Source organism: Amblyomma mixtum, chromosome 3, assembly GCF_055824585.1.
Source record: "Amblyomma mixtum isolate Tamu chromosome 3, ASM5582458v1, whole genome shotgun sequence".
Lineage (NCBI taxonomy): Eukaryota > Metazoa > Arthropoda > Arachnida > Ixodida > Ixodidae > Amblyomma > Amblyomma mixtum.
Window position 1 is genome coordinate 252,877,608 of NC_143014.1, and position 144,179 is coordinate 253,021,786.

The following is a 144,179-nucleotide window of genomic DNA, read 5'->3' on the forward strand; positions in this document are numbered from 1 at the left end:
TTGAAACCTGTCAACTCAAAAATCTTTATGCTCTCAAATACAGTGTTGCAGAGGACCATTTAAATATCAGCCACGTGTCAGCAAGCTGGACACGGAAAGCTTCCAGGGTAGCCATGTACTAAAATTTTTCAGGAAGCATAAGTTTAAGGGCAGTACTTTATACTGCATTAAGGTGGGATAGTTTGTTCGGAAGCATCATGAAATGCAAATGCACAGGACGATCCAAGACACATAGCATAAAAGGAAGGAAAGTTCTATTTCAGTGGGGCCATTTGTGAGAGTTCGTATCAAAAAATAGAGAGAACACAAACAGGCATGCTTTTCAAAATGTATGCTAGATATGGTTTTCTCCTGCCATATTTGCCAGCAGCTGTGTATACACAATTTCACTGATCTAAAATTTTGTGCACTGCACCTCGTCCAGTGAAATTAACCTTCTAGTCCTTAGATTGACACGAGACCACAATGAACTGGATGCAAGTATACCACTATATTTTGCGAAGTGCAGCCTGGAAGGAATCCAGGGGCACGCACGCACCTCCACCATCGCAAAACGGCGCAGGCAAAAGCGGCGAAAGACACTGCGTACCATGGAGGGCTAAGGCAATGAGTGAAAGCAGAAGTTCCTTCCTGCGCTTCCGCTTACCTAAGCTGCGATCAGTGCCTTGAGCGAATGCTATTTGATTATGATCATGCAAGTCCTGTCTGTTTCGTTCGAATAAGACAGCGGGGATTATGTGGAGATGACGCGGCAAAGAGCAGTAACTGGAAGCAGACGAATGTCTCGTACGAATATTTACGAGGTCTCCTGTACATAAACAACGGCCACAAAATCAAGCCCCATTCGCACCTGGGTCTCTTTAGTCTAGCTCCTTCGCTGGGTTTCAAACGCGCGTGCGGAGAAAAGGAAACAAGAGCGCGCCCAGACAACATGGAGCCGGGCTCGTTTCCGGCTGCAAATAAAGTCGCGTGGCGGCCTCTATTTTAATTTTTCCTTCCTCCATGACCTTCACAGAAAGCCAGGGGTCGGCCTCTCCACTAAACATAGAGGAATTAAAGAACTAAGGAAAGGCAGTTACACCACGTGCTTTGAAGCCGCCCCCCCCCCCCCCACTTGGCTGCTGCGTCGGCGCCCATGCGCAAGCGTAGCAGGCAAAGCAGCAGATGACGCCGCTGCGCCCAGTGTTACTATTGGCAGCACCGTTGGCGAAAGACTTCCATAAGTCCACGCTTTCCTTGCAAAAGCACGACATCCGGCACACTTCTTGGCGTGCAGCAGGGATAGCGAGGGCCTCTCCTGAGCTTTCCTTCCTTCATGACTCTAAGTTTTCCTTCCTCCACGGATGAGGAAAAATTTAGAGGGGAGAAATCATGTGACATTTTTGGAAGCCCGAAAAGAGCTTGGCGACATGTTGTCCGGGGGCGGTCAGACTGCAGCGCGAGTAGCGGTCGGTTTCTTTGTGGCCATTGTTCATGTCCGGAAGACCTCAGAAATATTCGTGCGAGACATTCGGCTCCTACCAATTATTGACCTTTGCTGCGTCGTCTCCACGTCATCCCCACTTTGCTCGAAAGAAACAGTCCGGCTTGCATGGTCACAATGTAGCATTCGGCAAAGGCACTTATAGCAACTGCTGTAAACCCTGGAAGGAACATTCACTTTCAGTTATTGCAGTGGCCACCATGATACACACTGTCTTTCGTTGCTTTTGCTTGCGTTGTTTTGCGAGGGCGCCCTTAGGGTCCTTGCAGGTTGCACTTGGCGAAATATACTGGCATATTACATCCAGTTTGTCGTAGACGCGGATTAATCGCCAGGATAGAAGGTTAATTTCACCAGCAGAAGTGAAGGGTGAAAAATTTTAGTTCAGTGAAATTGCGTAAAATGCAGAGGTGCTGCAGTGAAATTGGGTATAAATGCACAGCTGCTGCCACAGGCAGCATGGGCGTATGTGAATATCGAGAATTGAGCCTAGACTAAATATGTTTATTGTTGTATATTTAATTAATTAATTTGTTCCACTTAATTTTGATCAATATTTAAAACATAGCTACTTTAAAACGTAACCGCTATTCTGCTTTTGTGAGTTTTATTGTGTTCGCAATTTCTCAAAGCGCGATTGAGCTGTCCACTGACCCAGGGAGCCAGTTATGCACCCTTCCGTTCATCAAAATTGTCGAAGTCTAGAACGTCGCCAACGACAACGAACAATTAATGAACGCCGACGGCCTAAGCGTCACTGCCGCGTTTACATCAGGAGTTTTTAGAAAGGATAGTTGAAGAGTAAATTCCCAAATGTGGCATAGCAGGGAATTTTTCACCCGCCTCGGTGGCTGGTTAAGGTGCCCCTATACCGAGCCGGAGAACCCGGGGTCGAACCCGACCGCGGCGGCCGCGTTTCGATGGAGGCAGAACGCAAAAGGCGCCCGTGTGCTGTGCGACGTCAGAGCACGCTAAAGATCCCCAGGTGGTCGAAATTATTCCGGAGACTACGGCACCTCTTTCTCTCCTTCACTCCCACCTTCCTTCCTTTATGGCGTGGCGCAGGTGTCCACCGAGATACGAGAGACGGATACTGCGCCATTTCCTTCCCCAAAAACCAATTTTCCAATTTTCCAGGCAAGTTTGCAAAAGAAACGCCAGCAGGCTAATTTACACTGGCGCCTTACCTCCGAACTGCAACAGCAGCAGGGAGAACCTCCTCGCAAGGCAGACACGGGGCGAAGAACAGCCGCCACAGCAGGTTGTCCCCGGCCCATGGCATCAGCCGCTCGGAGTCCAGGATTCCAAAGACAGGATCCACGTAATTGATGTTCTCGATAAAGGCCTCGCTGACCTCTATCCGGCACCTTCCTCTCGCAGCAATATCCCGTGGAATATTCCAGCGGAGCCAGCGCACGAATGTTCTGCGTCTTCCAGACTGCGCGAGATTCGCCAGAGCGGCGCGCGTGTCACAGTGCAGTCTTCTTTTCATTCGCCAGACAAGCGCATCGCTTTCCTTTTCTCGCAGCACCTATTTTTAGAGTTTTATTAAACACCTCGTCAGTACAGTATAAAACGTTAATTGAGTACAAACTTTAATATTTTGTAGTGAAAAAATTTTGTTTACTAGGTGGTGTTCAATCTGAACGAGCCTCAAGGCATGCTGGGTACTCGACTTCCAGTTCGTTCAGCGAGATGCGCGTGTACAGCGCTCTCCTTGAAATGCGGAATTGCGAAGCTTAAACTCGTTCTTAATTTCTTAATACGCGCGAATGAAGTCGTAAGAAAGGTCAGCATGTTCTACGTGCATTATTATGCTTGCGCTCGACGTTCCGTATTGGAATTAAGGGCGGAAAAGCGTTGTAAGTGCGAACGTTAAGACATGCGTCGTCTCTTCGCGCTGAAGTTTAGGACGCTTCATTCACTCTCTACAAAAGTCCGCCTGTTGTTACGGTTATCGTACGGCTGCTACATAGTTCTCTAATATATATCAGAGTACATGTTTTCTAGAGGTTTCGCGCTTCCAGGCGCTGAATATATGGACTACCAGGAACCGCAGCCTAGCATTATGCATGAGCGCACTGGCGCGCACATTGTAGCAGGGTGGCTGCGACGGCAAAGAGCTTGAACCGTGCAAATCCTCGGAGGACTTTCGGTGCTTTTTCTATACACCCCGCGGTGGCCTAGCGGTTAGGGCGCTCGGCTACTGGGTCGGAGGACCCGATCCGGGACGCGGCGGACGCGTTTCGATGGAGGCGAAAGGCGCCGCGGTATGCTGCGCGATGTCAGCGCACGTTAAAGAACTCCCAGTGGTCTCAATTAATATGGAGGCCTCTACTATGGTGTTCCTCATTGCCCACGTGTCACTCCTCCTCTCAAAAGTTTGTGGACTTATCAATGTTTTACAACCTTAGCAAGGGGCACAATCTGTTTTATTGTCGGTTTTTCCACTTGCCAGCTAATTGCTTTCGTTGGATATTTGTTATGCTTTATGAAATAATTACTGCAGAAGCTGGCATGCTTAGCAACTCTCTCAAGTGATTTAATTTTAGTTGAGCTGTAATGCAAAAATGCAACTGCATTACAAATGTGTTGAATTTTCAGCACTACTGTAGTCTTTCTGCATGTACGAATTATATGCCCCGACAAGCATGCACTGAGACTTTGTGGCTGAAAACCTCTACTTATATGTGCATCAAGAGCCTGGATGGGCAAGTTACATGGCAGCTATTCCAGCAGTGAGAGGCGTCCACTCACTGCGGCTTTGGTGGATGCATAAAAACTTTGCTCACAAACAAAACTAACTGTGTATAGTTAAGCACTGCAACTGTACTGCAATGCATTTCACATCCTGCATGGTAGTGTGGGACATTTTTCAAGAAATGCCTCGGCGCGCCAGACAACGACAAAACGTAGAAAACACACCACAGAGTGCCATTTACATATATAGATGACATTACATGCCATTTACATATAACTTGCAGCTCTGAATGTGAAGAATTTCTGTACTCGATTTCCCAATGCTGGTTGCTGCATTATGTAGGCAAAAAAATGTACAAAAATAAATGCTTTGTTTTGTGTCATCTTTTGAATGTTCACTAGCTTCAGGATGTCAATTCGCCTAAGTTTTGTACAATGAAAGGTGAAAAACAGCCAGACTATGCTGGCTGCTATTTTCTTAATTATGTTATCTTGAAGTGAAGCTTTTCCCAACTTACTGAGTCAGAGTATGAAAAGAAAGGCGATAAATAATTCTTATCACTTTTTAATGCGATCAGCCTCCTTTTCTGCACACAGGAAATGAGGAAACATTACAGCAACAGGCGGGTCCACACAAGCAGGCAACTTAAGTGTAACAGGTTGCTTAATTATAATTTTCTACACTTGCTGCGCGCTGATGTCGACTAGTGTTCTGGTGAAGACGTGTTTCAGTTTGAGCATGAAATTAGTGAAAATGGCCTCATAAAACAATTCATAACTTTTACAAGTGGTCGTAAACATACCTTAACATTGCGATCAGAGCAGTGCAAGGGAATGAGACGCCGCCGCATGTGGTCGCGGTGTAGCCGCTTCGACAGCTGACGGCAGTGACCACACACGCCTTTATTAGCTATGGATTCGAGCTACTCGCATTCAGCGCAAATGTCTGAGGAATAAATAGTCCTGTCTTTTAACATCTTAAGTTGTCACGCTGTACTGACAGAGGTCGAACCGCATATAATTGCAAACATAGCTCGCACGGTGCTGCTGCTGTCATGCTAGACCAGATGTGGCACATCGCCAAAGTTGTCCGAGGGAGAAATTGGTGCTCCTCAAGGAAAGAAAACAACCTACTTAACAGAATTCTTCAACTTCCACAATGCTTTCAAACTCTGCCACCAACAAAATGCTCGAAGCATATAGCCTAGGGTTGACCGTCGCCGGCAGTCTGCCAGCGGATTGCAACGGCGCACTGTTTTGCCGCTCCCTATACTTGATGGCACTCGGGAACATGCTGCATCCGTTTGCAGTGAAGTTTCTGCAGGTTGAGGCAGTGCACAACATCCTTTTTCCAGCAATGTGAGTGCCAGTATTAAGGAGAGAAAGACCGAAACCGCATGTCTGCAAGCAATGGACAACTTGCAAAATTGCGGCAAAGCTGACTTACAGGAAGATGTTTTCCAACCGAAAACCCTCGTTCACAGACACGTTTTCGCTTCCTGCCCCGCTGCCTGAAGGGGTTAGCGCGAGGGGAGATGAGTCAGTAGCCCTGCACTGTGTCCTTCTTCGAAAAGGTGTGCGGGGCAGCCCCCAAATCTGCGTGAACCTGAAGCCCCGCCAGACATTGCCAGCTTTCGATGTAGAGTGTAAAGGAAAGTTGTGAAAACGTTACAATGATGCATTCCCTTGACGAGCACCTGTCTCCACCCGCTCTTCTCGTTCGCGCCTCGGCTCTATTTTGTCCTTTCAACAATTTCCCTCCCATACAGATAAAGGGACGTCTCTCCTCTCCCTTTTCGAAGAAGAATGCGAGATTGCCGTCTGCGTACGAGGGTTTTTGGTTGGAAAATTGTAGAGGGCGCTCGTTATTATGCAAGTTGTCCATTTGCACACAAACCAAACCACAGGAACGACCCGGAAGTTCGAATTCACGTGACAAAGCTGCGCCATGATGCAATGTACGCCGTACGTTGGGCACCATCTATTGCAATAAATATTGAATCCAATAGTTTTCAGAACCTTCAGAAAATGGTCAGTTTACCCATGGTAAGGAAAGATCTAACACTAAGCCGAATTCTTGATAGGCCACGCCGGTGACGTGCATATCAACAGCGAGGTAGGGGGACTAGACCGCTCGTGACATGCACGAAAGTATGTCATAACTACGTGACAACATATTTAAACAAAAGGGCGCATACAATCGACAAAAACTTTTCGAATATTCAATTACAGCTTAAATACTCACCTGTAATAATACAATTGTTAGGTTTTCTTCTTATATTTCTTTTAAATGTTTTTAAAGCGCATCAGTTCAGGCGAGGCAGCAGCCATGGCGTCAGGCAGAGTTCGCACACATGAACGAATTTCGTCCAGACCGTCGGCTCAAAGGCATTTAGTTCTCCCATACGGTTATACTCGATGTCGAGGAAGCGTACATGTCAGCGTACCCCATGCCTTGCTTTTACCCATGTTTTTACCTCCCTGTCGGACTCTGACCTGGGGCCTCCGGAGCTTCTGCTGGCCGACATTCTACGTCTCTGTGAGAAAAACCAAGCGTCGCACACTTCGGGTCCTGGATCAGCCCCATCGCAGTGATGAAAGTTCGGCACCAAGGGTATCTGTTGTCGCCACTCGTATATTCTATATGGCGAGCATCGAACGAGAGCTGCTGTGTTGAGAGTGTTGTCACACTTCACACAATATTATACCTTTACAATAACCCCTTTGTCGCCTTTTCAAGGCCAGGAATGCACCTCCCATATAGCTAATTTGGTCAAATGTTTAGGGGAATCCCCCAAGGTGGAGTAGATTTGTAATAAGGGAGTAATTACTCATTGGCATCCACCCGAGCGCAGCCATACGGCTACAAAGGAAAGCTTTACAGCTTTCTCAGAAACTTCGTAGTTAAAGAAAAATTCGTCCTGGTCCGGGGTTCGAACCCAGGACCACGGCTTCACCAGAGCAGTCGCTCTACCAATTGAGCTAACCAGGATGGCAAGCTTATGGTAGGACGAGAGCGAATTGATCAATAACTCGAAGTGGGAACTGTGTTGGTCAAATGTTTAGGGGAATCCCCCGAGTTATTGATCAATTCGTGCTCGTCCTACCATAAGCTTGCCATCCTGGTTAGCTCAAATGGTAGAGCGACTGCTCCGGAGAAGCGGTGGTCCTGGGTTCGAACACCGGACCAGGACGAATTTTTCTTTAACTACGAAGTTTCTGAGAAAGCTGTAAAGCTTTCCTTTGTAGCCGTATGGCTGCGCTCGGGTGGATGCCAATGAGTAATTACTCCCTTATTATAGCTAATTTATTTGTGAAGTGATTTTCGTACCCTTCTTACTACTCTGCACATTTGTCCACAGTTCTCAAAAATTTTACAGCAGGGTAATAACATGCCTGACCAAGACCAAGCATTAACTTGCAGTGACGGGTGATACCACACAGAGCATGCAAACACACAATAAGGGTCCGTGCTTTCATTGTAGCAAAAAAGCTACCAGGAACTTACTGAAAAGCCCAAAGACTCGTACAAAACATTTAATTACATTTTAACAATTTCACAATCAGTCGCCTAAGACAAACATTTCGCTAAACTAAAAATATGAACATCAGCAGATTCCAAGTGTCCCTGGAACCCCCAGCCCCCTGCAGTGGATATTCAGGGAAGTAAGGCTGGCCGCTACCTCCTCCTGGCAGGCACTGCGTAAAAAAAAAAAAACATTGATGCGGCTTTCACGCCCTCCTCTAGGTCAAATATATCTCTTCAAAACAACCAACTGGAGTTCAACGATACATACGGCTGTTTCATATTAAGCGACGTGATGGAGAACGTTGCCACCCTCTTTAGGTACCACAAGAATCGTATCATTCCAGAAATCCCAAACATCTCATACAAACTCGCCACAAAGGCCCATTTGCTGTGATGCTCAGTGGTGCTGGTAAAGGTTGTGGGTTGGATTCCCGGCCACGGTAGTATACATTTAGGGGGCACGAAACCATGCACTTTGACTGAAATTTTTCGTTACATCTGAAGACATGGTGAAAGTTTACGAAAAGTGTGGGGAGGATTTACTGACTATTGCTTCGCAGGAGTTAACCAGATTTACAATTGCATGCTTGAATAACCAAAACGGACACTTAGCGAAATTCATATCACACATCGCACGTGTGAAAGCTGCTGAAAATGCTAGTACAGTCTGTGGCACAACCTGGCGACAGCTTGCAATTTTTTCCCTGCCCCATCACTTCACCACTTGGCTCAAAGTCTGGGTGCACAATCGGCCACTATTAGTGCCTCCGTACGGCAGCCTCGCTCTCGGGCCGCAGTGTTTCTCACCTCAGTGCCTCTGTTTCTGCATAGCTTTTAAAGCTTCGAGAGTTTCAGTGTGCGCTACACAAACTCTCATTTATCATGGCCAATGAGAACGCGCAGTGTCCTCAGGGCACAACAAACAAAACAACGTTCGGTGCTATACCTCCTTTCGAAATAGACATTTTACTTACTGGCAAAGTACAGTGTTGCGTGCAAAAAAGGAATCGCAATAAAAAGAAGATTACACTGAGCATGCGATGGAGTCCTGTCTTTCATCTGCAACCCGATAGATGGCATGTTTTTTTTTGTCTATGTGTAGCAGACTGCAACAACGTGCCAATACTTGTTCGCTCGTCACTCACGGCTTCACTGGTTGTGTGACGGTTTCTACCACCGAGAGATTTGCGCAGGAGTGGGTCCCGGTGTGATTGCAACTCACAACGCCCTTGTTTCTTTCTTGGCTTGTTTTGAATTCCATTAGGTTCGGAGGTATCTTTTTAGAACTGCAGAGATATAATAAATATTCTGCGTAAACCTTAATGTCAGCTAGGATCACAATGGGGTTCCTTCTGCCGCTTCCTTTATCTTGTGCTGAGGAAAAACGAACGGAGTATCAGTAGTGTCTCGCACGACAGTACAATGACGACTCAGTCATAGATATTGGTTTAGTTTGTGCAGTTTAAAGGCCAGAGCGAATAAGGCTATGAGGGATGCAGTAGTGTAGGGGTCTGGAAAATTTCAACCACCTGGAGTTTTTATTAAGTGCGCTGACCTCGCACTTCGCATTTCGCCTCCATCGAAATCTGACCGCCGCGGCCGGGATCGAAGCCGCGTCTTTCGGTCGACAGCCGAGTAACATAATCACTGAGCCACCGCGGCGGCTGTCATACATCTTCAGAGACAGCTAATGGCTTTATATGTTTGGAGCACCTTTGAAGTGCCATATACAGCCTGCACTAGTTCATAGCACCCCTGTCAAGCACGCACGGTAGAGTGCACTTGCAATGAGCGTCACTTCCTAAAAGTGTACTCCAGCACAGCTAAACGGAGTAACATAAGTGCACTCGCCGAGGTGTGCACTCGGGTCACAATGCATTCACAGAACACACTTTGTGGGCGAATGCATATGCTCGGCAGCAGAAACTTCCAAATGACATGTATAGTGAATAAAGAAGTACTCGCAAGTTTATTTTACTTGCTATACCACTGTTTTTAAATATATCTTCTCTATAGCTACAGCGAAGCAAGACCACAAAAGAACACGGTCAGATGCAACTCCACTGCAGGGTGCCATCTTGCTTGCTGTCAAAATTCTGAATAGTTTTGGCTGGTGCTGTCTGTCCCTCTATTTCCAGTTCTCTTCATAGTTAAAAACTGTTTAAGAGTCCTTTTTTTCATTTTCATAGACCTATTCAAAAACTCCACTCATTTTCTGTTTCCGTTTTTTTTTGACGAGTGCACTTTACTTTTCTGTTTAGACCACGTAGCCTGAAGTGTCACCAGATATGTCGAAGAGCACTCTGCGTAACTGTACTTAACTTGCGCCCTTGGCAGTTGTATTATGGGAAAAGGGGCTCCAGAGCTTTTAAAGAGAAAGCTTAACTACGGCATGTTCCACGAGTTTCGCCGACCACGTTGCTTTGACCTTGAGGGACCTTTAGTCGCTACAGAGCTGTGCCAAAACAAATGATGAGCGGGAGCATCAAACGCAAAGTAAAGGCGCATAACTGGCCCCCTGGGACAGTGGACACCTCAGTCGCACTTTAAGCTACGCGGCGGTAGTGACAGGTGTGTGCTGCATGCATTGGCATTGACAACGTTGTGGCAGAAACACGGCACTGAAGCTATAGGCTACGGCGTTCATTGTGTTCCATGGCGTTGGCGTTATCAACGCTCTAGACCCTGATGATTTTGAGGAAAAGGATGGGTGCATAACTGGGTCCCATGGTCAATGGACACCTCAATTGCACTTTGAGGTACGTTGTGGTGGTGAGAGAGAGATTTGGGCTGAATGCGTTAGCACTGACAATGCTCTGGTAGACACGGGGCACTGCAGTAATAGGCCGCACCGTTCACTGGAGTGAGCAGCCTCTCGCGATCAACCCACCTGCCAAGGTCGCAGGGCGGGCGCGCTGCTTATCCAGTGTCCGGACAGCACTCAACGTTACAGATGCCAAGCCGCGTCTAGCTGCCTGATACACCACAGCTTTCGCTCTCTAACCAGGTTCAACAGTAGTTAAACAGCAGCTAGGTTTTTCCTGTGCGCTGTAACTGAGGTCTGTGTCGAACGGCATGCCATATCTCACTGTCTTTTTTACGGGAGCGAAGAAGTAAAGTCTATTCACAGCACGCTTAATAGCTCATCCGCGGCCAACAGCACCCTGCAAAACAATGTCTCGAGTGTGTGCGTGAAGCCTGAGGTTCATTTGGCCTTCAACTGACCTTGATGATCCAACACCTCCACACCGCCACACCTGAGACATACCTCGCGGCCTCACGATACTAGAGCGCTAGGAAAAAACTTGGACAACGCCTAACCTACCATTAACAGTGCAATACGATAGCATTACAGATCCCCCTCGTTTAAGTGCCCCTGTTTATGAACAGAGAGTCATAGATTGTGGGGAGTCCTCATACCACTACTGGTGCAGCGGTTGAGCAATGGATCGCCGCACCGGCAGATGGCTGTGCTTGCGAGACACTGGGGCTTGTGAGACGCAGAGTGCTGTTCCCAAGCTCGCGTCATGCTCATTTTTGCACAGGCAGTGTTTCGTGAGGCTGTCTATCTTTCCACGAATCAGCTGATACACAGTGCTGCAGTGGGAAGGTGGAAATCGCATTGAATTTATTAGAATTTCAATGCTGCCTGACATGGCGTGAGGGCTGCCCACAACCCGGTGGGCAGGTTGCCACCTCTCTTTCGTGACGTGGACGAGAGCCAGCTTTTCTTGTGAATGGGACGTCTAATGCTAGCACATTAAAAGCATTCCCAAAGCACCAACCCGGTCACCCCCGGTGTAATCCACTCCGTGCCTTATGTACGGGAATTTTGGGGCTACACCTTCAGTCACCAAATTCTGGTTTGCCTGAAGGGCTCGATGAGCGCGCGCTCCTTCATTATAAGTTCTTGCTATCTTCCTCCTCTTACTATCCGACCGCAATCTTACTGCATTGATAAAAATCAACGCATTTCTGATGTCAAGATACCCAATCTCACTGCAATTAAGATGGTGCCCTTATCGCTGATGACTGCATTTATCATTCTTCTACGCACTCAATGTTCTTCATTCTACTCATAGTCGCTAAATATTGTTCGCTGTTCTCAAGAACAGAGAACACATAGAACACATAATCAGCCATGCAAGAACTTAAGTACCACCCTGGCCGTTTCCTATCTCCTAATAGCACATTTTACCTACCACATCAAAAAACCATCTTTTTGGGGTTATTAAGGTGAGCTTTATCTGATTCTCCTAACATCGTCCTCACAACTACCTTGCCCTGTGTCAATTTATTTTCTACAGTAACTGGCAGTATACTCTGAATATATTCATGATTAACACATTGTAACATACGAGTAGGAACACATAGACTTAGACTTCGAAGTAAGTATAACAAATCGACTGCGCTTAAACGTCACAGCAGTCAGATGTAGCTTTAAATCCTGTGCTACGGACCATTCGAGATCTCTTAACATAGGTGCCCCATGCACATATTATACCAAGAACAGAAATAACTCCTACAGCACTGTTTCGTGTGTGGTCGGCATAAGCGGCAAAAGTGTCGGTGCTTGGCAGCAATTACAAATGCTGCCTGGCGTCATTATGCTTTCTTCTTGACATTTTTTGCTTACAATGTGGGCACATGGGAATAAAGATCTCCAGTTGGTTGAAATTATTCCGGAGCCCTCCACTGCAGCACCTCTTTCTTCTCTCACTCCCTCCTTTATCCCTTCCCTTACGGCACGGTTCAGGTGTGTACTGAGATCTGTGACAGATAATGCACCATTTTCGTGCTGAAAAAAAAAACACTTTTCAAGAACAGCTGTAGGACAAGCTTCAGAGTCATGTTGGTTAACTCTTCAGATATTGCAAATGACCCATCACGTGGCCTTGTTTTCTGCGGTTCTCATTGTATAATGTGCTAGGCTCCTTAATGGCACACTACCAAATATTGCCGGAATAGCAGTGGCCTGAGCCTTGGTGCTACAGAACCCCAGCCTGAACGTATGCCGTCTTACCGCTCATCTCCTCGCCTAGGTCGATGCGGCAGAAGAGGAAGACGAGCGAAGGCCGCATTCCAGCAATCGGAGCCATCTCCCGCAGTAGGGTACATGCTGGCAAGCACCCACGCCGCAAGGAGAGATGCAGACGCCTGCGAATTAGGAAACACAAGTTTGAACAAAGAGCCGTGCACAAACGGCACTCTTTCACAGCAGTCGCTGCTGTTTATATGTTGTAGGCAAATTCGCCGTCAGTGCGACCACAATTAGTACCATGCAGCACCTTCTGTGCATAAACGCAACTATCGCAGTTTAGACATCTTTCTCTTCCCTTCACACCGAGCTGCATCTCCTAGAGATCTATCTTGAGAAATATCAGGCATCCATTTCATACAAACCTTTAATTCCTCTCAGACAAGCGCTGTGAAAAGAAACTCACCAGCAGCTCTAGCAAGCTTTCGCATTATATTTGCGCAAAGATGTACCATTTCTCCCACCAGTCTACGTGTATGCATGAACACTCAGTTTCTTATGCACACTAATCCCGAAATATATGAGAGAAGTTAACACATGTAAGGTGCCAGTTTCACCCAATATGCTTGCTCCCCACCAAGCCGGGTGCTTAAGAGGAATTCTTTGCTTGAAAAATAGTTTCCAGATTACTGCTGTAGTTTCTTTTTTAATATAGTCACGTCCAAACGCTGCGGTGAGGTGCAGCAAATTTTCTTGGAGGGAAGCATTCATTGTTCTCAGCCCACAACTGGCGCTTTGGTTTAATCTGATGCCGCCAGATAAAGGCACCTGCAGGCGTCCTAGCACAGATCCCCAATGGAATCGCACTGAAGCGTCGGGTGCATCAAGGGCATATTTCCATTGCATTTCATAAAAAGATCCTCAGCACATTTGTTAGCTTTCGTACACAGCATGACTGGTCCATTTTGCACAATGCAAATTTTTTCTTTTTTTTTGGTAAAACTACCTGTTTGCAAGCGGCTTAACTTACACAAAACGCGAGTTGTAGACAGGAAAATACAGTACTTGAATATTCTACGTAGCCTACAAAACACCTTTTTATACACTGCACCCTAACAGAGGGCACCCTCCAGGGGGCAAGTTTACTTTGTCAATTTTACCAGTGTGAAATTGTGCAACATATTAATCACTTCTGTCCTTACATTTTACCAGAAAGTGTCTCTCTGAACCAGCTGAACCAAAACCGTAAGTCACTGTGCTGTGTCTGTTGTTAATATGAGCATAAAGCCCCCATTAGGGCTCGATTGCACTTCTTGAGGGTGGTGCAATGAGTATGCTCATAAAATTGTAGTAGATAATGCTGTTTTCAACGTTTTAGTTTATGTTTTTTTTCTAAAATGGCATGTTTAAGAAGATTCCACACTAGAAACTGAAGCACAAAACGCCGGCCTCATTTTCTCTCAGTTATTACGTCGTGCTACTGTATTTCTGAAGTTAAAAGCCATTTTTCTTCCTTTCAGGCTATACAAAGAAAGATAACAACCACATGCAAGAGCAGCTAAGCAATAAAAAACACATCGAATTAAAAATGTTAAACTAGAACATGTAGCAGTACAAACACTCAAACTCCTATGGGGATCAGTTTTTCATTACAAGAGAGCTGCTTTCCGAGACCAAAAACTTTGACACCAGCGTTGTATTAAAGATGCAATAAAGAGAATTTGAGTTGATCTCTTTTTTCATGGGAGCTCGATCTACACGCTTCAAGCATTCTCAGAAACATCGAATTAATATCCTGTGTTGCCGATTTCCCTATTAAATCGGATTAAACGTCCAGGCTCCCGCCATTTGCTTTTTAACCTCACTGCAGAGAGTAGCAGGGGTCAACCAACATGGTTGCCAAGGAGGAAAGCATGTTCAGAATGCCAAAATATGCAAGTTGAAGGCTGCACTATGTTCAGCCGGAGCCGACGAGATGAGGAGAAAACACAGTTCGCTTGCTTTGGGCTTCTTATTTCAGCGACATGTTCTCTTAACTACAAACATGTAGCAATTTTACCAACTACTGCTTATATTGCAGACAAAAAGAGTAATACAAATAACTTTGGGAGCTTTCATTGATTACAATAATTTCTGTGGCCATCGCAGAGTAATAAGGGTGTCTTCGCAAAAGTCCATGCATATATTTATTTCCACGGCCTCAATTTGCGGCTATGTTGTATATGACAAGCTATTTAATCACAGAACTGCGAAAACCAATGTTAAAAAATTGCTGGCGGTTTAGCATTGCTAACCACGAAATACTGTGTGGTTAGCAGTGAAAGTGCGTTTCCTCTAGTGACTTGCGCACACATGGAAGCTGATGAAGGCAACGACGTGCCCTGCACAGCGCGAGAGTGCAGCAGTTTAACACGAGGCTGTGGTGAAAGCTTAGTGCTTTCGTGCACTGGCCAGAGAACTGAAAAGTTCTATTTAATGAACTTCCCCAATTGGTTCGGAGGGCCGTGACATCATTAACACCATGTGACCACCAGTGGACCAGTCATACGGCAACGCAGAACCAAAATCTGAGCAGAGTCTTTGTTCAGTTGTTTTGTTTGTTTCGTAGGGTTTAATGTACCAAACCGACTCAGGCTACGAGGGACCCCGCAGAGGAAGGCTCTGGAATTTCGACCACCTGTGTTCTTTAACGTGTGTTGACGTCGCACAGTACATGGGCCTCCAGAATTTCGCCCCCATCAAAATGCAACCACCGTGGCTGGGACCGAACTCCAGTGTCTTTCAGGTCAGCAACCGAGCACCATAACTATTGAGACACCGCAGCGGCTTCAACAGTCTCTGTGGCAAGTGGTGTCTCCTATACCAACAGAAACTAGAAGCTCAACAGCTGAAACTGTTGAAAAAAGGATATTGGAAAGGCTATCTCACAAGGAAAGACGTCAGGATATTAGCAGTGTGCTGAGTTAAAAAGAAGAAACTCGAAAACCTCTGGAAACCTCATTCCTAGCCTGACCAATGGTGCCGCGAGACACAGCGGCAGGGTGAGAGAGAGAGTTTGTACTGCGGACGCTATGTGGGTGCATGCGCACCTGCTTTGCCACAAAGTGACGAACAGATGCGGCGTGCCCTGTATATGAAGGACGTTTACCAAAATTGGTCAGCCTGCGCTGCAGTTTTAGCTTCAAAGAAGAGTGCACAAAATGAAAACACCTAAAGAGCTGCACTCACATTTAACATTTCAAAATACCATAATTGTCGGTGAATTGTTTGGAGTAAACGGCACTAAGTACAATAGAAACAATGAAAATATCTCTTCGGTACACTCTGCATTTCTAAACGACACAGCGTAGAGCCACTAAACTATATTTTGTGGTGTTTGAGAAGTGACACGCATGCCACATCATTTCTCGTAGCACTACTTCTATCAGGCTTTCACTTAACAGCTTTGAATCATGGCTTATGACAATGACTCCTCTAGTATGCTCATGAAGAAGCAAGCATCAGCAGCATGGAGACTGTTGGCAACTTTTTTATGGAAACCATGCTAGAGAAACAAACCTCACTCACAAAACAGACACACTGAAAAGCCTTCTGGTCCTGGCCAGACTCACAAGCTACTTCCACACGATAGGTGAAATTTTCTGCAAATCCAGAACCCGAGAGACGAACTGAGCAACACTGGTTTGGCAGCTGCCGGCCTAGTGCTCAAAGGCTTCAGGCAACAGCACGTTGCTGCAAATCATCGCCTCTTGCTGTCAGTGTGTAACAAACTGCTTTAAATAGCTTGCCTTGATCTGGAGCGAGATGTTCTGGCGGATGACTGCGTCGTAGTGATCGTGCACTTTCTCCAGGGAGGTGGCCTTGTCCTCCAGGAACTTGTTCTGTGCCTGCAGTCTATGAAAAAAATAGAAGGAACTCATTTAAGAAAAAGAAAGGAAGCGTTGAGACCCCCCTCCCCCACCTCTACGTCCAGAAGCAAAACAGAGCATGAAAGCTAAACTCATACATTGCATTTTTCTTCAGACTACACCTCGCTTAAGCAGGAGGCTCTGATGCCGATGCTAATGCTAATGATTTCTTACAAGTGCCGTAACAAAACAGAGGTTATAAATAGGCAGGTTTGCCTTAACTGCTTGCTCCAGCACAAAAGGATTCAGGTATTGTACGGTACCACTAAGCGAAGTTATATGCGATTACCTTTTAGCAGATTTTTTTTTTAAACAGTCAATGAAAAATTAATTCATGAGCTGCGATTTCACCAGTGTTTCTTTAAAAAACTGGCATATATTTATGCCTTTGTAACGGCAGATATACACAAAACATCTGGTTGATATCATTCAACGCTCCATTCTTCAACAGACGACTCGCTTTATACAGAGTTTTGGTAGGGAACCAGCGTCCATTTAAAGAGGTATGACTATAGCTGGAAATGCCTAAGAATTAAGGGTGTGCGAGTAGTCGAAAGTTCGAATATGAATATGTATGGGGGTACATTCCAAAGAAACTCAGGGTATAAGGAATACCGTAGTGAAGGGCTGCGGAAATTTCGACCACCTGGGGATCTTTAACGTGTTGCAGACATCACGCAGTACATGGGCCCCCACAATTTCACCTCCATCAAAATTCGCCCTCCGCAGCCAGGATTGAACCTGCGTCTTTTGGGTCAGCAGCCTTGACTACTGAGCCACTGCGGCGGCCTATATTGCACGCTGCATTGCATCCCTCGCACCTCCGAACTGCGTGTTACAGCAGGCACAGCCACAATTGGAAGTCCCCCTCTCACTTGACAGAAAAGCAGCCTGGCCATTTCATAGCTGCGGTTTCTAAACTTTGCCTTTAGCCCGTGGCGACGGCGGCTGTTTGCCGTGCATTCCTTCCTATGACATTTCTTCTGGCCCCTTCAAATGTGAATAATGAGGTTTTATTAGCACTAATGATATGTTTAGTTGACAGTGATGTGCCAATTTAAGGATTTCGTTTTGTTACTCCTTTTGCATGACCACATTGCAGGTTTCATACTGTTCTAATGAAGTAGTGTCAAGTGTCTAATCACTGATCAAGTAGTGTATATTTCCATGCTTATGTTTTCTTTTCGCATGTTGTCCTGAATCCGTAGTGTTTGATTTACTTCAGTTGCAAATACAATCCAATATTTTGAAAAAAAAAGAATTATGGCAATGACGTTTGCCTGTATGTCTTTTATGAAATATTGTTTCATACTGAACAGATATTAGATATCTGAAGCAGTTCTTGCTCCGTATCCAGAAATTTCAATATTCGCACACTCCCTACAAAGAATGAAGAGGAAAATGAAAACTCATACATGAAAAGGAAGTGAAAATAATCCACTGCACAAAAAGAATGCCCAGAAAGAAAGCCAGAAGCCAAAAAATCCGTACTGTGCCAGGCTGTCCTGCAGAGCGGCGATGGAGTGGCTCTGCTCAGAGTTCTTTGCCTGGAGTCCCTGGATTCGCTCGTTCAGGCTTTTGATCTGCTTGTCTACACGTGGAAACGAAAGCACAGAGTAAGGACTGAATTTATTCATCTTTATTTTCAATACCCTCTAGCAAGCACCATGGCTTATAAGGGAAGAGGGGAAAAAAAGGCAAAGAAAAGGACAAAATTTTGCAGTTGAAAGCATACGATATTAATAAAGGAAAACCGTTTCATGATTGCACAGTATGCAAGGAATCATTTGTTTGCAACCAACGTTACTAGAATAAGCAGGAGAAATCACAACCGCACATCTAGACGCAGGTTTTGCCACCCCCGCTCTCCATTTCCACTACAAACTCTGCGGCGGAAGTTGTACTTCTCAGCGGCGTCTGATCGAGTGCCCCTGGAAGATATGGTTTTGCAATACGTGGCCCAGAGTTTCGTCCAGTGAGCGTAACCCAGGGGTCGACTCTCGTACTAGCACCACAGCAACAGTACACAATGAAGACCTTCGCATCGTAACATTCAGCCAGCCACACGAGAGCGCCACTATCCTTGTTTCTTTCTAGCCTTGCCTTTCCATTTAAGGTCTGGCTTAATGGTGTCACTTGGTCTAATTCTTGAAATACGCCGCTCCTGGCACAAGAATGTGGGTAGCACAGCCGTCTTGGTCATGGTGTCAGTGCTTACAGTGATATAAACTTCCATTGAAACGGTCTTAAGGTCTGAGATTTCCGTAGTGCGTGCTAAGTAACATAAAACCACGCAGTCCTACGCTTCACCTGGCACTCAGAATAACAGTTGCCTGGACATAAACTTGCTTACCCTTCTTCTGCACGCTCAGGTGGGTGTAGCAGAAGAGGACGACGAGCAAAGGCCACAGGACAGTGGGGCGAGGCACACTGCGGTAGCGGTTGACCTCTCCGGTCGGGCATGTGCTGGACAAAAACCGGGACAAGCAACTTGGAAACCTGCGCACACGGAACACAGGCTCAGACGAAGAGGCGCGCGCCAACGTTGCTCTTTGCAAGTTGACGTCGTCTGTCCTAAAGGACACTGCAAGTGCGGGCACAGTTGGCACCGTAATATTCGCAACCAATGAAATGCGAACATGAGAGCTAGAAATGAAAACGCAAAAACACAAGCAATTCCTCCAACAAAAAATACAAACGAAATTCATTAACACATCTGAAGGGCATACTTCCCGCCTTCAAAATGATATCAACCTACGCTAGAATTGATCTTCTCCCGACTATGATCTCCTTTTCCTGTTCATGTCATAATTGCATTGTTCGTATTTCACTAGTTGCTGATAATGCAAGTCCTCAGCACAAAGACGCGAGAACATCAGCTCTGTCATCCTTCCCCTGCCTTCACAGTCAGCTACATCTCCAACCGAAATTTCGTTCAAAACATTAAGCGCACCAGTAAGACCAGCTTTCTTGCTCCAAAAAATAGCTGCGAAATTAAATTGGCAAAACCAGTGCAAGTCATGATTGAGGATATAGCACGCCCATGCTTTGGAACATTACAAATTAGAAAAATTCAATCGCATTATACGTATATAACGGCAAACTTTGTGCAGTGTAATTGACATTTGAGGGGAATCTTGAATAAACTTCAAATTATTAATCAAGATAGCCGAGACGGTTTACTCCGACCACAAGCGGTAGCCCCGCACCCAGGAAAAGGATGAGCAGCAGTATACGCAGGTGAGAAGGATGAAGTTGCATACCCCGGTCCTAATATGCTATAGAGTGAGCAGTTGTTTCAGGGTGGAAAACATTGTGCCTAGCAAGCAACAATCTTATTTTGAAACCCCTTGATCAAACCCACAAGAGTGATAGGATGTGATGTGAAAGTCGAAGAGATGAAAACTGTAGCATTCTTTTTTCTGGTGGAAGGTGTGGCACCAATACTTCCACGATAGTGCCGCGCTACAAAAATTTTTCTCAGGGATGAGAGAACCGAGAAACGCGTCTCAAAAATCGCATGACACCAACCCAAACAAGTGTTCCATGTCTAATTTGCCCCCCTTTGCAATAGACAGGACAGGATAACTGCAGATGAACGAGCAGCAGCATGGCAGGGTCATTTTTTAGAACGGCACTAAGATAAGATCCTCCATATGAAAATCAATAAAAAAAAGATAGTTCTCTTTTGCTCGTCTGGATGTATATTGCGTATCGTGTTCCCTTACTCCAGTGACGCTAATGGGTGGGACCAATCAAAACAGCCTATCTGAGCACGTCGCGAAACACTCAGGAGAGGCCCTGCCAATACAACGCCCTGGGAGAAACGTGTGGAGGAAATCACGTGGTTTTTCTCAATAGGGAGGCCATCTGGTCTGAGCGCAGCTTAGCAACGGCATCATAGTTGCTATTTACAAACATGGCGGCAGCAGCGGTCTGCGCCGTAACATTAGAGCTGCGGCGTAGGCGTTCTTTCATTAACTACTTAAGCGTCTGTTCTTGGTCGTGCTCACAGGTTGACATTGACAACGTTCACTACTGTGGTTATGTTGAGAAAAATAATCCAATGCATTCATTAGGTGCAATAAATTGACCGTCATTGTCAGTAGTGCGATTGCAAGTAAAATGAGGTACTATGCAGTGACATTACAAGTTAGTATTTCAGCAAGCTTAGAAAATTAGTGCCTAGAGCTGTAGCTCTGTACGTTAAACATGAAACACACGCTGAATAGTGCACAATGCTGTGAAACATACTGAGCAACTGAGTGCGCCTAAACTTCTACGAGGAGTCTGAAAAACTAGGGTCATTCATATATATTATGCACTAAACTAGACCTGTGGATGTGAAACATGCTATGTTGCCATGCTCCAAAGGGTGGATTTACAGGTAATTCTTAAGGAGTGGGGGAGTGCGGCTGTCTTATTTGGAACATTTATTTCTTGGACTCCTTTGTTTAGCAAAAAGGGTACAGCACGGTTTTCCTATGTAAAATTTCAGGCTATGCGAGGAGGGCCACACCCCCCCCCCCAATACATACTCTCCTGCCGATCTACTGTAGGCACTTCGGCCCTCTCAATTTCTGTAACCTCTCTGAGTGGCTCTTGGAGTTGTGAATCAAAAGTAACTGGTGCGGACACCATTATGAACGCATTATGACACTAAAATTTGCATTCAGGGTCAAGAACTCAACTTTTTAGTGTAATTTCCCATCCTCACTGCTGAATCACAAAACATTCGTGGCAGGGCCAGCCACACAAGAACATGCTATGAAGATAAATATTATTCATGCCCAAAAACAAAATACCGCAGGATTTTTCTTGTCCTCACTGCTGCAGCATACGCACTGTTGACACAACCAGCTACCCAAACATACGAAATGGAGGTGGATTACAACATTCAACAGCAAGAGCAGCATCAACAGGCAGGTTGAACACTAAGCTTGGATGTGAACATGCATGGCAGCATTGTTCACAACTGAGCCGAAAGCAGATGCGTGCACACTCATTCAGCATAAAACTCAGAGGGTTGTGCTATCCAGCAGTGTGTGTAATTCGACTTTGGACGGTATGTGGGCCACATTTACGCGAGCATACGACCCGACATTCGACACCAAAAAACTTGCTCAGGATCTCATGCATGAAGCTCTAAATTCATTCTAGCAAAGAAAGATTTTTTTTACAATCTGATGAGCACATTTGAAACCTGTCCACTCAAAAATCTTTATGCTCTCAAATAGTGTTGCAGAGGGCCATTTAAATATAAGCCTCGTGTCAGCAACCTGGACACGGAAAGCTTTCAGGGTAGCCATGTGCTAGAATTTTTCAGGAAGCATAAGTTTAAGGGCAGTACTTTATACTGCATTAAGGTGGGATAGTTTGTTCGGAAGCATCATGAAATGCACAGGACGATCCAAGACACATAGCATAAAAGGAAGGAAAGTTCTATTTCATTGGGGCCATTTGTGAGAGTTCATATCAAAAAATAGAGAGAACGCAAACAGGCATGCTTTTCAAAATGTATGCTAGATATGGTTTTCTCCTGCCATTATTTGCCAGCAGCTGTGTATACACAATTTCACTGATCTAAAATTTTGTGCACTGCACCTCGCTTAGTGAAATTAACCTTCTAGTCCTTAGATTGACACGAGACCACGATGAACCGGATGCAAGTATACCACTATATTTTGCGAAGTGCAGCCTGCAAGGAATCCAGGGGCACGCACGCAACTCCACCATCGCAAAACGGCGCAGGCAAAAGCGGCGAAAGACACTGCGTACCATGGAGGGCTAAGGCAATGAGTGAAAGCGGAAGTTCCTTCCTGCGCTTCCGCTTACCACAGCTGCGATCAGTGCCTTCAGCGAATGCTATTTGATTATGATCATGCAAGTCCTGTCTGTTTCGTTCGAATAAGACAGCGGGGATTATGTGGAGATGACGCGGCAAAGAGCAGTAACTGGAAGCAGACGAATGTCTCGTACGAATATTTACGAGGTCTCCTGTACATAAACAACGGCCACAAAATCAAGCCCCATTCGCACCTGGGTCTCTTTAGTCTAGCTCCTTCGCTGGGTTTCAAACGCACATGCGCAGAGAAGTAAACAAGAGCGCGCCCAGACAACATGGAGCCGGGCTCGTTTCCGGCTTCAAATAATGTCGCGTGACAGCATCTATTTTAATTTTTCCTTCCTACATGACCTTAACAGAAAGCCAGGGGACGGCCTCTCCCCTAAACATAGAGGAATTAAAGAACTAATTAAGGAAAGGCAGTTACGCCATGTGCTTTGAAGCCGCTGCCCCCCCCCCCCTCCCCCCACTTGGCTGCTGTGTCGGTTCCCATGCGCAAGCGTAGCAGGCAAAGCAGCAGATGACGCCGCAGCGCCCAGTGTTACTATTGGCAGCACCGTTGGCGAAAGACTTCCATAAGTCCACGCTTTCCTTGCAAAAGCACGATATCCGGCACACTTCTTGGCATGCAGCAGGGATAGCGAGGGCCTCTCCTGAGCTTTCCTTCCTTCATGACTCTAAATTTTCCTTCCTCCACGGATGAGGGAAAATTTAGAGGGGAGAAATCATGTGACATTTTTGGAAGCCCGAAAAGAGCTTGGCGACATGTTGTCGGGGCGCGCTCAGACTGCAGTGCGAGTAGCGGTCGGTTTCTTTGTGGCCATTGTTCATGTCCGGAAGACCTCAGAAATATTCGTGCGAGACATTCGGCTCCTACCAATTATTGCCCTTTGCCGCGTCGTCTCCACGTCATCCCCAATTTGCTCGAAAGAAACAGTCCGGCTTGCATGGTCACAATAAGTAGCATTCGGCAAAGGCACTTATAGCAACTGCTGTAAACCCTGGAAGGAAAATTCACTTTCAGTTATTGCAGTGGCCACCATGATACACACTGTCTTTCGTTTCTTTTGCTTGCGTTGTTTTGCGAGGGCGCCCTTAGGGTACTTGCAGGCTGCACTTGGCGAAATATACTGGCATATTACATCCAGTTCGTCATAGACGCAGGCTAATCGCCAGGATAGAAGGTTAATTTCACCAGCAGAAGTGAGGGGTGAAAAATTTTTGTTCAGTGAAATTGCGTATAAATGCAGAGGTGCTGCAGTGAGATTGGGCATAAATGCACAGCTGCTGCCATGGGCGTATGTGAATATCGAGGATTGGGCCTAGACTAAATATTTTTATTGTTGTATATTTAATTAATTCATTTGTTGCACTTAATTTTGATCAATATTTAAAACTTAACTACTTTAAAACGTAACCACTATTCTGCTTTTGTGAGTTTTACTGTGTTCGCAATTTCTCAAAGCGCGATTGAGCTGTCCACTGAACCAGGGAGCCAGTTATGCACATTTCCTTTCATCAAAATTGTCGGAGTCTAGAACGTTGCCAACGACAACGAACAATTAATGAACGCCGACGGCCTAAGCGTCAGTGCCGCGTTTACATCAGGAGTTTTTAGAAAGGATAGCTGAAGAGTAAATTCCCAAATGTGGCATAGCAGGGAATTTTTCACCCGCCTCGGTGGCTGGTTAAGGTGCTCCTCTACCGAGCCGGAGCACCCGGGGTCGAACCCGACCGCGGCGGCCGCGTTTCGATGGAGGCAGAACGCAAAAGGCGCCCGTGTGCTGTGCTACGTCAGAGCACGCTAAAGATCCCCAGGTGGCCGAAATTATTCCGGAGACTACGGCACCTCTTTCTCTCCTTCACTCCCACCTTCCTTCCCTTATGGCGTGGCTCAGGTGTCCACCGAGATATGAGAGACAGATAATGCGTCATTTCCTTCCCCAAAAACCAATTTTCGAGGCAAGTTTGCGAAAGAAACGCCAGCAGGCTAATTTACACTGCGCCTTACCTCCGAACTGCAACAGCAGCAGGGAGCACCTCCTCGCAAGGCAGACACGGGGCGAAGAACAGCCGCCACAGCAGGTTGTGTCCGGCCCATGGCATCAGTCGCTCGGAGTCCAGGATTCCAAAGACAGGATCCACGTAATTGATGTTCTCGATAAAGGCCTCGCTGACCTCTATCCGGCACCTTCCTCTCACAGCAATATCCCGTGGAATATTCGAGCGGAGCCAACGCACGAATGTTCTGCGTCTTCGAGACTGCGCGAGATTCGCCAGAGTGGCGCGCGTGTCTTCTTCACCTCTTTATAACGGCACATACCCACGTGGGGGGATTGGCCAAGGTGTAGGGGTATACATAAGAAAATTTTCATAGGATTAAACGTGAATTTTGAAAAATGTATTCATGAAAAACGACAGAAGAATATTTGAAGTGAAATAATAAAGAACATTTTGGCGTGAATAATAATAATTAAAACAAAAACAAAAAAAAACTCCGAGACTTTTAAAGGAGTTAGCAAATCAACCTACCAGTTGCAATTATGTAATCATGTAGATTCCCACAAATTGAACTCAAAGCAAATCCTTTGGCGCTCGCTCCGAACGATAACAACACTGGCATAGATAACGGGAACCCTAACCTGGAGAGAGGGACCTCCAGGTAAATCTTTCTCTGAAATGTCACAGTGCAGTCTTCTTTTCCTTCGCCAGACAAACGCATCGTTTTCCTTTTCTCGCAGCACCTATTTTTACAGTTTTATTAAACACCTCGTCAGTACAGTATAAAACGTTAATTGAGTACAAACTTTAATATTTTGTAGTGAAAAAATTTTGTTCACTAGGTGGTGTTCAAACTGAACGAGCCTCAAGGCATGCTGGGTACTCGACTTCCAGGTCGTTCGGCGAGATGCGCGTGTACAGCGCTCTCCTTGAAATGCAGAATTGCGAAGCTTAAACTCGTTCTTATAATTTGTTAATACGCGCGAATGAAGTCGTAAGAAAGGTCAGCATGTTCTACGTGCATTATTATGCTTGCGCTCGACGTTCCGTATTCGAATTAACGGCGGAAAAGCGTTGTAAGTGCGAACGTTAAGACATGCGTCGTCTCTTCGCGCTGAAGTTTAGGACGCTTCATCCACTCGCTACAAAAGTCCGCCTGTTGTTACGGTTATCGTACGTGTGGCTGCTACAAAGTTTTCTAATATATATCAGAGCACATGTTTTCTAGAGGTTTCGCGCTTCCAGGCGCTGAATATATGGACTACCAGCAACCGCAGCCTAGCATTACGCACGAGCGCACTGGTGCGCACATTGTAGCAGGGTGGCTGCGACGGCAAAGAGCTTGAACCGTGCAAATCCTCGGAGGACTTTCGGTGCTTTTTCTATACACCCCGCGGTGGCCTAGCGGTTAGGGCGCTCGGCTACTGGGTCGGAGGACCCGATCCGGGACGCGGCGGCCGCGTTTCGATGGACGCGAAAGGCACAGGTGTACTGCGCGATGTCAGCGCACGTTAAAGAACTCCCGGTGGTCTCAATTAATATGGAGGCCTCTACTATGGTGTTCCTCATTGCCCACGTGTCGCTCCTCCTCTCAAAAGTCTGTGTACTTATCAATGTTTTACAACCTTAGCAAGGGGCACAATCTGTGTCATTGTCGGTTTTTGCACTTGCCAGCTAATTCCTTTCGTTGGATATTTGCTATGCTTTATGAAATAATTACTGCAGAAGCTGGCATGCTTAGCAACTCTGTCAAGTGATTTAATTTTAGTTGAGCTGTAATGAAAAAATGCAACTGCATTACAAATGTGTTGAATTTTCAGCACTACTGTAGTCTTTCTGCATGTACGAATTATATGCCCCGACAAGCATGCACCGAGAGTTTTTAGCTGAAAACCTCTATTTATATGTGCATCAAGAGCCTGGATGGTCAAGTTACATGGCAGCTATTCCAGCAGTGAGAGGCGTACACTCACTGCGGCTTTGGTGGATGCATAAAAACTTTGCTCACAAACAAAACTAACTGTGTATAGTTAAGCACTGCAACTGTACTGCAATGCATTTCACATCCTGCATGGTAGTGTGGGACATTTTTCAAGAAATGCCTCGGCGCGCCAGACAACGACAAAACGTAGAAAACACACCACAGAGTGCCATTTACATATATAGATGACATTACATGCCATTTACATATAACTTGCAGCTCTGAATGTTAAGAATTTCTGTACTCGATTTCCCAATGCTGGTTGCTGCATTATGTAGGCAAAAAAAAATGTACAAAAATAAATGCTTTGTTTTGTGTCATCTTTTGAATGTTCACTAGCTTCAGGATGTAAAATTAATGTTGCTTCCCATCAAGGCAGAGGAGAGCCTGCAGCCATTTTGCTGTCGTATACTTTGTGCTCTGAGCCTAGTTGAAGGAGAACCACCAGTGCACAGACAGATATTGCCAATGGTTGGCACCTCAGCTTTTGATGCCTAGCTGTGTATAGAAATGTGGAAATGTATAACTTACACACTGTATGCACAGTGTTTAAGGTAAGGTAGGTAAGTAACAACACTAGCAGCTAGGCAAAAGATCAGCTTGCCTTGTGTTTTTCCTAATGAAAACCTAAAGCCAGAGCAAGGCATCAGAGCCTGCTGCAGAGCATCGCTACTGGCTTCACAATGTAAACGTCAGGCAGGAAGACAAAATAGTAAGCAAACACCAGCCAAAAGCAGAACAAGCTCTTGACACAGGCAGCTTTACTGCTGAACTGCAAGAGGAGCAAGTTTCTCAGCTATTAATGGGAAACTCTTCTTGTCCTGTGGGTAACAGCATCATATGTTTGTCTTGCAAAACCTTATGCAACACATTTTCTACAGCATGTAATAAATGAGGTTAATGCAGGTGATCTGTGTGACAAATAGTAAATTATAATAAATAGTATGGTCGAGCGTAAAAAAATATCATGCTTCGGCTTTTACAGCACACACAGAAGCTTGATACGAGTTGTTTTCAGCACCTTCTACAAGTTCCTGTTACAATGCCTTGTGCAATGTTGAACAAATGGCATTCACATCCAGTTTTAGCTTTGGCGTTAACAATGCGGCAAAGCTTGCACTTGATAAACTTCCCTAAGACACTAGTGATACCAGAAAGTCTGGAATGTCTGTGAACACAATGTGTTCCTTTGCTTTTTAATAAAAAACTAGTAATTGGCATGATTATTACTCTTGATCGTTATGAACCCAACGACCACTAGACCAGCCTCTGCCTTCCTTGTAGCATCTTGCACTTCTTGGAATCACCAATGTCCCTCTAAATTAGTCAATCATTAAGCGCAATATTTCTACATGCAAGCATGCAATGCGTCACATATGCCAGCTATAGATGTAGACATTTATTTACTTCACATGCATATGTTCAGCACATAAACAGTGTGCGAATGACACTTTGCTGCACAGTGACAGTACAGGATTATAACATATGTCTCAGATGTCAATTCGCCTAAGTTTTGTACAATGAAAGGTGAAAAACAGCCAGACTATGCTGGCTGCTATTTTCTTAATTATGTTATCTTGAAGTGAAGCTTTTCCCAACTTACTCAGTCAGAGTATGAAAAGAAAGGCGATAAATAATTCCTATCACTTTTTAATGCGATCAGCCTCCTTCTCTGCACACAGGAAATGAAGAAACATTACTGCAACAAGCGGGTCCACACAAGCAGGCAACTTAAGTGTCACAGGTTGCTTAATTATAATTTTCTACACGTGCTGCGTGCTGATGTCGACTAGTGTTCTGGTGAAGACGTGTTTCAGTTTGAGCATGAAATTAGCGAAAATGGCCTCATAAAACAATTTATAACTTTTACAAGTGGTGCAAGGGAATGAGACGCCGCCGCATGTGGTCGCAGTGTAGCCGCTTTGACAGCTGACGGCAGTGACCACACACGCCTTAATTATTAGCTATGGATTCGAGCTACTCACATTCAGCGCAAATGTCTGAGGAATAAATAGTCCTGTCTTTTAACATCTTAAGTTGTCACGCTGTACTGACAGAGGTCAAACCGCATATAATTGCAAACATAGCTCGCACAGTGCTGCTGCTGTCATGCTAGACCAGATGTGGCACATAGCCAAAGTTGTCCGAGGGAGAAATTGGTGCTCCTCAAGGAAAGAAAACAACCTACTTAACAGAATTCTTCAACTTCCATAATGCTTTCAAACTCTGCCGCCAACAAAATGCTCGAAGCATATAGCCTAGGGTTGACCGTCGCAGGCAGTCTGCCAGCGGATTGCAACGGCGCACTATTTTTGCCGCTCCCTATACTTGATGGCACTCGGGAACATGCTGTATCCGTTTGCAGTGAAGTTTCTGCAGGTTGAGGCAGTGCACAACATCCTTTTTCCAGCAATGTGAGTGCCAGTATTAAGGAGAGAAAGACCGAAACCGCATGTCTGCAAGCAATTCGCACACAAACCAAACCACAGGAATGACCCGGAAGTTCAAATTCATGTGACAAAGCTGCACCATGACAAAATGTCCGCCGTAGGTTGGGCACCACCTATTGCAATAAATATCGAATGCAATAGTTTTTACAGAAAAAAAATCTATTGAAACCTTCTGAAAATGGTCAATTTCCACATGGTAAGGAAAGAGTTAACACTAAGCCGAATTCTTGATAGGCCACGCCGGTGACACGTGCGTATCAACAGCGAGGTAGTGGGGCTAGACCGCTCGTGACACGCACGAAAGTATGTCATAACCATGTGACAACATATTCAAACAAAAGGGCGCATACAATTGACAAAAACTTTTTAAATATTCAGTTACAGCTTGAATACTCACCTGTAATAATACAACTGTTAGGTTTTCTTCTTATATTTCTTTTAAATGTTTTTAAAGCACATCAGTTCAGGCGAGGCAGCAGCCATGGCGTCAGGCAGAATTCGCACACATGAACGAATTTCGTCCAGACCGTCGGCTCAAAGGCATTTAGTTCGCCCATACCGTTATACTCGATGTCGAGCAAGCGTACACGACAGTGTACCCCATGCCTTGCTTTTACCCATGTTTTCACCTCCCTGTCGGACTCTGACCTGGGGCCTCCGGAGCTTCTGCTGGCCGACATTCTATGTCTCTGTGAGAAAAACCAATCGTCGCGCACTTCGGGTCCCTGAACAGCCCCATCGCAGTGATGAAAGGTCGGCACCAAGGGTATCTGTTGTCGCCACTCGTATATTCTATATGGCGAGCATCGAGCGAGAGCTGCTGTGTTGAGAGTGTTGTCACAATTCACACAATCTTATACCCTTACAATAACCCCTTTGTCGCCTTTTCAAGGCCAGCAATGCACCTCCCATATAGCTAACTTGGTCAAATGTTTAGGGGAATCCCCCAAGGTGGAGTAGATTTGTAATAAGGGAGTAATTACTCATTGGCATCCACCCGAGCGCAGCCATACGGCTACAAAGGAAAGCTTTACAGCTTTCTCAGAAACTTCGTAGATAAAGAAAAATTCGTCCCGGTCTGGGGTTCGAACCCAGGACCACCGCTTCACCGGGGCAGTTGCTCTACCAATTGAGCTAACCAGGACGGCAAGCTTATGGTAGGACGAGAGCGAATTCATCAATAACTCGAAGTGGGAACTGTGTTGGTCAAATGTTTAGGGGAATCCCCCGAGTTATTGATCAATTCGCTCTCGTCGTACCATAAGCTTGCCGTCCTGGTTAGCTCAATTGGTAGAGCGACTGCTTCGGTGAAGCGGTGGTCCTTGGTTCAAACCCCGGACCAGGACGAATTTTTTTTTAACTACGAAGTTTCTGAGAAAGCTGTAAAGCTTTCATTTGTAGCCGTATGGCTGCGCTCGGGTGGATGCCAATGAGTAATTACTCCCTTGGGGGATTCCCCTAAACATTTGACCAACGCAGTTCCCACTTCGAGTTATTGATCAATTCGCTCTCGTCCTACCATAAGCTTGCCGTCCTGGTTAGCTCAATTGGTAGAGCGACTGCTCCGGTGAAGCGGTGGTCCTGGGTTTGAACCCCAGACCAGGACAAAGTTTTCTTTAACTACGAAGTTTCTGAGAAAGCTGTAAAGCTTTCCTTTGTAGCCGTATGGCTGCGCTCGGGTGGATGCCAATGAGTAATTACTCCCTTATTATAGCTGATTTATTTGTGAAGTGATTTTCGTACCTTTCTTACTACTCTGCACATTTGTCAACAGTTCTCAAAAAATTTGACAGCAGGGTAATAACATGCCTGACCAAGCATTAACTTGCAGTGACGGGTGATACCACACAGAGCATGCAAACACACAATAAGGGTCCGTGCTTTCATTCTAGCAAAAAAGCTACCAGGAACTCGCTGAAAAGCCCAAAGACACGTATAAAACATTTAATTACATTTTAACAATTTCACAATCAGTCGCCTAAGACAAACATTTCGCTATACTAAAAATATGAACATCAGCAGATTCCAAGTGTCCCTGGAACCCCCAGCCCCCTGCAGTGGATATTCAGCGAAGTAAGGCTGGCCGCTACCTCCTCCTGGAAGGCACTGCGTAAAAAAAAAAAAGCATTGATGCGGCTTTCACGCCCTCCTCTAGGTCAAATATATCTCTTCAAAACAACCAACTGGAGTTCAACGATACATACGGCTGTTTCATATTAAGCGACGTGATGGAGAAAGTTGCCACCCTCTTTAGGTACCGCAAGAATCGTATCATTCCAGAAATCCCAAACATCTCATACAAACTCGCCACAAAGGCCCATTTGCTGTGATGCTCAGTGGTGCAGGTAAAGGTTGTGGGTTGGATTCCCGGCCACGGTGGTATACATTTAGGGGGCACGAAACCATGCACTTTGACTGAAATTTTTCGTTACATCTGAAGACATGGTGAAAGTTTACAAAAAGTGTGGGGAAGATTTACTGACTATTGCTTCGCAGGAGTTAACCAGATTTACAATTGCATGCTTGAATAAGCAAAACGGACACTTTTAGTGAAATTCATATCACACATTGCACGTGTGAAAGCTGCTGAACATGCTAGTACAGTCTGTGATCCAACCTGGCGATAGCTTGCAATTTTTTCCCTGCCCCATCACTTCACCACTTGGCTCAAAGTCTGGGTGCACACTCAGCCACTATTAGTGCCTCCGTAAGGCAGTCTCGCTCTCGGGCCGTAGTGTTTCTCACTTCAGTGCCTCTGTTTCTGCGTAGCTTTTAAAGCTTCGAGAGTTTCAGTGTGCACTACACAAACTCTCATTTATCATCGCCAATGAGAACGCGCAGTGTCCTCGGGGCACAACGAACACAACAACGTTCGGTGCTATACCTCCTTTCGAAATAGACGTTTTACTTACTGGCAAAGCACACTGTTGCGTGCAAAAAGGAATCACAATAAAAAAAAAAAGAAGACTGCACTGAGTATGCGATGGAGTCCTGTCTTTCATTTGCAACCCAATGGATGGCATGTTTTTTTTTGTCTATGTGTAGCAGACTGCAACAACGTGCCAATACTTGTTCACTCATCACTCACAGCTTCACTGGTTGTGTGACGGTTTATACCACCGAGAGATTTGCGCAGGGGTGGGTCCCGGTGTGATTGCAACTCACAACGCCCTTCTTTCTTTCTTGACTTGTTTTGATTTCCGTTAGGTTCGGAGCTATCTTTTTAGAACTGCAGAGATATAATAAATACTATTCTGTGTAAACCTTTATGTCAGGTAGGATCGCGATGGGATTCCTTCTGCCACTTCCTTTATCTTGTGCTGAGGAAAAACGAACGGAGTATCAGTAGTGTCTTGCATGACAGTACAATGACGACTCGGTCATAGATATTGGTTTAGTTTGTGCAGTTTAAAGGCCAGAGCGAATACGGCTTTGAGGGATGCAGTAGTGGAGGGGTCTAGAAAATTTCAACCACCTGGAGTTTTTTTTAAGTGCACTGACCTCGCACTTCGCATTTCGCCTCCATCGAAATCTGACCGCCGCAGCCGGGATCGAAGCCGCGTCTTTTGGTCGACAGCCGAGTAGCATAATCACTGAGCCACCGCGGCGGCTGTCATACATCTTCAGAGACAGCTAATGGCTTTATATGTTTGGAGCACCTTTGAAGTGCCATATACAGCCTGCACTAGTTCATAGCACCCCTGTCAAGCACGCAAGGTAAAGTGCACTTGCAAAGAGCGTCACTTCCTAAAGGTGCACTCTTGCACAGCTAAACGGAGTAACATAAGTGCACACGCCGATGTGCGCACTCAGGTCACAATGCATTCACAGAACACACTGTGGGCGAATGCATAGGCTCGGCAGCAGCAACTTCCAAATGACAAGATGTATAGTGAATAAAGAAGTACTCGCAAGTTGATTTTACTTGCTATACCACTGTTTTTAAATATTTCCTCTCTATAGCTACAGCGAAGCAAGACCACAAAACAACACGGTCAGATGCAACTCCACTGCAGGGTGCCATATTGCTTGCTGTCAAAATTCTGAATAGTTTTGGCTGGTGCTGGCTGTTCCTCTATTTCCTGTTTTCTTCATAGTTAAAAACTGTTTAAGAGTCCTTTTTTTTCATTTTCATCGACCTATTCAAAAACTCCACTCATTTTATGTTGCCATTTTTTTTTACAAGTGCACTTTACTTTTCCGTCTAGACCACGTAGCCTGAAGTGTCACCAGATATGTCGAAGAGCACTCTGCGTAACTGTACTTAACTTGCGTCCTTGGCAGTTTTCCAGCACTTTTAAAGAGAAAGCTTAACTACGGCATGTTCAACGAGTTTTGCCGACCACGTTGCTTTGACCTTGAGGGACCTTTAGTCGCTACGGAGCTGCGCCGAAACAAATGATGAGTGGGAGCATCAAAAGCAAAGTAAAGGTGCATAACTGGCCCCCTGGGACAGTGGACACCTCAGTCGCACTTTAAGCTACGCGGCGGTAGCGACAGGTGTGTGCTGCATGCATTGGCATTGACAACGTTGTGGCAGAAACGCGGCACTGAAGCTATAGACTACAGCGTTCATCGTGTTTAATGGCGTTGGCGTTATCAATGCTCTAGACTCTGATGACTTTGAGGAAAAGGATGGGTGCTTAACTGGGTCCCATGGTCAATGGACACCTCAATTGCACTTTGAGGTACGTTGTGGTGGTGAGAGAGAGATCTGGGCCGAATGCGTTAGCGCTGACAACGTTGTGGTAGACACGGGGCACTGCAGTAATAGGCCGCACCGTTCACTGGAGTGAGCAGCCTCTCGCGATCAACCCACCTGCCAAGGTGGCAGGGCGGGCGCGCTGCTTATCCAGTGTCCGTACAGCACTCAACGTTACAGATGCCAAGCCGAGTCTAGCTGCCTGATACACCACAGCTTTCGCTCTCTAACCAGGTTCAACAGTAGTTAAACAGCAGCTAGCTTTTTCCTGTGCGCTGTAACTGAGGTCTGTGTCGGATGGCATGCCATATCCCATTGTAAAGGAGCCTTTCTGTCTTTTTTACGAGAGCGAAGAAGTAAAGGCTATTCACAGCACGCTTAATAGCTCATCGGCGGCCAACAGCACCCTGCAAAACAATGTATCGAGCGTGTGCGTGAAGCCTGAGGTTCATTTGGCCTTTAACTGACCGTGATGATCCAACACCTCTACACCGCCGCAACTGAGACATACCTCGCGGTCTCACGATAGTAGAGGGCTAGGAAAGAACTTGGACAACGCCTAACCTACCATTAACAGTGCAATACGATAGCATTACAGATCCCTCTCGTGTAAGTGCCCCTGTTTATGAACAGAGAGTCATAGATTGTGGGGAGTCCTCATACCACTACTGGTGCAGCGGTTGAGCAATGGATCGCCGCACCGGCAGATGGCTGTGCTTGTGAGACGCTGGGGCTTGTGAGATGCAGAGTGCTGTTCCCAAACTCGCGTCATGCTCATTTTTGCACAGGCAGTGTTTCGTGAGGCTGTCTATCTCTCCACGAATCAGCTGATGCACAGTGCTGCGGTGGGAAGGTGGAAATCGCATTGAATTTATTAGAATTTCAATGCTGCCTGACATGGCGTACAGGCTGCCCACAACCCGGTGGGCAGGTTGCCACCTCTCTTTCGTGACGTGGACGAGAGCCGGCTTTTCTTGTGAATGGGACGTCTAGTGCTAGCACATTGAAAGCATTCCCGATGCACCAACATGCCGGTCACCCCCGGTGTAATCCACTCTGTGCTTTATGTATGGGAATTTTGGGGCTACACCTTCAGTCACCAAATTCTGGTTTGCCTGAAGGGCTCGATGAGCGCGCGCTCTTTCGTTATAAATTCTTGCTATCTTCCACCTCTTACTATCCGACCGCAATCTTACTGCATTGATAAAAATCAACGCATTTCTGATGTCAAGATACCCAATCTCACTGCAATTTAGATGGTGCCCTTATCGCTGATGACTGTATTTATCATTCTTCTACGCACTCAATGTTCTTCATTCTACTCATAGTCGCTAAATAGTGTTCGCTGTTCTCAAGAACAGAGAACACATAGACCACATAATCCGCCATGCAAGAACTTAAGTACCACCCTGGCCGTTTTCTATCTCCTAATAGCACATTTTACCTACCACATCAAAAAACCATCTTTTTGGGGTTATAAGGTGAGCTTTATCTGATTCTCCTAACATCGACCTCACAACTACCTTGCCCTGCATCAATTTATTTTCTACATTAACTAGCAGTATACTCTGAATGTATTCATGATTAACACGTTGTAACATACGAGTAGGAGCACATGGACTTAGACTTCGAAGTAAGTATAACAAATCGACTGCGCTTAAACGTCACAGCAGTCAAATGTCGCTTTAAATCCTGTGCTACGGACCATTCGAGATCTCTTAACATAGGTGCCCCATGCACATATTATACCAAGAACAGAAATAACTCCTACAGCACTGTTTCGTGTGTGGTCGGCATAAGCGGCAAAAGTGTCGGTGTTTGGCAGCAATTACAAATGCTGCCTGGTGTCATTATGCTTTCTTCTCGACATTTTTTGCTTACAATGTGGGCACATGGGAATAAAGATCTCCAGTTGGTTGAAATTATTCCGGAGCCCTCCACTGCAGCACCTCTTTCTTCTCTCACTCCCTCCTTTATCCCTTCCCTTACGGCACGGTTCAGGTGTGTACCGAGATCTGTGACAGATACTGCACCATTTTCGTGCTGAAAAAAAAAACACTTTTCAAGAACAGCTGTAGGACAAGCTTCAGAGTCATGTTGGTTAACTCTTCAGATATTGCAAATGACCCATCACGTGGCCTTGTTTTCTGCGGTTCTCATTGTATAATGTGCTAGGCTCCTTAATGGCACACTACCAAATATTGCCGGAATAGTAGTGGCCTGAGCCTTGGTGCTACAGAACCCCAGCCTGAACGTATGCCGTCTTACCGCTCATCTCCTCGCCTAGGTCGATGCGGCAGAAGAGGAAGACGAGCGAAGGCCGCATTCCGGCAATCGGAGCCATCTTCCGCAGTAGGGTACATGCTGGCAAGCACCCACGCCGCAAGGAGAGACGCAGACGCCTGCGAATGAGGAAACACAAGTTTGAACAAAGAGCCGTGCACAAACGGCACTCTTTCGCAGCAGTCGCTGCTGTTTATATGTTGTAGGCATGTTCGCCGTCAGTGCGACCAGAATTAGTACCACGCAGCAGCTTCTGTGCATAAACGCAACTATCGCAGTTTAGACATCTTTCTCTTCCCTTCACACCGAGCTGCATCTCCTAGAGATCTATCTTGAGAAATCCATTTAATACAAACCTTTAATTCCTATCAGACAAGCGCTGGGAAAACAAACTCACCAGCAGCTCTAACAAGCTTTCGCATTATATTTGCGCAAAGATGTATCATTTCTCCCACCAGTCTACATGTATGCATGAACACTCTGGAAACCTCACTCCTGAAACCTCACTCTGGAAACCAGAAACCTCACTCTGGAAACCTCTGGAAACCTCACTCCTAGCCTGGCCAATGGTGGCGCGAGACACAGCGGCAGGGTGAGAGAGAGTTTGTACTGCGGACATCTATGTGGGTGCATGCGCACCTGCTTTGCCACAAAGTGACAAACAGATGTGGCGTGCCCTGTATATGAAGGACGTTTACAAAAATTGGTCAGCCCGCGCTGCAGTTCTAGCTTCAAAGAAGAGTGCACAAAATGAAAACACCTAAAGAGCTGCACTCACATTTCACATTTCAAAATACCATAATTGTCGGTGAATTGTTTGGAGTAAACGGCACTAAGTACAATAGAAACAATGAAAATATCTCTTTGGTACACTTTGCATTTCTAAAGGACACAGCGTAGAGCCACTAAACTATATTTTGTGGTGTTTGAGAAGTGACACGCATGCCACATCATTTCTCGTAGCACTACTTCTATCAGGCTTTCACTTAACAGCTTTGAATCATGGCTCATGACAATGCCTCCTCTAGTATGCTCATGAAGAAGCAAGCGTCAGCAGCATGGAGACTGGGGATCTTTAACTTTTTTTTGGAAATCATGCTAGAGAAACAAACCTCACTCACAAAACAGACACACTGAAAAGCCTTCTGCTATTGGCCAGACTCACAAGCTACTTCCACCCGATAGGTGAAATTTTCTGCAAATCCAGAACCCGAGAGACGAACTAAGTGACAGTGGTTTGGAAGCTGCCAGCCCACTGCTCAAAGGCTTCACGCAACAGCACGTTGCTGCGAATCATCGTCTCTTGCTGTCAGTGCGTAACAATATACTTTAAATAGCTTGCCTCGCTCTGGAGCGAGATGTTCTGACGGATCGCTGCGTCGTAGTGATCGTGCACTTTCTCCAGGGAGCTGGCCTTGTCCTCCAGGAACTTGTTTTGCGCCTGCAGTCTATGAAAAAAATAGAAGGAACTCATTTAAGAAAAAGAAAGGAAGCGTTGAGACCCCCCTCCCCCACCTCTACGTCCAGAAGCAAAACAGAGCATGAAAGCTAAACTCATTCATTGCATTTTTCTTCAGACTACACCTCGCTTAAGCAGGAGGCTCTGATGCCGATGCTAATGCTACTCTCGTAACTACCATCAGAGGCACTCACCATAGCTATGTGATTTCTCAAGTGCCGTAAAAAAACAGAGGTTATAAATAGGCAGGTTTGCCTTAACTGCTTGCTCCAGCACAAAAGGATTCAGGTATTGTACGCTACCATTGAGCAAAATTATGCGATTACTTTTTAGCAGATTTTTTTTTAAACAGTCAATGAAAAATTAATTTATGAGCTGCGATTTCACCAGTGTTTCTTTAAAAAACTGGCATATATTTATGCCTTTGTAATGGCAGATACACACAAAACATCTGGTTGATATCACTCTACGCTCCGTTCTTCACCAGACGACTCGCTTTATACAGAGTTTCGGTAGGGAACCAGCGTCCACATTAATGAGGTATGACTACAGCTGGAAATGCCTAAGAATTAAGGGTGTGCGAATAGTCGAAAGTTCGAATATGAATATGCATGGGGGTACATTCCAAAGCAACTCAGGGTATAAGGAATACCGTAGTGAAGAGCTGCGGAAATTTCGACCACCTGGGGATCTTTAACGTGTTGCAGACATCACGCAGTACATGGGCCCCCACAATTTCACCTCCATCAAAATTCGACCTCTGCAACCAGGATCGAACCTGCGTCTTTTGGGTCAGCAGCCTTGACTACTGAGCCACTGCGGCGGCCTATATTGCACGCGGCATTGCATCCCTCGCACCTCCGAACTGCGTGTTACAGCAGGCATAGCCACAATTGGAAGTCCCCCTCTCACTTGACAGAAAAGCAGCCTGGCCGTTTCATAGCTGCGGCTTCTAAATTTTGCCCCTAGCCCGTGGCGACGGCGGCTGTCTGCCGTGCATTCATTCCTATGACATTTCTTCTGGCCCCTTCAAATGTGAATAATGAGGTTTTATTAGCACTAATGATATGTTTAGTTGACAGTGATGTGCCAATTTATGGATTTCGTTTTGTTACTCCTTTTGCATGACCACATTGCAGGTCTCATACTGTTCTAATGAAGTAGTGTCAAGTGTCTAATCACTGATCAAGTAGTGTATATTTCCATGCTTATGTTTTCTTTTCGCATGTTGTCCTGAATCCGTAGTGTTTGATTTACTTCAGTTGCAAAGACAATCCAATATTTTGAAAAAAAAAGAATTAGGGCAATGACATTTGCCTGTATGTCTTTTGTGAAATATTGTTTCATACTGAACAGATATTAGATATCTGAAGCAGTTCTTGCTCCGTATCCAGAAATTTCAATATTCGCACACTCCCTACAAAGAATGAAGAGGAAAATGAAAACTCATACATGAAAAGGAAGTGAAAATAATCCACTGCACAAAAAGAATGCCCAGAAAGAAAGCCAGAAGCCAAAAAATCCGTACTGTGCCAGGCTGTCCTGCAGAGCGGCGATGGAGTGGCTCTGCTCAGAGTTCTTTGCCTGGAGTCCCTGGATTCGCTCGTTCAGGCTTTTGATCTGCTTGTCTACACGTGGAAACGAAAGCACAGAGTAAGGACTGAATTTATTCATCTTTATTTTCAATACCCTCTAGCAAGCACCATGGCTTATAAGGGGAGAGGGGAAAAAAAGGCAAAGAAAAGGACAAAATTTTGCAGTTGAAAGCATACCATATTAATAAAGGAAAACCGTTTCATGATTGCACAGTATGCAAGGAATCATTTGTTTGCAACCAACGTTACTAGAATAAGCAGGAGAAATCACAACCGCACATCTAGAAGCAGTTTTTGCCACCCCCGCTCTCCATTTCCACTACAAACTCTGCGGCGGAAGTTGTACTTCTCAGCGGCGTCTGATCGAGTGCCCCTGGAAGATATGGTTTTGCAATACGTGGCCCAGAGTTTCGTCCAGTGAGCGTAACCCAGGGGTCGACTCTCGTACTAGCACCACAGCAACAGTACACAATGAAGACCTTCGCATCGTAACATTCAGCCAGCCACACGAGAGCGCCACTATCCTTGTTTCTTTCTAGCCTTGCCTCTCCCTGTTAAGGTCTGGCTTAATGGTGTCACTTGGTCTAATTCTTGAAATACGCCGCTCCTGGCACAAGAATGTGGGTAGCACAGCCGTCTTGGTCATGGTGTCAGTGCTTACAGTGATATAAACTTCCATTGAAACGGTCTTAAGGTAGTAGTCCCTGAGATTTCCGTAGTGCATGCTAAGTAACATAAAACCACGCAGTCCTACGCTTCACCTGGCACTCAGAATAACAGTTGCCTGGACATAAACATGCTTACCCTTGTTCTGCACGCTCAGGTGGGTGTAGCAGAAGAGGACGACGAGCAAAGGCCACAGGACAGTGGGGCGAGGCACACTGCGGTAGCGGTTGACCTCTCCGGTCGGGCATATGCTGGACAAAAACCGGGACAAGCAACTTGGAAACCTGCGCACACGGAACACAGGCTCAGACGAAGAGGCGCGCGCCAACGTTGCTCTTTGCAAGTTGACGTGGTCTGTCCTAAAGGACACTGCAAGTGCGGGCACAGTTGGCACCGTAATATTCGCAACCAAAGAAATGCGAACATGAGAACTAGAAAAGAAAACGCAAAAACACAAGCAATTCCTCCAACAAAAAATACAAACGAAATTCATTAACACATCTGAAGGGCATACTTCCCGCCTTCAAAATGATATCAACCTACGCTAGAATTGATCTTCTCCCGACTATGATCTCGTTTTCCTGTTCATGTCATAATTGCATTGTTCGTATTTCACTAGTTGCTGATAATGCAAGTCCTCAGCACAAAGACGCGAGAACATCAGCTCTGTCATCCTTCCCCTGCCTTCACAGTCAGCTACATCTCCAACCGAAATTTCGTTCAAAACATTAAGCGCACCGGTAAGACCAGCTTTCTTGCTCCAAAAAATAGCTGCGAAAATAAATTGGCAAAACCAGTGCAAGTCATGATTGAGGATATAGCACGCCCATGCTTTGGAACATTACAAATTAGAAAAATTCAATCGCATTATACGTATATAACGGCAAACTTTGTGCAGTGTAATTGACATTTGAGGGGAATCTTGAATAAACTTCAAATTATAATCAAGATAGCCAAGACGGTTTACTCCGACCACAAGCGGTAGCCCCGCACCCAGGAAAAGGATGAGCAGCAGTATACGCAGGTGAGAAGGATGAAGTTGCATACCCCGGTCCTAATATGCTATAGAATGAGCAGTTGTTTCAGGGTGAAAAACATTGTGCCTAGCAAGCAACAATCTTATTTTGAAACACCTTGATCAAACACACAAGACAGACAGGATGTGATGTGAAAGTCGAAGAGATGAAAACTGTAGCATTTTTTTTTTCTGGTGTAAGGTGTGGCACCAATACTTCCACGATAGTGCCGCGCTATAAAAATTTTTCTCAGGGATGAGAGAACCGAAAAACGCGTCTCAAAAATCGCATGACACCACACCAAACAAATCTTCCATGTCTAATTTGCCCCCCTTTGCAATAGACAGGACAGGATAACTGCAGGTGAACGAACAGCAGCATGGCAGGCTCATTTTTTAGAACGGCATTAAGATAAGATCCTCCATATGAAAATCAAGAAAAAAAGATAGTTTTCTTTTGCTCGTCTGCATGTATATTGCGTATCGTGTTCCCTTACTCCAGTGACGCTAATGGGTGGGACCAATCAAAACAGCCTATTTGAGCACGTCGCGAAACATTCAGGAGAAGCCCTGCCAATACAACGCCCTGGGAGAAACGTGTGGAGGAAATCACGTGGTTTTTCTCAATAGGGAGGCCATCTGGTCCGAGCGCAGCTTAGCAACGGCGTCATAGTTGCTATTTACAAACAGGGCGGCAGCAGCAGTCTGCGCCGTAACATTAGAGCTGCGGCGTAGGCGTTCTTTCATTAACTACTTGAGCGTCTGTTCTTGGTCGTGCTCACAGGTTGACGTCGACAACGTTCACTACTGTGGTTATGTTGACAAAAAATAATCCAATGGATTCATTAGGTGCAATAAATTGACCTTCATTGTCAGTAGTGGCGATTGCAAGTAAACAGAGGTACTATGCAGTGACATTACAAGCTAGTATTTCACCAAGCTTAGAAAATTAGTGCCTAGAGCTGCATGTAGCTCTGTACGTTAAACATGAAACACACGCTGAATAGTGCACAACGCTGTGAAACATACTGGAGCAACTCAGTGCGCCTAAACTTCTACGAGGAGTCTGAAAAACTAGGGTCATATATATTATGCACTAAACTAGACCTGTGGATGTGAAACATGCTATGTTGCCATGCTACAAAGGGTGGATTTATAGGTTATTCTTAAGGAGTGGGGGAGTGCGGCTGTCTTATTTGGAACATTTATTTCTTGGACTTTTTTTGTTGAGCAAAAAGGGTACAGCACGGTTTTCCTATGTAAAAATTCAGGCTATGCGAGGAGGGCGACACCCCCACCCGATACATTCTCTCCTGCCGATCTACTGTAGGCACTTCGGCCCTCTCAATTTCTGTAACCTCTCTGAGTGGCTCTTGGAGTTGTGAATCAAAAGTAATTGGTGCGGACACCATTATGAACGCATTATGACACTAAAATTTGCATTCAGGGTCAAGAACTCAACTTTTTAGTGTAATTTCCCATCCTCACTGCTGAATCACAAAACATTCGTGGCAGGGCCAGCCACACAAGAACATGCTATGAAGATAAATATTATTCATGCCCAAAAACAAAATACCGCAGGATTTTTCTTGTCCTCACTGCTGCAGGAGACGCACTGTTGACACAACCAGCTGCCCAAACATACGAAATGGAGGTGGATTACAACATTCAACAACAAGAGCAGCATCAACAGACAGGTTGAACACTAAGCTTGGATGTGAACATGCATGGCAGCATTGTTCACGACTCAGCCGAAAGCAGAAGCGTGCACACTCATTCAGCATAAAACTCAGAGGGTTGTGCTATCCACCAGTGTGTGTAATTCACCTATGGACGGTATGTGGGCCACATTTATGCGAACATACGACCCGACATTCGACACCAAAAACCTTGCTCAGGATCTCATGCATGAAGCTCTAAATTCATTCTAGCAAAAAAAGATTTTTTTTACAACCTGATGAGCACATTTGAAACCTGTCCACTCAAAAATCTTTATGCTCTCAAATACAGTGTTGCAGAGGGCCATTTAAATATAAGCCTCGTGTCAGCAAGCTGGACACGGAAAGCTTCCAGGGTAGCCATGTACTACAATTTTTCAGGAAGCATAAGTTTAAGGGCAGTACTTTATACTGCATTAAGGTGGGATAGTTTGTTCGGAAGCATTATGAAATGCACAGGACGATCCAAGACACATAAAAGGAAGGAAAGTTCTATTTCAGTGGGGCCATTTGTGAGAGTTCGTATCAAAAAATAGAGAGAACCTAGACAGGCATGCTTTTCAAAATGTATGCTAGATATGGTTTTCTCCTGCCATTATTTGCCGGCAGCTGTGTATACACAATTTCACTGATCTAAAATTTTGTGCACTGCACCTCGTCCAGTGAAATTAACCTTCTAGCCCTTAGATTGACACGAGACCACGATGAACCGGATGCAAGTATACCACTATATTTTGCGAAGTGCAGCCTGCAAGGAATCCAGAGACATGCACGCACCTCCACCATCGCAAAACGGCGCAGGCAAAAGCGGCGAAAGACACTGCGTACCATGAGGGCTACGGCAATGAGTGAAAGCGGAAGTTCCTTCCTGCGTTTCCGCTTACCGCAGCTGCGATCAGTGCCTTGAGCGAATGCTATTTGATTATGATCATGCAAGTGCTGTCTGTTTCGTTCGAATAAGACAGCGGGGATTATGTGGAGATGACGCGGCAAAGAGCAGTAACTGGAAGCAGACGAATGTCTTGTGCGAATATTTACGAGGTCTCCCGTACATAAACAACGGCCACAAAATCAAGCCCCATTCGCACCTGGGTCTCTTTAGTCTAGCTCCTTCGCTGGGTTTCAAACAAGAGCTCGCCCAGACAACATGGAGCCTGGCTAATTTCCGGCTTCAAAAAATGTCACATGACGGCCTTTATTTTAATTTTTCCTTCCTCTATGACCTTCACAGAAAGCCAGGGGACGGCCTCTCCTCTGAACATAGAGGAAGGAAAGAACTAAGGAAAGGCAGTTACGTCACGTGCTTTGAAGCCGCTCCCCCCCCCCCACTTGGCTGCTGTGTCGGCGCCCATGCGCAAGCGTAGCAGGCAAAGCAGCAGATGACGCCGCTGCGCCCAGTGTTACTATTGGCAGGAGCGTTGGTGAAAGACTTCCAGAAGTCCACGCTTTCCTTGCAAAAGCACGACATCCGGCACACTTCTTGGCATGCAGCAGGGATAGCGAGGGCCTCTCCTGAGCTTTCCTTTCTTCATGACTCTAAATTTTCCTTCCTCCATGGGTGAGGAAAAATTTAGAGAGGGGAGAAATCATGTGACATTTTTGGAAGCCCGAAACGAGCTTGGCGCCATGTTGTCAGGGCGCACTCAGACTGCAGTGCAAATAGCGGTCGGTTTCTTTGTGGCTATTGTTCATGTCCGGAAGACCTCAGAAATATTCGTGCGAAACATTCGACTTCTACCAATTTTTGCCCTTTGCCGCGTCGTCTCCACGTCATCCCCACTCTCTTTCTCGAAAGAAACAGTCCGGCCTTGCATGGTCACAATCAAGTAGCATTCGGCAAAGGCACTTATAGCAACTGCTGTAAACCCTGGAAGGAACATTCACTTTCAGTTATTGCAGTGGCCACCATGGTACACACTGTCTTTCGTTGCTTTTGCTTGCGTTGTTTCGCGAGGGCGCCCTTAGGGTCCTTGCAGGCTGCACTTGGCGAAATATACTGGCATATTACATCCAGTTCGTCGTAGACGCGGGTTAATCGCCAGGATAGAAGGTTAATTTCACCAGCAGAAGTGAAGGGTGAAAAATTTTAGTTCAGTGAAATTGCGTATAAATGCAGAGGTGCTGCAGTGAAATTGGGTATAAATGCACAGCTGCTGCCACAGGCAGCATGGGCGTATGTGAATATCGAGAATTGGGCCTAGACTAAATATGTTTATTGCTGTATATTTAATTAATTAATTTGTTCCACTTAATTTTTATCAATATTTAAAACATAACTACTTTAAAACGTAACCGCTATTCTGCTTTTGTGAGTTTTATTGTGTTCGCAATTTCTCAAAGCGCGATTGAGCTGTCCACTGACCCAGGGAGCCAGTTATGCACCCTTCCTTTCATCAAAATTGTCGGAGTCTAGAACGTTGCCAACGACAACGAACAATTAATGAACGCCGACGGCCTAAACGTCAGTGCCGCGTTTACATCAGGAGTTTTTAGAAAAGATAGCTGAAGAGTAAATTCCCAAATGTGGCATAGCAGGCAATTTTTCACCCGCCTCGGTGGCTGGTTAAGGTGCTCCTCTACCGAGCCGGAGAACCCGGGGTCGAACCCGATCGCGGCGGCCGCGTTTCGATGGAGGCAGAACGCAAAGGGCGCCCGTGTGCTGTGCGACGTCAGAGCACGCTAAAGATCCCCAGGTGGTCGAAATTATTCCGGAGACTACGGCACCTCTTTCTTTCCTTCACTCCCACCTTCCTTCCCTTATGGCGTGGCTCAGGTGTCCACCGAGATTTGAGAGACTGATACTGCGCCATTTCCTTCCCCAAAAACCAATTTTCCAATTTTCCAGGCAAGTTTGCAAAAGAAACGCCAGCAGGCTAATTTACACTGGCGCCTTACCTCCGAACTGCAACAGCAGCAGGGAGCACCTCCTCGCAAGGCAGACACGGGGCGAAGAACAGCCGCCATAGCAGGTTGTCCCCGGCCCATGGCATCAACTGCACGGAGTCCAGGATTCCAAAGACAGGATCCACGTAATTGATGCTCTCGATAAAGACCTCGCTGACCTCTATCCGGCACCGTGGAATATTCCAGCGGAGCCAGCGCACGAACGTTCTGCGTCTTCGAGACTGCACGAGATTCGCCAGAGTGGCGCGCGTGTCACAGTGCAGTCTTCTTTTCCTTCGCCAGAGAAGCGCATCGTTTTCCTTTTCTCGCAGCACCTATTTTTACAGTTTTATTAAACACCTCGTCAGTACAGTATAAAACGTTAATTAAGTACAAACTTTAATATTTTGTAGTGAAAAAATTTTGTTCACTAGGTGGTGTTCAATCTGAACGAGCCTCAAGGCATGCTGGGTACTCGACTTCCAGGTCGTTCGGCGAGATGCGCGTGTACAGCGCTCTCCTTGAAATGCAGAATTGCGAAGCTTAAACTCGTTCTTAATTTGTTAATACGCGCGAATGAAGTCGTAAGAAAGGTCAGCACGTTCTACGTGCATTATTATGCTTGCGCTCGACGTTCCGTATTCGAATTAACGGCGGAAAAGCGTTGTAAGTGCGAACGTTAAGACATGCGTCGTCTCTTCGCGCTGAAGTTTAGGACGCTTCATCCACTCGCTACAAAATTCCGCCTGTTGTTACGGTTATCGTGTGGCTGCTACACAGTTTTCTAATATATATCAGAGCACATGTTTTCTAGAGGTTTCGCGCTTCCAGGCGCTGAATATGTGGACTACCAGCAACCGCAGCCTAGCATTACGCACGAGCGCACTGGTGCGCACATTGTAGCAGGGTGGCTGCGACGGCAAAGAGCTTGAACTGTGCAAATCCTCCTCGGAGGACTTTCGGTGCTTTTTCTATACAGCCCGCGGTGGCCTAGCGGTTAGGGCGCTCGGCTACTGGGTCGGAGGACCCGATCCGGGACGCGGCGGCCCCGTTTCGATGGAGGCGAAAGGCGCCGGTGTACTGCGCGATGTCAGCGCACGTTAAAGAACTCCCGGTGCTCTCAATTAATATGGAGGCCTTTACTATGGTGTTCCTCATTGCCCACGTATCGCTCCTCCTCTCAAAAATCTGTGGACTTATCAATGTTTTACAACCTTGGCAAGGGGCACAATCTGTTTTATTATCGGTTTTTGCACTTGCCAGCTAATTCCTTTCGTTGGATATTTGCTATGCTTTATGAAATAATTACTGCAGAAGCTGGCATGCTTAGCAACTCTGTCAAGTGATTTAATTTTAGTTGAGCTGTAATGCAAAAATGCAACTGCATTACAAATGTGTTGAATTTTCAGCACTACTGTAGTCTTTCTGCATGTACGAATTATATGCCCCGACAAGCATGCACTGAGACTTTGTGGCTGAAAACCTCTACTTTTATGTCCATCAAGAGCCTGGATGGGCAAGTTACATGGCAGCTATTCCAGCAGTGAGAGGCGTCCACTCACTGCGGCTTTGGTGGATGCATAAGAACTTTGCTTGCAAACAAAATTATATTTGCATAGTTATGCACTGCACTGCAATGCATTTCACATCCTGCAAGATAGTGTGGGACATTACGTGCCATTTACATATAACTTTCAGCTCTGAATGTTATGAATTTCTGTACTGGACTTCCCAATGCTGGTTGCTACATTATGTACAAAAATAAATGCTTTGTTTTGTGTCATCTCCTGAATGATCAATATAGCTTCAGGATGAAAAGTCAGGGCTGCTTCCCATCAAGGCAGAGGAGAGCCTGTAGCCATTTTGCTGTCATGTACTTTGTGCTCTGAGCCTAGTTGAAGGGGAACCACCAGCCTGTGTACGGACAGATGTCACCTATGGTTGGCACCTCAGCTGTTGATGCCTAGCTATATACAGAAATGTGGAAATGTATAACGCACTGTATGCACACTGTTCAAGGTAAGGTAGGTAAGTAACAACACTGGCAGCTAGGCAAAAGATGAGCTTGCCTTGTGTTTTTCCTAATGAAAACCTAAAGCCAAAGGAAGGCTTCAAAGCCTGCTGCAGACCTTCGCTACAGGCACCACAACGTAACCAAAGTCAGGCACAAAGACAAAACAGCAAGCAAATAGCAGTCAAAAATGAAACAAGCTCTTGACATGCGTAGCTTTACTGTTGAACTGCAAGAGGAGCAAGTTTGTTGGCTATTAATGTGAAACTCTTCTTGTCCTGCGGGTAATAACATCATATCTTTGTCTTGCAAAGGCTTTTGCAGTGCATTTTCTGCAGCATGTAATAAATGAGTTTAATGCAGGAGATGAGTGACAAATAGCAAATTATAATAAATAGTATGGTCGAGCGTAAAAAATATATCGTGCTTTGGTTTTACAGCAGACACAAAAGCTTGATCCGAGTTGTTTTCAGCATTTTCTACAAGTTCCTGTTACAAAATCATGTGCAATGTTGAACAAAAAGCATTCGCACTCAGTTTTAGCTTTGGTGTTACCAATGCGGCACAATTTGCATGTTAAATGACTTTCATAAACCATCCGTAAGACACTAGTGATACCAAAAAGTCTGGAATGTCTGTGAACACAATGTGTTCCTTGGCTTTATAAAACTACCTGTTTTATAGCATGATTATTACTCTTGATCATTATGGGCTAAACAACCAATAGACCAGCCTCTGCCTTCCTTGTAGCATCTTGCACTTCTTGAAATCACCAATCTCCCTCTCAATTAGTCAATCATTAAGTGCAATAATACTACATGCAAGCGTGCAATGCATCACATATGTAAGCTATAGACGTGAGACATTTATTTACTTCACATGCATGTTCAGCAACTAAACAGTTTGCGAATGATGCTTTGCTGCAGAGTGACAGTTCAGTATTATAAAATTTGTCTCAGATGTCAATTCTCCTAAGTTCTGTACAATGAAAGGTGAAAAACAGCTAGACTATGTTGGCTGCTATTTTTTAAATTATGTTATCCTGAAGTGAAGCTTTTCCCAACTTAGTGACTCAGAGTACGAAAAGAAAGGCGGTAAATAATAATCTCATCACTTCCTAATGCGGTCACCTTGTCTGTCAGCGTCCCTCTCTGCACACAGGAAATGAGGAAACATTACTTCAACATGCGGGTCCACACGAACAGGGAACTCAAGTGTAACAGCTTGCTTAATTATAATTTTCCACACTTGCTGCGTGCTCATCTCGACTAGTGTTCTGGTGAAAACGTCTTTCAGTTTGAGCATGAAATTAGCAAAAATGGCCTCATGTACAATTTATAACTCTTACAAGTGCTCGTAAACATACCTTAACACCACGACCTAGCAGTGCCAGCGAACGAGATGCCGCCGTATGTGGCTGCGGTGTCACCATTTCGACAGCTGACGGCAGTGACCACATACACCTTGAGTATTAGCTATGGATTCGAGCTACTCGCAGTCAGCGCAAATGTCTGAGGAATAAATCATGCTGTCCTTTAACATCTTAAGTTGTCACGCTGTACTGACAGAGGCCAAACAGCATATAATTGCAAACATAGCTCGCACAGTGCTGCTGCTGTCATGCTAGACCAGATGTGGCACATAGCCAAAGTTGTCCGAGGGAGAAATTGGTGCTCCTCAAGGAAAGAAAACAACCTACTTAACAGAATTCTTCAACTTCCATAATGCTTTCAAACTCTGCCGCCAACAAAATGCTCGAAGCATATAGCCTAGGGTTGACCGTCGCAGGCAGTCTGCCAGCGGATTGCAACGGCGCACTATTTTTGCCGCTCCCTATACTTGATGGCACTCAGGAACATGCTGTATCCATTTGCAGTGAAGTTTCTGCAGGTTGAGGCAGTGCACAACACCCGTTTTGCAGCGATGTGAGCGCCAGTTTTAAGGAGAGAAAGACCGAAACCGCACGTCTGCAAGCAATGCCCACACAAACCAAACCACAGGAACGACCCAAAAGTTCAAATTCACATGACAAAGCTGCGCCGTGACACAATGTCCATCAGGTCCAGCATTTCATGCGACGCCTAGCGACAGGCACTCGAAACAACTGAGTGAGGGTGTGAAGCAGACGGCGGCCACTTGCACAACGCAGAGAAGCACAAGGGAGCGGCCAGCGGCGAAGAAACAGAAATCTAAGTAGAGCATTGCTGTGTTCCACAGTGCATGTCGGCAAGGTGGAAAGACTGTTCAGTCTCTTTTGATAAGTTCCCTTTGTGCGAGGATGATCCGCGACACAGAGCAATGGGGATAACAAGGCTCCTTATCGGGAAACAGGTATCATCAACAATGGCTGTCTGCTCCTGCCACTTTACTCAACACAACTTCTTTTTCCTGGGTGAGTAGTGAAATGCTATTAGCATATTACAATATTAAAGTTTACTAATATTGTATTAAAGTTTGTGATTTCGATACATGCGTGCATACATGGGAGGTGCTGACTGAGAATGATTGCAATTGTGCCACTTTTAGTGGCTCTGGAGACCTTTCGACTGTGTAATGTGTTCACCGGGGCGACAACTGAGCCTCAGGTTGCATGTATCCGTTTGTAGATGTTCGGGCCAGCAGCGATCCGATCTAAACACACGGAGCCAAAGAGGCATTTTCTTTGCATAATTCTGGGCAAAGGCAATGTGCACTGCGCCATTGCTACAGTGTACTAGATTACTATACCAGTGCTGTCCGTTGTCCAAACTTGCGGTGTAATTTTGTCAGTACAGAAGTGACCAAATTTGTTTAGAGCGCTCAAGCAGTGCTGTGCGGAGTAAATGAGGTGAAATCCCAAAGCACATACCTTGCCCTCGAGCACAGCCAATAAGTTAACCGCACAGGCACAAATGCACCTTGCCCTCAGCGATATATCGGCTTTAACGTCCCTAAGCGACGCATGGACTGTAAGAAAAGGCTCCAGATTAATTCATACTACTCTTTGACGCGGTTCTTCTATGCGCTCCCACACAATGCATGGGTGTGTTTGCATCTCGCCTCTCATCGAAATACGGCCAGGATTCGACCACGCTGCTTTGAGATCAGTAGTTGAACACCAAGGCACTGAGCCAACACGGTGGGTTGCCCCTAGCGAAGCAGCTGCGAAAGATTTAACTTAATTTGCTCTGCAACACGCCGCTCGAGTGCTCAAGTGAGCCGACCTCTGATCAAACATCTATCGTCATATAAATCCCCGTAAGGGAGCTGCTTAATTGTTGCTCAAGGGCTTCACAATCCCAAGGCAGCCTGGTAAATGCCCCCGCAAAGTCGTTTGTTCTGCGCTCGTCGCATTTGAATTGCCGCATGCGAAAAATTCGGGAACTATAAACTGTGCAGGCACAAGTTCCTTGGCCCTGGCAAAGCAGCTGCTTTAAAGCTCACTTCATTTACTACACAGCACGCTGCTCGAGCCTTCCAGAAAAGCTTGCTCACCACTGTATACTTTAAATATATGGCAAGCACAAATGGCTGTGCCAAACTCTCTTTTTTATTTGCTATCTTCATTTGTATTGAACAAATTTTACTTCAGCACTATTGACTCTAGCCCATAGGTTGGGGTAATGTGTTAATAGTATGTGGGGTTTAAAAAGGTGCACATGAGCTAGGAGGAACATCATAGGGGAGGGCTCCAAATAGTTTCTACCACATGGATAGGGGTAGCCATTTGTATTGTTTTAAGTTAGTCTCTTAAACTTGACTGAAAGTTTGTTGTTTCCATGGCCGACAGCCACTACCTCAAATCACCATTTCTTCCCCTTGAGAAAAGCCACAAGACACAAAAGTGATTGTTTTACTTCTCAGAGCTCAAGTGCCAACGAAAATGCCTGAAGAAAACAGCTATACAAACACAGAATCTTCCAAAAATTTCAACACACGATGAAGACAAGGCTGCCTGCATCAAGGAGTTGGCATCGGCTAGGCTTGCACGACATGCCCGACACTCTGCCCAGGTACCATATGTTTGTGTGGTGTATTGTTCCAAGTAAACAGTTTCACTGCACGACGGGAAACATTCTTTTTATTACTGCATATGCTCTAGGCTGAACCAGTCACACAGACCTGTTCACAGACACCCGAGAAAGCGGAGTTTTGTTCTGGCAAATCGGCTAGCACCAGCACGGTACTTACCATCCTTGATCATCAGCCTGACTACACCCACTGCAGGACGAAGGCCTCTCTCATCTTTCTCCAAATAACCCTGTCTGGCGTCAGCTGCAGCCATCTTACCCCTGCAGACTCCCTAATCTCGTCCACCCACCAGACTTTCTTGCTGCCCCCTGCTGTGCTCGCATTCTCTTGGAATCCAGTCAGTTACGCTCCTTAACGACCATCAGATTATCACGCCTTTGCATTACATGTCCTGCCCATGCTCATTGCTTCTTTCTTTTGACTAGAATATCATTAACTCGTGTTTGATCCCCGACCAACTCTGCTCTCATCCAGTCTCTTAACGCTACATTTATCATTTTGCTTCTCACACATTGTTGCGTTAAGCTCAACCTTTCTCAGTAGCCTCAGTGTTTCTGCCCCACAGCAAGTACTAGCAAGATACAACATATTCTTCTCTTGAGGAAATTGGTAAAATGCCATTCACTATCTGAGTGTACTTGCCAAATGCACTGCACCTCAATCTTACTGGCATGGGCAACTTGCCATTCGTACTGTTTTACTTGTGAAGCAAATCACTTCATCTCTAGGCCAAATTTTTCTTCCAGGACTCTACTCTGACCTGGGGCTTGAGTATAGAGCACAGTTCCTCAATGGCTCTGTGCAATGAAGATGCAGAGAGTACAGTGGGTTGACATATCACTCAATACTTTTTATTGATGCAATAGCTACATGCATTAGCATGAACGCTACAACTGTCTTGTTTTCAAACGTCTTGCGTAAAGCAAAACTTGCTTTACTAAGCAATGTGATTGCCATTTTTTTTTCCCAATAGGATTTATCATGCACAACTACAGTTCCAGCGCCACAAGCTCTGCAATTTATAACCAAGCACTCGGAGCAAGAAAGGGACATTGCAGGCATCCTCCTGGAATTGGGCTCACTTAAGCGTTGTACAGAAGACAAGCAGTGCAAGTGAAATCTGGAGGATTCCCAAAAACGTTTGCAGATATGATCACTGACAAAAATGTAACATTCACAGGGCTGCAGTCAGTAGCAGTTCTGAACGCACTCATCAAGTGCTACAAAAAACTACGCCCACTGTCTGGTCGACAGCACATGTCAGCCAGAGAGAGGACTGTTTTAATGTTGATGAAGTTAAAGCACAATATATCAACCGCCTTACTCAGGCATTTCTTTGACTCCACAATAACGACATGCAACAACATCATTGCAGAAACAGTGCAGGTATTGTCTGAAGTTCTAAAATTTGTTGTCATGCTCCCCTCGAAAGAGGAAATTGTTGAACATCTGCCAAAGCAGTTTCGTAAGGTAAGAGTTGTTGTTGACTGCACCGAGATAGCTTTGGGGCAGCCCAACTGTTTGCAGTGTGCACTGAGAGTGTATTCACACTACAAGAGGGGATTCACAGCTAAATATATGGTAGCCATCACTCCAGCTGGCATGATTGCTTATATAAGCAAAGGCTATGGGGGACACGTGTCTGATAAGGCCATATTCGAACAAAGTGGCCTGATTGATGCACTTGAGCCAATATCAGATGCAATCATGACTGACCGTGGGTTTTTAATTGACGAAATTTGCACACACTACCTCACTCTTCTTAACCCGGCTACATTCAAAAAACAAAAGAAGCAGCTGTCTAAGGGGGAAGCTCTTCAAACCCAGACAACTGCTACTGCCAGGTTGCGTGTCGAACATGCAATCCAACGGATGAAAATGTTCAAGATCCTGGCAACAAAAGGGCCGTGTAACATGGTTGGGCAGTTGGATGACATCCTCAAGGTCATTGCTGGTATAACGAACCTTTCATCCTCAATTATTGCTGCACATCATTTCCTGTGAGATACTGCAATTGTGCGTCAATTATTGTAAGTTTGTTCTATGTTAATGCTAAAGGTAACAAAATGGAACAATTGCTCTTGTTGAATAAATGTGATTGCATACAACTGATGAACTGATTTTATTTATGGTGCAAGGAACACCATGGCTGAAGCGTGGTCTGCTGGAGGCAGGGAAAGAAATCCATTTTTCTGAGCAATTCAAACACAAAAGCTTATACCCAGTGGTCACTGTTTGGTAGGATTGGGCACTGAACCTTGCACATCCTGCATACGAAGCGGATGCTCAAAGCACTGGCCACTACTGTGGTTGCATGCACAGAATTGTTTTGTACCTCTATTCTGTGTGCTCTCCGAGCTGTGCTGGAACCGGTTATCCTTTGGGTGTTCATCTCTCTTCCCTGAGTGCATACTGGGCATAAATCTGACATGTTTTGCATGCATGGCAAACCATATCCAAACAGATTTTCAGCCAGCATTTCAATAAAGGCTTGTTGAAAGATGGGGATCATTGCAAGGCATTTCTAGTGATGACGTGTTAGGCGTGACCATCAAGCATTACCAATTCCAAAATCCAAGGTAGTGCATACACATACTTCGGGCATATTCCCATGAAACAACTAGAAGCAGGTAGTTGTAGCTCGAGCATGGCTGCCTAGCTCTGCAAAAAGATGAAGAGGCATTCTTAGGCTTTATTTTAGAATGAATACAATCAAAAATGCTGAGTCCCCTAATTTCAACAGCTGTGCAGAAAGGCACTCGGTTAGAAGCAGTAAGTAATGTTTACAGTTTTCATACCACAGACAGAGCACCTGCATTATGTCCTAAGCATTAAAGGGGCCACTAACTGGTATGGTAACAGAAGAGCAAGGGAAATGGCTAAGCATGTTGGAAATTTGCCTATGCAACAAGGATGTGCACTTTCTGGTGAGGGCAAAGAGCAGGTTTACCTACGACTCATCGATGATGTTATGTAATTGCAACTTCATAGATGCAATGCCTCACTTTCGATGGAGTCTTAACACAAAGGGAGCCCTCATGCTGCAAGGTGTTGATGTGATCACGTGGTGCCTCAGTTCCTAACCCTACCCTGGAGCAGTGCGAAGCTGCCCGGGCCAGCCATAACTTGGCCGACCAGCTTCACCTGACCGGTCGGTCAACAGCAGTTTCAGTTGCCGTGGGGCTCCTAGAATAGGGGGCCTTCCCCAGCACACTGCTCAACACTGACCAAAAAATAAGTTTTACCGTCTCTCTGTGCACATTAAAGAACCCCACCTGGTCGACTCAGTGATTATGGCGCTCGGCTGCTGATCCGAAAGACGCGGGTTTGATCCCGGCAGCGGCGGGCGAATTTCGATGGAGGCGAAATTCTAGAGGCCCGTGTACTGTGCGATGTCAGTGCATGTTAAACAACCACAGGTGGTCGAAATTTCCGGAGCCCTTCACTGCGCCATCGCTCATAGCCCGAGTTGGTTTGGGACGTTAAACCCCTATAAAACATAAAGCAGCCAGTCAAAAATAATATGGAGCCCTCCAGTACGGAGTCCCTCACAGCCCACAGGTTGCTTCAGAATGTTATACCCATAAATTTCCAGTTTTTTCCCCTTGCTCTCTTTTCATCATGCTTTATGGCCCCTTTAAGCAGTGTGATAGAACATCTGACACTTAACAGCAAAGACACAAGGGACTAAATGAAACAAAAAATTTACTCTCCCACTTTCTGCAAAAGCTCGGACACTACACGTGCCTTGTAGATGTCAACAACTGAGTCTTCGAAAGATTTGAAGATCTCTTCATCATAAATCACATCTACACATGTAAACTCTAGGTGATTGCAAAAACCAAAAAAGTGCGCTTCCTTAACACCACAGATAGCCATCTGCACATTTACCTGAGTGACATATTCTAACTTTGGCCTCAGCATTTCACTACTGCTGAAAGAATTTTGCAGCTTTACAGGACACTTAATTTCCAATAGGACCTCCCTGCCCTCACAGCACTGGCAGAGAAAGGTCACCCTGCCATTGGGAGAGCAGATAATAAAAGGCAGATCAATATGCAAAATCAGGCCAGTCAGCTGTAACTCAACTCTATGGCCCTGGGCTTCCTGCCACTGCACATATGTACTGCGTGCAGCATCTTCGTTGGCACTACCAGCTCGCATGGCAGGGGTGCTTACATGGGATGTTCTGAGGATAAGGCTCAGAAATGGACCAATATCTGGTGCGGCCCTTGTGCGCAGATACGTCTTGGCACGGGTCAAGCAAGCGTGTGCAATGCTTACAGTTACAAGGCCAAGGCCCTTCCTATACTTGTGCCATGCTGGTGTAGATTGCTGACCACATGTTATACGCTCAATCTCTTCCCAGGAAGAGGCAACGGCAACCGAATAATGAAAAGAATTGTCAATAGCATAGCCTATGAAACGGAATGGGAACATATAGAGACACATGAGAAATACCGCATACTAGGAATACTTCCAGTGCATGAGCTATTTAAGTTTACTGTGTTGACCCGCTACTATTATTCTAACAATTTTAAGCTATTAGTAAAGAAAGATGTATTACACCGAAAAACTAAGAAATATGTTAAACCACAAGTCTTTACGAACTATGGAAAGAAAGCCAGAAATTATTATGTACCTCAGATATTCAATGAACTAAGTGAGATACTGTACGATTTAAAATCACGAGCTGTAATGCTGAGAGAAGTAAGGAAATGGTGTTCAACTTTGTCTTGTAATGTGTGATTTTTTTTTTCCAAGTGGGAAACTTGACAAGTTTTTTTTTGTTTTTTTTATATTTTCTCATTTTTATACTTTGTTCGCATAGGATTGTATTACTTGTATTTACCTTGTATTATTATTTTTCCCGTTATGTGAATATTATGAATGTATATTGTTTTATATCCTAGTTTAAGGATGCAACACTGGCTGCCTGGTCTTCTAACAAGCACTATGTGCTTGGATTGACCAGTACTTCTTTTTGTACACTTTGCTATGAAATAAAGACTTCACTTCACAGTCTCCGAGCCATACACGTCACATATGTATGCCAATACGCCTTCTGCAGTCTTGCTTTCTAGGTCCGTTGCCTCTTCCTTGAGCAGCACCAGAAGCGGCAGAGGGCAGCAATGGCAGCGGGTCTTTTTGTCTGCACAAATAAGCACAATTGAATAAATAAATAATAAATAGCTACCTTAAGGGGGCCACTACCCTAAACAGTGAACTTTTGAACCACTTGCTCTATATCACTGAAACTTGTGGGGCTAGTTTAAATTACTGCTGGGACCACCTCTGCCAAATTTAATTATTCTAGAATAAGTATGAAGCATGCAATCCAATCTTTGTGCCAAGGATGACTATGCTTGCTTAGGAAAACTATTGTTTGAAATATAAGTGTAATTTTTCCAATTTTTTGTGTTATCTGGCATTGGAAATGTCCAGAGCACACAACTGTGGAATTATTTTGCTTAGTTCTCCTATACTTTGAAAGAATGACGCCACATATAGAATGACATTGGATTTTCATTTTGCATCAAATCTTTTAAACTCATTTTTTAGTGTGAAGAAAGGGAAAAAATAGACAAACTGAGTGCACAGTTGTGTTCCTCATAAAATTTTGCTCCAGAAAACCTGCTACAATACCAATATTATCAAGTAATATTGAAATGATAGTTTTTCTAAGCTGACAGTTGATTGAAGAAACAGGAGATGAGAAAAATAGATTCACATGATTGCAAATCATCCCATTTTAATTGAATCACTACAATGTTCAAGACAAGCCCTCAGCTGAATAATGAAATTTGGCAGAGGTGGTCCCAGCAGTGACGTTCACAGGTTTCAATGAAATGAGCAAGCGGTTCAAAGTTCACTCTTAAGGGTAGTGTCCCCCCTTAAAACAAATGTTCTTGAACATCAGAAAAGAGCAGTGGTACTAGTGAATGAACACTCACTTTCTTTTACGCATCTGTGCCTAAAAAAATAGCCAGCTACTTCCTAGAACAGTGCAATTAATCACTTCATGTCAAGCCACTGCAATCAGCACATGACGATGCAAGTAATTTCTTTCTTTAGCCACTTAATCAGCCATTGATCTATATCAGACAATACAGAGCAAGGGCACTTATTAACCATCTTGCTTTCGTTTTCTACCTTGGAATAAGAATCATGCCAGCACTAAGTGCTCCACAATGTACACCTCTGCACTCAACTTACTTTCCGCTCATTGACTCGTGTTCTTCTAGTGCCAATTATTCAATAATTACCTTTAGTCTAAAAAAATGTATATATATCTACATTATCCTCTATACATTCCCTTCCTTTATATTGTGCACCAAATGCAGCAGAATGAGGAAGCTTTTCTTTCACCTTGCGGAAGCTCTAAATGATTTATTGAAAGGTGTACATTTCGTAGATCAGCATGAAGCGAGTGGAGTAACATAAAAGTATTTTAATGCTAGCCAGGCTTTTTCTTATCTGTTTTTTTGCATTTGTTCTTCCAGTACCTGCAAAAAGCACATTCAGCGCATGTTCAAAAGCATATTCCAGTACCTGCAAAAGCAGAGTCAACGCTGTGCGTGTCCTCTCTGTCTGCATCTGTGTCTTTTATGCTGTTTAAAGAAGCATATTCAGCTTTTCATTATGTCACAAAGCAAAGCACTTTTCCTAAAATGCTTCTGAGCCACAAGACAACAAATTTAAGGTAGTTCCAAGAGCTATGACATCTGTATCGCCACTTAAGCAGCTCCAAGGTGAAGACAAAAACGTACTATGAATGACGCTACATGAGCACACTACACTAAAAAATGTTCCACTGAAAGCGCTGTGCTGAGATATTGAACATGAGTGGCAAACACGTTACCATAGTTATATAAATATGCAGACTATTACAGCCCTTTTGCCTCACTGCAAGAACAGAAATTTGTTTCGCATTCAGTCACATTCCTTCTGAAATCAGCAGGCCACAATGACAAAGCGGTAGGCCTCACGATGACAGTTATAGTACGGTAGTGATTTTATGTGTTCCGTTAAGAAAACAGAAGCGATGCTACACAGACTTCACCGAAGAAGTTCTTTAGTCCAGTTACGGCATGTAAAAAAATATATGATATGAGGCTGTAAGCATGTGCTTACCATTACATGAAATGAAAGTTCCAGCTACTACACTTTTATGTGGGTACTCGGCTGCTGACCCGAAAGACGCGGGTTCGATCCCAGCCGCGGCGGTTGAATTTCTTTGGAGGAGAAATTCTGGAGGCCCGTGTACTGTGCGATGTCAGTGCACGTTAAAGAACCCCAGGTGGTCGAAATTTCCGGAGCCCTCCACTACGGCGTCTCTCATAGCCTTAGTCGCTTTGGGACGTTAAACCCAATAAACTAAACTAAACTAAACTTTTATGTGGGCAGCTTATTGCATATTTATCCTAGAAATTAGTACTCCATCTCGCCGATACTCACTGCTTATTCTTTGAACAGGCATTGAAGAGTACAGCTTTCCTGGCTGCTTGTGTTTTCTGCACAAGAATCCAAAACAGTATTGTTGAACACTTGGCAATAATGAAGTGCACCTCACTATGAACTAGACTTGAGTGTAGAAGTAGACATATCTTTCTGCTTTTTTGGTCAATTCACATAATTTTCCTGACTACCACGCCAACGTCACAGAATATGATTAATCATGGTGCATAAGCATTATACATACAGTGCAAAGCAGTTGCAACACCTTAGGCCATCTGTGTCTTCACTTGTCTATGGTCATGACATTCTTTTATCTGTAAGCATGCTAAACCAAGCTGCCTGTATACTTCTTCTATTGCTCACAGTAACATCTGTGCAGAACCTTAGTGGTGCATTTTACATTGAGTGGAATGTTAGGATCTGCCTAACCAAAGTAGCACGACCGCAAAGGAAGGTTGTGCAATTTTTTTGAAACTGGGCAGCTGCAGTCGATGCAGTCAGAGGAAATAAACCTACTCGGCCTTATGGGCTGCCCAAATCATTTATTTCACTGTCAAGCATCATTACATTATGGCAGTTGAGTACTGCTGTTGCCTTACTCTGAATTTATATCAGAAATGTTTACTTATGAAAAACCACGACTGTTGTGTAAAGCTGCAAAGGCAAATGAAACATACACTGAAACCTCAGTAGAGACTCAGCAGAGCAATGCGCAATGCACAGAAGGAGCCACACTTAAAGGAGATGAAGAAATTGACCAAAAACTCCATACACAAATAATCATAACTTCGAAAACATCATGAAGGGATAAGTCATTCACGTTTCCTTAAATGCAGCCTTCTGAATCCACCAACACTAAAAAATAAACTATATGCACGTAGCATTTACCTGTGGAATGCCAATGCCAAGTTGGGTGCACTGCTGCAGAGTAATGCAGCCATGCTCTCACGATCATTGATTGGAAGCAGATGTGCAGAAGTGGGCAGTTTTGTGTGGCAAAATTTCCACAGCGGCCCTGGTGCATACTTCTCTTGCACGTCCTTTTTTTTTGTTGCCCATGCACATTCCACATCTGTGCAGCTCAGCACCAGCAATGCCCGGAGCCCCACCTTAAAAAAAAAGATTTTGAATGAGTCAGAAGATTTACTAATTTTTGACAACAGTTAAAATTCACATTATTCAAGCAGCCAGAATACATAAAACACGCTCTTAAAGCAACATCAGGCTCACGCTGCTGATAATGAGACCGATATCTGTACAAAATTAATAGGATATTAGCTAGACAGAAGTAAAGGCCCAGTGCATACTGATAAACTTCTTGCAGCCATGCTACAACAACAAAACTTGAACATATGGCTGCGCTAAATGTGTGCATGCAAACTTCCAGCCACTGGTTTTCCCTGGTAAGGATCAGAGTGTGAGCATATAAATGTAGTCGCTTGTTTCGCTTATTTCTAGAAAAAAACGCATTGCCTTTGATAGGCGTGGTTTCGCTCAACCGCCAATCTGCCGAGGAGAGCGGGCGACTGTCCGCCGACCTGAAAAACCGTCACACTACAAAGAAAACTGGTCGTTTGTTCTCGTTTGTTCTATCCGACAGGCCGCGGTGTGCCAGGAACGGGATCTGCCGGTCATATCACTGACCATATTCTATTGTGCCTAGGCAATTTCAAGATCAGCTTACGGCTTACTGAACCTTTACAAACCTGAGGGGAAATAAACTGTATATCAATGCACAAATGCTTTTAAAATGCTCTGTACACCCCTGCCACTACAGGCTATTCGATATTGTCTCGGCGAACAAGCCAAGCAAGTGCAACCAACAGCTTTATGAAAGGGAGGACAATTTCGCGTGCCGGAATGTGCAATTGGCGCAGTCTAGTGACTTCACCTTTTCAAACCATTCACCTCTTTCATACCAGCGAGACAGCTCGACATACATGGCACTAGACGAACAGTAAGTTGTGCTTTCCCACACCGATGTTTTACACCAGCTGATGAAAAGAAAAAGAGCGTTCTACTTACCTGGACAGGTGGATGAGGACAGAAGCAATCTGCTTGCATTTTGCTGAAAGTCCTTGAAAAACAGCTGTCACCTTCACTGATAACTCATGCAGGCCCGAACCCATGCCGGACGACTGTATGCACAGAGCGACAATATCTGTGTTGCTATCAATTTTGTTTTTTGCGCCAATTAAGATGATATGTCCTGTGCTGAGGACTCGTTCGCTCTCAACGAAACAACGGGAGGTTACGTTGCAATTCAAGAACCCCACTACAGTCCCTAAAGACAAATTTTGCGTGACCCTCCCTTGATCCGCCATTGCTGCAGTGTTGCCAGATTTCGCCGTGCTACTTCGGCGCCCCCTGCAGGTCACCTGACTTGCGAATAACATTTGACTTTTCAAAGAAGTTCGGTATGAAAGACGCAATAACTTTCTCAAGTCCTTCAGAAAACACCGGAAGTACCGATATAGGCCTGTAGTTTATCAGCAGGTTTTTGTCACCACTTTTATTGCCTACAGAAATTCTTGCATATTTCATCTGGTCGGGAAGAACTGTTTGCAAACACAGGTTAAAAATGGGCTAGTACTGATGAGGTGACAGGTATGACATATTTAACTACTTAATTTCAAGATTATCAATGTCTAACAATTTACTGTTTTTAGCAAAGTGATTAATAAAGTGATTTGCCAGCTCATGGCCATTTGCAGTGATCAGCAGAACCGGCCTAATGCTACCTTGACCAAAAACGTTACTGAGAGCTTTCCAGGCTGTATCAGGTTGCTGTTTTTAACGCTGCCGAAAAGCTATTCACAGTAACAAACCTTGGCTCTTCTTGGGTCTGCGTTTAAGCGATTTCTTGCCTTTTTAAACTGCCGCAGTGATTCCTCACAGCGAGTGCACAAGAAAATGTGGTAAAGACTAGCTTTAGCATTTATCATTCTGATATGGCCATAGTTCACCCAAGGCTTTAATTTTTTCTTACCTTAGTTGCTTTAAATGGAACGCACTTGAAGTAAGTGGACACAAACTGTATAAAGAATGCATTGTAGGCATCATTTGCAGTGTTTATTTAAGAATTGGCAAGGAGTTTTGTGCCATTATTTTTTCTCTCCACGCCCAAAATTATCGGAGTTGATGCACACAATTTACATGCAAAAGTGGCTGCTCATGGCGACACCTGTATGCCATTTTTACAGCAAAAGCTGTAATAGCTTTCCCTCAAAACCAAGAAAGCCTAAACCCTCAATTCATTTTCAGAAAAAGAAAGGCACATAACTGCCTTAATTTGCAGGTGGAAACCACTGCCACCTCACAGCGTGCTTGAGGTACACCGACCCAGTGAGCCAATTATGCGCCTTTCTTTCCTTATGCAGGGTTTAGGCAGCGAATAAGATAGCAGTGGGAACTAGACTATTTGCTTCATGCAAGCGGGCCCTGGAGTCCGTGAGGTGTGCAAGCGTAAGAAGGCAGAGTACGCACGTAAGCGTACTGATGCCAAAATAGGCCTGTGAGAAGCCTACACAGGCAGTCACCGGTAAAACGTCAAAATGGGCCTGCCACTCCAGACCTCTTGGGCACTAAAATGCCAATCAGCTTTCGCTGACTAATGTGCTAAGCCAGCAAACTTACATATAATAATTTTTAGCTCTTTTCCAGCTTATAAGACCTCTATTTTCAGTGACAGCTGTCACTTTGTATTGAGAATGAGGCACCCCATCGATAGAGGCCAACTTCTATTTGTCCTCAGTGTCCCTTTAACATTGAGAGCTTTCAAACAGGTAACATCTCACCAAACACCCACTGAGCAAAGCTGCTGTTCACTACTGTAACAGTCGCAGCTTCTACAGCAATGGGCACGAGAACAAAAATTTACTTCACAAAAGTGGCTTTGGCGATACCACTGCGTACCATGTCTCCAACAGTTATGCAGCCGTGTGTGACATAATAGGTACTGATGCCAAATAAGGGCTGTGATGTGTACTCTTTGAACCCATCCTCTGACTTGTCCGCTCAGTACCTGCCAGGCACAAAGAAAGCGAAATGTAGTAGAACCACAAATAATGAATACTTTACTTCATTAGAACATGTAAAGCATTAAGAAAAGCATTTACAATCAAAATAGTCTACATAAAAGTAATATTAAATGAAGTTTTATGCACTGAAGCTGCATTCAAGCTATCAGGCACCCTGTATTAGAGAGTTCTCGATTAGTTTCAATCACGTGGGGTTAAATATGCGCTGAAATTCAGTAAAGAGCTGTTTCTGACTTCACAGAAACACTACTGTTGCAGCTGGGACTTTAATGCTCATAAAAATTAATAGTGGACATTTAACGCATAAACGCGTGTAAGGGCCACACCCGTGTATGGGCCGCACCCCGTTTTCCCGAAGGAAACGCTTAAAAAAAATAAATCCGTGTAAGGGCCACACCCGAACTTTCCATGACCCAGGTGGGAATAGCCACCCAGGTGGGAATAGCATGCGCCGTGGCCTCCACGATCGGCTCCAGCTGCGAGCAACGGTGCGCTTGATTGCGGAGGCCACGCATGCACCACAGCCTCTGAGGCCATGCACGCACACAGGAGCTTCTGAGTGCCGTCCATGGATGGCGCCCGAGGTTGTAGTCACCATCATTGCCAACTTTTTCCTTTGCCACGACCTTCCGCTATCCTCATCTGCATCAGTATCGCCAGCTCCAGCCTTTTGTTGCTTTTGTGGTGTGTTCGCCGTAGTTGTAGCGGTTGTGGCTTCCATGTGCTGCTGCCGAGCATAGCAGTTTTAGCACGATGGGCAAGCACCGCAAAAGCTGCATGGCTGGGAGTTAGTTCTCGAACATGACAAACGCCCGGCGGGCAGGAAATTCGACGTGGTCGAGGAGTGCATCTGATGATAGTGCAACCAAAAGGATTCAATGAGAAACACAAGCTGAAAAAGCATGCTTTCCGAGGCAAGCCGTGCAAGTTTCCTGAACTAGAAGAGCTGCTATGCTATGTGATGGAAGTGCGAAACAACGGCTACATGTTGACAGTGGATATGCTGCACGGCTTCTTTTGGTATGAGCGCGCACCAGAGCACAGCACCAGCTCAGAGTTGAAATACTCCGCGAGTGACGATTCAACGCAGAATAAATGCCGCTCATTGCCTGATTGGCATCTTCTTACTTTAAAAAAAAAAAATTTCACACATTGCATGTATGGGCCGCACCCCGAAAATTGGCCCTAGAATCAGGAAAAAAAAGTGCAGCCCTTACACACGTTTATACGTTAATCAAGTTAGTTTTTTTATTTCACTTATTTTATTCTTATTTTTTTTATAGCCCCTACATCAGTGATGTGATTGGCTGAAGCCATTTTGGAGCAGCTTTTTGGAGCAGCCAAAAGGGAATTTTGGAGCAGGGAAAGAAGCTTTTGGAGCAGCTCAAGGCTCATTGCCAAGTGAAAAAATTAACTTTGTGAGAAGTAAAATAGTAAAATAAGGAGGAAACCTTTGGGAACAAAAAGGTGCTGTTCAATAGGATGTCAGGGGCATTTCGATGCGAGCAAAATGCAAAAACACCCGTGTACTCAGATTTAGGTGCATATTAAAGAACCCCAGGTGATCCAATTCTGGAGTCCCCCACTACGGCGTGCCTCATAATCAGATCGTGGTTTTGGCAATAATTTAATTAAATTAGAGGCAATTGTGAAAGATCATATGTTGGCCCAAATAACTAATTTTAGAACTTCAGTGTCATGTAATCTTTTATGCGACCAAGTATAGATCAGCCCTGTGTTATAGCCGCCAAGCCCCTATAGGACAGCAGTTATAAATGGACAACAAGGAATTCACTGGAACTTTTATTTAAAAATGACTAGAATACGCGTTTGAACGTGAAAATACGCGTTTGGCGCAGCTTTGGCGCAGAATAACAAAAATGTAGCAGGATGTAGCAGGTTTTGCCTTTTGGCGCACATCGGCGCAATTGGCGCAGCTATCACATCACTGCTACATGGGGCTGTAGTATTTTCAAATAAATAAATAAATAAGCACACTGAAGACAAGTACAGCAGAAGGGCGGAGAAGTGCCAGTGTGTGTTTCGTCCTTTCTGTTGTCCTGGTCATCCGGCACTGACTTAAAAGTAAAAAATAAAAATGAACCTATAAGCTCATTCAAAGTCGAAGAATTCCACAGGCACTAAGTTACCATGGTAGGTTAGCTACGCAAAGAATGGTAGGCTTACTTCTGCAAGGTGACCAAGGGTTCCTTGTCAGTCCTGATGCCTGCATCTTGGTCCACGGTCGTGACGAGGCACCTGTCACACAGTCACCAGTTTGATAGTGAAAGATCTCTTAAGCAAACAGTGCGCATAGCAAGAATGAGAATTTAACTACACACAATTAGTTGGCGAGCTTACATGCTAATGTACAAGTTGCAAGCTCTTCTTCAGGCTGTGGTACAAAAGAAAGCGAGCTGCTGATAACAGAAGGGCAGATGGACACAGCTGTCTTTACACAAGAATGGTAACTGTATTCCCACAAGTGAAACGTTGTGGTAACATGAAAAAATGCCCCCATACAAAGGATTTGTAAGGTTGTCATGTGTGGGTGCATTCATCTGTTACGTGTTTTGCCCTTATTTTCTTGAAATGACATCTGAGCCACATTGCCGCGATGCCATACATCTCCAGAGAGAATGTTTGTTCATCGTTTCGCTATAGGGCCCAGATGCTTTGGCGGGCCAGCACCGACTGAATGTATACCTTAGAACTGTGAGAACACGGCCTCTGAGAGCCTGGCAGAGTTGCTCTAAGAACTGCTTCTTGGAGGTACAGTGGGTGACGACTATGAACAACAGGCAGGTGGGCAGTTGAGGCCAGAGCTCGGGAGCTGATGCATAATCTCCAGCGCACTTACTTAGGATGACTGATGGACTATCTCAAATCTAACGTGCAGCCCAGTTCAAGTTTTCTATTCTTTGTTGCCACAATCCTTCTCAACTGTACTGCACCTTCTTCAGTGAATAAGTGATTCATTAAATCAGTTCATTTCCTCAATATAATCCAGTGTAATCGAGTAATTAGTGTAATTGGCAAAGTGAGGAGATGGGTCCTACCAATTAAAAGAAAGAATAAACAACCATCACCCTTACCGCTAAAGAGAAGAAAAAATTTTTGCACTCAAATCAACCTTATCTTTATGGAAAAAAAGACTCCATGCTACAAAATGTGCTGAACAGTTAAATAGCATTTTTGCAATGTGAGAATCTTTCCAATTTTGATGACTCATTCAGCAGGAGCTAAAGCACTTCCAGAGCAAGCTCTTATGCATAATTTATGAAGAGAAAGAATACAGGTATAATGTTTAGTCCTCTTGAGAAGTTAACCTAATCATCAATTTACAATGTGGATTAAATTGTACACAATCTGTCTTCAATTAAAAAGAAGTAAAATACAGATGATATGCATTTATTTAATATCGCCTAGGTCTCTCTCTACTTAATGTGAGTGCATTCCGAACTACTGATTAGGGCCAATTTTTTTTTCTGTGCAAAACTGCAAACTCACAATTTCTTTTATCAAAGTAGAGAGGCCTCTACAGGCAGACCGTACACTCTCAACTAACCACATCATCCAGCCCCCTTCAAGGACAACTAAGGACACAAAGCAACAGAAGTCAGGTTGGGAAGACTCTGGAGGACTGAAGGAGAAATACCAAGGAGGGAAGGATGGCACGTAACATATTTAGGGTCCTTCGTTTTTGGGTTTTATTTTTCCGGAAATAGGGAGGTAAAAATCAGGCGACATTTTTCGAGCTCAATTTCGGGTGAAAACTGGGTTATTTAGAAAAAATCTCAATAGTTAGTGGTTTTTATGACCATTTTTTACAGCAAACGACAGTTTTAATATACTAATTGTTTTTCTGCTGGATATAAAATGCACCCTTTTTGTGTATTTTATAAACAACAGGAAAATTGCATGTTGTACCAAAGAACTGTTTATGAATAAAGATTATTTTTTCTAATGTCTACAAATACTTTGTCGCATATATTGCCAGTCTCCTACGAACCACTACCACATCTGAGCAAGACCGCGCCTGCCTTCATTAGTAGAGTGAGAAAACATTCAACACTTAGCGACAATTTTAAATGCGCAAAGTCCTTGGATTAAGGTGTCGTTGACAGTGACTGCAATAAGGCTTCTTGTCGCTAGCCATGTATTTTCCTCTCGCATTTAAAACGCCCTTTTAGAACTTAACCTCAAATTCATTAGCTTCATGAAAGCAAACATTTACAAAGGTTTAAGATGCCTAGTTGACCAAAGACACTTCACTGAAATAAGTAAGCACTGCATATCCACATTTTTTTTTTGCGGCGTCTTCAGTTTTGCGAACTGCAAAAACCGTTGTCATCTAGGAGGCTCATTTTATGGGAGAAATTTTTATGAACTACGTTTGGGGTGCAAGAATCGGGTAAAACCAGGTTTCACCTGTGAACAAAGGGCCCCAAGTATATCTTCTTCCTGCTAAAACAGTTCAGCCTCACAGGTGCTGCACAAGCTTACCAGCAGCTGGATTCGCAAAGCTATTTGCTCATAACAGTGGCGGGTCCAGTAGCAGGTGCAAACTCAGTCTTGCACAATGCTGCACCATTTCTGAGCGAGAGCAGTGGTGATGAGAATAGCAGAGCCCAAGAAGTGCAACAGACCACTGCTGATGTGGAAGTTGTGCTTCAGCTGGAACAATGCTTCCTTACGCATGAAGGCAATGGTGGCCAAGCTTTGAAGAGGGCATTAGTGTTGCAAATCTATTTTTACAGTGCCAGCCTCCCTGTGTGGGTACAAGCTCTCATCACAAAAAATTGCAATAAATACATTTTTAATCTGCTTCAAAATTTGAGCACCCACTGCAACTGAAGGCTGGACATTCAAACAAATTTTGCCTGCTATATTTAGGTAGTAGCAATAGTAGTTAGTCGCACAAGCCAAATTAGATTTAGCAACTTTTGCTTCACATTAAAAATTTGTTACCTTTTTTTTCAAACTGACTGAAAAATGTCAGCCATGCTTGACGGCTTTCTGTGACGTAACCACTAACAATACTATTATGAGCCACATTTTGCACTTTAGAAGCAGATATCATACCGTGAATGCAGACAGCATTTCAGATTCTCAGAGCATAAATTGGTTTTACTAAGATGTGTTAGACTGACTGATGTACAATTCTTGCAGGATAGGTTCAGTACACACTGCTGGATTAATGGAAGTATTCCTCCTATGATGTGGTGACCCAGCAATTCCCCCACACACACTAACAGAAAAAGCAGTGAGAAGGGACATATTACCTTGTTGGGCGATGTGAAAAGGCCATGTCTGCATCAGCAATCCTCCTGCGCTCCCAGTGGTCCTAAACATAGCAGAGCTGTGCAGTCTCCTCACAGTCATGTCAAGGACTCAGCAAGCCATGTGTACTCATTCACTTCTGCATAAGCTTCACACCCATCAATAAAGAGGGCTGGTCGAAAATTGCGCCGGCCGATGTTGCTGCCTGGAAGAAGCCTTGGCAGGAGCTCTTCAAGAGATGCCTTTGAGAGGACGTGGAATGCTGACTCGTCGTGGCAGGCAACCTGAAATACATTCCATAGAAACTACATGATGTGTGCACAAGGTTCTTGAATGAAAGAGTTCCATTTCTTTTTCACCCTTATTATCACAGAGATAGGACGAGCGAAAGAACACTGAGGAAATACATAAGAGATTCTAAACAACAGCTTGGCTTTTCTAGCCATTTTCTCACACGAAAGCAGTTCTTTTTAGATCATTACATTAAATTAGGAGAACACATGCCAAAATGTTGCTAAGAGAAGTTAGTGGCTTCACCTTTGGCCAAGAACATGCTTGAAACTATTTCTGTCATGTAAGATGCCAATACGACTATGCATACAAAAAAAATAAAAAACTGGAGAAGTGTGAATACAATAGAGGGCCTACAAATGTCTCTTGGTAAAAATTTTGCAGCAGTAGTATGGTTGTATCATCCAATAAATGCACTTCTGCAGAAATTTTTTTCTATTCAGTAATAGCACAGTTACAGGTCACACAATCAAGCAATTTCTTCATGCTTTTTGCAGTCGCATTCTTTCCAAGACATTTCTCGCACATGTCAAGCAACTAGCCTATGCCAGATATTTTCACCTTCTCCTCCTCTTGACGAACAAAATGAAGCTGCCTCGAAGGCCTGTGTCATATGCCCATGTTGTGCCAGGGGCATGTTCCTACCTAGTGGGTCATGCTACACCAGGAGTTCTCAAAGAAGGTGCCGCAGAACCATAGGGTTCCTTGGAGTGCTTTTTAGGTTCCTGAAGCATCTAAATCCTTGCATGCCTCAACTGCCGAATTTCTTTTGCCCACTATATTTCCAGGCTAATCAGGCAGGAATTATTTATTGCAGATTACTACACTTACACAGGCAGTCATTAAATTTGCGCATTTTTTGAAACGCCATGTGCGTGCATGCTCTCTTTTGCATGCATGTCGGGCAGGAAGACAGCGAAGCCAAGAAGACTCTCGCTGCTCTTCAGCACCTTTTGAATGCCACTGGGGTTCCACAAGGCACAAGAGGAGCCCTGTGCTATAGTAAAACAATTATTACAACAGCAGAGCTAAGCTGCATGGTAGAGTGTGAGCAGTGGAGCTGAAATGGAGCTGTACTAGCACCTACTGCAGCGACAGTGCACCAGCAAACATGCAATAAAGCCATGTGGTACAGAAAGGAGCAAGCAAAGTGAAAGAATGATACAGCACATTGCTAAACACAGACGCAGAGAGACTAGAGTGCAATGCTAAAAGGCCTGTTTCTTCACACTGGAAAACAAATGGCCCGGTAAAAAGCAGACCAGATGCCAAAAAAAGCACATCGCCCATCAATCGGGATGATGGACCAGTAAAATGCTTGGGTATGTAGCAAATAAATCTGTCATGTCACCAGCAGAAGACATGGACAAAAATTACTGCCTGATGTCTATGTCAAGAGGGTGCTTGAGTGGGCTGTGAATGTTGATTCTTTACCACAAATCGCTGCACAAATGGCCCTAATATTTTGCAACAATGCTAACCACCAGATCTGCAAACTGAACTTAGTGGCTTGAAATCTCCCATTCTAGTGATGGATTCTTTAGCCAGCGTAACAGATCTTGAAGTCATTAAAATTTGGCTGCTTGAACAAGTGAGTTCACAGCTAGTGACACAGGGTGCCCAGCAGTGTTATACCATGCTTATAGAGTAATATCTTTTGGAGCCCACATTTTTGCAGTCTGAAACTTCCCCGAGCGACTGCTGTGAGGAACAACGGTCAAAATTTTTGTGTACTATCTGTGAACTCGCTTGTTCAGGTAGCCAAATTTTAATGTCTGCAAGGTCTGTTGCACTGGCTAAAGAACCCGTCGCTAGGATGGGGCATTAGAAATGAGCAAGTTCTGTGCGCAGATCAGGTGGTTATCACTGTTTCAAAATATTAGGGCATTTGTACTGTAATTGGCGGTAAAAAATCGAAATCACAGGACACTCACACACTCTCTTGAGAAAGACAAAGGGCAATTTTTGTCCATGTCTTCTGCCGGTGACATGCCAGATGCCCCTGCTACATCACAGATGACCAAGCTTTTCACTCATCCCAACTGCTGGGTGACGTGCTAGTCCAATTAATGACACCACGCACTATTATGCCAGTGGCTGCATCACCTGCAATGGTGTATAAATGCACCTTAGTGCATGTTGTTGAGACTCGGCAGACTGGAATTCTTTTATCACTGCCACGTTATGAAAAGAAAGGCATTCATATTAAAAAATGCATTATACCACAGCTGAACGGTTTATCGCTTGGTCAAGCGTCTCCTGGTCAAGAATGATCCGCACAAGCCGGATGTCCTCTTTCTGGAGGTACTCCCTTAGCCATTGCGATGCTTCCACAGACACTTCCACTGCTGTGTAACTGTACATCTGCATTCTGCATGCAAGATGTGAATAGCATTATGACAGAACAAACAACCAAAGAAAGTCTGCAACTCCAGTCTCATGCAAACAGAGACGTCTAAAAGAATGGAAGACAATGCAGGGATGATGCCTCAATGCAAGACCTTTGACCACACGTACACTATGCGAGTGCTCTGCCCCTCCCCGAAAAAATATTCAAAATGAGAATTTTAGACAGCTTTTGCAACTGTTGCTCCCATCTTGTAAGTGACATACAGCCTGGCACACATCTGTTCCACTGAAGCCAAGCAGTGAACTAAACGGACCGCACACTTTTCAGGAGCATCAAACATGCCACCTGCTGAGCCTGTTGGTGACTGCCTTTTCAGCAACCTGCTCACACCTGCAAGACATTATGCGCACCTGGCCACCACTGTGGGCTGCACACAGAAATGCTTTTCACATCTGCTTACTTGTGGTCCAAGGAAACTAATGTTTGATCCTGAGTGGGCACAAAGTGCTCTGCCATATTTTTTCATCAGCCAAGATCTAGACGGCTACCCTGCAGCAGCTCAGTTTGAAGTGCTCCTTCCAAGCATGCAATTTCTGCATGGGAAATGCCCAACTGCATTCGATATCTCAGAAACCTGTGGCTCAGCCTGCAACTCCCATGGTTGCTTCCCAGAGGGGATCCAACCGCACATGTATGAGTCATCACGGCTGTTCTTGTCAGCATGAGGTGCCAATGAACTAAGTGGTATGCAGTGCTGATACTGCATCTACAATGGTGGAGCAATTTGGTGTTTGCATAACGTTCTGCTCCCAATTTCAGCACTCGTCTTAAGGAACTGTTGAAATACATCAAAACGCCTTTGGAGACAAATTCAGGAGTGGGGCCTGCCAGTTGTTATACGAGCCTTCCCCTGGCCTCGTGTTCGGTGTCTCAAGAATATAATGCTTGGGAACATGGGTGTGTGACCCCATCTTGAGCTCGTCAAAAACATATTAGCCATGGGCACTGTGTGGCCAAGTTTCCCTTGTGCCATTAAAACAAAAACATTATGATCACCACTTCTTTTCTTAGGTTTAGTGATTATAGCACTAGAGAAAAAAAGGTATTAAATTTTGATCAATTGCACATTTCACTAAGTGACACAAGACTGGAACCGTTCAATATTATAAATACTGGGGTGTTTATTTTGATGCTGATATGCATCCAAAAACTCAAATTACACAAATGTGCACCAAACTCGCAAGAGGATGTTATGTCTTATTTAAAGTGCATGAACTTTTTTACTCTGAGATTTTATGCATGCTTTATTTTTCAGTCATACACAGTCATATTAACTATTGCAGAGGCTTGGGGTGGTACATATTCGACTTACCTTGAGCCCCTTATGAGGCAACAGAAACGAACACTACGGATTTTAACTTACTGAACCGTACATAGCACACTACTTTCTCATTCTCGCTAGTTCACATTCTACAGATTGAAGCCTTATACAATTTCGAAGATTTCCAAAATAATTCACACGATTATACAAACCAACTAACCAGTTCCATTAAACACGCTTACATTACCACAAAGAAAGAGTAGGGTGCAACAAGTCAGAATTTTAACTTGCCTGTATGCCAGAACTTATATGGCAAAAGCTTATTAGAATTTATGGCTGTGCTGATATGAGACAAATTACCTAAAGATGTCAAGCAATCTATGAAGTTGAGTGCTGCTCTAAAGAGGTTTACGTATAATAACTACTGGACACTTCTCATTTCCCCCAAGGCATAGTTTGTTGCTTTTCTGGTACACTCCCATGTACTGCCATGTACGTATTTTGCTATGTATCCATGTGCATATTTGTTCCTTCAAATGATGCTCTATACTCTTAGTTGTGTACTGTACAATAAAAAGCGTTAACTCTGTTAAGTATTTTGTTCCGTTATATTGTTGTACATGCCACACAGTGAATTCATTTTTTATTGGAACTGCAACTAGCCTTTGGCTATGGGTACAACAAGAGGTTTTTCATCTCCAACAGTTCATGTCTTTTATAAATAAATAACACGGCAAAAATTTTAAAAAATGTTGTAACTGGTGTGCATTTTAGTAATGTTTCATTCAGGGCTAGTAACCTCGTAGTTACAGTACAATACAGTTGAATCCCGGTACAACGAACGCCGCTTCAACAAAATTTTCACCACAACGAAGTAATTTGCATTCCCCGTGAAACCCCCATAGGACTTAATGTATTAAAATTTCCTCAAAAACGAAGTACTTTGCGAGCACGTGTTCGCTTCTACAAATTTTTTTTGCGAATTTTTGCGGGTGAGTGGCCCCTCCGTCTTGTCTTTCTTCAGAAGTTGAGTGCTGAAGAGCGACTTTCCCGTTCCCGCCGTTAATTTTTTTGCATCGCAGACTGTTGGGGGGGGGGGGGGGGGTACGCGCACTCAATCGCACATCCTCCTCGCGCACACCCTCGTGTGTTTTTTTTTCTCCAGATGCCCACGTGATTTTTGAAGTGACGTCACGCCCCGCTCATTGGCTCTTTGCTGGGCTTCTTCGATTGATGTAGCTTGCTGTCATGGTGCTCGCGGTTTCCTGTCAAGCACGAAAGCGCGTCATGATCACTTGCTAGCGGTGTTGGCTGGTAAGCGTTCGCGGCCTCCAAGCGAAGAGGGGCTCCTCGAAAGCGCGTGTAAAATGCGCCAGCGCACGCCATCTGCTAGCGTCTTCGGCCGCGTCCTCCGTGGCCGCGTCGTCTGCTAGACACCGAGCGCGTTTCAGGCAGTCTGTGTGGACCGGTGGGCGGAGCCATCGGTGGGTGGAGCTTCGTGTCCTGTCGGAGAAAAAAAAAAAGGAAAACGCGAGAGTGCAGGAAGAAGCCCACTCCGCTTCGCCATTTCTTCCTTTGTGTGTGCGCCGTTTAGCGTGGTCTCGTCGCGTCTCTGCTCTGCTGAATTCCTAGGATGTCGCCGCCAGCAAAGAAGCGGAAATTTCTTTCGCTAGAAGAAAAAGCGCGTATTATCGCCGAAGCAGAAAGTGGGAAGAAGTCGATTATTGCCGCAGATTTTGGCATCGCGCCGAGTTCGTTATCAACGATACTGAAGAGCAAAGAAAACATCGGCAAGGCACTTGCGTCGGGCACTTCAGCTCAACACAAGAAGGTGACGCAGCCAACTTACGAAGAGCTCGATAAGGCTGTCTACACCTGGTTTGTCGAAACGCGAGCCAAGAACATCCCGCTTAGCGGCAGCATTGTTCAGCAGAAGGCCCTCAATTATGCCTGTTTGCTAGGCCTGGATGACTTTAAGGCCAGCACAGGTTGGCTCAATCGCTTCAAAGCGAGGCACAACGTCGTCGGGAAAGTTTTGTGCGGGGAAGCAAGTTCCGCAGACACTGGCGGCGCCTCAGAATGGGTGGTGGACAACGTGGCTGATATCATGAGCGGCTACGTGCCGTCCGATATTTATAACGCGGACGAGACGGGCCTCTTTTACGAGATGCTGCCAGTGAGGACACTGGATTTTAAAGGGCAGCGTTGGTGGCAAGCACAGCAAGAAAAGAGTGACAGTGCTGCTGTGCACGAATATGGATGGGTCAGACAGGTGTCCCCCGTTAGTTATTGGGAAAAGTGCTAAACCGCGCTGCTTCAAGGGAAACAGAAGCCTTCCCGTCAAGTACGTTGCTAACGGGCGGTCGTGGATGACCCGTGCCATATTTGCGGACTGGCTTACGGCACTTGACCGCGACATGAGCAGGCAGAACCGAAAGGTTTGTTTGCTCTTGGACAATTGTTCTGCCCACCGCATCGACGACGTCAAGTTGTCAAGCGTTGAGGTGAGATTCTTCCCGCCTAACTGCACTTCGATCATTCAGCCTCTGGATCAAGGCATTATCAGGAGCGTGAAGTGTGCTTATCGGGAGAGGCTGATTCAGCGTATTCTTTTGAATATCGAGACGGGCAGGGAGACGAAGGTGGACCTCTTCATGGCTCTTCAGATTATAGCTGCTGCGTGGAACGTGACGTGGTCCACCTTGATCAACAACTGCTTCAAGCACGCCGGGTTTGTTGACCAGGAGGCGACCAGCACAGCTGCAGCCGCGGAGGATGACGCTCCATCATCGCCGACTCCGGGGATCAATACGGCCTGGAAATCCTTCCAGGATGCAGGAAACATCCCCGGCGATATCGAGCTGGACGATTTCCTCAACGCTGGTGCGGATGTGCTTGTTTACGAGGAGCTCAGTGGTGAGGACATAATTAAAAGTGTTCGCGAGCCAGAAGAGCTGCCGTCCGAAGCTGAAGACGACTCCGCCCAGGATTCATCCGCCTTGGCAACCTCGTCGCAGGTGTTGGATGCCTTCGATCTTATCAGGAAGTTTCTAGGCTCTCACGACGACGACGTTGCGATGGCTCTCATAACAGAGTGTGAGAGTCGCGTGACACCGCTGCTGGCAGCAAAACGCAAGCAGACAAAGGTTACGGACTTCTGGAAATAATTTTTTTTTTCCGCTTGACTCGTCGGCTGATCCCGGGCTCGCCCAACGCCGCCTCTCCTCCTCCTCTTCTCTCAAAGCTCCTTCGGCAGCTTTTTTTTTTCAACGGTCCCTCTCGGGGCCACCAATCGCGCTTCGGCAGAGCATGCAGGCGCGATGCTTCCCGCTGTGTCTCACTCGAGTTCCTCTCTCTACACCAAGTCGCCTATGCGCAGACACATGGTGCAGTCGTTTCGCGCCACGCACTTTCACGTGCGCGGCGACGTAAGAACAGTCGTGTCACGTCATAAAAACAATTGTCTGTCTGTAATTTCTCGACAACGAAATTCCGCGACAGCGAAATTTTTCGTACGCCCCGCCGATTTCGTTGTGGCGGGATTCAACTGTATTTAGCTCAACATAAAGGACTACTCAAGAGAGTAGATGGGAGGTAAGCTAACTCATTCATTCGTCTTCTCCAGTGTGCTGTGCTAAGAATCCTGCCCTGAAACGGTGTGCATCGTGGGAGGCCTTCCACTAGTTAAGTGCTAAGTGCCTGAAATTGCGGAACCGGTGAAAAATGATCAATGGAATGAGGATGGCAAACTAACTGTCACGAAACCAGATAATGACCTTAGCAGCCGGTAATCCACTGTTTTTAAAATTTTGACACAAAATGATGCAACTGGACAAACAACTGAAGCTGTGGAAATTGACTGACTAGCAGCTTTACTACAAGAGCACATCTTGCCATCTTGCAATAGCACATTCATAATGTCTTGAGCGGTATTTTTCAATGAAACAGCGTCACCCAGGATTGCTAACCTTCTACAGTCAAGAGATGCTTGCCATTTAAGCAGAACTTCTGGCTACCACAAAAGAAGAAATGTCATTTAAAAACTAGGACATTCAAGAGGTTTCAGGCAATCAACAGATAAAAAAGGACAATGCAACACATCAGCTAATGGCCACCCAAAAAGAGAATTCATCGGCACACTTTGAGATGAGAAAGGAATGTTCAGTTATGCATCAATGTACCAGGCTGAGAACTTATTTAGGAAATAAAAAAAAAGGCTGGATAGTTCCCATGCAGACCTTGAATTTGAGCTCCAACAAGTGATGCAACACAATCAGCATTAAGAGAAAGAAGGAATAAGCAACTTCAACCTGTGATGGCTAACTTGTTCATTAAAACAGTTTGTGCATTTGTAATGACGGTCACATTAGTCGCCAACAGAGAGGCACTCACAGCCTTCGAGCTTAATAGATGGGGTGTTTATAAAGAACACTGTTATTATTAGAGTTTTGCAAACTTAGAAGAACTTTTGTTGTATCAGAAAGCCAAAAGGATGCAACTGAATGCATACTATTTATGATGATCATTCAGTCTGCCTATTCATTTGGCCGAGATACAGCAAGGCCACATATTCAATAATCCACACAGCAGAATGCATTTTTAGCACCTCAAGGTTTGGATTAAAAACTGCCTTTATACGTATAAACGCGTGTAAGGGCCGCACCTGTGTATGGGCCGCACCGTTTTCCCAAAGGAAATGTTAAAAAAAAATAAGTCCGTGTAAGGGCCACGCCCGAACTTTCCATGACCCAGGCGGGAATAGCCTTCTAAATGCACGCGCCGTGGCCTCCGCTATCGGCTCCGGCTGCGAGCAACGGTGCGCTCGATCGCGGAGGCCAAGCACGCACACAAGAGCTTTCAAAAAACGTCCATGGATGGCGCCCGAGGCCGCAGTCATCATCATTATCGTCAGTTTTTTTTCCGACGCGACTTTCCGCTATCCAGATCGGCATCTGTATCCCCAGCTCCGCCCTTTTGTGGCGTGTTAGGGCGCTCAGGTAGTAGTGGTGGTTGTGGCTTTCATGTGCTGCCGTTGAGTAATGCAGTTTTAGCACGATGGGCATGCACCTTAACAGCTACATGGCTGGGAGTTAGCTTTCGAACGCGGCAAGCGTGCGACAGACAATGATTTCGACGTGGCCGAGAAGTGCGTCCGATGATGGTGCAACCATGCATTGAACATAAGCTGCAAAAAGCGCGCTTTCCGAGGCAAGCCGCGCGAGTTTCCCAAACTGGAAGAAGAGCTGCTCTGCTATGTGAAGGAAGTGCGGACATGCTGCGCGGCTTCTTTTGGGATGAGCGTGCACCAGAGCACAGCGCCAGCTCAGAGTCGAAATACTCCGCACGTGACGATTGAATGTAGAATAAATGCCGCCCATTCCCTAATTGGTGTGTTTTTACTTAAAACATAATTTTTTTTCGTACATCGCGTGTATGGGCCGCACCCCGAAAATTGGCCTTCGAATTCGGAAAAAAAAAGTGTGGCCCTTACACGCGTTTATACGGCAGTCCTCTCATTTAGAGCAACAACAGCATAAACAGCCCAAATGAAAACATTAAAGGCTTCCTGAGTTTCACTTTTATATTTAATGTGGCATGGGTCCATATTAGCATGGAACAGATCATACCTATGTGCTCACATCTGCTACCAGCCATGTGGAGTCCTGAGTAGAAACCATTCCAAACAGCCCACCAGTGGCCATGCTTCTTGTCCTTTCATTCACCACTAAATGATGGCAACACACAAGGAATACCTGAAATAACCTACCTCACGGTGAAAGAAGGCTTGCTCCTCTCATCAGGGTCAGAGGCATCAATAACAAGTGGTGGGTACCCTTCGGCCAAGAGTGTCAGCTTGCCGTCATCAAAGGTCGTTTGGATCAAACCAAGACTGGGCTCCTCACGCATGGAGACAAAGCAGTCTCCTTTTACTATCAACAAAAACCTGTAAAATAAACCAACACACTATCAGTGAGGTACAAAATGGGAAAAGAAAAGGAAACAGAAGTAACGCAAACCAGTGCAACAAAGAAAGCAGCATCATAATGCCAACAAAAATCGAATGGAAAAGTTATCCTCACATCAAGCCATTAGTTCTACACAAAATATGAAAGAAGGTGGCTCTAGGTAAAACTACGCCTTCTACAAAAGTTTGGTTTGTCAGCGTTAATGAATATTTCTGAAGTCGAAATGTTCCCATGAACATACACAAAAAGTTTTGTAGTGCAGGTCCAACAGTTCCTTCTCCATGCTCCGTGCCTCCAGAAGCATGAAACATCTTATAACATATGTTGCAATACGTGTGTGATGGAATATATATTTCAATCTATGAGGCCCAAGAAACTTGGAAGTCATCTGACCAATGGGAGCAGGAAGCAGATTTAGAGCAACCAACTTAGAAGGCTGCTGAGTGCCTCTATTGCTATTCCATTCTTGAAAATATGCATGTGGGAGAAAAATGACTACTATCCAACTTCGCATGGAACTTGAGCTGGTGCATTTAAAAAAAATAAAATAAAAGTACTGGGCACATCAAAAGTTTTTATGCCACAGGGTCTGCTTTTAGGCCATGTAATACAGGGCAATTGTGTGACCCCTGAAACTTTAAACCTCTGCAGGGGTTAGAAGAATTATCATTCTCACCTCTGAGAACTTTGATAGCTCTATAGATGTCTTAAGTCTCAGATTATACTACTGAAACAGACCCTGTGGCCTGGGAACTTTTGATCCACCCTGTACATTACAAGGTACATAAGGTCTCATGACGATATGAACAAAAAAATTGCATGATACAACATTGAAATTAATTTTAACAAAGGACACATCACCTACCAACCTTTTCATGTAGGATTTGAATTAGCTAACTGCAATACTTATGCTGAATAAAATAATTATCTGTAGTTAGCCTCCACCTCTAACAAAAAGTTAAAATTTCAAATGCCAGAGAGTGAAGTTAGTAGATCGACAAAATAAATGAAGAAATGATACCTGGGTTGTACTAATTATGTGGAACCAGCAGTAGGTTTCACTGAAATATCACTATCACTCAAGGAAGGGAGCAAGGTTATTCCCCTCAATTGCTATAGCTTTTACATCCTCATCGTTTAACTCTACTTCTTTTGGAAAGTCCCAATCAGCCACGATAAAAAAAAGTGCCACACACCATTCAGACAAGCTTTCATAAAGTAGGAGGCAGGACAAGCCCGCCTTTACAAGCATCCATAAACACATGTAAAGAAGGAAAGAGTTGGAAGGTAGGATTAGTTTTACTGCACGTCCAATAATGTGCGAGTGCAGGGCAGCTAACAGGCCATTTCTTCTGAAACGCAGCTTGAGCTCACAAGTAGTGTTTTTCTTCTAGTGGTTCAGGTACAGCAATAATAATTACAAGTGAACATTATGCACGGAACTTTAATGCGAGCACAAGAAAAAAATGGGAGCAACAAATCCACATGGCTTTATAAAAATTTTCGGTAAAGAACAGTGTAAAAACTTGTATCAACTTCTCATTTTCATTCTCATGGCTGAGGTGGCATACAGAGTTTCCAAGACAGTGATATGATAGCCGACAAGCAATAGTCTCTTGGCCTAGGGAACAGATTTACCAGCAGATGTGGACAACCCCGCCCTTCTACAAAAGAGCTATGACTTTTTCTGTACCACCTTAACCTATCAAAAATAAAAGCATAGGTGTGGGCAAGGAAATTTTAAACAATACAAAGAAATGATCAGAGGCAACTGACAGACTATGAGTGGTGATAAATCAGGAACAAAGCCAGATTTTGGATTAGTATAGATCCCTGAAGGCTGTATAGCAAGAAAAAGGAGTGAGCCAGATGACTGAGAAAAGAAAACAAAAAAGGAAAAGTTACTTGTGGAAAAGGCCGTAAAGTTCAAACCATGACTGAAGTCTCCAAAGGCTCTAAAAGATGGTAGCAAAATCACCTGAAGCAAAAAATGCTGTAAGATTCAACTCTGGTACCAGTGCTGTTATTGAGCAAACAAAACAGAAGGAAATGTCCGTCACTTCCATGAATTTCACAGCTTACTGTTTAAACAGAACTATGCTAAGGTGTTGATCAGAGGGTGTATAAACAACACAGTCTTTCATGCAAAGAATGCAAAGAAAGTGTCACCATCAATGACCTATGTAACAACATGACCCCTTTCATGTGCATGTCTGCACAATGTAGCTTTGGAAAGGGAAGCAGCTTGAAATAAGTAGCACCCAAGAGATGTGCAATCCCAAAGGGAGCCATGGTTGACTGAGATGGTAAACCTCCCAAGTGGTGAGCATGACAAGATGAAATCTACACGGTCAAAGCAGGAGCTTTATGACGCAGTGACAATGGGAGGCTGCTATGCCTTGGGCTACAGATGACATGGACAAAAAGCCATATGGCAAAAAAGAAATGATGACCATAAAACAATGGAATGACAAGCACTTGACTATCGTCACTGTACATAGCAGATGCCCTGGTAATCACAGTTATCAGGCCTCAAACACAGGGACTACATCTTGTACTACATCTCAGCTGCATTTCCATGACCCAAAGCCAGAAGAAAAAAACTGAGACAGAGAAAACTACAGAATCAAAGAAGAAAATACCGTAAGTCAAACTCCACTTCAGGTTCTCACAAACTGTAAGTGAGCAGATGGCAAGGGCACCAATGCTTTACTACTTTCATAACTTAATGTGGGAGCATTTGAAAATGTGTGCCTCTGTCATTCCTTTGCTTGCATGCATTGAAAAAAAAAAAAAACATCAATTCGGAACCCTTCTGCGATGCTCTGTACTGAAAGTTAATCATCCTAGCGAAACCACAGGGCCTGAAACTGAAGTGTTGTTATGTATACTGCGCATGTGACAAAGTTACATTCCCTCCTCACTGCTAAGCTGGGGCTTCGGTGAACGTTTCTCAATATGTTATATCTTTTCTGTCTTTTCTGGTTTCAAAAAAATATTTCACTTCACACTGCACAAAATTCAGAAGTAATGTTGAAGTGACAGCTCTATTTTTGTGAAAACAAATGAAGCATAAGGAAAGGTCAGCAAAAAATTGTCAAATGCTACTGCAAGTTAAGAAAATCATTCGTTTAGACCAAAACGAATTTAATTTTTAATTTTTCTACAAAGCAGACTTCAGATCTGTGCAAGCAGTTGGTATTTATCAGTGCCCAATCAATAATAATAAATCACTCCTGCTTCAGTCTCAGCCACACATGCAACATGAGTTCAGCTACATCAGAACTGTACTTGACGATAGACAGTTTGCAAATGAAGGAATGAGAGCTGATCTGGGTTGATGTGGAGCTATCAACATTACATTCAAAAGCTTAATTCCCAAAACCTGCCAATTACCTAATGGTCGAACCATGCTGTGTAAGGTATAGGAAGCGTAGAGATGGAACAACCCATTGTTCGCATATCACTGAGACAACAGGCAAATGCTACCAACCAGGCATTCAAGCTCAGACAAGGATGTTTCAGGAATACATTAGTTTTTGGGGGACATTCTCCTGAGAGATGAAAGCATGACTCACTAAGAAATTATTTTGCTGCTCTTCATGATATCCTCTTTTGAGGCTAGTCACTGTGTTTTAAATAACTACAAGACCCCTTGCCCTCTCTGAAACTACAGCAGTATCATGCCCCACACTTCTCAGCCCACCTGAATACATCCGTCATATGCTAGCAGGTAAGCACAGGAGTCATTTATGACGTTATAACACTGATGCTGCTGAAGCTCTGCAGAATGCCCAGAATCCTGCCTATTATTCTTAACACAGCAAGCTGTGCAATTTCTTCTCAATAACACACTTCACTGACTAGCTTTGTTAAGATACTTGTTAGTCTTACCATTAATTTAGTCTGCATGGCCAGTTCCACATACATAGAGTTGCTTGTTTACCTCAATTTCAGCTTCTCTTGATTCATGTAAGCTTAAGTGTAGCAATCCAGAAAACTTGCAAGACCACTGCAGTAGCTCATATCCAAGTTTGCAACAGTTAATTTTAATAAACATCAGCAAACAAAATATTTATTAGATCTAAGCTTACTGGTTTAGTGCATTATGTGAAAGCTGATTGGCATTAGCAACCAAGAGGTCTGGAGCGGCAGGCCCACTTTGACGTCTCACAGGCCCGATTTGGCATCTATAAACTCGTGTGCATACTTGGCCTTCTTTTGCTCGCGGTCTTCGGTTCAATCACATCATTGGCACACTTCATGGATCCCAGCGTCCGCTTGCACGAAGCAAATAGTCTCGTTCCCAGTGTTGTCTTATCAGCAGTCTAAACACTCCGTAGGTTTTGAGGTAAGCAAAGGCGCATAAGTGGCTCACTGGGATACCTGGATGGCACTGAGAGGTGCCGGTGGTGTCCACCGAAGGATTGATACCGATGTGGGTCTTTTCTTTTCTCAAAACCATTGAAGAATTTAGACTCTGTTAGCTCTGAGGAAAGAAAAGGCACACAACTGGCTCCCTGGGTCAGTGGACACCTAAATCACACTTTGAGGTATGTGGTGGTGGGGTCCACCTACACGTTATGCGTACCAAGCTTCACGGCTGCCGCTGCGTACCTTAAATCGCTTCTATTAGATGTCTTGCACAAAGCTATTACAGCTTTTGCTGTAAAAAAACAAAAAGATGGCCCATTTCTTAGGCATGTAAATATACATCAGACCGCAGTAGAACAACTGCGAGGACAGTCACTGCCATGCAGTATAAGTTAGTTTTCAAAAGTTTGTTTTTGTAATTTAATACCCCTGCCACACGGCAAATTTAATGTCATTCCCATCGAATGACATTCGTTCAAAACGACATTAGTTTGCTGCCACACGAGAAAATCTAATGTCATTCGATGAAAACGACATTAGGTATCGAATGAGTTCCCTGAACACATTCACCTGCGACGTCCGAGCTAATGTGTTCCCTCGACACCAGAGACTTGGTGAGAATATACACCGAAAAACACGATTACAAAAACGTCACAAGCACTGTAATATTTGCGCGTCCCTACGATTGTGCTGTCGTTCATTTATGTATATAAAAATGCCAAATAGAATTGGAAAAAAATAAAACTCACTCTCGCTACCAGCCTTGCGTGGTTAACATTCACAACATGGCGACGCCCAGCTCGTCCGCTTCGGACCGAATACTGCGTCGCCGCTGCATTTTTCGAAGCGATAGCTTGCTCTAAACGGTTGTATTCGCTTTTATTTTGTGCATTCTCATCCCTCCGTAACAATATAGGTTTGAAATATCAGTCGCTTTTGAGATAAATTTCAGAATTTCTTGATGCTAGGCTTAACTATGTACGGCGTACACTGTCGTCATAGCAACGACCCCGAGCGAAGTATTTCTCCAACTTTGCACTAGAATCTACATTTTCATTTCATGCAATTGATTTACATTAAAAAAAACAAAGCCTTCGAATGCATTCATTACTGCCGTTAATAAAAGAGAAAAACGTTTTTTCGGCACTCAGTTCAGGAGGTTTGACTTGCTATCGTCTAGATGGCGCCACAGTAGGTTATGCTTCTCGCGCGCTACGCTAGTCACACCGAACCACCGTGCTCCCTACTAAAACTGTTGTGAGGACGGGCGGCAGTGCGCGCAAGGTGCGCCCGTAGCATGCGCAAAGCTTTTGTGGACGCACAGCTAATACTGTCTAATTTCACCATAGAGACCATTTCACAATATGACGTCCGCCATTTGCCTGCCGCCACTGTATAGTGCCTAGAATATTCTAGGCACTATAGCCACTGGCTGAGGTTTGGCTTGGCTTGGACTTGTGGTGGATAGCAGTGATCAACACGTTATTGAAATCAACGTTTTTAGATCCCTCGCACAGCGCGCCTATCTAAATACGTTGATTAAAATGAGGATGAAGATTTTAGAATTGGTTTTCATTAGCAAAGCAATACTTTTTGCAACGTATTGAAGCATACATCGAAATTTTTGTATGCTGTACTCACTGTACTCTCTTTCCATCGCAAACACCATCATTTGCAAATGACATTAGTTTTTGCCGTGTAGCAGCGCGCAGAAAAAATGACATTAAGTCGAACAAATGTCATTCAATGAGAATGACATTAAATTTGCCGTGTGGCAGGGGTATAAGTTTGGTTTATTTTGACTGCATTTATTTACTCCTCACAAAACTTAAATCAACACACTTCTCTACAAAGGAAAAGGTAGCTTCAAGCCAGTGGTGCACTAATTACCGTTCATGAAGTACCTATCAAGAAGTACCAAAATACCAATCATGAAACTTTGCCCTTTGAGCTTTCTCACACTCACAGCACCACAATAAAGAACTAAGAAAAATAATCATAAAAGCCACTCACAATATACAGGCAGCTGCCAAATGCAAAACTTGAACAAATCTCTGCTTTTTCATTAAAAGACCATATAGCAACATGTGGTTGCAGATTGCAATACTAACAGAAATGATTTGGTTTATGATTTTTATGAGGATTTAACGTCCCAAAGTGACTCAGGCTATGAGGGACGCCGTAGTGAAGGACTGTGGAAATTTCGACCACCTGAGGTTCTTTAATGTGTACTGACATCGCACAGTACACAGGCCTCTAGAATATTGCCTCCATTGAAATTCGACCACTGTGGCCGGGATCAAACCCATGTCTTTCGGGCCAGCAGCCGAGCGCCATAACCACTGAGCCACCGCGGCGGCCTCCAATAACAGAAATAAATAAGGAACAATTTATTCTTAATTTGTCATCTCCCCTACATTTTGATACATTTGAGTCCATGCAATTTTCGCACTGATGGATAAACTTAAAGAAATCATACTTCTGATAAATGAATTATGTTTCAGTCTATTTGGTCAAGAGCTACAGTGAACAAAAATCTCCTCAGTATCCATAAAAAAAACACACGTCATAGACCACTTGTCATAATTTGAATAAGTGTGCTTGGGAGGATGCAGCTTCTGTTTGAATGCCAACTGTTCCCTGTAAAGGGCAAAAGCAGCTCCAGGCTTGGCTTCTATGGCCTATTTTTAATCAACCACTTTCTAGTAGCAGTCCTAAACCTTTTCTCTGATTTTTCAGTTTCATCTTGCTATTCAGGTGATGTGTGATGAGGTTAGGCATGTACCACACATTACTGTGCACCACGTTTGTGACAGGTGCCACATACAGGCATGCACGGCTGCTCATCCATCCACATGAGGCAGGAGTCCATCGTGACAAGGGCAGTCATGGAGGGTGTGAGGGGGGAATATGGCATTCACAGTGCTGGAATATCTGGGCGCAGTAAGCAGTCGTAGGGTGTGGTGGTGTGCAGTAGGGGATTGGTGGTGGTGGGGTGTGGTGTGCATGTATGACAACACCGATGAGAACACCATGATTCTATCAAATGTTCCCAAATGTGAGGCACTGAAAAGCATTACTGAGTGGCAAACAAGCAAGCAAGAATTGCAGGGGATATTCGAACCTGTCCTTGAGTTCCTTGTACACTGGGCCCGCTGGAGTGCAGTCTGCATAGGGCACCTCGATTCCAGCGACTGACTTGATGGGGTAGATGAAAATGTTGGCCAAGCGTCCCACGGGCACAAAGCTATTCCTATTGGCAGCCCTGTGCATCAGCAAAAGGTAAGCTGTGGCTGCAGCAGCTCCACCCACTGCTGCAGCTGTCAGGGCAATGGCACCTATCGGGGGGGATCTCAAGACTGAAGATGCCATTGCACGCTGTGAGGTCAGAACACACGGGACCCTCCTGAAAAAGAGAACAAAAACAGTCTTCAAAATTTTGACAACAGCACGCAGCCTCACTTAAGCACTGAAATTTTGCTGAGGGATTTGGTGGCTAACAACCAGAGATAAATTTTTATTCTAGGGCAAGAAAAACAACAGATACACATGACTTATGGTGATGGCATGATGTCATACCTGGTGTTGTATAACAAAGATGACTTGAAAAGGCTGCCTCAATAAAGCTCCACACATACTTCGCCATGCTGAGAAACGCAGCCATTGTAGTGTCCAATGAATACTTGCACTGTGCACCTGCAGTGATTGGCAACCTCACTGAGTGCCTGAGAATGCCTTACAGCACATCCCTGTGCAACTAGAAGGTGTCTCATCACCCGTGTATGCGGTGAATATAAAAACACATATTTTTAAGCAAGGAAAAAGCATTACAAAGTTGACAACAAAGCACTGCCAACTGTACCAGAAGTAGCAATGAATGCTAGTCTGGTTGTCTTGGGAACAGCAGTCCTATTACCCATTCCATTTAATTATAACAACAAAATAAAGTGAAAAGAGGCATGCAGCAGTGGAAAGCTGAATGTAGAGGCCGATTTACTCAAGACTGATCCCTCATTTTCTCAGGTCACTAAAACTACAAACGCACAGAGTAGCGCTACTGAAAAATGTAAACTGGCACCCCCGAAACAGGAACGTCTCAATAAAGTTAGCACAAGCATGAGTGCTGTGTCGCAATCCAGTCATCAAGTAATGATACCAGCAGAGGCAGCACACACATCCTCTTATACTTGAAGCATTTCAGGTGATCATGACTGGTACGAATGATGGAGCCGAAATAAAATTTTCTCCCAAAATGTGTCCTTTAAACTTTTGTGGCCTGGTCCAACGTGGCACATACACATTCCAATGATTTTATGCCTGATGTCTTTCAGTTGCCACCCACCTTCGCAACCCATATCAGCATAAATGATACAAAAGAATGCTGAAGGAAAAGTAACAGCTGCATGCAAAGTAACTGACATGCCTATTTGCTCATATTTCCAGGCAAGACATGCATGTGTCAATCAATGTCCTGACGGACAGTGCGTGAATGTGGTATAGACCTCATGCTTTATCAGGATGATTTGTTCACCTTTGTGCCCAGAATTATTGCCCATGTGGTTTAAGTGTCTCAAAATAACTCTTCATTATAAAGTGTCACAAGTGAAACACATCACAACAACAAATGCATAATTTTAAGCTGACAGCTGTCTTCTTCAAAAGAAAAATGCAACACTTCCAGCTTTCCTTTCTCCAAAATATCTCTCAATAATCCACTTCAATAATCACCTTTCCCACTATGGCTATCAGTGCTTCACGTGAAAAGCTGAGAAGCTTTATCATGGCACATATATGTATTAGGGAAGAATCTTTAGAAGGCAGTAAACAGTTTTGCATAATAGTTTGCATACACTTTGCTTGGTGTACTGAACAGTGACGACGTTGTTCATGTTTTTAGATACGATGAGGATTTTCTTATACTCATGAAGAAATTGAGTGATTTTTTGTATGACGATGCCATTGCGGATATTTTAAATCTCATTAAGGCTAACGCCTCAGGTTTAACCTTTACCCATGAGCTCCTAGTCAATAAAATGCTCCAACTGATTCCCCTCACATGTGGCAAAGTCTACATAGGGCAGACAGGCCGCTGTATCAGTATTCGCACTCGTGAACATGAGGGATCTTCTAGCAGCGTTTTTCATCAAACAAAAAGGACAAGAAGTGATACGTCAATCAGACTCTATAAGAGAGCACACTTCCTTGACAGCATGATGACGTAAAACATATTTTTTTTAACACTGTCTGCGATTGTGATACCAGTGTGCACCTGCGTCGACATGCATATATATTTAAATGTCTGCTCTTTGAGTAAATCAGTTGCTAGTTTGCGCTTGCCCCGTCTTCTTTCAAGTGATCGTCTCTTTTGTGCAACCCATCTTTATGCTACTATGAGCCAACTTGCCCAATAGCTCACCTTGCTGTTCAGCTCGTTTGTCGGCCTACTTCCTGATGTCCCTGTAATGCTTCACTAAAAAACAGCCACCCAAACAGATCCCGCACAGAGTAGCTTGCCAACACTTGCTGACAACGCCTCAAAATGCAATGCAAAGGTCACGTTCGTTACCGCCTGACTGCACCAGCCAAATTTTATAATAAGATGGTCAGGAAAGGTTTCAAATAACCGCGCCAGCTTAGTGCCGTCGAAGAGCCAGTATAGTCCCTGCACTTGTGTGCTAGCGCAATGCCGCAGGCGGGCCATGGTGAATTCGTGATCAGCAGACGTCCCCTCTTCGCTGCACGATAGCAACCAAGGATTACGTAAGCACACAGTGGTAGATCTGAAGGTGAAGGAACTTACGCGCAGATGACGAAGGGACGAAGCGCACAAGCTGTGTTGCTGTGTTGACGCGCATCCAATCAACCACTGTCCGCCGACGGATCTCCGAGGGACGTCCAACGGAGGTACATTTGTAACTGGAAAGATCTCCCACGGACATCCGATACGGATATCTGCCGAGGATCTAAACAGAACATTGGCATGTTGCAGGCCTTGGTGACTGCGGCCACTAATATATCTGTCATATACTAAATGAGTTTATATACAAACCCACAAAGTGTTCTATATCAGGCACAGGCCTCATCGTATGTCAAATGCATATGCCTATAGGAAGCAACCAAACACAAAGCAAGTTGTCTTAAAATCAAACAATTTTATTAAAGGCATTAATACATACTTTTAACTTCCAAGAGGCATTCTTCACGCTTGACGGACGCTGGAAGAGGTCCCATGCAATAGGACGGGTTACTGTATGCTGGTTGTATTCTCAAGTTGAATCTGTTGTAAAAAAGAAGTTTTTCCCAAGAAAACAAACAAAAATGCAAAAATACTGTCACTGAAAGAGTATACGATTTTTGCAATTCAAGATACTGCCACTGAAGATCATAATAAAAAATACTATAGCTATAACATACCTGCTGACTATGTCACACATTCGCAACCATCAATTGCACGAACCGTCCACACACGTGCTGCAAAGGAAAAGATGAGCGCATGAGGGGAGCTGATAATTTCAACACACTTCAAACTTACATGTAGACCAATGCTCTGTAGCGCAAGCTACAACACGGTTTCTCTGAATGGGCTGGTGACGTCCGTGCAGCAACCCTAAGGAAACAAGTGGACAGGTTGTGAGTGGGCAACATGCACTTACACTGCAACTAAAACAACATACCTGTTGACACTACGATGTGGCACATTTGCAACAATCAATTGCACGAGCTGTCCACATACACGCTGCGAAAAAAAAGATGAAAAATTAATTTCAACATACTTCGAACTTCGAGCTGCTTTGTAGTGCAAACTATTACATGGTTGCTCTGAATGGATGGGCTGGTCACGTCCATGCAGCAATCCTGAGGGAACAAGTGGACAGGCTGTGAGAATGAGCAACATGCACTTACACTGCAACTAATACATACCTGTTGACACTACGATGTGGCACATTTGCAACAATCAATTGCACGAGCCATCCACAGGCACACTGCAAAGGAAAAAGTGAAAAATGCATTTGAGGAGTTGGAAATTTTAACACTACGAACTTACATGTAGACTGCTGCTCCGTATTGCAACCTGCTATAGCAGAACAGTAGCACAACAGGCTATTCACGTCATACCGGCAGAAGTTTCATGCAATAGGAAAGGTTACTGAGTGCAGGCAGTACTCTCATGGTTGAACTTGGTATTCCAAAAAGGGATGCTCTGAAAAACAAACCAAAACACAAATAGAATACTTTTACTGAAAAGTTAAGCAAATATTTAAGTGCGAGATACTGTAAGTAAAAACATTAATGAAAGATAATATCAAGAGAATTGCGTAATTTTGACCGACAGTTTCTCCAGCCTTGCTGCAACATACCAATGCAACTCTATGATGAGATAAGAGGTGCACAAGAGTTTACAATGCATATAGCACACACAACAAAATCAAGCTAATAATCTACAATGTCACCGTGCCAACCACGGCTTGCCGAGGTTGTTACCTTCGGGTTGCAAAGATCTGAAAAAAAGACAAAAATACGAGAGCAGGCAATTTTTTTCCCACCGGTTGCATGGCAAAAGATAACACCACATTTATGTTTCCCTGCATATTACTGAAATAGTAATAAAGAAGATAAATTTTTAAACAAGCTAGGAAGTTAAAAAAAAAGACTTGTAAAGGCATGAAGAAAATCGGCATGGGACAATTTGCGGTCAGGAGTGTTAGGGCTGGAAGAATTTGAAAATAGACAATTTGACAGCTGCTTTGCACGCATTAAGCAAGAACATTTCATTAGGAAGCTTGTGAACAAGTAGTGGAACATAACAGAGGCTGGTATGTTCCCTTCATCTAATATGAACTTTTGGCACTATAGTAGGATGCAATTCAAGAATGCAGCAGCGAATGCCCCTCAACAAAAGCCCCCCAGTCAATGCTGTCGACTGGTTTTCATGATGTGGTGGTTAATCACATTTCACGGAGGTACAGGCGCCCAAATCTTTAGCTGGCGTGCGCGAGCGGCGACTTTTATCACCTCTGAATACATGAACGGCTTTTATAATTTGACAGAACTCATGAATGCAGTGGCGAATGCCTTCCATCCAGTGGCACTGACCAGTTCTCAGACGTCGTAGTTATTTCCTTAACGTGAAATCCCAGATGGCTGGCATGTACAGGTGCCCAAATCTTTAACTGGCGTGCGCGAGCGGCAACTTTTCTGTGCGTCAGCGCCATATGACGGAGCGAAGTTGGAAATAGGATGAGGCTAAGCGCATGCTTACAAAGCACGCTCAGCTGGGGCCGTCGTCTGCTAGGCTGTTCCTTCTTAAGGACGTCACCCCTTCTTATCGCGTTTCGATGAGCAGGCAGCGTGAGTAGGCCAATGGTTTTGCTCGCATTTTACGTTCCGAAGAACAGCGTTGTAGCAACCAAGCGACGAAATAAAACTGAAAGATATGCCAAACACGCCCAATCATGCGATAAGCCGGAGAACATGGGTCGTTATCATTATGAATGGAGAACATGGGTCATTATCATTATGAAAGGGTTATCACTAGCTCAGGCAACAATCTGCAAGTCTTCTTCTTTTGTTTTCCTGATGAGGTAGCGAGGAGCATCTTCGATCCGACCTTCGTCCCAGTAGGCACGTATGATTCTGCCCACTGAAGTCCCAGCCACTCCAGTTGCTTTAGCATCTCCTTCTGCGATGAGCCGCCCAATGACATCCCTATAATTCGGAGTCTTGTTGCTTGACATACACGGAGTGGCATCTTGATAACTGTTCCGAACTGCTGAGAGCACGGCTGCAGAGCAGCTTCACTTCAGTTTCACAGCTGCCTTTAGCTTCGTCGCCACGCTGAAGCATAAAGCACGCAGAGTGTTGATAAGCGCCCTTCGTGCAGATGAAAAAAAGCTGTCGCGTCAGCAAGTAACACATGAACGATCCATGTTCTCCCGCTTATCGCATGACTGGGAGTGTTCGGCCTATCTTTCAGTTTTATTTCCTCGCTTGGTTGCTACAACGCTGTTCTTCGGAACCTAAAATGCGAGCAAAACCATTCGTCTACTCACGCTGCCTGCTCGTCGAAATGCGATAATAAGGGGTGACGTCCTTAAGAAGGAACAGCCTGGCAGATGACGGGCCCAGCCGAGCGTGCTTTGTGAGCATGCGCTTAGCCTCATCCTGTTTCCAACTTCGCCCCGCCATATGGCGCTGACGCACAGAAAAGTTGCCGCTCGGGCACGCCAGTTAAAGATTTGGGCACCTGTACATGCCAGCCATCTGGGATTTCACGTTAAGGAAATAACTACGACGTCTGAGAACTGGTCAATGCCACTGGATGGAAGGCATTCGCCACTGCATTCATGAGTTCTGTCAAATTATAAAAGCCGTTCATGTATTCAGAGGTGATGGGCAGGTGTGTAAGGAGTGCAGTGTTCCTCAGACTGCACATATATTTCATTATGACTGTTTCTGCAACAAATAGTTTTAAGGTTAGGCATCTGTAGCTACGAGAACAAGTTTAAATCTTGCACAACTCTAAAGTAGTAACCAACGGAGGTAAAAATATTTCTTGAAATGCAATATATTTTGCTTAAAACACTGCAAACATAAAAGAAGAGATACACCCCACTGCAAACAGCTTTGTGCCAGTGCATGAACAATGTGTTTGCAGTGCAAGACCGTAGAACTACTCCCCAGGCAATCACATCACATCCATCTAAAAAATTCAAGTGTGAGAATAGGAAACCTTAACACACACCTGCAAGCTACCTGATGACTTAGTGGTTAACACAAGGCTCAGTAGAGAAAAGTTTGTGGGATGTGGATTTCCAGAAAAATATTTATTTTTACATTGCCTCACTAGGCAGTTAGCTGAAACTTGTTGAATAAGTTAGAACATCTATCTCCCCTCATTAAACAGCTCTGGCTAACAGCACAGTACAGAAATTTTTCCCAAGAACTCGCATCCCGAAAACTTTTATCCACCACTGTACAAGTACACTGCACTATAGCCAGATGCCCTCCACTGCACAGAGCAAAGAAAAAGAAAGTATCAATCATATGAGAGGAAGAAATTTGCACCGTAGTTCAACCTTACCTGTACGAGGGGGTACCCAAAAGAAACCGGAATAATTTTTTGAATCGGCACAGCTTCTGTGGTACCGCGTTTTGCCGCTAGGAGTGCATAGAACGAACATTTCAGAGTCTGTAACCCGAGTGCCGTCGCTGAAGGAGGTCAGACTAGTTTAGGCAGAGTTTTAGAGTGACGACTGTTTTGTGTGAGTGTCGTTTTTGCAATGGCTGATTTTCGTGAACAGCGTGCGCCGGGGAAATTCTGATTTTTTCTCGAAAAAAGTGGAACGGAAACTCTTGAAATATTCAGAAAGACGTTCAAGGACGATGCTATGGGGACAACTCAAGTGTTCCTGAATTAAATCCTGAATCAAAGCAACAGTCATGCCAATGAAAAACTTCAAATTCACCTCGCCTCAAGAAAGCTCATCAGGTGAAATCAAACCTCAAAACAATGCTGATTTGTTTTTTCGACGTGAGAGTAGTCGTCCATTAAGAATTTTTTCCGCAGGGTCAGACAGTTAACCAGGCTTTCTGCTTGTATGTTTTGAAAAGATTGGGCAACAGTGTTCGGTGGAAGCGGCCTGAATTGTGGCAGACGGGTGACTGGTTTTTCCACCACGGCAATGCCCCTGCTCACACAGCCCTGTCTCTACGACAAATTCGGACCAAAAATGGCATGACCTCTGTTCCTCAACCCTCATACTCACCCGACCTTGCCACGTGCTACTTTCTTCGTTTCGTCGAATGAAAAGACAGGTGAATGGAAAGCGTTTCGCTGATGTTGCTGAGGTGAAGAAAAAAACGACGGAGGGACTGTCAAGCATCACAAAAGATGAATTTAAACAATGTTTTGAAAAATGGAATGAAAGATTCGACAAACGTATCATTGTACGTGGAGAGTACTTTGAAGGATATTGAAGGTCTGTGCTGAAAATGTGAACAAATAAGTTCAAACAAAAATAAGTCCGGTTTCTTTTGGGTACCCCCTCGTAAGCTGCTGCTGTACTCTCAGGTAATATAGGTCATAGGTCAGTCACATCCATACTGCATGGCCAAGGAAACAAAATATGAGAGAGCAACCTGTACTGCACTTTGTCAACATGATGCAGCAAAACATGGCCTTTGTTGAAACAAGCCCGCTCACAAGGTTCGCTGATGAAGCACCCAGCCGGCACTAACAACAAATCTGATGATCCACAGCTCCACAGGAGTAAGGAAGAGAGGTCTGCTCACAATCCAGGGATATGTATCTCTAGGTGTGCTATATATGGACCTGCTACCTTGCTCAGCACTGAGCCCTATGAGCATGAACATGTTTGACAAAGCTACACCAATGCACTGCATGGCCTCATTGCAGTTAGTACGCAGCGATAATAGGTGAATAACGTGTGACTGAAGTTCGGAAATTTAACAGAACACTTCAGTTTTCTAAACAATGCTACTGCACAGCGCAAATTACTGTGCTGAGATGGCTGGAAACATCCATTTGACAAGCCTAATGTTGAAACAAGTCGATAAGCAGTGAAGGTAGACTGAATTTTACATTATTTTCAACCTACCTGCACTTTCCATGGCATGGCATAATTTAGGCACCAATACACTCCGCAGGCGGGCCACATACACACCGCAAAGACAGTAAGAAAATAAGAAATCAGTCGCGAATCACTGCAAAACACACACAGCCCCGACATTATCCTTTTCGTGCGTTCTGTCTTATCGCTATTAAGAACTTCCGTACAGCTGCCTTAAGATTCACACCATGCATGTGTACACCTCGTCTCAATATTTTTCGTAGTGTAGAACGAGAGAGGCGCGATGCACTGGCTTACGGAGCTTCGCGACAGGCTCGCGAACGCGGGCAAACACGTTTGCGGCAGCTATCGCATCGTACTTGTAACTTCCACAGCACTTTGCTCATCCCACGGCAACATCATCAAAGTAATCTTCAAGCACAGTTACTAACTTGCAAGTTATAACACGCCGCTTCTTTCATCCGAGGCAACAAAGAGTCAGGTGCAGTATGACGTCGGGGCTATTTCACGACAGCTTCGGATGCAGAAGAAGGTCTTGTCGAGTGCATAGGTGATACATCACATTTACAGCACAGCCAAGAAATCGCACAGCAAACAAACCGCATACTGTAGCAAAAATAAAGGTCGAAAGAAGCACGATACGAAGAAAAACGGCAGAGTTTCGTGAGACGTACCCGCCGTCTGCTATCCCAGTGTTGCCATACTATAGTGTTGCCAGACTTGCGCGACTTTCAGTGTTGCCAGGCTATAAGGTTGCCAGATTGTGAACTAAAACCCAGTGTGGCCAGACTATTTGTTTCCTCTCTCTTTTACATTCTCCTCCGCCTACAGCTACGCTGTCGCGCCGCAACCGCCCAGCTCGTTAGAGCAGCCTTGCCCGGAGTGGCTGCCGCCTGTTCGCCAAGCGAAAGAGCACGTCCGCTGCGGTTGTGGAATTGTTTTTTTAGTGACTTGTCGAGCAGACGGGTACCACAGACGAAATCTGCCGATGCGTGGCCCCAGTGAGAGTATTAAGAGGAGAGAAACGCGTGATCGTGATTTTGTTGAAATAAGCGTGCTGTGCTCAAATTCACTTGTCGAGCAGACGGGTACGACAGACGAAATCTGCCGATGCGTGGCCCCAGTGAGCGTATTAAGACGAGAGAAATGCGTGATTTTGTTGAAATAAGTGTGCTGTGCTCAAATTCACTTGTCGAGCAGACGGGTACGACAGACGAAATCTGCCGATGCGTGGCCCCAGTGAGCGTATTAAGACGAGAGAAACGCGTGATTTTGTTGAAATAAGCGTGTTGTGCTCAAATTCACTTGTCGAGCAGACGGGTACGACAGACGAAATCTGCCGATGCGTGGCCCCAGTGAGCGTATTAAGACGAGAGAAACGCGCGATTTTGTTGAAATAAGCGTGCTGTGCTCAAATTCACTTGTCGAGCAGACGGGTACGACAGACGAAATCTGCCGATGCGTGGCCCCAGTGAGCGTATTAAGACGAGAGAAACGCGTGATTTTGTTGAAATAAGCGTGCTGTGCTCAAATTCACTTGTCGAGCAGACGGGTACGACAGACGAAATCTGCCGATGCGTGGCCCCAGTGAGCGTATTAAGACGAGAGAAACGCGTGATTTTGTTGAAATAAGCGCGCTGTGCTCAAATTCACTTGTCGAGCAGACGGGTACGACAGACGAAATCTGCCGATGCGTGGCCCCAGTGAGCGTATTAAGACGAGAGAAACGCGTGATTTTGTTGAAGAAGCGTGCTGTGCTCAAATTCACTTGTCGAGCAGACGGGTACACCAGACGAAATCTGCCGATGCGTGGCCCCAGTGAGCGTATTAAGACGAGAGAAACGCGTGATTTTGTTGAAAAAGCGTGCTGTGCTCAAATTCACTTGTCGAGCAGACGGGTACGACAGACGAAATCTGTCGATGCGTGGCCCCAGTGAGCGTATTAAGACTGATTTTGTTGAAATAAGCGTGCTGTGCTCAAATTCACTTGTCGAGCAGACGGGTACGACAGACGAAATCTGCCGATGCGTGGCCCCAGTGAGCGTATTAAGACGAGAGAAACGCGTGATTTTGTTGAAATAAGCGTGCTGTGCTCAAATTCACTTGTCGAGCAGACGGGTACGACAGACGAAATCTGCCGATGCGTGGCCCCAGTGAGCGTATTAAGACGAGAGAAACGCGTGATTTTGTTGAAATAAGCGTGTTGTGCTCAAATTCACTTGTCGAGCAGACGGGTACGACAGACGAAATCTGCCGATGCGTGGCCCCAGTGAGCGTATTAAGACGAGAGAAACGCGCGATTTTGTTGAAATAAGCGTGCTGTGCTCAAATTCACTTGTCGAGCAGACGGGTACGACAGACGAAATCTGCCGATGCGTGGCCCCAGTGAGCGTATTAAGACGAGAGAAACGCGTGATTTTGTTGAAATAAGCGCGCTGTGCTCAAATTCACTTGTCGAGCAGACGGGTACGACAGACGAAATCTGCCGATGCGTGGCCCCAGTGAGCGTATTAAGACGAGAGAAACGCGTGATTTTGTTGAAGAAGCGTGCTGTGCTCAAATTCACTTGTCGAGCAGACGGGTACACCAGACGAAATCTGCCGATGCGTGGCCCCAGTGAGCGTATTAAGACGAGAGAAACGCGTGATTTTGTTGAAAAAGCGTGCTGTGCTCAAATTCACTTGTCGAGCAGACGGGTACGACAGACGAAATCTGTCGATGCGTGGCCCCAGTGAGCGTATTAAGACTGATTTTGTTGAAATAAGCGTGCTGTGCTCAAATTCACTTGTCGAGCAGACGGGTACGACAGACGAAATCTGCCGATGCGTGGCCCCAGTGAGCGTATTAAGACGAGAGAAACGCGTGATTTTGTTGAAATAAGCGTGCTGTGCTCAAATTCACTTGTCGAGCAGACGGGTACGACAGACGAAATCTGCCGATGCGTGGCCCCAGTGAGCGTATTAAGACGAGAGAAACGCGTGATTTTGTTGAAATAAGCGTGTTGTGCTCAAATTCACTTGTCGAGCAGACGGGTACGACAGACGAAATCTGCCGATGCGTGGCCCCAGTGAGCGTATTAAGACGAGAGAAACGCGTGATTTTGTTGAAATAAGCGTGCTGTGCTCAAATTCACTTGTCGAGCAGACGGGTACGACAGACGAAATCTGCCGATGCGTGGCCCCAGTGAGCGTATTAAGACGAGAGAAACGCGTGATTTTGTTGAAATAAGCGTGCTGTGCTCAAATTCACTTGTCGAGCAGACGGGTACGACAGACGAAATCTGCCGATGCGTGGCCCCAGTGAGCGTATTAAGACGAGAGAAACGCGTGATTTTGTTGAAATAAGCGTGCTGTGCTCAAATTCACTTGTCGAGCAGACGGGTACGACAGACGAAATCTGCCGATGCGTGGCCCCAGTGAGCGTATTAAGACGAGAGAAACGCGTGATTTTGTTGAAATAAGCGTGCTGTGCTCAAATTCACTTGTCGAGCAGACGGGTACGACAGACGAAATCTGCCGATGCGTGGCCCCAGTGAGCGTATTAAGACGAGAGAAACGCGTGATTTTGTTGAAATAAGCGTGCTGTGCTCAAATTCACTTGTCGAGCAGACGGGTACGACAGACGAAATCTGCCGATGCGTGGCCCCAGTGAGCGTATTAAGACGAGAGAAACGCGTGATTTTGTTGAAATAAGCGTGCTGTGCTCAAATTCACTTGTCGAGCAGACGGGTACGACAGACGAAATCTGCCGATGCGTGGCCCCAGTGAGCGTATTAAGACGAGAGAAACGCGTGATTTTGTTGAAATAAGCGTGCTATGCTATGCTAAGGGATGATCCCCACGCTGGCGTCGCTGTGTCTCATGGTGGGATAGGTGGTAGCGGTTTATTTTAAAGAAAAAATAAAAAAAGGCGAACGAAAGGAATGTTGCCGGCCGCGTCAATTGCCATCTGTAGCACGCGAGCTGCAGCCGGCGGAGGTGAAAGGGAAAATATAGCGAGGAGAAGTATAGCGGGGAGCGATGGCAAGAATGGACAGGGAAGAGCTTTGTATGCTATTTATAAAATTCAAAAAGTAATCAAGTTCGCGCCGCTCGCGCGCAAATGTCCGGGCTCTGTTCGAAAGCAAGAGCGCGCGAGCGGCCACTGTGCACAATCATTTACAGAAAACGACAAATTGTACGTAGCGTCCTGTCTCGAACTAATCGCGCGCGTGGCACACTGCCTTCGTCTACTCGTCCGGCGACACGTTGCCGGTTGGGGCAGCAACTCCAAACTTCTTGAGAAGCAAAACTATTTTCTTGAAGACGGAAACAAAAATAAAGGCAACAGGAGAAAAAGGCGGTTAAAAAAAAGGCGGTTTGAAAAAGGTCTGTAGAAAAGCGGCCGAGATTGGGACTCGGCGCGCTCCTCTTCTTTGTTTGCAGCTGGTTTTAATACCTTCGATAATTGGGCGGAGCTTTATTAAATCTGCTCTCGCGCAATTTCAATCAATACTGCTGCAGTGGCACTGTAGGCGGCGGCGCCCAGTGCTCGCCAGAGCCCGACTCTAGTGGCGCCAGTAATGTCCGCTGCTTAGCTAGACAGTGCGGGGTTTCAGAAGTCGCCGACCTTACTGACCCCCACCCACTTGAGAGCTAATCTCTTTTTAATAGGAAACGGTCGTCGGCCCCTTGGTCCCCGTTTCCCGCGGCCTTGGAGAGCGTCCGAAGCGCGCGACGCGCTGTCACCATTCCTAACCCCTCTAGACTTCCGATGGACACGGTAGTTACCGTCGAGAGGGGGAAGGAACCTACTGGCGCTGTAGGCGTCTAGCTTACAGGTACCAACGACGCGTGCTCAGATTCACGCAACATTGACACTTTTAATTGGGGTAGGCAGTGTTGAACTGAATAACTGATAACAACGAAATTGTAGGCTGTGCTTGGTGAGCTTCGAAAAAAGTGCGAAATTCGGGCGTCGTCAGAAGCAGCCTTGCAGAAATAATTACTTCATGTGCGTGCATCCAATTATTGCCCAGGCACTTCGTAGTGGCTGGATATTTTTTTCTTCTGGCAGTTAAGAATGCTCTGGAGCTCGTGCTGCGTTGAAAGCCGCATTCAGAGCAGTAATTGTAGGAACGAAAACATCTTCGACCGAAATCCGTCTTTATGGGTTTTTGAGATAGTTGAGAGGAAACTGACGCCAACCAATATTTTCATTTTTTTGCCCACCGTTTCGGGACCAACTTGGTCCCTTCTTCAGGGGTGGGTGCTGCCTTCGCTCTGCCTTTGTTAGCCCGTGGCGCAGTGCACTAACGCACGAGGAGGGAAGCGTTCCTGGAGTCCTATTCATCGCCGCCTTTGTGAACCGGATGTGTCATGACTCCACATGTCGCCTCTTGAACGGTTTTTTTTTTCGCAGATTTAGAAGGTTTATTAAAACGAAATATAAATGAGCTGTAAGTTTCATAAAAAAGTTAGTACAGTAGGAGGTCCCAAAGTGGAAACTGTCTGGGGGACCTCCCATCAGGAATACATAAGAAAAGTGCACAAGTTTGGCAGGGGAGCTGGAACAAAAGTATACAGTTAAGTTAAAACCGATTGGTGTAATTTGCGCCAATGAATAAGTCAGACAATAGTTAGCGGACGTAATTTAACAAAAAAGGCATAAAACAGCAAAGCATAAGAGCAAGAGAAAGAACACAAAAAGACATCGGATAGCAATGGGCATTGAATAAATGCAGATATAAAACATAGGCGGAGGAAAAACCAAGAGGTTCCAGATGAGTAACAAATGACCGTTTGCTGTCAGAGTGGGGAACAGAAAATGAGATTAAGGCAACCTTAAGCATGGAATGAGGCTTAATGGGTTGATGAGAGATGTTTTTTTAGTAAAGTGTAGAAAGCGGGCTGCGAACGTGCGGATTTGATTGCTAGTGGTAATGAATTCCAGGTTTTGATGGCGGAGAAAAAAGCAGTTTGTTTTCCATAATTTGTACTCACTTTTGGTAGAAGAATATTGTTTTGTTCAGAGAATCTAGTGTTATTGCTATTAGCAAGGAAAGATGCGGAAAAACAGAGAAGTTGATTATTATCATTGCGAGCGCGGTAGATTAGAAGGCCCAACCTAAGATTAAGGAGGCATTTCAACGGCAGAATGTTTACGTCAGAGTAAAGAGGTGAAGCAGAGGCTGTGTATGGGCTGAAAGATAAAATGCGAAGCGCTTGACTTTGAAGATGAGAAATACATGACACATGGCATGAATAGGTATTTCCCCATGATGACAGGCAATAATTAAGGTGACTGTTAATGAAATCATAGAACAGGGATAAGAGAACATGGCGTTGAAAGAAATGTCTAGTTTTTATTAACACCCTTATTCCAAACGAAATTTTTTTACTGATAGATTTCGTGTGTAGATGAAATTTTAGATGGCAGTCAAGCGTGATGCCGAGAAATGTAACGGATTCGGAGGCAGTGATAATATGATGTCCCAGATAAACGTGTGGGCTCGGGATGACATGCTTTTGATGAGATCGGAATATCATGAAAGTGGTTTTTGTAGGATTAAGTTGTAGCAAGTTATTGTCACACTATAAAACAATATTCTGTAAGTCCATGTTTAATTTGTTTATTAGGCTTGTGAAAATGCTGTCCTGAGTGAATAATGTCGTATCATCCGCGTAAAGTATACATCTTCTGTTAATTAAGGACTATCGTCGAGCAAGCAAACCACACGCATGCTAGAGGAGGAGGAACGCCCACACGTAAAGTTCCCTTTCCCGACTGCTGCACTTTTCGGTTGGTTGTTCGCCCGTTCACGTGCGCGCTCTCTTCGAGGCTGGCGGCGGCTCGCTTTGATTTCCAGTGAGTGTCTCCACTGCCCGGACATTTGCGCTCGAGCGGCGCGAACTTGATTACTTTTTGAATTTTATAAATAGCATACAAAGCTCTTCCCTGTTAATTCTTGCCATCGCTCCCCGCTATACTTCTCCTCGCTATATTTTCCCTTTCACCTCCGCCGGCTGCAGCTCGCGTGCTACAGATGGCAATTGACGCGGCCGGCAACATTCCTTTCGTTCGCCTTTTTTTATTTTTTCTTCAAAATAAACCGCTACCACCTATCCCACCATGAGACGCAGCGACGCCAGCGTGGGGATCATCCCTTAGCATAGCATAGCACGCTTATTTCAACAAAATCACGCGTTTCTCTCGTCTTATTACGCTCACTGGGGCCACGCATCGGCAGATTTCGTCTGGTGTACCCGTCTGCTCGACAAGTGAATTTGAGCACAGCACGCTTATTTCAACAAAATCACGCGTTTCTCTCGTCTTAATACGCTCACTGGGGCCACGCATCGGCAGATTTCGTCTGTCGTACCCGTCTGCTCGACAAGTGAATTTGAGCACAGCACGCTTTTTCAACAAAATCACGCGTTTCTCTCGTCTTAATACGCTCACTGGGGCCACGCATCGGCAGATTTCGTCTGGTGTACCCGTCTGCTCGACAAGTGAATTTGAGCACAGCACGCTTCTTCAACAAAATCACGCGTTTCTCTCGTCTTAATACGCTCACTGGGGCCACGCATCGGCAGATTTCGTCTGTCGTACCCGTCTGCTCGACAAGTGAATTTGAGCACAGCGCGCTTATTTCAACAAAATCACGCGTTTCTCTCGTCTTAATACGCTCACTGGGGCCACGCATCGGCAGATTTCGTCTGTCGTACCCGTCTGCTCGACAAGTGAATTTGAGCACAGCACGCTTATTTCAACAAAATCACGCGTTTCTCTCGTCTTAATACGCTCACTGGGGCCACGCATCGGCAGATTTCGTCTGTCGTACCCGTCTGCTCGACAAGTGAATTTGAGCACAGCACGCTTATTTCAACAAAATCGCGCGTTTCTCTCGCCTTAATACGCTCACTGGGGCCACGCATCGGCAGATTTCGTCTGTCGTACCCGTCTGCTCGACAAGTGAATTTGAGCACAGCACGCTTATTTCAACAAAATCACGCGTTTCTCTCGTCTTAATACGCTCACTGGGGCCACGCATCGGCAGATTTCGTCTGTCGTACCCGTCTGCTCGACAAGTGAATTTGAGCACAGCACGCTTATTTCAACAAAATCGCGCGTTTCTCTCGTCTTAATACGCTCACTGGGGCCACGCATCGGCAGATTTCGTCTGTCGTACCCGTCTGCTCGACAAGTGAATTTGAGCACAACACGCTTATTTCAACAAAATCACGCGTTTCTCTCGTCTTAATACGCTCACTGGGGCCACGCATCGGCAGATTTCGTCTGTCGTACCCGTCTGCTCGACAAGTGAATTTGAGCACAGCACGCTTATTTCAACAAAATCACGCGTTTCTCTCGTCTTAATACGCTCACTGGGGCCACGCATCGGCAGATTTCGTCTGTCGTACCCGTCTGCTCGACAAGTGAATTTGAGCACAGCACGCTTATTTCAACAAAATCACGCGTTTCTCTCGTCTTAATACGCTCACTGGGGCCACGCATCGGCAGATTTCGTCTGTCGTACCCGTCTGCTCGACAAGTGAATTTGAGCACAGCACGCTTATTTCAACAAAATCACGCGTTTCTCTCGTCTTAATACGCTCACTGGGGCCACGCATCGGCAGATTTCGTCTGTCGTACCCGTCTGCTCGACAAGTGAATTTGAGCACAGCACGCTTATTTCAACAAAATCACGGGGTTCTCTTGTCTTAATACGCTCACTGGGGCCACGCATCGGCAGATTTCGTCTGTCGTACCCGTCTGCTCGACAAGTGAATTTGAGCACAGCACGCTTATTTCAACAAAATCACGCGTTTCTCTCGTCTTAATACGCTCACTGGGGCCACGCATCGGCAGATTTCGTCTGTCGTACCCGTCTGCTCGACAAGTGAATTTGAGCACAGCACGCTTATTTCAACAAAATCACGATCACGCGTTTCTCTCCTCTTAATACTCTCACTGGGGCCACGCATCGGCAGATTTCGTCTGTGGTACCCGTCTGCTCGACAAGTCACTAAAAAAACAATTCCACAACCGCAGCGGACGTGCTCTTTCGCTTGGCGAACAGGCGGCAGCCACTCCGGGCAAGGCTGCTCTAACGAGCTGGGCGGTTGCGGCGCGACAGCGTAGCTGTAGGCGGAGGAGAATGTAAAAGAGAGAGGAAACAAATAGTCTGGCCACACTGGGTTTTAGTTCACAATCTGGCAACCTTATAGCCTGGCAACACTGAAAGTCGCGCAAGTCTGGCAACACTATAGTATGGCAACACTGGGATAGCAGACGGCGGGTACGTCTCACGAAACTCTGCCAGAAAAACTACGCAAAGATCGCGCTGTTGTACACCGCGCCGGCCGCGCTGGAAATGGTGGCTGACGGATTGGATTGGATCGACTTTAAAGGGTCAGTCTACTCAGCGAGATGAGTGTATAAATAATGGCATATTCTGGGGATCTGCTCCCGTTTTAGGCAGGTATTTATATTTTATATCGGCGCTAAAAGTCGCGTAAAAATGCACGGTGGTGACACCAAATGTTCATTTTGTTGGTGCAGGTGGTAGTCTTTTTTTGTAGAAGCATAAGTAAATACTGACTGTTGCGTAAATCAGAGAAAATCGAAAAAAAAAATTCTCTCGGCCTAACCGCACGTTTGTTCGGGCTCAAATTTCGCCCAGAGGTTGCATTTGGTGGTCAGTTTTGTTTTACACTTCATTTACGTGGGGTGCTTGCCTGATTCGATCAGAATTATTTGGAAATTCCCATCGTCTGCGGCGACGGCGAACCAAAACCGAAAGGCTTCGCAGCAGTTGTACCCGTGGCGCCATCTCGCAACCACCAGAGAAACGAGTCTTCTACCGGGGTGACCGGGGTGGGTGGCGGCGGTGGTGGAGTTGGACTCGTAGAGCCAAGTCACGGGCATGACCTACTCTTGATCGCTGTACGACCGCATTTTTTGGTGATGTCTTGCGCTGCTTTGCAGCAGAGAGCACCAAGCAAAGATGATTTGCTCACCAACTTAGCACAGCTGGGTTTCTCTGGTGTTTGCGAGATGGCGCCACGGGTACCACTGCTGCGAAGCCTTTCGGTTTTGGTTCGCCGTCGCCGCAGACGATGGGAATTTCCAAATAATTCTGACCGAATCAGGCAAGTACCCCACTTAAATGCAGTATAAAACAAAACTGACCACCAAATGCAACCTCTGGGCGAAATTTGAGCCCGAACAAACATGCGGTTAGGCCGAGAGACTGTACGCAACACGCAATGTACTACGTACCGTTAGTGTGCCCCAATATCACAGAAACGTAAGTTTTGTTCTAGTAAACTGTAGAAGGCGTACCGCTCGCTTTTTCTGTAAATCATATGAATATTTATAGTTATACGTACGCTAAACGCAGGCACATTCCCACTTTTAGTTCAGCGTATGCTAGCAAAGACGCAAAAATAAATGTTGAATTCCAATGGCAGATCGGGATCAAGTTTTTCTGCTCGGAATTTGGATCAGTCGTATTCCAATGGTAAAATGGGAGCGCGAGTTGCATGTTCCAATGGCAGATCAGGATCAGGCGTAAATCCCGGATCGCTCCGAGGATCAGCGATACTTGATCCGCCGAAATCGGCGGATTTGACCGGAACCTCGCGTGACGTTTTCTTTTCCGCCGCGTCTGTTTCCTGTCGTGACCGGCAGCAGCCGCTTCGTTCCTGTCGTCGCTACGTGGTGAGCCGGGACAGCCGGGCACTTTCCAGTCAACAGTGGACGGCAATGATCTTGCTTCGAGCCGTGCGGCACTAATTTTGCTTCGTGGAAGTGACAGTTCCGACTCGGGCACTGAAAGCTCAGAGTCCAGCAGTGAAGATTCGTCTGAAACGGATAGCGAATGTGGAGCTGCCGGCCTGTATGCCTGCCGCCGGCGTCAGAAAAATGCGCTAATATTCTTTGTTCGCGTTTATAACAAGCCCTTGAGTAGAGGAATGTAAAAAATGAATCATTTTTGAGTATCGTTGGCCAATACCGAGTTGCTGGTAGAAGTGATAACTGCGATACAAGCAAATTTCTTCCTGATGCCGAGTGCGGCTGGCCTGCTGTCTGCTAGCTTCGCTGTTGGAGGCGTCGCAGAAATCGATCATGTCTTTATTTTATTATGAGACGAGGAACACAGTAAAACGGTGACGCGAGTAGCACCTTTACTACAGCGCTGGCCAATTCCGAAGCGCCCTCAGCTGCGGCATCGATGAAAAACAGGCTTAGCGACGACTACGGCAGCCAGGGAGAAACGTTGGCCGGGGGGGCAGCGCAGTTCGTCGCTCGGCGTGTCCGCGGGCGGCGTCGTTGCCGAAAGCTCGACTGTCTCGCTGATTGGTTCAGCGGCTTGCGTCTCGCAGTCGCAAGGCTGGAAAATCGAGCAGCGAGCAACTTGCCTGCGCGTCGTCCGCCACTTCTTTCGTGAACGGTAGGGACAGGCTCACTGGCTCTCCGAAGACCGCGGCCGCATACTCGCGTGTTCACGGAGAGTGGACCATCCTGTACATACGCTTTGGTTTTGTTTTTACATTATGGCCTTCGTACTACCTCCTTTTTGTTTCGCCGAGACGGCGTCTGTCAACGCGGAGATCGCGCCTCGCGCAACTCCTGTCGCACTCGAACTCGAACACGTATACCTAGCAGGGTGTCCGCTCCGGCGGCGCGCCTAGTTTCCGCGGCTCGCCGCTGCGGCGCCGGCGTCGCGCTCCCGAGGGAGCACTGGCATTCCAATCGCAAAATGGGAGGTGGCAAAGCTATGCGCTCCGACACGCTCCGTACGCGATCCGACGGAGCGGTCTCGATCTGCCATTGGAATTCAGCATCAGCCTTCAGTGCCGCCATCTGGTTGTCAGCACGGGAACCATTGCTGTAAACAAACCGACTCGCCACTTAAGCCTAGAAGCGGCAGAATCGTCACTTTAATTATTAAAATAAAGCAAATTTATCACTGATACGTTTTCTTATAAGTGAGATGAGACGAAGCCAAAGACCGGCGCCCCATTTATGGCCAGTGAACGCATTGAAAAAAGCAGCTACAACGAAAATTCGGTCCGAAGCGAGAGAGGTCCGGCTTCGACGGGCGCCGCCATGTTTGTCGCCGCGCGGCGGAAATCCAGATGGTTGCCAGATGAGACTACCACCCCACCCAGATGTGTTCCCACATCAATAAATTCTATTTTAAAATGTACTACCGCACTTCTTGGCACCACACCTGGCTGAACGGTAATTTGTGTAATGAACTATCGGTTGCCGCAAAGAAAATATGGCCGATACGTTCTGCCGCGGCTTCTGGAAGGAGTTTAGTTTTCATGGAAAGCAGCATGCCTCGGTTACCTCGGCGGAATGCTGGAAGAGAAAAGGGCATTGATCGCAGAAAGTCATGCAATTAGTTTAATTCAGGTTCTTTCATATCCGCACCATATTCGAGTGATGTTAATGATTAATCCGAATATGCAACTAATTGCCGGTATAAAAATTTGATCGGCTTAATTTGTCGTTTGAAAAATAGAATTTCTTTTCATTTTTTTATGTGAGGAAAAACAAAATATGTATGTGATGTCGTAAGTTCAGATCCCTACAGGCATATTCACGAATACCCGTCGGACATCCGTCCGCGGAGATCCGCCAGCCATCCGATAACGAACGTCCTTCGGACAAACTCCGAATCTCCGATGCGTATGTCCGGATATGGACGTCCGTAGGCATGCCCTACGGACATCCCCACCTGGCACTGGAGATTCAGATCTTAATCGTACGTACTACGGATATCCGTGGACACACACACACACCAAGGAGGTTATATAAAAATTGCAGTTTTTATTTAACTCCTTCCACACACACACAGCGCTCGATGGAAGGATGGATGGATGCATGGATAGGAGCGCCCCCTTTGAAACCGGGTGGTGGCAATTGCCACCATGCTCAGCTTTTCTTTCTTTATTTTTTTCAACTGTGTTGTCTATTCTCATTAAGATTCGCCATCTTCTTTACCAACGGTTTCCTACACTTCTAACCTTATCTCACATGTCTGATTTTCAGCCACCAATCCTCCAATCCCTTTTTGCTAACTTCCACTGCAGATTTATTTACATGACCATTGTTATCTTTAAACCCTAGGGCCTCTGGAAAAGTGACTGTGCCTGCATTGACATCCGGGTGGATACCATCAGATTTGAGTATGAGGTGTTCAATTGCTTCCACTGATCTACCACACACTGCACATGTGTCATCTTCTTCGTTAAATTTCTTTTTGTAGCTGCGCGTTCTGAGACACCCTGACCTAGCTTCAAAAAGTAGGGCACTGCCTCTTGAGTTATCATAAAAAAATTCTTTCCTGATCTGCCTTTTCCAGTATCGATACAGTCCTACACTACGTTTCTTTTCCATTGAATTAATCCAATTTTTAACTTTCGCGTTTTTAACCTGTCGTTTAATGCTCTTTCCTTCTCTGTCCTTGAAACTTGGGAAAGCACCCTAGATGCGGCAGCACTGCAGCGACACACCGGAAGAAAATGTATACGATGGAGCCATCTGAAAACCGCCGAATACAACCGAACCTAGAGCTAATGAAGTTTTCACTCCCTCACTCACTATACGATGGAAACAAGGAATGCTTAACAAAATGAAAACATGCATGGGAGATCACGCAACATGATGTGACCTATCTGCGTTAGTAGTATTCGTTGTACAGTCAGGCCTGAATGAAACGCGAAGAGCGGCTGTGAACAAAACAGGTTTATTTCCGCAGCGCATTTTTCGAAAACATTGTAATCTAGCCAACGCTCTGCACTGACCAGACTGGTCCGGATGCGGAGGCAGCGTCCAGGGAGGCTACAAAAAAACAGCATTGAAATGCAGTTTATTAGACATTGTAGACAAGGGGCCCCCAAGGAAACTGCCGGCGCCAAAGATACAGACGAGCGCACCGAGGAGAGTAGGCGTTTCCTAAACGCAGCGGCGTCAAACTTTGGTTAGTTGGCTGCAGCACCATTGCGACCAAGAAGAGAAGTTACTAAAACAATAAGAAATAAACAAGTCAAAATTTTGTAGCTTGACAAATATGGTTACTTTAATGCAGCACTAAATTCGTGTACAGCAATAGAAAGAAACACAAAAAATAAGGAATGATTTTTACATTTTTTTTTTGTGCCACCAGTAGCGCCATCTCGGGTGGAACATGGTATTGTAACTCATAAATGTAATTATTTCCCATTTGTTTTCATCGTCACGAGTACAGATTACAGCCTATATATATAAAAATAAACATTGTGTTAACGGAATGCCAAATCCTTATAACCCATTTTTGTCCGAAAATACATCACTGTGAGTCTCTCGTAACTTTAGTCTCTCGCGCGCTTCACCGTTTTTTTTTTCATTGTTAGCCACGTACAGTGCCTTCTCGGTCGATACGGGCCATGCTAACTGCGAGAAGAGTAATTATTTTTTTTTCATAGCTCAAAAATAAAAAAATCATTCAAAATAAAAAAACGTACCAGCAGAATGCCAATTATTTGCGACCGCTTTTTGGACCAAAATCGTTAAACTCTTTGAGCCTACCGCGCTTTATAATACCGGACGACGGGCACTCCTGAAGGCTAGCAGCTCTGTGAATACGGACGAAATCAGTAAATCCGCTGTGTTTTATGGCTAAAATTTTGTGCTGATTGGATGTCGGTAACCAGAGAATGACGCTCAAGTAAAAGCGGCGGCTCGTTTAAGCGTGCTTTCGTCGTTGTCGTCTTCTCTTCTGGCGGGCCCTCGCTCGGCCTCCTCGAGCAGCGTGTCCTCGCGAAGATCGAGTTCGGACGCCGCTGTGGACGTGTTGAGACGCCTCCATTCTTCCTTCCGAGGGACATAGACTCTCGTCTGTAGCGTTGAAGCCTCGGTCCCAGCAGCCTGGCAAGTGGACGTGATCTCCCTCGGCCACTGACGCCACTAGCATGGGCCCTGTCCTGGGCATCCAGGCTGCAAGCGGCCGCGAGTCCTCGCACGACGGCTCCATGGCGCGGGAGCCGTGTCAGCAAGGACCCCAAGCAATGCAGAAAGTTGGGCGAGTTGGTAATACATGTTGAACTTAGCAAAGCGCAATAAAAAGACAGGGACAACAAGAAGAAGAAGCACGCAGGACAAACGCTTGACATCAACTAGTTCTTTACTCGGGAAAAACACATATACGAGGGGGTACCCAAAAGAAACCGGACTAATTTTTTGAATCGGCACAGCTTCTGTGGTACCGCGTTTTGTCGCTAGGAGTGCATAGAACGAACATTTCAGAGTCAGTAAGCCGAGTGCCATCGCTGAAGGAGGTCAGATTAGTTCAGGCAGAGTTTTAGAGTGACGACTGTTTTGTGTGAGCGTCGTTTTGCTATGGCTGATGTTCGTGAACAGCGTGCGGCGGTGAAATTCTGATTTTTTCTCGGAAAAAGTGGAACGGAAACTCTTGAAATATTCAGAAAGACGTTCAAGGACGATGCTATGGGGACAACTCAAGTGTTCCTGAATTAAATTCTGAACAAAGCAACAGTCATGCCAATGGAAAACTTCAAATTCACCTCGCCTCAAGACAGCTCGTCAGGTGAAACCAAACCTCGAAGCAATGCTGATTTGTTTTTTCGACGTGAGTGGAGTCGTCCATTCAGAATTTGTTCCGCAGGGTCAGACAGTTAACCAGGCTTTCTGCTTGGATGTTTTGAAAAGATTGGGCAACAGTGTTCGGTGGAAGCGGCCTGATTTGTGGCAGACGGGTGACTGGTTTTTCCACCATGGCAATGCCCCTGCTCACACAGCCCTGTCTCTACGACAAATTCGGACCAAAAATGACATTACCTCTGTTCCACAATCCTCATACTCACCCGACCTTGCCACGTGCTTCTTTCTTTTTTTCGTAGAAAGCGTTTCGCTGATGTTGCTGAGGTGAAGAAAAAAACGACGGAGGGACTGTCAAGCATCACAAAAGATGAATTTAAACAATGTATTGAAAAATGGAATGAAGGATTCGACAAACGTATTATTGTAAGTGGAGAGTACTTTGAAGGATATTAAAGGTCTGTGCTGAAAATGTGAGCAAATAAGTTCAAACAAAAATAAGTCCGGTTTCTTTTGGGTACCCCCTCGTATACAGATACATAGAGGGCGGAAACAAATTATTAACCAAACAATGAATCGGCTTTATCACAAGTGTGTTTAGCGTGAACAGGTATCAAGGTAAGCAATTTCCTTGCGTGATAAGGTCAGGGAAGAGCTTCCTTTACAATGCGATATGCCTCTATAATTTCTCTGTCAAGCCTATTTTTTCCTTTACCGCACGTGCGTGTGGCATTGAACTGCGGCTCATTTGCTTTACATTTTTTACACGACTTGCAGTGTTCTGCTAGGTGCCCATCCGTTGCTACAGCTTGCACAGCACGACGGTGTTCCCTCAACTATCGTTCAGACAACTGCCTGTCTGGCCAATGTACGACTTCTTGCACGAGAGCGGAATCTCGTAGACCACCCCTGTGACGCAGATTGTGAAACGGGTGGCATGCTTCGTTGTGCACCCAGGATGGTCATTGACCTCGTTGACAGCTCGACACATTTGTGAGAGCTTATTGGGCGCTGAAAACACGACGGATACCCCGCCCTTCTTTAAAGGGGTAGAGACAACAAATTTTTGTGTTGTATCTCTGGGTTGTAAATAATGCGTAGCGATTCAGTGAGCATGGAACACCATGTTAGAAGCATGAACTCGCATTATATAATTAATAATCGTATTATTTGTACCCAGCAGTTTCGGTTTCGGTTCGTAGTTGCCAGGTTTTGCCAGGCTCTTGCATGACGTCAAAAACCAGACAATGCGTTGTCACGTGGGTCCGGAAAGCCGTGACGTCGTGTAGGCATGTCGTCTGCTTGACACGCACGTGGTGCGCGTAAACACGGAGAGCCGGGCGGAGGGCAAGTCGCAATGCCGAATAGCTCCGAGTCGGAAAGATGAGTTTTATTTCGGCGAAGACACCGATTATGAGGAATCGCGGGATGAGGCAGACGAGGAAGGAGACGCCGCGGTTCGAACCCCGACAACCACTTCATTTTTGATCCGCTGGGCAGCGATTCCGAAGAGGAGGCAGGCGTCAGGCCCGACGTAGCTCAGATTGTGCCAGCGAACGCCAAGCGTGTAGGCAACGTCAAATGGTAAAGGCGCGTTCACACTAGGCCGACGATCGGCCGATTTCAGTCTGGCGATGGTCGGCGGCAGCGATTTTCGTGCCGTCGACGCGTCTGTCACACTGCGCAGACGCCGACCGAGCGCCGGTCGTCGCCCGACGAGCGCATCGCCGTCGGCCGACCGGTGTGTCACACTCTGCCGACAACAGCGCCGACCTCACGCCAACGTTGTCCTATCCCGACAGCTCGACGCTGCTGCTTCGTGCGCGCTGCTCGTCTGCTAGCTCCGTTGATGAAGGCGTCGTGGAAATCGAACTTTTCTATTATGGGACGAGTTCGCACTAAAGCGATGTGAAGAGTAGGCCTTTTATTATAGCACAGTCGACTTCCAAAGCGGCGTCAACTCTTCGAAGCGAAATCACCTAGGCCTAGCGACGACTAGGGCAGCCTGGGACCAGCGCGCAGTTCAGGCGCGTTCACACTAGGCCGACGGTCGCGTCGGCCAACCTGGTCGTTCCCCGATTAGCCAGTCACACTGCACCGACGACGACGCCTCCAACGACCAAGCGTCGTCCTAGTGTGACAACGTCGCCGACCAAAGATGCCGACGAGACCCGTCGGCCGACGCGTCTTGGGCAGATCGGTGGCCGAGCGAAAACATTCGCCGACCAAAAGCGAGTACCGAGTTCAGAGCGCAAAATGCAATCATTATGTAGACAAATAATGCACGCGCAGCAACATTCAAACCATATGGCTTGGCCGACGCGCCGCACCGATCGTCGCTTGCGAACTGCCGTACACTGCAAGCAGGCACACGCGCCGCTGTACCCAAGCTCCGCCCACAATCGGTGTCGCACTTCGCCGCCGTGCAGCAGTGCTTGGGATGGTGTACAAATGTCACAAGAAAAGAAAAGATCGCCTTGTTATCAGAAAGACTGCTCGAGCAGCGATAAAGCATGCCTGCTTATTTTTCGAGCTTTCGGCAACGGCACCGCTCGCGGGCGCTCCGGGCGGCGAGCTCTGCTGCTGCCTGGCTGCCGTGGTCGTCGCTAGACCTATAGCCTCTTTCGCATTGGAGCCGCAGCGGCCGGCGCTTCGGAAGTCGCCTTAGCTATAATAAAAGGCCTACTCTACACATCGATTAACTGTCAACAGCATCATCTCACAATAAAATAATAGTATGGTAAATTTCCGCGACGCCTTTAGCAGCGAAGCGAGCGGGCGCCAGGCGAGTCGGACCAAAACGTCGGGCCAGCGGCAGCTGCGAGGCGGTTGTGGCAAGAAGTTTGCTCGTATCACAGTCGTTACCTTTGCCAGCAGCTCAGTATTAGTCAGCGATCCTCAAAAATGACACATTTTTCACAGTTCTTATCCCAGGGTTTATTACGTCAATAACACACTTTAGCTCGTTGTTATGACGCCGGCAGACGGGATGCAGGCTGGCCGGCCGGCCGGCATTCTCGGCGTACTTCACGTTCGCACAAGAAAATACATAACATCCATGATACCAGAGAATGCTTCCTAGATTAGAGCACCGGCAATATTCCTCTGCAAAAGTGGATCTTTCGGCAACGACATCGCCTGCGGCAACGCCGGGCGTAAAGCACCGTCGCACCCGCGAGCGTGCAGAAAAAAGGCTCGTGAGCACTGGTAACCAAGGTTGCTAGGCCGCGAAACCGCTAAACTTGGTCCCGTACGTCAGAAAACTGTGCAATGACGTAGAAAATACTTGCTTGTGTTTTCTTCTCTGTTCCTACGTCACACTGATGCACTAGCGATGGCTCAGACTTCAAGAGTGAGCATTTTCACAAACTTTAAAATGAAATTAAAATATGTTCTAGACATCCCTTAAATTTAATACTTCGCTCTTCTGGTCCTCACATACAAAGGAAACGTATGTCAGTCTTTTGTACAACCTTGGAATTTGATGTCTCTACCCCTTTAAGCCGGTGCGACACGTTGTGTATGTAGGGGAACACCGCCGGACGCCTAGTCTGGGGAGCCTTTTCTTTTCGCTTCCCAGAGTTTAGCTCCTTCACTAGGCTTTCCACCACAGAGGCGATGAAAAGCGCCTGAGAAGGGCTGGTTTCCCACAAGAAATCATCGCCTCTGTGGTGGAAAGCCTAGTGAAGGAGCTAAACTCTGGGAAGCGAAAAGAAAAGGCTCCCCAGACTAGGCGTCCGGCGGTGATCCCCTACATACACAACGTGTCGCACCGGCTTAAAAAAGTGGCCGAGAAGTGCGGGGTATCCGTCGTGTTTTCAGCGCCCAATAAGCTCTCACAAATGTGTCGAGCTGTCAACGAGGTCAATGACCATCCTGGGTGCACAACGAAGCATGCCACCCGTTTCACAACCTGCGTCACAGGGGTGGTCTACGAGATTCCGCTCTCGTGCAAGAAGTCGTACATTGGCCAGACAGACAGGTGCCTGAACGATAGGTTGAGGGAACACCGTCGTGCTGTGCAAGCTGTAGCAACGGATGGGCACCTAGCAGAACACTGCAAGTCGTGTAAAAAATGTAAAGCAAATGAGCCGCAGTGCAGTGCCACACGCACGTGCGGTGAAGGAAAAAATAGGCTTGACAGAGAAATTATAGAGGCATATCGCATTGTAAAGAAAGCTGAAAATTGTATCAGCACTCCTTCCCTGACCTTATCACGCAAGGAAATTGCTTACCTTGATACCTGTTCACGCTAAACACACTTGTGATAAAGCCGATTCATTGTTTGGTTAATAATTTGTTTCCGCCCTCTATGTATCTGTATATATGTGTTTTTTCCCGAGTAAAGAACTAGTTGATGTCAAGCGTTTGTCCTGCGTGCTTCTTCTTCTTCTTGTCCCTGTCTTTTTATTGCGCTTTGCTAAGTTCAACAAGCAAGGACCCGGTGACGCGTCATCGTGCGTCGTCGTGGTCCACGTCGAGCTTCCGCACTTCTGGCAGTGGAACTCTGCTGTGTGGCTTGCTCACGTGCAGGCAGTTTTCAGCCTCAGGCGCGTCACATCACGAAGCGTAACGTGTGTCTCGACCCTGGCTTCCGAACTGGCCGGTCGATCTTACCACCTTGTACTTCCCCTGCTCAACTTCACGCAAATGAGCAGCCACGCCAGGAGGTATCGGATGCACCGTGCGCTCGGTACGCTGTGCCTCGACTGCCGTGGCCTACGCGGTCGGGGAGCTCTGCCACCACCTCGTTGACGCCGACATGTGCCGATAGCATGCCAAGTCCAGCTAAAAGGAGGGCCAGGAGTCGGTGTTGTGAACCATCAGAGTACAGCGGGTAGCGCTCCGTGACTTGAACCAGTGTGAGATTGAGTTGAAGGGCTAGGGTTGGAGTGCATGATGGACAACTGTGTCACGTACCAATGCGCTATGTCCCACGAGCTAAACGTGACCGAATAAGATTGGTATGGACGCTTTCACTGGAGAAACTATGCCTGTTTTCTACGCGCACCTTACTGCAGCATTTATACCTGCGTATCTCATAAACCTCTTGATACCAAACACCTTTTTTATGTTGTCGAATATTTTCTTTTGTCCCTGTATTTTTGCACGGTTTTGCTAAGAGAAGAACTGTCGTGTCCGGCGCTCTCCGCGGTGATCGCGCAAGCGTCCGCGCAATTATCTGCGGCCTATCACTTTGCAGTACGTGTGTTTTCGCGTTGAAATGGGATTCGTTCACATCTTCCTCGTTTGAAAGCACCGTCAGGAGGTTGAAGCATATACGTTCTTAACTAAAATTCACTGCTCTCTGAACACTGACCTCGCTGAACGCTGCGACTGTGCGTGTCGCACGTCTGCTGGCCCGAGAAGACGCGGGTTCGATCTCGGCCCCGGCGACTGAATTTCGATGGAGGCGAAATTCTAGAGGCCCGTGTACTGTACGATATCAGTGCACGTTAAAGAACCCCAGGTGATCGAAATTTCCGGAGCCCTTCACTAAGGCGTCCCTCATAGCCTGAGTCGCTTTGCGACGTTAAACCCCAATAAACCTAAGCAGTCTAATTCACAGGAAAATCTCGCACGGAATTCCAGAGTTTTTCATCGCAGGCAAAAATCTTATTGTGTAAGGCATGATGTCTGTGTCCTTTTTAAGAGACTGCTGAAGTAGGCTATGTCCCAAACGAACACAGCATTACAACACAACACAAATAATAGTGCTGTTCAATAGTTTCTCGTTGGTCGCTCATATAGCAATTCACTGATCGTGGCACAAATGTCCCCTGGGCTTGAAGGCTCTTCCTAACGCGCTAGATTCACGTTTGAAGTCTAAGAAAAGATTTTTGCATACTACTGAATCTATATCCGCTGAAGTCTCTTTAATACTCCACCGAGAAGAAAGGCTAGGCAATGCTGCAGGTATATGGGTTGAGGAAGTAGTGACCAATCAGAAGCTTTGTCAGCATCCTTCTGAAGAGGCCGTACAGGTATTCTAATGAAAATCGAAGGTTGAGAAAATCGACTGTATCAACACAAAAATCTGCCACGACTATATACAGAAAAGGGAGATGAGCAGTCGCCTAATAAGCACTCGTGAGAGAAGAGGTGGTTTGCGTTTTTTGAAATATGAAAATTCTGAAACAAGCAGGTGGACATAAAGTGCCCGGCAGATCCACCAGACTCTATCAAACTAGCAAGAAATTCTGCCCGGACATAGGCCTCCTTTGGCAGCGCTCCAGAAAAATCACAAAAATTTTATGTAGTGCATTTACCGGGGACATATAAAATAGGGATTTTCTCTACGCAGCGGCGTCAGGCTTCGGCTCGTTCACTGCAGCACCAATGCGCCCAAGAAGAGAAATGCTGAAAAAAGATACAAATAAACAAACGAAGTTGTTTTTGTTTGATATATCTGGTTACTCTTTTGGAGCACTACATTCGCATAAAATAACCGAAACAAGCTCAAAAAACAAAGAATGGCTTTGAGATCTTTTTCTTTTGCCATTTCGGCAAAACGGTAATAATTTCTCTCTTGTTCACGTCCACGCAAACACAAATTCCTGCCTAAATAAGAAAATCGTTTGTTAAAGGAATGCAAAATCTTTGTGACCCCTTGTTCGATGAAAGTCGCTAACCTGTTTAAATGGATATCTGTGGTTTGAACCTCCCGCGCTTTTTACCTTTTTTCTTATTCATAGCCACCTGCAGCGCCATTTCGGGCGGAAAGCACAGTGGTAACTCCAGCAAATGTATTTATTTTTCTATTGTTTGCGTCCTCATAAATAAAAATTGCTGCGAAAATAAAAAAAAGCGAATGAGCAGAATGGCAATTCTTAGTGTCGTTTGTGAGAACAAAATTGGTGAACTGTTTGAGCTTCCCGGGGTTTCTGACGTCAAAAAACACATACTCGCACAGCCTAACAGCTGTGTGAATACGAAAAAAATAATTAAAAAATGTTTTTTTTTGGGGGGGGGGAAACAAATGGCGCAATATCTATCTCCCATCTCGGTGGACACTTCAAACCACGCCGCAAGGGAAGGGAGGAAGGTGGGAGTGAAAGAAGAAAGAGATGCCGTATTAGAGGGCTACAGGAAAATTTCGACCACCCAGTGATCTGTGCGTGCATTGACATTTCACGGCATTCGGGCCCCTTTTGCGTTTTGCCTCCATCGAAACACGGCCGCCGCGGCCAGGATCGAAACCGGGAACTCCGGTTCAGTATCCGAGCGCCCTAACCAGTGAGCCACCGCGGCGGGTTTAATACAGAAGCAATCTGCAAATTTGGCGCGTTTTATCGCTAACATTTTGTGATGATTGGTTATAGATAAGCACAGAATGATGGTCAAGTAAAGCCAGCTGCTCGTTTAACCGTGCTTTCGTCGTCGTCTTCGCCTCTGGCGCGCTCTCGCTCGGGCTCCTCGAGCAGCGTGCCCTCGCGAGGGGCGAATTAGAACGCAGCTATCGACGTGTTCAGACCCCGAAATTCTTCTTCCCGAGGCACACGCAGATCTCTTGTAGCTTAGGAGCCTCGGTCCCAGCAGCCTGGTGCCTGGACGTGAGCTCCCTCGGCCACTGACACCACCAGCATGGGTCCTCTGCTCGGCATCGAGGAGGCCGGTGGCAGCGAGTCCTCGGACGACGGCTCCATGGCGACGCCTCTATCGTGCGTTGCCGCGGTGCCACGCCGGGCTTCAGCCCTTCCGGTCGTGGAGCTCCGCTGTGTGGTTTGCTCATGTGCAGGCCGTTTTCAACCCTCGGCGCATCACATCACGAAGAGTAATGTACCTTTTCCGTCGTCTCGACCCTGCCTTCTGAAGTGGCCGGTCGATCCGACCACCTTGTAGTTTCCCTGCTAAACTTCACGCAGATGAGCAGCCACACCAGGAGGTATCGGATGCACCGTGCGCACGCGGCGTTGTATACCTCACCTGCCGCTGCCTGGAGGACGCGGTCGGGGACCTCTGCCGCCACCGCGTTGTTGCCGACTTGTGGTGCTACGACGCCGAGCCCAGCTGGAAAGAGTGCCGGGAGTCATGTAGTGAACTCGCGAGAGTACAAGGCGAACCTGCGTTGTGTCTTAAGAGTGTGGGATCGAGTTGTAGGGTGAGAGATTGGCGAGCATAGCTGGCATCTCAGACGTGTACCACTGCGCTATGTCCCGCGAATTAAATGTCGCGGAACGGAAATGGCATAGACGCTTTTACTGGAGAAATTATACCTCTTTTCGACTCGTACCTTGCTGTTGCATTTAAATCTTCACATCTAATAATAAACATCTTGATACCAAACATCTGATTTATCGTGTCCAGTTCTTTCTTGTCCGTATGTTTTATCACGATTTTGCCAGTTTAAATTTTTTCTAACTATGTCTAACAGTTCTAACTGTTGTGGAGTTCTCCGGATTTGCAACTGTCCGCTCCCTTTCATTTTACAGTATGTGCGTATGTGCGATTTCACCTTTTATTTATTTATTCAAAATACCCCCAAAGGCCCTCATTTGAGGGTATTACATGGGGGGGGGGGGGGGTAGTAAGTACAAAGCATTGTTATAAGTTAAAAATATTGCACTAAAATAAAATAGAAATCATAAAATATTAATCATAAGTAGGCATTCACAGAAAGGGTCGCAACAATGCACATAACAGCAAAATTTGAGCATAAATAACAGCACCGCTAGAAAAAGAAAAAGACGACACTGGAAAAATGCGATTCGTTCACATGTTCCTTGTTTCACACCACTGCCATCCCAGCGCGAGAGGTTCATGTGTAATTTCAGATTTCATGGGATTCTTTTCAACGCGATAAAAACCGGTCTTTAGATACACCAGAGTAGAAACTCTCTTGACATACGTGAAACAGCGCGAAAGAAGCCCGAAGGCGAAACGAAGAAGGGACAGGAAAGAGCGCTGAACTGGCAACTGAATTTTATTGAGCGAAACTCGATTAATATATAGGAAGCCAGTGGCAAAGATAATCAGATGCAATGCAGTCAACGTCACATGGTGTAAAGAGCAATAAAAGCGATAAAAACATAACGGGCTTTTAGCTTTATCACCCCGTTATGTTTTTATCGCTTTTATGGCTCTTTACACCATGTCATGTTGACTGCATCTGCACATGGTGTAAAGAGCAATAAAAGCGATAAAAACATAACGGGCTTTTAGCTTTATCACCCCGTTATGTTTTTATCGCTTTTATGGCTCTTTACACCATGTCATGTTGACTGCATCTGCACTGTAAAAAAAAATGCTCCACAGTACAGAGAAACCCGCTGGTGTTTTCCGCAACATGAATACAGCGACTCCGTCCGACGGTTGTCACATTCTTGGTAACGGAAAGTTACGCTATGGTATGCACGAGAATGAAATCGTTTCTTTGCAACGAATGCTTCTGTTGTGTTCTTATTAAAGGTCCCGTAATGTGTATGCATACTTCCTCCGTTCACTTGGAAGTCATCTGATCTAGAACGGAAATAATCTGCATTGTAATTATGTACTATCGAGAGCAAAAATAACAGACCCCTGCCAGCGCGTGCCGATCCGCGCCAAACTGCATGCGAGCACCGCCTGACGAAGCGCTCCTAGTGCCAAGACCAGCACAGTGGCGTGCGCCCATCTCGAGGAGCGCTACGCATTGCGTGCCACTGCACTCGTCTCAGCATCTGGAGTGCTTCGTCAAGCAGCGCTTGCATGCAGTTTGGCACAGATCGGCACGCGCTGGCAGGGGTCTGTTATTTTTGCTCTCGATAATACTTTCAGTAGTACATGCACATGCATCTGTGTATAGCTTCTGCCCAGAATGTTCACTGAAGATATAGCAGTCCAGAGGCCGAGGAAATAAGTATTATGTACAGCCACCCTGATTTTTAATAACATAGCGCGAGCGTCGACCGAACTGCTGGTCAGCGCCTTATAACGGCGATAAGCGTGCAACAAGGCGAGAGTTCGCGCACGCGCACGAAGGCAGAGCGTCGTCTGCTACGCTGTTCCGAGCACGAGGACACACGCCCTGCCACAATATCTGTTCGCAAGATCTCGCCAAGCCGTAGAGCGCATGAGCATGATTAGTATGTGAGACTGCAAGAGACGTGCCTTTTTATACCGTCGAGACACTGCAAGGCTGATTAAGGAGCTGGTTGGAACCCCGTTTATCGCGATCCAGGCAATGGTTTCGATGTGCTGCTATATTTCTTTCCTTTTATTTTTTCTTATCATAACTTTGCATCGCCAGGCTGGCCTCCCGTAATAGAAAAAAAAGAGAGAATGAAATCACGTCTCATGCAGTCTCACATACTAATCATGCTCATGCGCTCTACGGCTTGGCGAGATCTTGCGAACAGATATTGTGGCAGGGCGTGTGTCCTCGTGCTCGGAACAGCGTAGCAGACGACGCTCTGCCTTCGTGCGCGTGCGCGAACTCTCGCCTTGTTGCACGCCTATCGCCGTTATAAGGCGCTGACCAGCAGTTCGGTCGACGCTCGCGCTATATTATTAAAAATCAGGGCGGCTGTACAAGACTTTCATGCATATTATGTATTGCACACGTACAAAGAATGCAACTAGAATGAAAGAGTGGCAAGTGTTTGGTTGAGTACAAGTACATACGTTTTATTTTCATGACAAATTGCCCACATTGTACCTCTAAACATTGCTGTTGGATTCATCTGAAAAGATAAAAAGATCCTCATTTAGTAGCCACACAACACCTATTATAAATGTCACAAGTACATTTCAACCATCCGCTATTGAACAATCGGCTTTCCTAGAAGCTTGTAAAAGCCATTTACTGAGAACCAAACCAACATGACTCATTGCCTAAAATTCATTTCTCATAACAGTAAACAGCAAAAACCACAGGGCCAGGAAGAAGCAGACAAAATGCGCTTACTCGGATACCTAGGCCTAGGCCTTTTTTTGTGACACTAAAGGAAGGCTCGGTTTTAGGGTCATTATTACGAAGAGGTCCATGTGGCAACAAACTTTGAAACAATTTCTGCAAGGGCTGAGTGTTCTGAAGCCTAAGAATTTCTCATGAGGTGCCCTGTAGATTGAGTGCTCTGAAGCCTAAGAATCTCTCATGAGGGGCCCTGTAGATGCATCAGAACACCTAAGTGAGCTGTTACTGGGCCCTGTGAGTGCTCCGTCACTTGACATCAAGGGTATGTACTTTTCCTCGACACATGCAGTGATGATGTATATGTCGAGCGAAAGCATAAAAGACTTCGAAGAGTTGCGCTTCCAGATTGCTTGCAGAGGAAAGCACAAGTTTGGCTATGCTCAGCTGTTACGTAATGACAGAAGGTATCTGCATCGACTCATGTTTAACATCTGTCTGTGCGACCTCCATCTTGCACGACACGACAGGCAACTCCATAATGCCCTTCATGCACCGAGTGTCAAGTGTGTTCTGTCAGCTTCCTGGTCCTGTGTTTTCTGTTCTTAAAGTTATTTCTGCCCTCATTCTCCACTCCATGAAGCCTGAATGTGCTACACTGGGTTGCTCCACGCGTCATGCAGTAACCTGGCCATTTTTTCATACATCGGAGGCACTCAGGTCGCAAGCTTGCTTACTATATTCAGCAGATAAGTGTACATGTGAGACATCATTTATAACCAATTTTAACAGTGGTATTTCGTGCAAGAATGTCTAAATGCTACTCAATTTTTGCTCAAATTTCCAGATACACACTCTTATTCAGATTAAAAACATAATTTGGATACTGTGCTCTCGTGATGCCACGTCTTGAGTTTGCATCAGAAGCTTGGAACAGTGCCTCTGTTACCTCTGGCAATGAAATCGAAAATGTTCAGCAGAAGATTGTACGCATCCTTTGTGATAGATATATTGAGCGCTGTCGTTTCTAAGACTACGTCTTTCTTCTAGCAGACCTTGGTATGTCTACTCTTTATGACAGGTGACTCACGCATGACATGCATTTTTTACATGCATGTCACGCGTGAGTCACTTGTCACAAGTTGTGCTCGGCTCTATTGACTGTGAGCAGTTATTGATGTCACTGCGATTTCGTGTGCCTCAGGGAAAAACCACCAATTGCTATGACAGATTTTATCCTGACATGGATGCCATTTCACCAATGACTCGTTTGCAAATAATACAATTCAACTTTTCAGAAATATTTGCCTAATTTGCTGTTTTCATTGTTTATTTCATTATGCTTGTTTTTCTTTACTATTATTATCATCGTATTTGTGACCATTTTTCTGTATTATGTTTGTTCACGTCATGGTGTTTGTATTGACTTAGTGTGCACTCGTTTAGGCCAATTGGCTGTTCAGGCACATTTAAAATAAAATATCTACTTATCTATTTAAGCAGAAGCAGAGCACCAAGGTACTCGCCAACTGTTTGAAGCACTGTGCGCAAGTTCTCGTGCTGACATGAATACAGGTACTTTGGAATGCACACTGTCCAAGTCTTCATCATGCTATGCCGCTCCAACTCTCTGGTAGCAAAATTTTCCATTAAAAAAAAGAGCAATTTTGTTTATGTTAGACTAGTAATATTAAATTTTACTATATACTAGGTACATCTCATCATTCTACCCCAGACTAAACCATACCAGTGATCATCATGTTTAGAATTTTGTTGTATATGATCACAAAATGTGGTGTAATTAACATGTTAGAAATTCTGGTCAAAATAAATCTGACAAAGCATTGTTTAAAAAAATCTCGGCACAAGGAAGAAAGAAGCTAGCCAGATAGCCTGGACGAATGTTTTCAGTTTCATGCAAGCATCAGTACCCTTGCACACAAAATGTACAATTTAGTGGGTTTACCCTTCCAGAATGGAATTTCACGCTGCAAACATCTAGCTATGCGAAAAAAATTTTTAACTTCCATTCCAGACAAAGGAAAGAAAATTCCTCTGGTTTTTCTTCCCAAACCTCTGCAAGTATACAATGCAGTGAATCTACTCTGCAAGTACGCGAACCTACCAGCACGAGACAATGACAAGAAAGGAGACAAAGCAGGCGCTGACTCGCAACTGAAGTTTATTGAAGTAAACAGGGAGTACATAGAAAAGCCAAACAACACCACAAACCACACAGTTACAGATAAGCTATACCACAACATGAGTAAAATATCGCCCTTAACTTTCCTCTCATCTAGATAGTCCAACTCATTGCATATTAACACGATGGACAGCACACTCATAGATTTGTCACCGAGTTATAAGATGTGCCTAGCCTCGATAGTTTTCCAGTTATTCTGCTCCGAATGTATCGCCAAAATGAGTGTTGCCAAAAGGAATCTTCACATTCCTTGCGATGTACAGATAAGTTAGAACCCCTACCAATATCCAAATATCTCTTGTGCTCCCGTAGTCTTACATTCACACACCTTGGAGTTTGACCAACATAAACCCAACCCCAAGATAACAGTATCCGATACACCACATACATTTTACAAGGCACATATGCTTTTCCCGGACCAAATTCACAAAATTATTCTTAACAATTTTACAGATTGTAGACAACTTTTTAGGGGTCAAGAGCACCATTTTTGCGTCATACCTTCTGACCACATTTTTCAAATGGTGCGACAATCTACGTATGTACAGTAACACAGTCGATCTTTTGGGATCTCGATGGCTGGCCCCGGCCGTATCCTGCCAATCCCTGCGAAGGGGTTTTAGCTTTAACATGCTAAAGGGAAGAATGGCGCAGCATCAAGTAATAAGGACAGCAGGACAGGAAGCACACGCACAAGTGCCAACCTTGGAGCGGATACAGAATCGAAGAGCACGTGCTTGACAATCAGCACTGACAGTCAAGGAAATGAGAAAACACTGATTTGAACATTCAAGATTGAATGAGCCCGACCCTTGACTGCCAACGCTGAATGTCAAGCACACGCTATTGGATTCTGTATCCGCTCCAAGGTTGGCACTAATGCGTGTGTGCTCTCCTGCTGTCCTCGTTACATGATGCTGTGCCATTCTTACCTTTAGCATGTCTGACCAACTTGATCAATCTTATACACTCAGCGTTAACAATTTATCACACACTCCTGCAATAGCATGGTTGGGGAATAATGCTTTCGTAAGCCTCAAAATCTGCTCTTGGAGACCACTTGTCATGCTGTGAAAGCATCACTTCATCAATACCGAGCCTAGCCTAGATGACGCAATGCTATCTTTCACTAGCTTAGAATGGTTCGGCCAATAGTCAAGTAGCTGCTTGACACTCCTGGGTGAATATCGGCAGCATACATGGCATGTGCAGAACATCAAGGTGAAGCCCAGAAACCGCAGCTCTTTTTGATGGGACATTTCCTCTAAGGAAAACCTAAGACAAAGAAAGGCCTTGCTCCTTAAACAACTTGACAATATGCACAGATCCCACACTATCGCAACCTTTTGTAAAAGACCAGAAAATCAGACGCAGTGAAAGATTTTCCCCCAGCCCATGCAAGTTCTTGGCAATCACTCCATCCACCGTGCTTAAGAGAATATTAATTAGCACAGAGGCATTCAATCGATACATATACTAGACTTTTGAACATATGCCGCACAGCCATACTCCAGAAACATGCTCTTCAAATAAAAGGAGGTAAGGCCAAAAAAAGACTATTACGCACCTGTTCCTAAACACAAGCTCCTCATTGTGCTCCGATATACACATTCACAAGCTTGTCATAAGGTCCTCATACGGGATGGAATAAAATAGTTCTACATCGACACTAACCGCCAGACAATCTGCTGGATTGCCATTCTTCAGATACTCAACCACGCTGCGAATTGAGTACAAGAAACGGATCTTCAAGATGCGAAGTAGACAAATGCTTTTGCAAATAACCAGACAAAATTTTGCAAGAACCCTTTTCTGAAATTTATCTGAAGAGCATGCTAGTGAATAGCATTTATTTTAAGAGCATGGTTGTAGAGTATTGTAGTGAGGTATGTGTTCAAAAATCTGGTATATGTAGTGGTTCGAAGATGGGCCTTGTGCTAAGAGATATATTAAGTAGGGTGGATAGAATGATTGTCAAGGACTTGCATGGACTGGGGGAAAAAATCTTTTGCTATGTTGATGATTTTCTGGTCTTTTACAAAGGTTCTGATAATTTGGGACGTGAACATATTCTCAAGCTGTTTAAGGAGCAAGGCCTTTGTCTTAGGTTTACCTTGGAGCAAATGTCCCCAAAAAAAGAGCTGCGGTTTCTGGACCTTACCTTGAAGATCTGCACACACCATGTGCGCTGGTGATATTCACCCAGGAGTGTTAAGCTGCTACTTGGACACAGGTTGGCTATTCCAAGCTAGTGAAAGATAGCATTGCACTGTCAAGCCTGGGCTCAGAATTGATGAAGTCATGCTTTCACAGCATGACGACTAGTTTTCAAGAGCACATTTTAGGTTAATGAACGCAGGATTTCCTAACCATGTTATTGCAAGAGCATACAATAAATTGTTAAAGAAGCCAAAAGCTTTTCACGGCGACCGACACAATCAGGCCGGGGCCAGCCAGCGAGATGCCAAAAGACCGGTTGTGTTACTGTACGTACATAGATTGCGACACAAATTGAAAAATGCGGCCAGAAGGTATGACGGAAGAGCAATTTTCTTGGTCCCTAATAAGTTGTTTAAAATATGTAAAATTGTTAAGAATAATTCTGTGAATGTGGTTAGAGAAAAGTACACATGTGGAGTGAAATGTATATGTACCTTGTAAAATGAACATGGTATTAGACACTATACCTTGTGGTCGGGTCTATATAGTGTTGTGTCCCCTTATTGCTTTTGTGTGTGTGCGCCCCCGCACCCTCCTCCTAACGACCACTCGCATCCTCCTCCTAACGACCACTCGCATCCTCCTCCTAACGACCACTTGCCCCTCGTCGCACGCTGTCGCCAGATGCCCCCCCCCCATGGTGCGCCCCCGCATCCTCCTCCTGTTTTGGGAAGCCACTCCCTCCCGTGGACGCTTCTCCGCTCCCTCCTTTCTTCGGGCGGCCAGTTCGGCTCCTGCCTCGGTCGACGCTGGTCGCACCCTCATCGGCTTTAAATAAACGAAGTCTTAAAGTACCGTGTGCGTCTTTCGCTGCATTCAACACAGCGACCGGACACGACAGTGGCGACGAGAAAGTGGATTCGACCCGCGCTACGCAACGCTATTGACAAGCCATGGCTACGCGAGGGTTTCCCAATCAGATACCAGAGTTCAACGGCTCATCGTGGTCATCGTGGGTTGGACGCCTTCAGTTCTACTTTGAAGCTAACAACATCACAGACCCAGCCTTGAAGAGGGCCAACCTGCTGACGCTGTGCGGGGAGCAGACCTACGATACTGTCTGCGCCCTTATTCAGCCAAGCACACCAGCGGCAGTGTCTTACGACGACATCGTAAAAGCGCTGCAAAAGCACTACGACTCAAGGCCATCCGAGGTCTACAGCCGGGCTCGCTTCCAACGACGAGATCAACTGGGAGGAGAAACTGTGAGCGCCTACGTAGCCGCGCTCAAGAAGCTCGCTGCCGACTGCAATTTTGGAACGCTGTCGACAACAGCTACCGGGCAGGAGGGAGACGCAGCTTCTTCTGCTAACACCACCATGCTTCCCTTGGACGTGATGTTACGCGACAGATTTGTGTGCGGACTGAGTGACGAGTCACTGCAGCAGCGCCTGTTCGCTGAGAAGGACCTCACATTCAGCAAAGCTTACGACATCGCCGTTCGAGCGGAGAGCGCCGGTCACCAGCAGAGAGGGATTCGCCGGAACACCGAGCCGGTACACCAGACAAGCAACCAGGTGCGCAAGCCTTCTGTTGTTGTAAAATCGGTCAAAAAGGCACAACGCTGCTGGCGGTGTGACGACCAACACAACCCCCAGGGATGTCGATTCCAGTCAGCCACGTGTAATTTTTGCCACAAGCGAGGGCATATCGAAAGAGCATGCATTACGAAACGGAGACTTGCCAAGATAAAGTCACCTTCCCAGCCTAATCACAGCGTCAACGCCTCAGAGAATACGCCGCTATCTGATCTCCATGGAACAACATCAGCAACACCATCTGTGTTGTACGACCTGAACACCATGAATCTCGGCACGCGACCGAAGATTTTTACAGAAGTAAGCGTACATCACCAGCTGATTAAGTTCGAGGTGGACTCCGGCACAGCCTGTACTCTGATCAGTGAGGACACGTTCCGAACTTCATGGCCATCTGACGCACCCGCCCTGCAACAAGACGACACGCACCTGCGAACGTGGTCAGGACAGAATCTGCCACTATTGGGCTCTGCCAACGTGCAGGTTAACTACAACGGCCAGACCCATACGCTACCTCTGCTTGTTGTGAAGGGCACAGGATCAAGCCTTCTAGGGAGAAATTGGTTTTCTCCACTAGGCGTGATGAATGGGAGTAAACATCAAAACGCCGATGCGCTAAGCCGTCTGCCACTAGACGCAACTGTTGACGAACCATTTCCACCAGGAGACGTTCTGATGTTCGAAGCACTGCCAGAACCTCCGCTTACAGCAGGCACAGTTGCAGCATCTACGCAGAAGTGCGCAGCTCTCCGGTTAGTTTACACAGCTGTTCAACAAGGCAACGTGCATAAACTCAAAGGGGACAACTTCGACGCTTACCGCAGGCGAGCTACAGAGTTGAGCACCCATCGCGGCTGCATCATATTTGGGTCCCGAGTTGTGATGCCGAGAGAACTACGCGCACAAGCTATGTCTCTCATCCACGCCGGACATCGGGGCATCGTTGCAATGAAAAAGTGTGCCAGAAGCTACATGTGGTGGCCTGGCATTGACAACGACATCGAAACAGTGGTGCGAGAATGCAAGCCTTGCCAGAGCAGCCGGAGCGCCCCGCCGAAAGCTCCTGTCCCAGAATGGGAAAAGCCATACACACCATGGCACACACTGCACATTGATTTTGCAGGACCAATTGAGGGCTGCACTTTCCTTGTGGTCGTAGATGCCTACACAAAGTGGCTTGAGATAAGGCAAATGGGACAGACGACTTCGGCAGCAGTCATTGACAACCTCCGATCACTATTTGCAACGTTCGGCCTGCCGCGCAAGGTAGTGTCGGACAACGGAACACCGTTTGTGTCTGCGGAGATCCTCAAGTTTTATCGCGACAACGGGATCTCATCAGTTACATCGGCCCCCTACCACCCAGCGACAAACGGACAAGCCGAGCGCTACGTAGCCGAGCTAAAACGCGCCCTTGAAAGAGATCAGACAGGCTCGCTGCAGCGCCGCCTTGCGCGCTTTCTCTTCAAGCAGCACACGACGGTTCAGAGCACAACAGGCGAGACCCCCTCGAAAATGATGTTCGAGCGTGAAATGCGAACCCAGCTCACAGCCATCCTCCCCGAGCCAAAGGCAGAGACGTTCCGGGAAGAAAAAGCAATTCCGCGCTGCGGCACGCTTAATGAGGGGCAGCGCGTCCTCGCCCGACAGTTTCTGAAAAAGCCACGCTGGGAGGAAGCTACAATTGTCAGACGCATAGGCCTGCGCTCTTGGCTCGTCAACATACATGGCACAGTAGCACGCCGACATCTCAACCAGCTGCGTAGATTTACGACGCCGTCTGAGAGCTGTCCGCCAGCGGAGAGAACACGTGCACCATCTTCCCACATAGCCTGGCACCTCTTCCCGGAAGAAGAGACTTCGCCCAGGACAGACCTAGGAGACACAGCGAACAACAGCCAGCCTACAAGTGTTTCTCCCCCGAGCGCACAAAGCCAGCGCGCCTCCACGCGTGAGCGCCGACCCCCTGCACGATACCAGGCAACTTTCTAAGGGGGAAGGAAGTGTTGTGTCCCCTTATTGCTTTTGTGTGTGTGCGCCCCCGCACCCTCCTCCTAACGACCACTCGCATCCTCCTCCTAACGACCACTCGCATCCTCCTCCTAACGACCACTTGCCCCTCGTCGCACGCTGTCGCCAGATGCCCCCCCCCCCCATGGTGCGCCCCCGCATCCTCCTCCTGTTTTGGGAAGCCACTCCCTCCCGTGGACGCTTCTCCGCTCCCTCCTTTCTTCGGGCGGCCAGTTCGGCTCCTGCCTCGGTCGACGCTGGTCGCACCCTCATCGGCTTTAAATAAACGAAGTCTTAAAGTACCGTGTGCGTCTTTCGCTGCATTCAACACAGCGACCGGACACGACATATAGGTCAAACTGGAAGGTGTATCAATGTAGGATTACAGGAGCAGAAGAGGGTAGGGGTTCTAACTTCTCTGTATATTGCAAGGGATGTGAAGGCTGCTACCCTTTCCTTTTGGCAGCAAACATTTCGGCAGTAAATTCAGAGAAGATTAAATGGTAGATTATTGAGGCTAGACACACCTTACGACTCGGTGACTAATGTGCAAGTGTGTTGTCCATCGCACTAACACGTAATGAGTTGGACTATCTCGATCAGGGGAATGCTCAGGGACATTGACTCATGTTGTCATGTATGCTTAGCTGTAATTGTGTGGTTTGTGGTGTTGCTTGGCTTCTTCATGTATTACCTATTCACTTCAATAAACTTTGGCCGCGACTCAGCGACTGTCTTGTTTCTTGTCTCGTCTTTCGCACTGGTAGATTCACCATGATGTCTCACCTCTGCAGAAATCCAACACGACATTTTCCTCTTCACACTTGAGGTTCAGTGCATAATAAGGCCAACGCCAATCATCCGCAAGAAAAGTTCATGGCTCCATTAACACCGCCTCCTGCTTACAAGACACAGTGCGGCATTCATTGTAGATTCTACCTGCAACACAGAATGCAAAGTTTTAGTTTGAGTGGACTAAACTAGGAAAGAAGCACAAAATATCTACAGCCAAACGGCCGAGCTGAAAGAAATAGAGGGCAGTGTAATAGTGAATATACTGATATAGTTTAGTGTAACATCTTCTATTCACACAAAATCTACACTTTTTTTTCTTATGCTGACGCCTGGGTACACTATTTTGTGCACTTATTGCATGGGCCCGAACTAGCAGCTTGCTAAGGGCCCAGATGCTTTTATCACCCTGTTTGTATAACCTTCATCCAAAGTGAATAAACTGATACTGATATTGCATGCAAGATATATGCATGATATATTGTGATATTCAACACTGCTACTATTGGCTTAGCCAACTATTTATGCATAACAAAAAATGCAGTATCACGTAAATACTGATACAGAACTATTAGTGTTAATATTAGCAGTGCAGATCAAATGGAAAAAAAAGGGGCCTAGTGCTATCTGCCATTCCCACAGCAGGCTTGTGACCAATCGCCAGTTTAAAGGAAAAAGGAACGACTGAAAAGGGAGAGAGCCAGTAGGAAGGAACACAGACATAAAAGGACTTAGGATACAATAGGCAGGCAAATTTATTTAGACAGCAACCACAAAAGAAACATTAACACCCAAGTAAAGATGTACAAGACCAACCATAGCATTGTGTAGAGTGGATAACTCGTTAACCTCATTTAGCCCAAAATATATTTTCATATATACTTGTGCTATAAAGTGATTACATTCATTAATAGCATAACTGACTGACTGAAACCAAAACAGGGATGAAGGGCGGTGAATGAGCCCTAGGCGTGATGCTTTTGCCTTCCTAGTGGGACACAGAAGGATCATTCAGTTGAACATCGGGTCTCTGAGATTAATATGTAGTTTAACATTAGCGGAAAAATAGAAGTAGTAACAACAAAACAAGCAATGTAGCTGAACATTGTTTTATGCACATGAGAAAAAAAAGCATTAATAACCAAGTATGCAATGTTTGTAGCTGCACATTTCTTCACACAAGTGTCTAAAACATATGCGCATGATTTGCCACAAGAGAGCGTCTCGTTTGGATAGGGTACCTGCTATGGCAGTAGTGCACAATCAGGCTGGAATGAAATGCAAACAGCACTTATGAACAAAACAAAATATTTCACCTGTGTGATTTCAGCTTGAGTATGCAGCTAGCCTGATTCCTGTTTCTGGTTAATAGATCTACCTAATACACATATATGAACCCTTTCTAAATGTATACCTCGCTGCAAAGTAGAAAAGTACTGCACATGTATGTTCGCATTTCGTTCTGGCCTAACTGTAAATGCATAATGTGTGTCTAATGCATATCATTATCAGCCAAGGCTGTCACTTCCAACACCAAGCAGATATGTGAAGCCTGTAAGAACTCCTTGAAGGCAAGAGTCTGGAGACAAGCTTCTAGACCTACTCTGAAGGATGTAGATTTGGTGTTTAGTGTGGCATATAATCACTTGTGCATTAATAGCGAGCATGTAAGGCCAATACAAGGTGCTTCTGAATTTGGTTGCCTAAAATTTGCTTGGGAGAGCGCAAAATAATGCTAAAGAGCAATCTATAGACACAATATTGCATGCTGAATAAACAACAAGAAAAAAAGAAGGCAATGCTCTGGAAGCACCTTCAGTCATTGAAGACAAAAATGATGAGGCATGCTGATGCTGCTACTTGAACAATAGAAAAAAGCGACTACTGCTTACTTACAATAAACGCTTTCTCTGAGCAAGCAATGAAAGAGAGCTGTAACTCATGAAACCTCACGTCATTCTTTTTACAAAAAAGGAATTTAAAAGGTTGCAATGCAAGAATCCCTGCCATAATAGTATTCGCCTCACACTTGGGTTACACAAGCCAAGGCTTTTAACAGCATGTGTTTTTGCATGTGTTCATTCTGAAGCATTAGCCGGTTGAAGTGACACAAAATATTTACTTCCCCATGAACCTGTGCGTGTAGCATAATCACAGAAAATATTTTTTACACTGGACAGAAATACAACAGCATAGTGGCGTGACTGACACACAACAGGCTTCGGGGACAGTGCAAGACAATGATCTGAAATCCTACACAACAGACCTGCGACATTACAATGGCTAAATCCTTGATAGTAGTATTTAACAGCCATCTAAATGCTCGTGCGCAACAAGTGGGAGCACTTTACTGCGAAGCAACAGTAAACCTTTGCCACTAGTCTAAACAAAGTGCGCCTCATTGCGACTTCCACTTAACTTTTTTGCTCCCAGTGCAACAAAGCAAGTACACAGGGGGCTCGAATGGCAACGATACGATGTGTTAGGCTATCATGTCATCATCTTAACATAAATAATGCATGTGGTCTCTGTTCCGGACTGCCAATCAGCCTCGAGAAGACAAAGATGCTTATAAAAAAAGAAGAAAGCAACAAGCTCTCAAACCTCATAGTGAACATAGAAGTAGCAGAACCATGTAACCTAGCCAATAGTTCGAAGCTAAGCAGCAGAAGAAAATATGTTAAGGCCAGGACTGAGCAAACAGAAAATCATGGAGGAAACCTAAAAGCAGCAACAAGCAATGAGAGTGGAGTTGCCTTGATGTTCATTGTCAATACCTACTGCTCAAAGTAAAGGGAACCAGGGTATAAGCAATACAGCATTTCATACTATGCTTTGAGCAAATGCTGTGAGAATGAAACATACTAGAGACTTGTCTTATAACATTCTCACTCTTTACTTTGCACCAGAGGAAAATAAATTTGTGTGCAGTTCACCTACTGCTTGGCACTGTCCTAGAAAGAATGAATCCAGGTCTCGAAAAGTTTACAGAGAGAATACTGATGCCGCATGTGCATTTCTCTCTAGACGCCCTCGTTTATTCCTTCCCTTAGGTTCAGAAGTCCACCGAGAGAAGTGAGACAGTTACTGCCCCATTTCCTTTCCTCAAAAACCAATTTTCATTTCATTTCTCTGAACTGTCCTGAAATGTGTATAAGTTACCAATTTTTTTAGTGCCTAATTACATACTGTAATTTTTGCAAGAAATATGAGGTTGATGAACAGAAAAAAAATGTCTGGAATGGTACCTTTGGTAACTTGGCACCTGAACAAACAGCTGACCCACTGGGCGTCCCCAGGGGCTCTGCTGCGAGGCGTCCCTAGCAACAGTAGCCGGTTGTCCAGGTCCAAAGGAACCACGCGAATGATTACCGAAAAGTTTAAGGACAGCAGATGCATGAACACAAAACAGCTTTTTAGCACTGTTGCAGTGGGATTAACGGTTCCAAATCTCTAGACTCTACCTCGTAATAAATAAATTATCAGAAGACCATCTCGAGCACAGAATGACCTCAAACAGAGCCCAGTAAAGCAGAAAGTTGGGCTAGTTGGTATCGATCCATCTAAAAACGGCCCACAGAAAAACACGCAGAACACAGGGAGAGCGGACAGGACAAGCACATTCAACACGCACTACCAACATGGACAGCTTGTGCTTAATTGAATCTAAAAGTTTACGCTGATCGAGCAATGTTACTTCAAATAGACAGAAAGCGCATGCACGTTGTGCTGATGTTACCGTGAACATAACATTGCTCACCTTCTCACATGTTCACCAAACCGGAGACGATGCCGTGTGGCTGCCGCCAGTCACTCGCGATGCACAGAAACAATAAAAATGCAGTGCCGCTGACTTTCCTTGAGCAATTTTCAGTCGATTAAACTTCAATCTGTTCGCACCGACCACCGTTCACCTCACCACGCATGTGTGCACGGAGGAAGTAAAATTCATGCGGGCAAGTGAGCCGCGCAAAACGCCGAGCACGATGCCATTTGCAGAGCTATGGTGGCTAGCAGAGATGCACGGGAAATCATAGCGTCATTCGCGTATTCGCATTCATGCTTACGTCACTGACGCCGCAAAAGCGCACCATCTTGAAAACATATCAGATGTATTTAAATTTACCGTAGTTTTTTTAGCTGACAATTTTAATGGTTTTACATATTAAAATTTTCTTTTCGTTTCATGAGCGTTGTTACCACAAGAACGCAGTGCATGCAGCTTGGCCGTGACGAGTCGAAGCGCTAGCCAAGCCCGCAGTCGGAACCATGCGCGGAGTATTTGTGGTGTTGAGTGAACAGGTGCTTTAGAACGGTTTTTGTTCTTTTGTGTTCGCTGCGTGCGTCCTGCGCGCTGTATTATCGTTACGGTGTGTGTATGTGTGCGGCCCGTACGCCGCAGTGGAGTGTACAACCGCTTGCTGTCCCATGCGGCATCGATGCATAATAAAACGACCGTGCAGAGTGTGCGTTACAATGCCAGTGGCCCTGCACGAAAGAGGAGACTTGAAGCCGGCGGAAAAGCTGCTCACCCTCGTGGGACTGCAAGAATGTGGCGAGGAACAGTCGACACGCGTTTCGGTGGATGATTGCGTTTATCAAGCTAAAAAATTCAGCAGTGGCCAATAGCACTGATGAGCTGCTGCTGCGTCCTGATAAACACCTGTCTAATGTTTATTACAAGCTTGTGGGATGTGAACGTGGCCATGAGTGGTATTCGTCGAGCAGCGGCCCTCAGGAGGTGGAAACAGTCGATACCTGAAGACGATTACTGTTTGCCCGCGCCCTGGCGCCTCGCTTCCAACCGCATGCGTTGGCGTTATTTATATCTGAATTTCACACGTAGTTGAACTTTCGCAAATATTACAGCCGCATCTTTCAAACGTGCCGTGTGAAGAGGACCCTTTTTCATATTTTTTTGTCGGAGGGGGTGGGGGAATGAGCGGCTGCTCAAATGTCATTCTTTATTATTTTGAGCTTATTTTCCATATTTGTGCCAGGTTGGCCCATTCTTGCCTCTTGGTTGCATGTAAGCAATGCATTTATTGGGCATAAATTTCTTTGCTGTTGCATTGGCACAGGGTTAATGATTCTCATTGTATTGTGGTGACACATCATTGTATACACTCCTTGCAGAATGTCTAAGGGGGTAATAAATTACTGAGCAGAGAGTATGCCTTGTGATAAATGCGAGGAACATTACTGATTTACTTCGCACTTGGCATGTTCCGTTGTCGTTAGTGGTTACGTATGCCTTGCCTGCTGCTTTCCAGTGTAGGGGCGAGAGGCATGTCAAGCTCCACTTAGCAGCTTTTTTCCCTCCACTCTTTACTGGTCAAAATGGTAAAATAAACTGAACATAATGCATGCTTGCTGAGACTTAGCTTAGACTACAATTCATTTATTTACTCTCAGGGCCTATCGGCGCCAGAGAGAGGAGTGGGTGGCTAACAAAAATACCCGTGTAATAGGCAGATTAGTTAAGGTGATTATACACAGCATACTTGAAGGCGTCGGATGCAGTGATGGACATGGCGAAGGCAGAGGAGATGTGACAGTTGGAAACGTAGAAAAGTAGAGATCTGCGTGAGCTTACACATGACTTAAGGTGAACACTAGCAAAAAATTAAGAAGGTGCAGAAGACTGAGGCCAGAGTTAAAGCTAGTTTAACAAAGAAAAGAACCTCCCAGCAAGCCGAAATGAGCACATGCAAGCAGTCACGTTAACATGGAACATAAAACTTTTAGGATGGAAGAAAAGCCAAGGCACATTGCTCATTGTGACGTTGCTTAAAAAGTTGGTGTCCAGTTGTTCACCTTCATATCCGGTCCTTCCACCCCTAGCGACTGAATTGCCATCAAGGAGGAGCATCTCCAATCACTCTAATTGCGTGGGAGGTACACATCTCCAGATGCCAGAGGCTTGGTGTCTCATTTTAGTCTAGATAGTTTGGTAGATATAAACATTACCACCTGTAAGAGGCATGTGGTAGCCTTGCAGGGGGTGTATTTTGTAAGTCTTACAGCATGTTGTGCAATGCTGGCATGTTTCATTATTTACATTGCAGTAATATGTTAGCACAGGCGAGAAAGTTTGTAACTGAGCAGAAAAAAACAATATTCATGCCATGTCTTAGCCGCATTCTTAGTACCCTATAAAACATAGTGCGTGTAAGAAACTCCTCATTTTTTTCAAATTTTTCTTTCTGAGCACTGGTTTTTTGCAAGTTAGCAGGGTTCTACAGTCTTCTGTGGCTGTCGACTGGCCCGAATGTTTGTCAAAGCTGCAGAGTTTATGATGGGTCGTGTCAGTGCAAGCTAAATAAATGTGGATAGGAAATTCATGCTTCCAGAGTACATTCCAGAAAAAACAGCTATTATTTCCTAGTCAGGATGAGGGAGCAGCACCGACGGTGCACATCCTCCTTGTCACTACAGCAATTATGGCTGCTCACTGCTTTTTTGCAGCGTTTCATTTATCCGCAGGAGGACCAGGCATGAATGGCCGGCTATAGGTACCTAATAAATTGAACATTGCAATGAGCAATATTTTGTTGTGCCTGTGCTTTTGTTATCCATGAAGGAGTTAGCGTTTTTGATTGATGTTTGTGTAGCAAAGATGTGACTGCTACATTGCACTGCATTCACAAATTTGTTTGCCCATGCTTTTGGCTTTCTCAGTGATTCGTTTCCTTATCAAACAGCAGACGGAAATTCGGCTTTCACTTTGTGCACTTTCATCATGTTTGTAATGTATTTTCAGCTGGTGTTCAGTTTCAATTTAGAGAAGTTGTCTAACCATTTTCTGTGTCTAAATGTTTTTTTAACTCTTGACCTCATTACGCTGCATTTCTAAATTATTTATTAAATGCATTTATTAATTGTTACCCTGTCATGTGGTTAACAACATGGTGAAAATATTTTTTTATGAAGTCAACGTTCTTCTTTTAAAGTTATAGCAAAGTAAGTCCTTTGTTATTTAATGTTGCTCACAATTTGTAGCAATCCCTCAACGTTGAAGCAACATTATGCGTCACTTGGGTCTAATTTGATTATCACCCCCCCCCCCCCCCCTCGGATGTTCACCTTTGCACATGGGGCTAATCTCATTTTCGCCATGCTAGCTTGCGGACATTGTTGAACAAGAGTAAACCCCACAGATCGGAAATGGGACATCATGTGGTGCCTAGTCCGGGGGCCAACAGTTACGGCGAGTAATACGTTTCAGAAAATGCATAATACGGCCAGCCACCTTCACGAATGTGTTACGGATGGACCCTCCATTTTAGATGCAACAGAGCAAGCGTTTGTTCTGCTATGGAGAGTTTGTACGTAACATTCACGGAATTTTTTTGCAGTGTGATTATCTTTGTCACTGCCTTCCTGTATATTGTGCTAGTTTCGCTCGACAAAATTCAGGTGTCAGTACAGCGCTCTTTCCTGTCCATTCTTCGTCTCACCTTCGGGCTTCTTCTCTCGAGCTGTTTCACGTATGTCAGAATGGACCAACTAGCCCCGCAAAAAGTTCTGTTAAAAACTCTCTTAATGAAATTTTTGCTCTAAATCCCGTACATTAATAGCTATTGATTACCAACACTGTGCGATATCAGTGCGCATTAAATAACCCCAGGTGGTCGAAATTTCCGGAGCCCTTCACTACGGCGTCCCTCATAGCCTGAGTCGCTTTGGGACGTTAAACCCTAATAAACCAACTCACACATGCACACACAGGCACACATACACATACGCGTGCGCGCGCCCACACGCCCACACACATACACGCACGCAGGCGCACGCACGTACGCACAAACACGCACACACACACACACATCTCACAGGAGCCGCCGCGGTGGCTCAGTGGTTATGGTGCTCGGCTGCTGCCCGAAAGATGCGGGTTCGATCCCGGCCGCGGCGGTTCAATTTCTTTGGAGGAGAAATTCTAGAGGCCCGTGTACTGTGCGATGTCAGTGCACGTTAAAGAGCCCCAGGTGGTCGAAATTTCTGGAGCCCTCCACTACGGCGTCTCTCATAGCCTTAGTCGCTTTGGGACGTTAAACCCCATAAAACCAAACCAAACATCTCACAGGGCACGTGCACGTTTGGAATTGTAACTGATTATTTACCGAATTTGTGCTCAACAGGCAAAATGCAATTTATGCACTGTTCATGCACTAGTACTTAGACTCTGCATCTTAGGTCTAGGAACCAACTTTTTTGCTGTCGCTGCAACCGCGGTGGCTCAGTAGTTAGGACGCTAGCCTACTGAGCCGGATTATCCGGGTGCTAACCCGACCGCAGCGGCCGCGTTTCGATGGCACCTCAGGGTACGCGCGCCTTCGAAAAGTGACTCTGCGTTGCCGAGGAAGCGGGTAATTTCGTTCGTAACGAGCAAAGAATATTCGGGATTGAAGGAAGGATGTGGCTTTTCAAGCGCCATTGCAGTTATTGCTAGCAGCTGGCTCCCAAACTGCAAAAAGTGCTCGCTTCTGGAGAGTCGAATTCTCTACAAAGGGATCATGCGACACAAAGGGCTGTGTAGAAGCAGGCTACTTTTACCGCTCGCCTACGCGGGTGAGAAAAGTTTCATAAAAATTTACAGTGGTAGTTTTCTCACAGCACACCCAAATGAAATACTTCAGGAAGCCATGCATGGAGCGAAGGAGCATGCCTTGTACGCAAACGCTACGTCACTGCCAGACGGGCATGCGTTTCAGGCCGTTTTCCAGTTCTGCTTTGGTCATGTAGCTCGCACAGAAGTACTTCAGATACGGAACATGACAAAATACCCCTATAATTGACAGTTGCATGACGTGTTACGGCCAGCTTTCACCTTAATCTCGTCCCCATACGCCCTTCACGCTTCCTCGAAGGATTACAGTGCTTCAATTGGAGCACTCTAGTTGCAGGAAGTTTTCTCAAGGAGCTTCTCGAAGGGTAAAACGCCGCGTTGCAATTTTGAACCATTCCTTGATGTGGAGGATTGGCTGCCACTCCACGGAGTGGAGGCGGAGAGTTGAGTCGAGCCGCGTTTGTGAGTCCAGCGGTCACTCTCGGTGGACTCCTTAACTATACGCGGTGGGAAAAGAAATGATAAAGGGAGTGAAAGAATGTTCAAATAAACAGGCGCATTAGTGGAGGATTTCGGAGATGTGGGCCCTTGGGGTTCTTTAATGGGCCCTCACATCCGATATCACAAATACCTCTTTTGCCTCTCGACTCCCGCGAAATATGGCCACCGCGGCAGGAATATAAGCTGCATCCTCGGGTTCAGCAGCCGAACGCGCTGACTATTTAGCCTCCGTGGCAGGTGCATATTACATCACAGCGATACAAACGCGTCAGGTTCCGACAGGTGATTCAGAGTGAGGCATCTGTGTCCTCTCAGTGCCCTGCCTCCGGCCCGCTAATGGAATCATCGGTTCGTCGCGTTCCACCAACTAGACTGCAAGTCTGCTCTTCTGCACTGTGTATCACAAATACTTCCTATAATTTAGCGCTTTCTTCAACATGTATTGAGTTCGCAATTTGCTTATTTAACTTTAAAAAAAGAATTTCAAACATCCTCATTCATTATTGCCTACTACTGTTTGGTAAGCGAGAGCCTTGATTTTAAGCATGTTGGGTGAACTATACTTCAAATGTCAAAAGGCAATAATCTTGAACTTTTGCACACAGGAGAAAAAGAAGGTATATTGGCTGTATCGCGGCCAGGAAGCTTGAAACTGCGAAGGGTACATGAAGCTGTGAAAGCGAGTTTATATTTGTGCCCATTCTTAAGCGACGATATGTCACGGAGGCTCAACGAAAACATTCCTGTCGGTGCAGCTGAATACATTCTAAAAAAGAAAAGGCTAATAAAAAAAGCGACACTTCTTTTTACTATTCCTACTACCAATGAGCACTCGGGCGCCGCAGAATTGCATCCAGTAGTGCGGCTTCATGAATAACGTGTGACGGAAGGAAAACCAGGAGCAGTTCGGGTCATTATTTCTTCTGATGCCTATTACAGGCGAGTGAACCTGTGTCACCTCATCTCATTTTCGCAGTTAAAATCTAAAAGGCACAGATTGTAAACCATTGCCTGTATACTTCGTGTCAGGGCAAATATTAGATTTAAAGTCAAAAGCAGGTCTCGGAGTTGTGAGGACTGTTTCTTGCAAGAACACCTGTTTTACTCCTCCAAGCATAACTGGACAAAACTAGCAAGAAAAGTAACCAGGCTAACGAATGTAAGTCTGAACCATGTGCAGGATCAGTTCAGTAGCGAAATTCTCATTTTACTGTAATTCGGTTATCCATGCCTCCAGGCGATCATTTGTTTCGTTCTGAATATCAACACAAGTTTACGCCGTTAAAGTTCAGTATACTCGTACGTCTCACGACAATTTGTACATGCTTTTGGCTCCCACTCATGAAAAATTTCAGCTAACATGATAAGGAAACCGCGGAGAACCCGAGATCGAACATGAAGTGGAAGTTATCTTTAAACTGCCGCACTTTCCCTTCAGCATGACTCGAACCAGCACCGTGACCAACCCGTCGTCACCAACCCGCCGTCTTTGTTTCCCGATGCCTTAAGCCACTCAGCCAAAACCGCATTCTTACTTGCGGTGTGTTGTTGGCCTCGATAAACCGGTTGTTTTTTTTTTTTACTTTTTTAGAGATAGTTATTTTCAACCCTGCGAAAGATACGTAGGTGCGGTTTGTGGAGATGAATTCTACAGCATGCGGACATTATCTACATCAATAATCTGAGTGGCTAAACTATCAATCAGATAAAATTAACTAATCAAATTTCTTACTGTTCGTTTTTGGGGCCAACATTATTTCATAAAATAGAAGGCTTTCAACATAAAAGTTGTCTAGTTTTTAAATTGTCTTTACTGACAAAACTGTTCGAAATATTCAACGTGGAAAATGCGCATTTTGTAGCTCGCAAAGTAGGCTCCCTGCAATGTGTATTTTTAAAAAGGCGTCGTTCGCATCTCTAATACAGCAAATACGGAAGCCGTTTGTCTATTTTATTCCATAGAAGCAGTTAACTGGATTTCCTCGACAATACTACGCCCAGCGATGCCATTTTAAAAATTCGCATCGTGGGACGCCAAATTTACGAGCTAAAAAAATGTGTATTTTTGACGTTAATTATTTCAAAATGCATGGCGGATAAAGAAAATTTAAAAACTGGACTCAGCTTCTCTGTTGACAGCCTTCAATTTTCTAATATATTGTTGGTTCTTCAAATGCAGCCTTCCTTCAGTATATGAATTTAAAGTGGCACATTTACACAAAAAGCAAACTCCAAGAGAACATATTCGAGAAGAATTCTTCGCACCGCAAGAAAAATTTGACACCTACAGTGAATATGATATTGCTGGCTCAAAAACAGAAACGCATGTTGGGTGTGCCGCAGTTAAAGGCAAAAGTTGAAAATTGATACGACTGCCGCAGTGCGCATCGGTTTTCACTGCCGAGTGCTATGCCATCTCTGTTGCTGTAGAGCAAATATTAAAAGAGAATATAAAAAAAAGCATCATCTACAGTGACTCCCTAAGTATGATCGCAGCACTGTACTCTAGAAAAGCTGCTGCACCACTGGCGGCATGTGGTTGCCTTTTCTTCTGCTTTTATTGCTCTCGCATTGGTAAAACTACAAAAAAGGCATTCCCTATACACCTTGGTTCCGGTGACTGTTGGTTTCCGTCATTTATGCCATAACGGTGTCATAACGAGCACCTCTTTCGATTCCCTTTTCTGCTGAATAGTTCATCGAGGGCCTCGAATCTGTCAGTCTTGATGCCGTAGGTAGCATAAGAGGGTTCTCGCACAGCTTCCGCCCTCACCGTTCGACCACGTTCCTACGTGGCACTCGCGGCAATAAAGGACATACTGCTACGTTCATCGCTATGGATAAGGGTGGCGCTGGTGAACACTCAAGATTCTCTTACACTTAACATAAATACCTCCGAAAGCAGAAGATTGGACCTGCGTTGGTAGACCACAGGACGCGAAATTCGGGAGCCGTGGGTACGCATTCCACCGGTGGCATGTGGATGTCTTTTCTTCTGCTCTTATTAATCTCTCATTGATAAAACTACAAAAAAAGACATCCCCTATGCTCTTTGGTTTCGGTGACTGTTGGCTTCCGCCATTTATATCATGCATAATACAGTTAGTTACAACACAAAAACATAAAATTAAATTATGCTGGGTCCATAGCCGTCTCGGAATTGTGTGTAATGAAAAAACATGCCTGCGCTGCGCAAGCGCGATTTGGTCAAACAAAAGACGTGAACCCACAGGGATTGTTTGAAGTTAATGTACACTAAGCTCAGAAATAAGTGGCAGGCTGCATGGGAAGAACAGGTACACAACAAACTGTATTCAATAAAGTCAATTTTAGGAGACTGAAAATCCTGTAGACATCATGAACGTTTTACAGAAGTTATTACATGTCGACTACGCACTGGACACACGTACCTTATACAAAACTTCTTAATGACAAAAGCAGACAGACCTCTCTGTGAAATATGTGGTGGAGAGCTCACAGTAAACCACATTTTAATTTCATGTACAAAACTTGAACAGCTAAGAAAACTATTTTACAGCATTTTACCTTCGTAAAACAACATTTTACACTGTATTTTACATTCTAGCCCTGTGTTTGGCGCATCATAGCCTTAGCTGCTATTTCGTCATTAAATTCAATACACGAAACAAGCAAACAAGAAACAAGCAAACCAACTAACTACCTTTCCTCGCTTCTTGTTTGCCTCTTGGAGTCAATCACTAAGAAGGCTTGAGGCAGCTGCCGTTCTGCCACGTGCCGCCACAGCGTATTTTCGTTGGACATACGCCATCGCCGTACTTTACTCTGCTGTTTACGTTCAAGTTTTCCTCATAAGAAGCAGACAACTAGTCATAACGCGGAAGCAGCAAGCGTAAAGGAAATAAAAAGAAGCGCTCCCAGGGACTGTATGCCACATGTCCCATGTGAATGCGCCCGTTCCACATGAAAGTCTTTAACTAGACTTCGCCCCATGTTTTGAACGAAAAAACAAGACTTACAAATTGAACGCCCTTCCTCTTGGGTAGCTCTCTGTAAAAAAAAGAGAAAAATGCGAAAATTTCTAGAATTAACGAAAATTCTTGATAGTGTTAAAAAAAATCTCTGCCTCTCCCGCAACCGAGAGCAGAGTAAGCATGAAATGTTTACGGGCCTAATGTCATCTCGGTGGACACCCGAACCGCACCGTACAGGAAGGGAGGAACGCCACCACCCGTTCAGCGCGATGCCTTGCCATTTGAACGCAAGGTTTTTTTGAGGAAAGGAAATGGCGCAGTAATTCTCTGTCATCTCGGTGGACACCCGAACCGCACCGTAATGGAAGGGAGGAACGCCACCACCCGTTCGGCGCGATGCCTTGCCCTTTGAACGCAGCGCTTCTCCCCCGGGCCCCTGTGCGCCTGCGCGGCTTTGCTTGGATGCGCGAAGCCTCTAAGAGATCACGTATGACAACGAAGTGTATCGTGGCATTTATGTGCTTTTTGCACGCGTTATTAAAAATCGGAAATTATAATTCCGTGCATTATCAAACGCACAGCTCGACTGATATCTTGATAAACATTGAGAAGGCACTGGCAGCAGTTATTTTTTGTGACTCCTTCGGAGACCAACCGGCGCTTGCATGCCGGTCGCGTAGGAGGGCTTAGAGAGTCTCGTTAAATCTCGTTAAGTCTCGTACGGTGCCCGGATGTTCTCGTTTCAGAGACCGGATGACTGGAATTCAGTGCCCGGATGAGTGGATTTCAGTGCCCGGATGAGTGGATTTCAGTGCCCGGATGAGTGGATTTCAGTGCCCGGATGAGTGGATTTCAGTGCCCGGATGATGGCTCTCGGTCTCGGCGTGACGTCACCACACTGCCGAAAACGGGGGCTAAAAGCATTTCATGCTTAAAACATCAGCTTGGAGCACAGCGAGAACACAGATATACAGGATGGACGCTGTACTTGAGGTAATCGTATATTCAACGGAATTGCGTAGTTTATTCGCACGCGTAAAGGTGGTATGCACTGGCGCACAGCCGCGCCGCGGCGCTGCAAACCGCCACCGCCAGCGCCATGATTGAGGTGCACGCAGTACACCAACTCCTGCTCCGAAAGCATGTTTTCTTCGCGTGTCGCATTCAGACTGCCGCTTGGAATTCGCGTGCATCGGAGATTCGGCCGGTAGTCACTGGGCGCCATAGCCGTAAGTAACTACGTCATAAACGAGCGCTACTCTGATTGAATAACTCCGCTTGTTAGCGCTGTTCGGTCCCGTCGAGGAAACAGGCGCAGCGACGAAAGTTGGTCGCGGGCTTTGGTTCCCCTCGATTCTGGGGTAGAAGCTCGGATAGTGGTCATGACAGCAGGGCTTACGTGAAACAGAAGAGTCACTTATAGTTCAGGCACATTCGCAAAAAGAGATCACTCAGCCGGCGCCACTCGACGGCTGCGGCGCGTCTGCGGTGCTCTTTGCATAACAGTAGTCTGCGTATCTCTGAGCCGAGCCGTTTTTGTTGCGATAGCTACACAACGCCAGCATCTTTGCGAAGTCAGCGTGGCAGCGCGCTGAGCCGTGACACCACCGCTCCGCCAGCTGTGCGCATGAGCGGAGTGACGTCATAGCCCGCAGCTGGTGTGCGCGCCGAGCGCCGCGCCGACGGTGGAGCAGACGCCGCCCGCCTCGTCAGCTGTACGCATGCGCGGAGTGACGTCAGAGACGCAGCTGTGACGTTGGCTGTGTTTGTGCGGCGCGCCTACATTACGCTAGCATTTCGAGCCTTCAGCGTGGCGGCGCCGTGACTGGTCACGTGGTTGGTCACGTCGTGCGCAGCCTCGCCGCTAAGCCGCCGGCGGAGCAGACGCCGCCCGCCTCAGCAGTTGTGCACATGCGCGGAGTGATATAAGCAGTGCCCCCGTTCAAAAGGGTGGCAGAATGCGAGCGTACCCCCCCACCGTAGCCACCAGTAGTAGTAGTAGTGCACTTATTAAAGCCCAACCCACATGGAGCGGTTTTCTCGCGGAAAACCTGCGTACGGCCGCGCGGCGGCGGC

General features: G+C 45.6%; 3 protein-coding genes, 1 non-coding gene and 1 pseudogene across 6 annotated transcripts; 1 reads left to right on the top strand and 4 right to left on the bottom strand.

Annotated features, from left to right (window-relative positions):
• Positions 1-7,101: 7,101 nt before the first annotated feature.
• TRNAT-GGU (transfer RNA threonine (anticodon GGU)) lies at positions 7,102-7,175 on the bottom strand. Its single transcript has one exon. It is a non-coding gene; the product is annotated as a tRNA-Thr (tRNA).
• A 529-nt stretch (positions 7,176-7,704) lies between these two features.
• LOC149354383 (uncharacterized) lies at positions 7,705-45,460 on the bottom strand. The gene is made up of 7 exons (XM_089577497.1): positions 45,209-45,460; positions 39,719-39,864; positions 38,848-38,947; positions 37,203-37,308; positions 35,846-35,979; positions 12,736-12,869; positions 7,705-7,882 (listed from the first exon to the last, which is right to left on the bottom strand). Exons 1-7 carry the CDS (start codon positions 45,301-45,303, stop codon positions 7,863-7,865), a joined length of 735 nt encoding a protein of 244 aa, XP_089433623.1. The 5' UTR covers positions 45,304-45,460; the 3' UTR covers positions 7,705-7,862.
• Positions 45,461-45,694: 234 nt separating this feature from the next.
• LOC149354384 (uncharacterized) lies at positions 45,695-54,293 on the top strand (annotated as a pseudogene). The gene is made up of 4 exons (XR_016291317.1): positions 45,695-45,789; positions 49,539-49,599; positions 51,051-51,199; positions 52,192-54,293. The product of XR_016291317.1 is annotated as an uncharacterized LOC149354384 (transcript).
• Positions 52,402-61,494, bottom strand: LOC149354385 (uncharacterized). 2 transcript variants are annotated; one of them, XM_089583310.1, is made up of 5 exons: positions 60,702-61,494; positions 59,565-59,785; positions 58,677-58,732; positions 56,256-56,370; positions 52,402-53,879 (listed from the first exon to the last, which is right to left on the bottom strand). In XM_089583310.1, exons 1-5 carry the CDS (start codon positions 60,738-60,740, stop codon positions 53,777-53,779), a joined length of 534 nt encoding a protein of 177 aa, XP_089439436.1. In that variant the 5' UTR covers positions 60,741-61,494; the 3' UTR covers positions 52,402-53,776. The 2 variants fall into 2 exon arrangements, with proteins under 2 accessions (XP_089439436.1, XP_089439435.1); XM_089583309.1 differs by having other exon boundaries at positions 56,235-56,370.
• A 6,638-nt stretch (positions 61,495-68,132) lies between these two features.
• Positions 68,133-94,461, bottom strand: LOC149354386 (mitochondrial amidoxime-reducing component 1-like). Its single transcript, XM_089575971.1, has 10 exons — positions 93,920-94,461; positions 89,347-89,502; positions 89,112-89,284; positions 88,976-89,037; positions 88,834-88,908; positions 88,716-88,772; positions 88,478-88,578; positions 85,426-85,707; positions 77,729-77,905; positions 68,133-68,283 (listed from the first exon to the last, which is right to left on the bottom strand). The coding sequence occupies exons 8-10, from the start codon at positions 85,671-85,673 to the stop codon at positions 68,133-68,135; spliced, it is 576 nt and encodes a 191-aa protein (XP_089432097.1). The 5' UTR covers positions 85,674-85,707; positions 88,478-88,578; positions 88,716-88,772; positions 88,834-88,908; positions 88,976-89,037; positions 89,112-89,284; positions 89,347-89,502; positions 93,920-94,461.
• Positions 94,462-144,179: the final 49,718 nt, after the last annotated feature.

Coding starts and splice junctions, on each gene's coding strand:
- LOC149354383 (XM_089577497.1), bottom strand. CDS start 45,303: ATGCCATGGGCCGGGGACAACCTGCTATGGCGGCTGTTCTTCGCCCCG. Junction 39,865..45,208: donor GCTGCTGTTGCAGTTCGGAG/GTAAGGCGCCAG, acceptor CCGTGTGCGCAG/GTTTCCAAGTTGCTTGTCCC. Junction 12,870..35,845: donor CCTAGGCGAGGAGATGAGCG/GTAAGACGGCAT, acceptor CCTAATTCGCAG/GCGTCTGCATCTCTCCTTGC.
- LOC149354385 (XM_089583309.1), bottom strand. CDS start 60,740: ATGCAAGCAGATTGCTTCTGTCCTCATCCACCTGTCCAG. Junction 56,371..58,676: donor GCCTGTTCAAAGAATAAGCA/GTGAGTATCGGC, acceptor TTATTTGTGCAG/ACAAAAAGACCCGCTGCCAT. Junction 53,880..56,234: donor TATGGCTCGGAGACTGTGAA/GTGAAGTCTTTA, acceptor ATCTTTTTGCAG/AGCTAGGCAGCCATGCTCGA.
- LOC149354386 (XM_089575971.1), bottom strand. CDS start 85,673: ATGGCATCTTCAGTCTTGAGATCCCCCCCGATAGGTGCCATTGCCCTG. Junction 77,906..85,425: donor TACAAGGAACTCAAGGACAG/GTTCGAATATCC, acceptor TTTATTTTACAG/GTTTTTGTTGATAGTAAAAG. Junction 68,284..77,728: donor AAGCCTTCTTTCACCGTGAG/GTAGGTTATTTC, acceptor AATGTATTTCAG/GTTGCCTGCCACGACGAGTC.